This window comes from Hibiscus syriacus, unplaced genomic scaffold, assembly GCF_006381635.1.
Source record: "Hibiscus syriacus cultivar Baekdansim isolate YM2019G1 unplaced genomic scaffold, ASM638163v2 tig00000764_pilon, whole genome shotgun sequence".
In the NCBI taxonomy this organism is placed as follows: domain Eukaryota; kingdom Viridiplantae; phylum Streptophyta; class Magnoliopsida; order Malvales; family Malvaceae; genus Hibiscus; species Hibiscus syriacus.
The window spans coordinates 1,389,207-1,526,963 of NW_024061820.1; the positions used below are offsets into that span (position 1 = coordinate 1,389,207).

The 137,757-nt window shown below is 35.4% G+C and overlaps 7 protein-coding genes and 6 pseudogenes across 10 annotated transcripts; 7 read left to right on the forward strand and 6 right to left on the reverse strand.

Moving 5' to 3' along the window:
* The first annotated feature begins 242 nt into the window (after window positions 1-242).
* On the forward strand, window positions 243-5,741 carry LOC120216114 (glyceraldehyde-3-phosphate dehydrogenase 2, cytosolic-like). The gene is made up of 10 exons (XM_039213631.1): window positions 243-326; window positions 660-775; window positions 884-983; window positions 1,119-1,265; window positions 1,356-1,416; window positions 1,496-1,593; window positions 4,988-5,130; window positions 5,269-5,352; window positions 5,462-5,551; window positions 5,636-5,741. Exons 1-10 carry the CDS (start codon window positions 258-260, stop codon window positions 5,679-5,681), a joined length of 954 nt encoding a protein of 317 aa, XP_039069562.1. The 5' UTR covers window positions 243-257; the 3' UTR covers window positions 5,682-5,741.
* An 864-nt stretch (window positions 5,742-6,605) lies between these two features.
* On the reverse strand, window positions 6,606-8,983 carry LOC120216096 (annotated as a pseudogene).
* Window positions 8,984-11,913: 2,930 nt separating this feature from the next.
* Window positions 11,914-12,903, reverse strand: LOC120216105 (protein transport protein Sec61 subunit gamma-like). The gene is made up of 3 exons (XM_039213621.1): window positions 12,714-12,903; window positions 12,513-12,627; window positions 11,914-12,130 (listed from the first exon to the last, which is right to left on the reverse strand). Exons 1-3 carry the CDS (start codon window positions 12,805-12,807, stop codon window positions 12,112-12,114), a joined length of 228 nt encoding a protein of 75 aa, XP_039069552.1. The 5' UTR covers window positions 12,808-12,903; the 3' UTR covers window positions 11,914-12,111.
* A 9,379-nt stretch (window positions 12,904-22,282) lies between these two features.
* Window positions 22,283-26,042, forward strand: LOC120216085 (annotated as a pseudogene).
* Window positions 26,043-27,010: 968 nt separating this feature from the next.
* Window positions 27,011-28,768, forward strand: LOC120214958 (annotated as a pseudogene).
* Window positions 28,769-46,897: 18,129 nt separating this feature from the next.
* Window positions 46,898-50,055, forward strand: LOC120216024 (annotated as a pseudogene).
* A 662-nt stretch (window positions 50,056-50,717) lies between these two features.
* On the reverse strand, window positions 50,718-56,913 carry LOC120216125. 3 transcript variants are annotated; one of them, XM_039213655.1, is made up of 11 exons: window positions 56,776-56,913; window positions 55,497-55,859; window positions 55,267-55,403; window positions 54,878-54,991; window positions 54,690-54,773; window positions 54,192-54,368; window positions 53,326-53,482; window positions 52,698-52,858; window positions 52,488-52,614; window positions 51,150-52,356; window positions 50,718-51,068 (listed from the first exon to the last, which is right to left on the reverse strand). In XM_039213655.1, exons 2-11 carry the CDS (start codon window positions 55,818-55,820, stop codon window positions 50,989-50,991), a joined length of 2,568 nt encoding a protein of 855 aa, XP_039069586.1. In that variant the 5' UTR covers window positions 55,821-55,859; window positions 56,776-56,913; the 3' UTR covers window positions 50,718-50,988. The 3 variants fall into 3 exon arrangements, with proteins under 3 accessions (XP_039069586.1, XP_039069579.1, XP_039069573.1); XM_039213648.1 differs by having other exon boundaries at window positions 50,718-52,317; window positions 56,776-56,912; XM_039213642.1 differs by having other exon boundaries at window positions 50,718-52,356; window positions 56,776-56,912.
* A 1,851-nt stretch (window positions 56,914-58,764) lies between these two features.
* On the forward strand, window positions 58,765-59,988 carry LOC120216160 (protein COFACTOR ASSEMBLY OF COMPLEX C SUBUNIT B CCB1, chloroplastic-like). The gene is made up of 4 exons (XM_039213666.1): window positions 58,765-59,127; window positions 59,200-59,324; window positions 59,422-59,574; window positions 59,669-59,988. The coding sequence occupies exons 1-4, from the start codon at window positions 58,783-58,785 to the stop codon at window positions 59,853-59,855; spliced, it is 810 nt and encodes a 269-aa protein (XP_039069597.1). The 5' UTR covers window positions 58,765-58,782; the 3' UTR covers window positions 59,856-59,988.
* Window positions 59,989-60,094: 106 nt separating this feature from the next.
* LOC120216147 (cytochrome b-c1 complex subunit Rieske-4, mitochondrial-like) lies at window positions 60,095-64,568 on the reverse strand. The gene is made up of 2 exons (XM_039213660.1): window positions 64,344-64,568; window positions 60,095-60,935 (listed from the first exon to the last, which is right to left on the reverse strand). Exons 1-2 carry the CDS (start codon window positions 64,513-64,515, stop codon window positions 60,292-60,294), a joined length of 816 nt encoding a protein of 271 aa, XP_039069591.1. The 5' UTR covers window positions 64,516-64,568; the 3' UTR covers window positions 60,095-60,291.
* Window positions 64,569-74,785: 10,217 nt separating this feature from the next.
* LOC120214967 lies at window positions 74,786-77,985 on the forward strand (annotated as a pseudogene).
* A 22,181-nt stretch (window positions 77,986-100,166) lies between these two features.
* On the forward strand, window positions 100,167-115,072 carry LOC120216177 (light-regulated protein 1, chloroplastic-like). 2 transcript variants are annotated; one of them, XM_039213675.1, is made up of 4 exons: window positions 100,167-100,346; window positions 100,515-100,673; window positions 100,797-100,931; window positions 115,056-115,072. In XM_039213675.1, the coding sequence occupies exons 1-3, from the start codon at window positions 100,177-100,179 to the stop codon at window positions 100,870-100,872; spliced, it is 405 nt and encodes a 134-aa protein (XP_039069606.1). In that variant the 5' UTR covers window positions 100,167-100,176; the 3' UTR covers window positions 100,873-100,931; window positions 115,056-115,072. The 2 variants fall into 2 exon arrangements, with proteins under 2 accessions (XP_039069606.1, XP_039069610.1); XM_039213679.1 differs by lacking the exon at window positions 115,056-115,072 and having other exon boundaries at window positions 100,754-100,864.
* LOC120216168 (transcription factor ICE1-like) lies at window positions 101,619-105,245 on the reverse strand. Its single transcript, XM_039213670.1, has 4 exons — window positions 104,021-105,245; window positions 103,544-103,768; window positions 102,735-102,905; window positions 101,619-101,934 (listed from the first exon to the last, which is right to left on the reverse strand). Exons 1-4 carry the CDS (start codon window positions 105,125-105,127, stop codon window positions 101,851-101,853), a joined length of 1,587 nt encoding a protein of 528 aa, XP_039069601.1. The 5' UTR covers window positions 105,128-105,245; the 3' UTR covers window positions 101,619-101,850.
* A 4,260-nt stretch (window positions 115,073-119,332) lies between the features above and the next one.
* LOC120214512 lies at window positions 119,333-122,174 on the reverse strand (annotated as a pseudogene).
* Between the last annotated feature and the right edge of the window lie 15,583 nt (window positions 122,175-137,757).

The window sequence follows — 137,757 nt, forward strand, 5'->3', positions numbered from 1 at the left end:
TATATATATATAAACCCTTCTCTATTCATTTCATACGGTTTTCACCATTCACTCACTTGAGCTTCACTCTCCGCTCTCTCAACTTCTTTTATCGCTAACGTTTGCTTTTGTTTCTCCGTCATGGCTAAGATCAAGATCGGAATCAACGGTATTCTTTTTATTATAATTCTTTTAGTTTTTTTTAAAGAAATTATGATCTGATTTCTTTTTGTGTGCTCCGTGAATGATTTGGGAGGATCGGCCGTTTGGTTGCAAGAATGGCTCTCCAAAGCGACGATATTGAGCTTGTTGCTGTTAATGATCCTTTCATCACCATCGATTACATGGTCCGTTCACGTACATTGTACTTTCCTTCGTATTTTATTGCTTGCATGTTAGTAGATCGGTCCGTTGATTTAATTTTTGTGGAAAAGAACTGATCTGGTTTTTAGTAGAGAAAACTGATAATTTGAGGTTAATTTTTCCTGATCTGATTCTTACATTTTTCTTTCACATATTTTATCTGGAAATTATTTAAATTTCCATTGCTATAGATTACTCAAAGATAGATGTATTAGAGATTTACGATTAACTAGCTTAAAAGCACAGAATCTAATTTGGCCGTTGTTTTTAACTGTATGATTAGATTATTGATACTATTTAATGATCATATTGCACAGACCTATATGTTTAAGTACGACAGTGTTCATGGTCAATGGAAGCACCATGAACTTAAGGTGAAGGATTCAAAGACCCTGCTATTCGGTGAAAAGCCTGTCACTGTTTTCGGCGTCAGGTGGTTATATATCTTTCTTTTTAAAGGGATTTTGGAACTGAATCAAAGAGCACTGATGCATTTTTGGCATATAAACTATGTTATTGACTTGTTTTCAATTGATGTTAGAAATCCGGAGGAAATCCCATGGGGTGAGACCGGAGCTGAATACGTTGTTGAGTCTACTGGTGTCTTCACCGACAAGGACAAAGCTGCTGCTCACTTGAAGGTTTGTAATAGTGACTTGATGATAGGTTTATTTGATAGCCATATGAGAAAATTTATTGGAATTAACATGCACTTATTTTATCTGACCCAGAGAAAGTTCTCATGTTTGGTATTCTCATCTAAAATGCTTTTTCAGGGTGGTGCAAAGAAGGTGGTCATCTCTGCTCCCAGTAAGGATGCCCCCATGTTTGTTGTGGGTGTCAATGAAAAAGAATACAAGGCTGACATTAACATTGTCTCCAATGCTAGCTGCACTACCAATTGCCTTGCTCCGTTGGCTAAGGCAAGTAATAATGAGTTCTCTTTTTCATTTGAAGCATTGGAATATTTCATTTATCTTAATGTAGTACTTGATTTGTAAACATGGTGACAGGTCATCCATGACAAGTTTGGCATTGTTGAGGGTCTTATGACCACTGTCCATTCTATTACTGGTAAGTACGTATAGTGTTCTATCGCTTCTTGTAGCAAATTTATGCATATCGTTGAACTAACAAAGTCTTTTCAATTCAGCGACCCAAAAGACTGTTGATGGTCCATCAATGAAGGATTGGAGAGGTGGTAGAGCTGCTTCCTTCAATATAATCCCCAGCAGCACTGGAGCTGCCAAGGTATACTGTAACACCCCTAACCCGTACCCGATCCGGATACGAGTCTGAGGTGTCACATTGACTTTTCAAACTTTGACTCTTGACAAAATTCAAAGAAAATTTAAAGCTTTCATTAAAGTAAAAACATTTTAGTTACATAATTTGACCACAATAACCAAAATCGATCAGAGCATATTTAACTTAATCAATTAGTACATGCCAACTATATTCAAAATAACAAAAATCATTTAACTCATCTATTTTCTGATCTGAAATTTTGTAAGGGAGATGCTGACCTGTATTGCTCCTCACAGCTTCTATATTCACTTTCTGTAACCTGCGTGTGAAACACTCACATGCTAAGTCGATGACTTAGTGAGGCATAAAGAAAAACACATCTAATGGAATTCATACCCACTAATCATGCATGACTGTTTTATGCTATCAAATTATACAACTCATTTACATATACATCAACATATATTCATGTATATTATGTAACAGATACCATAGCCCCTATCACACATATATCATATCACACATCATATACATATATCACATACATTGTTCTCATATCACCAACATGTTTATCCTTACTAATTCCCTTGTCATTACTTCAATTCCGTCATATGAGCATATAATGAATATAAACATATTATATATATTTTTAATATGTCACAATACATTACGAATTTCTATAATCATATAAATACATAAACGCATAGCATCTCATATCACCATGACATATATGCACTTCTACCATGTCATGAGAAATACACATCATTATATCAAATTATGTTCTCTTTTCAAAGCCCATGTACACATGTGAGAACTATAGATATGTGAGACTATAGAGGTTGTGCACTATACTGTCACCACAGCTCGTATAATTGCACCGAAGTGCCACATAGAATTACACCGGAGTGCCACGTAGAATTGCACTGGAGTGCCGCGTAGAATTGCACCGTAGTGCCATATAATAATGTCCATAAGGAACACATATCATTCATTAAGAATCATATACATATACTAGGGATCAAGTATGTGTCTCACCAGACTTCACACATGTTCCAAAGAATACATATATGTCCCGAAGGACCACATATCATTCCTTAAGAATCATATACATATGCCAAGGATCAAGTATGTGTCTCACCATACTTCACACATGTTCCAAAGAATACATATATGTCCCGAAGGACCACGTAGACCCTCTACTCTTGGCATGCCAACTATACCCCTAGCTCTCATGACACATAACATGGGCATTAATATTTATGTTAACATACATTCACATATACGCATAGTCATGTAGTTCTTTCACATAGCTCATCGTCATATACATATGAACCCATGGTTCACTTACGCGTAGAACATTTCCATATAATCGCATAGTCATATAATATTTCATATAACATATATTTTCTCTTTCATATATCTCATATCATGTATCATATCTTGTGATCATATAATCATGTTACTTATAATCACATAACTTCTACTCATAGAGTTCAACATCATTAAACTTAGTTCCCTTTTTCATATCATCATACATTTATATATTCTTATATGTCCTATCAATAACCTATAAACTTACTCATATTCTCATATATCATATTTTAATATAATTTGTATAGTAATACTCTATAATTGTATCATATAATGATTTTACCCAAGTACTCCTTTATAAAGTTTATATTACATGTTCAATTAGTCTCATTCTATCTTATAAATAATTTCCACTTATTTAATATCATTTTCTTTTTCCACTCACATAAACCATCTATTTATTTAGTTCAATTTCTCATGACTTCCACAATACTCTTTAATAAAACTTTGTAGCTCTTCACTATAATACATAAACCATAGTTTCCTTTAATTTATCAATCTTCCCTATATAACTTATGTATCGTTATTTATGCCCTCGAATTTATACTATTCTCTTAGACTCTTCTAACATTTCTCATATAATCACTTATACCATATCATATGACTTATACTTGATTATCTTATTCTCTCGTGTTCATTTCATTTCTTATGACTTTATCATATAACTTATTCCATGTTTTTCCATTATTACATAATAAAGTTTTACATAAATCATATAACATATACAAAGCATATCATTATCTTTAGTCATGCATACATACAATCAATGTAATACAAATAATCACATATAATTATAACAACACATAATCATGTCCATGACTTCATGCATATTACTCTAGGAAATAGACTCATCGCAAGTCTTATTTCCATTAAACACTACATATCACTAGTATGCACTCACCTTGGCCTCACTAGTCAATTCTAATCTCTTATCTTTCCCTTGATCGATATTACTTGCCAAATGTTCCAGAATTTTTTACGCGCAGAATCTACATAAATGTACATTTTGAGGCAATCATTAGATACCTATACCTTGTAATTGGATACTAGCAACTTAAACGAACTTATTAAACCAATATTCACATTTTTCCTTTAGGGGGAATCGATTCCCTCCTGTGGGGGAATCGGTTCCCTTATGAGATTCTGGAATTTCTGGTTCACTTGAGGGGTATCGATTCCCCATTGAATGGGTACCGATTCCCTTGAATGGGTACCGATTCCCTTGAATGGGTACCGATTCCCCTTGCCCAGAAATCATATTTTCAACACGAAATTTACTTCATTTCATCTTAAACACTTCATATTTCAACCTCTCCTATATACTAAACTCAAACACACATACTTAAGCCTATTTGTACTCATTTAATCCATCTTAATTCTCAAATTCCTCTCCTCTTAAAGAAATTCAAGAATTATACTCAATTTTCAACATGTTCTAAATTCCTTTCTATCACTCCAAATCTCTTAATTCAACTATTGACAAGTCAAATTCAACTTAAAATTCAACTTATCAACTTTATTTCAAGATTTCATTCAAAAACTCAAAATCTTTAGTCTCTCCTATACCTTTCATCTTGTTGTTTTATAACCAATTAAGCTTTCCTTAAGCTTAATTACTATCCAATGAACAACACCCAACCTTTAGTTGAACAAATAATCAACTAATGAAGAACTTACCTTTGCCCTTGAGCTCTTACGGGAGGAGAAAGAAGAAAGGAAGAAGAGATGAAATGTTTTCATCTTCCACGTTTCAATCTCCTATTAAAGGGGATAAAAAATATCTTTATTGTCAAATGACCATTTTGCCCTTTACTACTTTGGATAATTACTAAAAACTTCCAGGGATTATCTCCACATAAATATTGAACTTTCCAACTTTTCCACTTTAATCACCAAATTCTGAAATTTTACAATTTAGTCACTAACCTATAATTTGGGATGTTACATATACTTCCGTTAGACTTTGACATTCTAGTCCCTGTATTTTTCCATTGTTGGAATTGAAGTATGTTGGTTAATTGCATAGGCTGTTGGCAAAGTGTTGCCATCATTGAATGGCAAGCTCACCGGAATGGCTTTCCGTGTTCCCACTGTTGATGTCTCAGTGGTTGACTTAACGGTGAGACTCGAGAAGGCAGCTCCTTATGAAGATATCAAGTCTGCCATCAAGTAAGGATTATGATTTTTTTCTAACTTACAAGGATACCGATATTTCGAGCTTCAGGATTCATGCTTAAGTTGTCCCTAATGTATCCGTCATATAGATAATCTCTATAATGACATCTTTTATGTCTTTTGTTTATGTAGGACTGAATCCGAAAGCAACATGAAGGGGATTCTTGGTTACGTAGACGAAGATTTGGTCTCGACAGACTTTGTCGGAGACTCCAGGTGCGAAGCTTCATTCCTAAATGCTCTTTTTACTACGTTGATGTTTTTCTCTCTCTCTCTCATACACGGCAATCGGGACTAAGATAAGATTCGGTTGTGTGTTCAACAGGTCTAGCATCTTCGATGCCAAGGCCGGAATTGCTTTGAGTGACAACTTTGTTAAGCTTGTTGCTTGGTACGACAACGAGTGGGGTTACAGGTATAAATTTACACGGTTTCCTTATTATAGCTTTTATAATGCCTTGAGTGCTTCATATCTGATTGTCATTTTCTTTTATTGTAGCTCCAGAGTGATCGACTTGATCCGGCACATGGCTTCTGTTAACTGAGTGAGTCATTTTGGCGTACCGGTAATTGCACCCTGGAATTTTTAGCCTCTTTCTTTAAGGCTTTAGGAAATTTATAAGAGATCGAGAGAGAAATAATAGATCGCATGGGCCTTTTTTTAGGAAATTTTTATTTTGTTCGAATGAGTTTTTATTATTATTATTATTGTTGTTGTTTACCAGGAAAATATAAAATGACTACTATATTCTTATTATTAAATTTTGTTTTCTAAAGAATTGTTTTCATATATAATCTAATTATTAACAATGCATTTATATTTTATACTGCTAAATTTAAAACTAATTCCTTCATTAGTAAATATATTTTTCTATTTTTTTAAATTTATGATAGATATTTTTTAATCTTTAAATAATTTTTTAAAGTGAAAAAAATACTAATCACATCAAACTATAAGAAATGAAAATATTTTGTGTATAAATAGTAAAATGATAAAATTAATTTTAAAACAACTCACGTGATTTATATAAAAATAATATTATTTTAAAACATACTTTTTATAAGTTTAAATGAAGTATATGCACGAAACAAGCAACTTTGGTGATAAAAAATATTTTTATTATGTGTTCAGACACCATGTGTACAAACGTTCAATGTCAAATGATTGAAAATCATCTTTGAATAAATACTACCTTGTAATACCCATGCTAATAAAAAAAATACAGTTAACTCTTCTCTTCTCTTTCCTTCCCCTTTCCCATTTTAGATATTAAAACAAACAAGTGTGTTTCTTCTCACTTGTTTTCAAGGCCTTAAAAAAAACAAAATATTCACTTGCGTTTAATCCGATAACGCATTATTTTCACTCGTTTTAATTGACTGCATCTTCCCCCTCACCGTACCAAAAACAAGACACGGGAAAAGTTATAAAGCACAAATCAGACAAAATTCAAAGCCCTTCAATTCTCGAGGACTTTAAACACCAATACGTGGTTCATTCCCTTGCACATCTTACAACTGTATCTATAGGATCTTTAATACATAAGAATATGATGCAAAAGTTTAAGAAGCTTCTTCACAATACACAAAATGCAATTCTTATTCATCTGGCTAACGCCATTTCTCACTTTTTCCCAAGATGATTCGCTCTTACGGCGAATCTCTGAAAAACAGGCAGCCTTAATATAACCATAAATCCTACTACATTTGCACTCGGCTAACATTTTGCCTATAGAGAGCCTGCTTGTTCACAAAGGTCTAATAGATCCAACGTCTGCAAAAGAACGATATGAAAGTCTTTGAGTTTTGGATATTTTGATTACCAGAAAGTTTACATGAAATAGGATTTCACTCATGGAAGAAGATGTTGAGGAGAATTTATTATTGCTTGTCATACCTCGGGAACTGAGAGCTCGAGACGGAACTTGGGGCCATCATAGTGGTGCAAGACTGGCCTAAAAGCATCCTCTTCCAGTGCATTGCAGAGTTTCCTAATACGGATTCTCACCTATTTATTTGGGAAATAGAAAGTAAAAGAATTTAGAGTTCGTGCAGTCTTCAACGGGAATAAATTCAAGTTCCTACAAACTACAAGCACAATCTTTAACCTGAGCAGGAAACCTTGACTCGCCTTTACACTTTTTGTCTTCCCAAGCAGTTGGATCAATGTTAGAACCCCCAAAAGTTGTTGCCTGTACATATAGAAGAAAACACGAACATGAGACCGGAAAACAAAAGATGTTGAAATGATCATTACATTCAGAAAAAGTGAGCATCATGCAAACATTCAGAAAAGGAATGAACTCCTAATCACAAAAAAAAGAACAGAAAGGAAAGCTAAACGAGTATGATGTAGATAACAAACCTCAAAAATACCATGCAACTGATGAGTAGTGTAGTTATAGAGAAATAGAGGCAAGCCAGGTGTAATTGCCCGGACAGAGTCCCGATATCTTGGTGGTAAACCTATCAAAATGAGATAACAGTGATAATTATATCTATGAGAACGGAAGTTTTCAAATAGACAGAGCTTATCCCCAGGAGCATGTAAAAATGGACAGGGTAAAAAAGTTGGCAAGAAAAGATGGCAATTACCAAATAGCTGGCGCTTTAGATCTTCCTGCATTGTATCATTATTACATACAAAGATGTATCCTCCAAGAACCTCATTTCTTGGGAGTGTCTCAGCTGTAGGCAACGTCTTGAATCGTTTGTCAACAGCATTGTTCGAATTGCTGTTATCGTTGCTGTTGTTATTGTTGGTCTTGCTCTTATTGTCGACATCTTTGTTGCTATGATTGTTGCCAATATTTGCTGCTAGTCAGGTTCCCATTTCCAAGGCAATTGCTATTGTTTTTCTGGTAAACAACATTCATGTTGTAATTACCATTTTGGAACGAGCTTTTGCTAACATTATCCCCCATCTTGGGGTCCAAGTTTAGCATACTGAAGTTAAGGTTTTCGAATTTGTTGTTGTGTTCCTGGAAACCGAATTTATCCCTTGTCCTTATTTCAGATGGACCCTTGGAAAGATCAAGATTGCTCATGCGTTCACCCTTTATCCTCGTCTGTTCAGCCAGTTTAGAGGCAACCATCAGCCATTGGTGATCCTCTGTGACTTTTGATTGTCCTCGAAGATCATCTCCCAACTGCCAAAAGCTATTCATGCTCTCCATGTTGCAAATCCTGGAAAGTAACAAGACGGGTCAACGCCAACATAATTTGTAGAGAATTGTTTAATCACACAATATACCATAGAAATATCTCAAACACTAAGCAAAAGCAAGAGAAACTGAGGGAAAATATAATAATTCATCTCATTTGATATATTAGAGAAATATTAAGCAAATCTTAAACAGTCAACTCCAATAACAGTATCAACAAAAAAGCTTCAATCTCTACCCAATTACCCCAATAACCATAGATAATTTCAAGAATTAAGCAATCATTTGATTCTAGAACCCACTGATAGCAAACTCTCCCATCCTTTCTAACAAAACACAAAATAAACCCAGATATCCTAAAACTTAAAAGCCAACTGCACTTTGACCAGGTAAACAACCGGCATTTCTTCTAAATCCGAACCCAACAAAACAAAATTAATCACAAAAACTAAAACCCAAAATTACAATTGTCTTTAATGCAACACCACAATATCAAAATTATGATAGATATATTAAATGTAAAAGCATTTAACTTAGTGCAATATCAAAATTACTTAGCTTACTAAGTAAAATTTCAATGTATAACCCGTATTGAGGATTGATTCAAAAGATTGAAAGAACCCTAGATTTGGGGATTCAAAAGAGGAATTGGAAAGTGCCCCTTTAGCTTTGCCAGCAGGTTCAACACACGACGTAGATTGAAAAGGAGAGGGGAGAGGGGAGAGGGGAGAGGGGAGAGAATAGAACAAGGTTTTTTTATATTGTAATTTAACATTTTGATGACGAAAATATCCCTCGAGAGAGTGAGTAATTTCGGGCCTTCCGGCCATTTAAAAGCGTAAATTATGCATTTAAATTGTTTTTTTTATCCATTTTAATATTTTAAAATAATATATAATATTTAATTTTTATTTTATTTATTTTCAACATTAATAAGAAATAATAATAATTTGATATATTTTAGTACTTAAATTTTCAATTTTTCTAAAATTATATCTAACATTTAGTTTTTATTTCATTTTAGTTCCCCGTCGTTTAAAACTTAACACATTTAGTACTTAAACTATAAGTTTTTATTCCATTTTAGTACTTAAACTTTAAAAAAAATTTCAAAATTTAACGTTAAACTTTGAAAAAAATTACTTCAATGAAACAAAAACTAAATTTTAAATAATAAATGGGTAATTTGGTCTAAATCATTTAAGAAAAAAGGTTAAAATAATAAGTGATTATCTAATTATATGAGAGTCAGACATTTCTTTTGAAGATTCAAGGGGCACTGTTCCTATATCATTATACCATGTTACGTGTGTTTTAAGTGACACTAATATTGTTTGTTTACTCCAAAATGATTAACCGTTGAATGATTTAAATATTGAATGATTCAGAGGCTCTGTATGAATTAACTCTTAATGGCTCTGAATGATTCATAATGTACTTTGATATTGAATCATTCAGTAATGAATTATTCAGAGGTGAGAAACAAACACGCTGAATGCTGAACTATTCAGCATTCAGTGCTGAATGGTTCCATTCAGAACCAAACAAAAAACCCCTAAAACTTGGTTTTGCACCATTGAAAATATACAACAAAAACTAAATAGTTTATGCCGTAAGGAAATTATTATTATTTCTTGAGGGTACGATTTCGAGCATCATGAAAATCAGGGGCATGAGCGTTCGATATAAAAAAATTAATAATTATATTTAAACAAATGATATATTGTACTTACCCCAAATTAATAAATAAAATACACATACAACAAGAATGCACTTAGGGTGCGTTTGGTTCACGAAATGTAAGATTACCAGTGGGAATAAAAGATTACCAGGGAATAGGATTACTGGGAATGTTGTATTTTGTGTTTGGTTGGTTTAGCAGGAATGTAAGATTACCGTGTTTTGTTAAAGGAATAAAAGATTATTGGAATATATATTTGACTAAATTGTCCTTATTATATATTTGTATAATATTACAAATTGTAAAATATTTATATATTTTCTTTAAAAAATTAAATTCATAATATTTATATAATTTTTTTACAAAATTAAAAATATAAAAAAGGTTTAATGAAAGGGAAAAACAATTTTAACCCCTGAACTTCATATAAAATTTTAATTATAGATTTTTTTTTGTAAATCTAAAATAATTTAAGGATAAATTTGTAATTTAACATTCGTAGAATTTTTATTATTCAATGACAGAAGAATACTATTTTTGAAAAAAATAAAAATTTAAGGGCATTTTAGTCCAAAACGCCGGTAATGTTACAATACCTAAGGGAAGGGAGGTAATGACATTCCCGGTAATATACTCCAAAATATTTACTATTAGTAATAAAATATTACCGGAAAGAGATTCCCGACACATTTAGTGGGTGTACATTTACCGGTAATAAAATATACTCCAAATGAATAGCATGATTACTGTACATTTAGTGGGTGCATGCCAACAAAGAGAACGGATGCATTGTGTTTGTTGGTAAGATTAGACACCATGTGACATCTTTAATTAAATTAGGGCTTCAAATTGGTCACGCATTAATATAAAACACAACCAAAACAACATTTTGAGCTGTCCAGAAACAAACAAAACCCCATAGGAGTTGCTCCATTTGTTATTCTTTACAACATAATGTTATAATTTGATTTTATTTTAATCATATGTTGTTAAGAAAAATATAACTAATGACATAATAATCTTTATTTTTTCCGACGATGACGTGACATTATCTTATGAAACATGTCAGTATCAATATTAATCTTTTAACGATGATTAATAAAAACAGAACTAAAACGTAATTATACATATTATTTTAAAAGAATAACTAAATGTCTAAATACGTAATTTACCAATGTTTTGTTCTAAAATTGGATGGCAAATCAATTTCTTTTATGCCACCAGGTCCATGTCCCTTGTTCCACTTTCATGAAAGGAAAATGTCAAACCATTGAATTTAACATGATCAAATTGTACTTTTAACCTAAAAATATTCAAATAACCCATGTTACAATATTCCTTATAAGAAAAAAAAAACAAATAAATAAATCATGTTACACAATAACTATACTTATAAAATCAATTATAAACTTCATCAAAGTAAAGTAAAATAAAATAAAATAAAATTTAAGACGATCAAAGTAAAATAAATAAGAGTAAATTATAAACTTCATAAATTAACTTTCTTCGTACTCTTGTTTTGATTATTAAAACTTAAAACATTATAATTTATTTATTAATTCTTTTATAAAACACAACCATAAACCAAAAACTCGTAAAACTCAAAATCACTCTTATCTATAATATCCATCACCCGATCAACGTGGAATCAAAGTATATGTCTCACTTCCTCCTTCACTTTGTCACTATTGAGATTTGAAAAGAAAATACTTCATCACCAAAAAAAAAATCAAAAGAAATTTGAAACTCTACGATTTTCAGAAAAGAAGAAGAAGAAGAAAGTTTTAGAATCATTTTATAATGTTTAAAAGAAAAATATCGAATCATAACATCATTGGATGTTGAACGAAAAATTGAGCGAATAAATTAAAAATTGTTAGACATTAATAACTAAATAAGAAAAAAATTGAGTGAAATTTGTAATTTATCCGATAAATAAAACCTAGTTAACTCGAATTGGACCAACTTAATAAAATTTTGTAATAATACAAACTTAATATTCCTTCCGTCCCACTAAAATCCAACGAACATGAACATAAAGAAAAACCAAACCCTAAACTGAAATTAGTTCATGAACTCAGACGATTTATCTCTTCAATCTAAAAGCATGGAGTTCCTTCCCCTGCTGAGTCAGTAACACGAAACAAGCCTGCAACAAATGAATCTGAGTTAGCACGATGCCTCCAAACCAGCAAACTCGGAGTTCTCTACCTTTGTCATTGCTTTACCAAACATGCAAGCTTTTGATCGCTATATTTCTCATTAGATACAGCAAAATCAGAGCTTATTCGTTTACATAAACAATTGCACGAATGAAAAATAATTCCGATTAATTATAAAACAATTCAATTCCCTGGTTTTCCATACCAATCAAAATCTGGATTTTCCACAAAATCCAGAAATTTTCGTTTTTATTTCAACGCATTAACTTGTACAGTGATTCACATAAACACAGATAAACATCGAATCTGAAGTAATTAAGCAGGAAAACCCGAAAAAATAAAGTAGAAGCAGATGGAGTCGGGCCTTACCTAACCGGATCCGACGATAATGTGTTAATGGGGATAAAGATGAGCTTGACGAAAAAACCTACAAATCCCATTACCACGAATCCGATCGCTGTACGGAACGCCACCTTTGTAAATTCTGAAACCAAAACAAAAGTCTTTCAATCAGGATTCCGATAGATCAACAATGTCTAATAATAATCAAAACAGAGAGAGACGAGTAACCTTTGCGATCCGGCTTGTGGCATTTCTTGACGAGACGAACACTGTCCTTGGAGAACTCTCTTAGCGGATCGAAAACAGAGTCAATTGCGTCCATTCTTCCTGTTTATTCGCTGGTTTTGCCTCGCAGTTTGAAGCAAAAGTTTAGATCTGATGAGGCAGACAATAATCGAATGATGAATAGAAAATAGGATAAACTACACCAGTGATCATTTATATTTTTAGTCCGCCCATTTTGGTCACCAATTTTTTTAAGAAAGAGAATTTTATCTTAACAAGTTCATGTGTTTGCTCTTAGCCCTTATCTTGAAGTCATTGGCCGTTGATAAAAATATACATGATCAATCAATTAGAGACTTGGACGTTGGATTAAAATCTATAATTATAATTATTATAAGTATATATGTATAGCGTATGATATTATTATTTAGTGTGACATAAAATTAAGCGATCAACGATGTTACATGCGTTAAAACCCTAGTTGTTCTCTTCTTTTTCTCTCTCTTTTTTTTACAATTTATGTTAGTTTATGTATATTAAATTTTTTTCCTTTGATTTAGTTTAGCTGGCGGTGACATCAATTTTGATATTGATTACTAACCACCAGTTGTCTTTTCTCTTTGTTTTTCTAGTTTTTTAATAAGAAAATTTTTGTCTTTGTGACACATTTACTTTTGTCTTTATGACACGTTTATCTCTGTCTTTTGGTCGTTGTTTTTGTTTATCTTTTTTCTCAGGGTTGGATATGACGTCACCACTAATGATCAAGATGACACTTATTTGTTATCGTGTTGAACTTCTCTGCTTTGGACCATCGTATTGATTTGGATACACGTTTTGTGTTCGTGGATAATTTTTTCACATTGTTTAACTTTGATTTACGATTTATCAGAAGTCTTTCAATAATTTTTTTTTGGATAATTCAAATATTATTACCTAATGAAGCAGAGTTCTGCTACAAACCAATCACCAACAAAAGCCTATATACAACTAAACAAAAAGAAATGATCGGTTAGACAATACCCCAAGAATTACAAATAGTGAAATTAACACTATCAAGTCTATTAATATTTTTTTCCTTTTAATTGTCTTTCAATAATTTCATCCTTTTTTTTGGTTCGTTTGTCGATGCAGTCAGATTTGTTCATATCTTTATTTTGTTTGAGCATTAGTTAGGTTTTTTATCCTTTTCCTTTTTTGGTCCTTGTGTGATCTAGTTGGCTAGTTTTTGTGTCAATAGTTATAGGAAAATGTCATAATTTTAATTTAGTTTAAGTTTACGGTTATGCTTGTAAATCTTCATTGGAATTATGAATATTTTAATTTAGTTTAAGTATTAAAGTGTCATGAAATTAAAATATAGATATAATAAATTGTATTTATAATTTGATGAGATATAGATTTATAAATAACTAATAAATTGACTTAAAATTCCAACTATATAAAGAGATAAAAATATGTTAATTTATATTACTCTTATCTCTCTAATTTAGTTACATTTTCGTATTTAGTATTTTTATTTTTATTTTATTTTATTTTTATTTTTCGATGATTTAACATCATAAATTTTGGATTCTTGATTAATCTCAATTAGATTTTGATTGGATTCTTGCGTTACAATAAAGAAAACGCCAAGAGAATTTTATCATTTCTTCGAGAGATTTCTTCGAGAGCACTTCCCCAAGGAGGTCAGTATAGTTCAATTCATATACGTTCCCTCTTGTTCTGTTCTGTATCGCTTCTTTCTTTAAAATCTGGTTTTCAATGTTTTAGCCATTTTTGTTTCGAGGAACTAACTATGGGGTGTTTTTGTTTCGAAATGCCAAATCGTATGGGGTGTTTTTGGGGGCAGACCCTCCTTACTCAGCAATGTGACCTATTTTTCAAGAGAGGATTATTATGACTACATCGTCGTGGGAGGAGGAGTCGTAGGTTGTTCATTAACCATCATCTTATCGTAAACATTTTGGGTTCTTGTTCTTGAAAGACGAGACATTCTTTATGATAATTGAAATTTAACGATCGATAAAATGACGGCTAGTGGATAACATGCGATCCTTACTACCGACGACGATGGGGACGAAGAAGAAGACACGTAGTTTTTTTTTTAATTTTTTATTGTTGTTTTAATTGTTAACTGATGCTTGAACAATGCGGCGTGTTTTTTAACAGAGGACTACTATGACTCATCGTTGTGGGAGAAAGAATCACAAGTTGTTCATTATTTGTCACCTTGTCGTAGTTGTTTCAGGTTCTTGTTCTTGAAAGAAGAGGTGCTCCCTATGGTAACCAAAATTTCATGAAAAGACAAGGTGACGACTAATGAAGAACTTGCGGTTCCTCCTCACGATCGACGATGAAGAAGAAGAAGAAGAAGACAACAAATGGACAACTTATGATTCTTCCTCCAGACGACGACAACGAAGAAGAAGAGGAAAAAAGATATATTTTTCTTATTTTTTTAACTTTTTAATTGTTAACTCATGCTTGAACAATGCGGCGTGTTTTTTAACAGAGGACTACTATGACTCATCGTTGTGGGAGAAAGAATCACAAGTTGTTCATTATTTGTCACCTTGTCGTAGTAGTTTCAGGTTCTTGTTCTTGAAAGAAGAGGTGCTCCCTGTGGTAACCAAAATTTCATGAAAAGACAAGGTGACGACTAATGAAGAACTTGCGGTTCCTCCTCACGATCGACGATGAAGAAGAAGAAGAATAAGACAACAGATGGACAACTTATGATTCTTCCTCCAGACGACGACAACGAAGAAGAAGAGGAAAAAAAGATATATTTTTTCTTATTTTTTTAACTTTTTAATTGTTAACTCATGCTTGAACAATGCGGCGTGTTTTTAACAGAGGACTACTATGACTCATCGTTGTGGGAGAAAGAATCACAAGTTGTTCATTATTTGTCACCTTGTCGTAGTAGTTTCAGGTTCTTGTTCTTGAAATAAGAGGTGCTCCCTATGGTAACCAAAATTTCATGAAAAGACAAGGTGACGACTAATGAAGAACTTGCGGTTCCTCCTCACGATCGACGATGAAGAAGAAGAAGAATAAGACAACAGATGGACAACTTATGATTCTTCCTCCAGACGACGACAACGAAGAAGAAGAGGAAAAAAGATATATTTTTTCTTATTTTTTTAACTTTTTAATTGTTAACTCATGCTTGAACAATGCGGTGTGTTTTTTAACAGAGGACTACTATGACTCATCGTTGTGGGAGAAAGAATCACAAGTTGTTCATTATTTGTCACCTTGTCGTAGTAGTTTCAGGTTCTTGTTCTTGAAAGAAGAGGTGCTCCCTATGGTAACCAAAATTTCATGAAAAGACAAGGTGACGACTAATGAAGAACTTGCGGTTCCTCCTCACGATCGACGATGAAGAAGAAGAAGAATAAGACAACAAATGGACAACTTATGATTCTTCCTCCAGACGACGACAACGAAGAAGAAGAGGAAAAAAAGATATATTTTTCTTATTTTTTAACTTTTTAATTGTTAACTCATGCTTGAACAATGCGGCGTGTTTTTTAACAGAGGACTACTATGACTCATCGTTGTGGGAGAAAGAATCACAAGTTGTTCATTATTTGTCACCTTGTCGTAGTAGTTTCAGGTTCTTGTTCTTGAAAGAAGAGGTGCTCCCTATGGTAACCAAAATTTCATGAAAAGACAAGGTGACGACTAATGAAGAAATTGATGTTCCTCCTCACGATCGACGATGAAGAAGAAGAAGAATAAGACAACAGATGGACAACTTATGATTCTTCCTCCAGACGACGACAACGAAGAAGAAGAGGAAAAAAGATATATATTTTCTTATTTTTTTAACTTTTTAATTGTTAACTCATGCTTGAACAATGCGGCGTGTTTTTTAACAGAGGACTACTATGACTCATCGTTGTGGGAGAAAGAATCACAAGTTGTTCATTATTTGTCACCTTGTCGTAGTAGTTTCAGGTTCTTGTTCTTGAAAGAAGAGGTGCTCCCTATGGTAACCAAAATTTCATGAAAAGACAAGGTGACGACTAATGAAGAACTTGCGGTTCCTCCTCACGATCGACGATGAAGAAGAAGAAGAAGAAGACAACAAATGGACAACTTATGATTCTTCCTCCAGACGACGACAACGAAGAAGAAGAGGAAAAAAAGATATATTTTTTCTTATTTTTTTAACTTTTTAATTGTTAACTCATGCTTGAACAATGCGGCGTGTTTTTTAACAGAGGACTACTATGACTCATCGTTGTGGGAGAAAGAATCACAAGTTGTTCATTATTTGTCACCTTGTCGTAGTAGTTTCAGGTTCTTATTCTTGAAAGAAGAGGTGCTCCCTATGGTAACCAAAATTTCATGAAAAGACAAGGTGACGACTAATGAAGAACTTGCGGTTCCTCCTCACGATCGACGATGAAGTAGAAGAAGAAGAAGACATCAAATGGACAACTTATGATTCTTCCTCCAGACGACGACAACGAAGAAGAAGAGGAAAAAAAGATATATTTTTTCTTATTTTTTTAACTTTTTAATTGTTAACTCATGCTTGAACAATTCGATGTATTTCCTAATTAAGGACTATTATGACTATATTGTTGTGGGATGAGGAACCATTTGGTGTCCATTAGTCTTCACCTTATCACTGACGTTTCTGATTATTGTTCTTGAAAGAGGAGATGTTCTCTATGGTAACTAAAATTTGATGAATCGACAAGGTGACGACTAATGGACAACCTGCGATTCTTCCTCCCAACGACGATGAAGAAGAAGACATCTAATGGACAATGTGTGATTCCTCCTCCAGGCGACGACAACAACGAAGAAGAAGAAGAAAAAGAAGCATATTTTTTTTAATTTTTTAATTGTTGACTCATACTTGGACTATGTGATGTATTTTCTAATAGATGACTACTATGACTACATCATTGTGGGAGGAGGAACCGTATGGTGTCCATTATTTGTCACCTTATCGCATACATTTCGAATTCTTGTTCTTAAAAGAGGAGGTCTTCTTTATGATAACCAAAGTTTGATGAATCGACAAAGTAACAGTTAATGGACAACCTCCTCCCAACATCGAGGAAGAAGAACACAATTTATGAACAATTTATGAACAACTTATGGTTCCTCCTCCAGACGCCGACAACAACAAAGAAGAAGAAGAAGTAAAAGACATTTTTCTCAATCTTTTAATTTTTTTAATATTGACTCATACTTAAATAATACGATGTATTTTCCAACAGAGGACTACTATGATTACATCGATATGAGTGGATGAACCGTATGGTATCCATTAATTGTCACCTTATCTCATTAGTTTAAGATTCTTGTTTTTGAAAGAGGATGTGTTCCTTATGGTAACCAAAATTTGATGAATATACAAGGTGACAGTTAATGGACAACCTGCGATTTCTCCTCCATACGACGATGAAGAATAAGAATACGGTTAATGGACAACTTGCAATTCCTCCTTCAAACGAAGAAGAAGAAGAAGGCACATAGATTTTTTTTTTAATTTTTTTAATTGTTAACTCATACTTGAACAATGCGACGTATTTTCCAACAGATGACAACTATGACTATATCGTCGTGGGAGGAGGAATCATGGTTTATCCATTAGTCGTTTACCTTGTCGCAAATGTCTCAGGTTCTTGTTCTTGAAGGAGGAAGTGTTCTCATTGTAACCAAAATTTTATGATTCTATAAGGTGAGGACTAATGGACAACTTGCGATTCCTCCTCCCGATGAAGAAGAAGAAGAAAACGACTAATAGACAACCTGCGGTTCTTCCTCTCGACGATGATGAAGAAGATACAAATTAAAAAAAAAAATTTAATTGTTAACTCATACCTTTATTAACGGATTAATGACAGTTAACATAGGTGATCTACATGACTTCCTATTGATACCGTAACATTCATTCTATCTTAAAAAATAATTTCCTTTACATTTTATATGAATCAATTTTTTCCAAATCATTACTCCAATAAAATTATCTCAAAGTTTCCACTACATATATAAAGATTTCACGATACTCCTAATATCTTATGATTTATATAAAATAACTGATAACTTAATTTTATGTCATATTTTATGATAACGATAAGATTAAAATATATGCTTATAATTATAGATTTTAATCCAATATATATCATCGTCCGAAACAAAAGGGGGTCAATACTGGTAATAAACAATTTGTCTCTCTCTAACTTTGATTGATGTATTTATAATAATTTTTATTGCGTCTCATTATTATAAATTCAATTTTTAATGTATTTTTATTGCGTGTCATTATTATAAATCTGTTTTAATGTATTATTTTTGAACCGACTGAATTGAACATGCTGAATGACACACCAACTTCATAACTGTGTACGTAAATTATTTTTTTTTTAAATTCAATAATAATTCAGAAATATTAAATTGAAAAAGAAAAAAAAAAAAATCAGTTCAACGCCACCCCATCTAACGACACCTTCAATCATTCAGGCAGATGTAGTGCGAGCAGAATCCCAACTCATCTTCCATTCCATGTGAGATTTTATAATAAATAAACCGAACAAAAAGAAATATAGCTTCGCTGTTCATGTAGCTGCGTCGTTTCATCTGCTGTTGTAAGCTCATATATATATATATATATATATATATATAAAATATTTATTATTGTTTAAGGTTTTAAGTTAAAGTTTACGATATAAAAAATACAATTAAATGATTTTGAAAATCAAATTGATGTGAAAATATTATAGAGACGACAATGATAAATTGAATATACTACAATGACAAAAAATGATCATTAAACCTATGTATAATGACAATAAAATTGAATCATAAGTAGTCGGACTTTTACGACAACTGCATTTTGATCACCGAATTTTTAAAATTTATAACATAATTATCAGATTTATTTATTTATTTTTAGTTTGATTATTGATAATAATTTTTAACTCGCCTTTAGTACGATCATAAAACCTAGATTCCAACTTAACCTAAATCAAATATCTTAAACTTTAAATCTCAATTACAACTAACATAAACAAACAAATCCACATACAGTAAAACCACCAAACAAAATACTCAAATGATTCACTGGAACTATCTTTTCTTCACTATGGCTCTCATTTCCTTTATAAACCAACGACAACGTCTATTGAGTGACTTCTATGGTTAAAAGAAGTGTTATTTTTTATTAGGGATGGTAATGGGTCGGATTCGGGTCGGGTATTGATTCTCCGTCTCCGTTCCCACTTAAAAAACCGCGGGGATTTAAACGGGGATCCCCATCGGGTAATCGAGAAAAATCGCGGGGAAACGAGTATCCCCGTTTAGCATAAACGATTATTTAAACAGGTATCGGGTCGGGTATATATATTTAAATTAAATATATAAATATTATATATATATTTTAAATTTAATTTAAATTTATTAATATTATATATATATATATATAAAATAATTATTTTTAATATTTATCGGGACATGTATCGATAGGGGTGTAAACGAGCCGAGTCGAGCTCAAGTATTGCTGAGCTCGACTCGACTCGAAAACTTTGAAATGAAGCTTGACTAGACTCAAAAACTCGCGAGCTTAAAATTTTCAAGCTCGAATCGAACTCGAAATCCTAAACTGAAGTTCGTTAGCAGCTCGAAAAGGCTCGAAATGAATTTTTTTTATTAAACTTAACTCGATTGAAGCCTCAAACTCGAACTCGAACATGAACCTTAAATACAAGAAATCTTACTGTATTTTTTATAAAAAAAATCAATACATAAATATTAATATTATTAATAATTTATTTCTAAAAAATAAAATCTTAATATATTATATTTTCGAGCTGCTCACGAGCTTTTCGAGTCGAATAACGAGTAGCTCGTTTCGGCTTGTTAAGAACTCGAGTCGAATCCGTTCGATCCGAGTATTTATCGAGCCTTGATCGAATCAATCTCGAGTAGCTTGCAATATGTCTCGTCTCATTTACAGCCCTACGTATCAGGGCGGGGATTACCAAACCCGTTACCGTCCCCATTTAGCATAAACGATTTTTCTCCATCCCCGTTTAATTCGGTTTTCGATTTTCCCCGTCGAGTTCGGTTTTTTTTACCATCCCTATTTTCTATTGAAATTTAAAATTCGGGTAATTATATTTATAAGACGTATATATATTATCAATGATTAAAAAAGAAATATTAACAACATATAATACCTCTTTTAATAAAATCAAACTATTAAAAGAATATAACTAGATTTGACCTTTATATTTGGAATTATTTTAACTTTAAATAATGTGAGAATTGGTTAAAAAGATAATATATTATTTATTAAGAAAAAAAAGGAAGTTAATGTGCCATTTCAGCTTCTTCTAACGACAAGTGACTATAATAATCGTAATGAAAAGGAATTAAAGGTTGAATGATTGTATCGTAAGTTTAAAAAAATTGATAAGTAGAAGGCGAAAACTTCAAAAGTCTGGCCTCTCGAATATTCATTCGTAAATAAAATAACATGCAAAACAACACTATACATATAATACCAACTTAAATATAAAAAATTGATGTTTTTGAACTAGTGATTTTAATATGAGTTTTATGGATAAAAAATTATGTAAAATACTTTGTTTTCTTTTAAATTTGATTCGATTTATTTTTTGAAACGAAATAAATTTAAAGATGATAAAGCTTTGATTCCTTAAATTTCCATCTTATTTAAAAGGTGATAAATCTCTCAAATATAATTCGATAGTCATTTTAGTAAAATACTCAATTTTAATTACTCAATAAAAAAATTATAAATCCTAATTTTCAACATAATATACAAAAGGTTTCATATATATATATATATAAGTTAGTATCTAATTATGTGATGTAAAACTCTTTAATTTTATATAAATTTATGACCGTTTGATAGGTAAAAATAGATGATTGAGTTTAATTTCTTATTTTTTTTATAATAAATATTTTCACATTCTTACTATTAATTTTTATCTATTTTTACTCATTTAATTAATATTAAATTTATTAAGAACTAAAAGGGTATTATGTAACAAAATTCTATTATTTATATATAGATGACGACGACGAATGAGTAGAAGCAATATCAACATAGCTGGCTGGTGGGGGAACTAAACCCCACTGCTTTCTCTCTCATTTGTCCTTCCATTTTCTTTTTGTTTCATCATTATATACAAGTTAGCATCTTTTAATCTTTATACTACTTCTGTACAAATCACCAATTCGTATGCTCTTTTTTCTTGTGAAACTTTGTGTTGTTATTATTCCAGCGAAGATGCTATGTACAGTACACACCGAATAAACCCTTCCTCTCTCTCAACTTGCAGTAGCAGACAACCATTTCGTCTTGCTTTACAGCCCACAGATACAAAAACCCCAAAAAGGAAATCCACAATTTCAATTCAAAAAACCAAAATCTAAGCAAAAACAATCACTCCCAGAAGAAAAAGAACCCTTTTTTCTTTTCTTGTTTATCAATCATCTACTCTGCTTCTTCTTCTTTATCTCTCGCTTCAATCAAACCGATAAAAAGAGTTTATTTTTCTTACTTTGTTTGTTGCACATATACGTATACATATACATACGAACTTATATATTGGGAGAGAAAGTGTTGTCGGCGCAGGGTCACTTTCTGTCGGCATTGTCTGTATCCAACGATGGGTATTATTAGTTGTTCAATTTTGTTTTTTTATGTTTAATTAAGCTGAGGGAAGTTTATGGTTTTTATTTTTTCACTGGAACTTGAATCCCCAAAGCTGTTTTTGGTGGTGTTTTTTTCATTTGGTTTTGTTTTAATGATTTGGACATTCCATCTTGTTTATTAAAAAAAGGAGGAAAATTACAACTATTCCACCAACTTTCAACTATTTTGCTTCCTTGATTCCTCACCATTTTTGCCTGCTCACACCTCCCTTTTGTTTTCCTTGATTTCACCTATTCAACCTTTTATCTTTTTCTGGGAATTTCCCTTGATTTCTTCCCCCGAATCTCATACAAGTTTGTTGTTGTTCCTTTTCGATGTGGGAATGTGGGTGATTCTCTGATCCTAAAGAGATCAACTTGATTTCTCATTGCCAAATGATTGGGAATACAGGTTTGAAGTTTCACACTTTTTTTCACTTCTTTTTCCATTTTCCACCAATGTCTCATATTTTTGTCTCTGATTTGACTTAACATAGTGTTTTTTATGTCCACTTGAATTTTTCCTTTTTTCCCTTTTCCTTTTTGACTTGGATAAGGGATAATGATTTGGATGCTCAAATTAAATGTTCTTTTGATTTCTGTGATTTGCTTCATTGTTCTGTACAATGGGTACTGAGTAGTAGTAGTACCGAGTGTGAAACGTTCTGAACTGAGTTGGTTCCGAGTTTATAGCTTTTAACCTATGCATAGCATCTTTCATTTATAAGATTGCCAATTTGCTTTATCCATATAGCTAGATTCTATTTAAATGGATGGCATGCTCGCCGTTTCATTTTATGCACTTTTTTTGTTTGAATTTTGAATGCATATGTTGATTCTGGATAAAGATTTATCCTGTCGTCATATCGTCAATATTTCAGGTTCAATGTACAATAATTTCAACCATAGCTGAAGTAGTTCCAATACCAGATGTCAAGGAATCTTGCAGCAATACTAGGAGGTGCTGCAGGAGCCGTGGCATTGGTGGTGATTGTTGGCTTGCTTTTACGGTTCTGCCTATTTCACAAGCGGGGTGTTTCGAGAACATCTGAGACAGGTTCTTCGGATCCATCTGTTCAAGGTAACATTTATGTCATGCTTGTTTCTGAAGTCCATTAAAGGCCATAAGTACCGTGTAACAGATGGCTTATTCTTCTTCTTTTTTGATGACTTATTCTAGGACTAGGAAGACATATTGGGGTTCAGTTGTCACTACGGGAAGCTAGACGTTTTGAGTTGCAGGAGTTGTCTTCGGCGACCAAAAATTTTAGCGATAAAAACCTGATTGGGGAAGGAAAATTTGGTGAGGTATATAAAGGTTTGCTTCAAGATGGGGTGCTGGTTGCAATCAAAAAGCGAGCTGGAGCACCTAGTGAGGAATTTATTGACGAGGTAAAAGATACTTATCTGGCGTTTATTCCGCTGATCATGGTGATTGTGAATTGTAACTAACATGCCTGGCCTGGCCTGGCCTGCTCCTGCAATTCATTGAGTCTATTTCTTGCTTTTAGGTTGAGATTTTTCATCAGATTCCAAAAGTTCTAAAGGTTAACTTGCTAATTTGAGTCCCTACTTCACATGATATTAATTTGGGGCCTCCGGTATCTGTCAAAATATAGCAAAAAATATCATACAACCTATACTTGGGTCTCAAGCTGGCGGATTTTTGTCCCTGTAATTAGTGTTCAACATGTTAAATTCAACTTGAGGCAGGCATCTCGAGTTGTAGTCAAGCTTTCTGTGTTCTTTCTTCAGCCTTTCGAATGGTTTGTTTAAAATGTAAAATCTGTATTTGCCTCCATGCTGCTTTATAGTACAAACGCTTGCACAGTTTGTCCTTTGATCTAATGGTACTCAACTTTACTCCTAGGCCTGCTATCTTTCATCTATTCAGCATCGGAATCTTGTCACTCTCTTGGGCTACTGCCAGGAAAATAATCAACAATTTCTTGTTTATGAATATATACCCAATGGAAGCGTTTCCATTCACTTGTACGGTAACTCTCTATCCAGTCACAAAAAAATTGCATATATTTGTGTATGCCATGTTGGGAGAGATAGGTTAGGCAAATGGTCCGGGATTTAATCGAGAAAGTGAAATAGCGTTTAGTTCTTTATTGAATTTTTTTCCGGTTTGTTTCTGCAGGAGTCGGTCAAGTGTCAGCTCAGAAGATAGAATTCAAGCATAGACTTTCAATAGCTCTAGGTGCAGCTAAAGGTGATCCTCTGCAAAATCAGTGAGCATTTGTGGCTTTCCTGGTATCAGTTTTTCTTTCTTTAGATAAACTATCCAACTAGCAATAGGGGTCCCTCAAAAATCTTTTGTGAGCCTCGGTAATGCTTCGGAATTCAGAAGTTCATCTTATGTGATTGTAATTTTTGAAAATTTTCTGCCCGACTTATGTTGTCTCAACCGGTTATTTGTCCCTTCTGCAGGATTGGCACATCTCCACTCTCTAAGTCCTCGATTGGTACATAAAGATTTCAAAACAGCTAATGTTCTCGTAGTTGAGAATTTTATAGCCAAGGTTGCAGATGCTGGATTACGGAATTTTCTGGGAAGAATGGATGTTGCTGGACCTTCTTCTCAAGTGACGGCAGATGAGATATTTCTTGCTCCCGAGTACTCTTCTCTTCGCTTTTGTGACTGTTCCCGTTGTATCATTCATAAGTCTTACCTGCATGCATCGACTAATGCAGGGTAAGGGAGTTCAGACGATTTCTGAAAAAAGTGATGCATATAGTTTCGGGGTATTCCTTTTGGAGCTAGTGAGCGGACGAGAAGCATCAGAATTGCCATCTTCAAACTCCAAGGAGAACCTTGTTGAGTTGGTATGACATTGGCTCCATTTGTGCACGTTATTTATTCGTTTCCGAAATATTTGCTTCGTAGTGCATTTTTTATTAGTAAGATCGCAATTGACGAGATGACAGCAATCGTTATCTTGCTATATAAGAAAAGAAAACCCGTAAGCCTGCATTTCTTTGTGGGAGATGATTCTGCATGTGTTCCACTTCCACGGCTTCATTTGCGCCACAAACGTAACCATGCTCTCCAAATATCGCGTTTACTAACGACATGATTTAGTAGATAGATGGTTGCTATAAATAAAGATCGTGGTTATTGTAATATCGCTACTGAAAGATTCGAGTTTGCTATTTCTCCATGAGAAAGTATTCGAGCCTTCTGTTGTGGAAGTTTTTCTCTGGGAGACAAAAACCGGTTGATACATGCTTTTTTTCCCTTCTTTTCTGGTAGGTGCAAAATAGCCAGGATTACAGCAACATTTCCAGCGTCATTGATCCGAGGTTGGGGAGTCGCTTCACGGCTGAAGGTATGGAAGAATTCATAAAACTAACTGTCCGATGTTTGGAACCATCGAGCGAGAGGAGACCTGCCATGAGCCATGTTGTAACGGAGCTCGACCGGATACTCGATAAAGAGATGAGCTTGACGACTGTGATGGGGGAAGGAAGCCAGACCGTGACCCTTGGAAGCCAGCTTTTTAGAGCGACGAAATGAAAGGAAAATATGTGGTGTGTGATATTGATGAAGTACAAAATTTACTTTGAGATTCAGCTGTTTGCTAAGTGTATAAAAAACAGCTGTAATAATTATTTTTTTCTTTGTTTTCATTATTGGTAATGTTGTTAATAGCAAATTGGTTGATGTGATTTATACTTTCATCATACTATACACTATTTTGATTATTACAAATATTTTATTTCGTTTTCAAAATTATCAGATTGTAATACGTGTCATTTAATAAAGGAAATTAGCATCGATGATAGTTAGTGTACTTAAAGTTGTAACATTGTTTGTAGCATTAAACACCGGAATTATTCAAAAAAAAAATAGTTTAGGTAAAAGTTTTTGAAAATTTTTGTCTTAAATAAATTATTTTATTATAGTTTTTAGAAAGGGAATGACACGTTTGTAACTAAATTAATAGTTGAGTGATCTACTGTGTATTTTACCCTTATTTCTATTCAGGCTAAACCCACCGTCAATGTTCTGAAAGCAAAACCCTGGTGGCTTTCATCTGAAATCTAGACTAACCGGAAAGTGGAAACTGTGGCGGTTGGGCTTTGACTGATTGCATTGGGTTAACCAATTCTCAATTACTTTTAGCAAAAGAGAAGAGGAAATATGGGATTCAAGAAGCAGAAGCGTCACCGGAAAACAGTGAGATTCTTCAGCGTGTGCTTCGGGTTCAGGCGGCCATTCAAGGTTCTTTGCGATGGAACTTTCGTGCATCATCTTCTCCACACTGACTTAACACCCGCCGACAAGGCTCTCTCCAATTGTCTCTCCGCCCCAGTCTAGCTTTTCACCACCAGGTTCAACGCTCCTCCTTTTTGTTGTGTAAGTTTCTAGAAGTAAATTGATTTTGTATGAAAATCTAACCTTTTTTTTTCTTGTGGGGGTTTTCAGCTGTGTTCTGGCCGAGCTGAAAAATCTCGGTGCTGCTCAGTCTGCATCATATCAAGCAAAACTCGCAGTTGCACGGTAACCCCTTCTCGTTTGAGCAGTTTCTGTTATTTCGAAAATATTTATGTAGAGTTGATTGTATGCGAATTTTCTTAGTTTAGCCTTCTTTCCTATGGATGTAATTTGTTTGAGCTGTAATTGAAAATCATATTCAGATGTGATCATGAGAAGAAGGTCAGTGCTGATGCTTGCATTGAGGATGTCATTGGAAAAAAATAATCTTGAGCATTTTTGTGTTGCTACCCAGGATGCTGATTTTCGAAAGCAACTTCAGAAGTTAACTTTTTTTTTTTCACTTCTAAATTTTTAGTGTTACTAATTTTCTATTCTAATTCTATGTTAGTCGGACTTGGTGTGAGTGTTAGATACGAATATGATGCACTGTATGTTTAATTTTCTTAGTTTTTTACATGCATTTGAAGGGAGCTTGGGGTGTCATATCACCACATTCATATTCGGATATATGCTGGACATGATATTTCATGAAAAATAAAGAATTGGAGCAATAGTTGCTATTGCCTTTTACTTTCTTTCTTTCTTTCTTTTTTGTACAAAGTTCCTTCAAAGACATAACATTTTTTGCTTTCAACTTGAACATTTATGCTGTTATTCAATCTCCATTACGGAGTTTGTATTATAATTTTCCTATGATTATGTAATTCTCAGTTTGTGTCTCTCTCTCCCCTTAGGTGCCTAATCTTTCTTTAATATTTGGTCTATGGAATGCCCTTTTCCTTGAGCAACCATTAACGTTTCAGCGTGATTTTGTCAAATCTTCTGAAGAAAAACGCCTTCATTTGACTGGGAAGGAATTTAAGGCACTAGAGAAGAGGACTACTAGTGCTTCAGCAAATGCGGATGAAGAGGATTCTGTTGATGAAGAAGGCTTGGGTTGTCACAATCCAGGGTTGGAGCCACATAATACCAGGAATTATTCTGGAAAGGAAAGAGAAGTAAAGGATAAAGTTCGATTTAAAAGAAAGAGAGCGAAGGTACTTTCCAATATCCATCTTCCAACTTGTACCATTTTGGTCACAATTCTACTTTGCAGATCTCTAACCTAATCATTGCAGGAGATCATATGGTTTGTGCATTTTTTGGAAATTTTGCCATTGATTCATGATTATAACATGTTAGTTGGAAACATGCAAATATAAATAAACCGGCATTATGTAAAGTTGACATCTACTTCCATAACCAATGTTAACCAAGTTACATTTTCCCCTTGTTATTTCACATCCACACAAATGCCATCAGTTTGAAAAGCTAAAATCATGTGATAATTAGAATCATTCGAGGGATGTTGATTGCTTGGAGGTTGTTTTATCACATCGTGAAGCTGAATCTGAGTTCAGCCCTTCTAACTGAATTCTTGTATTTAACATTAACTGGGATATAGTCTAAGATGTATAATTGATGTGATATCATTCCCTTTTAACCGCTATAATGTGCCATCATAATGCTCATGGGATTGACATTTTTTCCTCTTGACATTAGGGCCCAAATCCTCTCAGTTAAGAAGAGAAGAAGTCGTGAAAACCCAAATCGTGCATCTGGGAAGGTATTTACTGTTTGTGCAGAGAGTATTTCCTGTTTTTCAAATGTATTTACCAAGTCTTGGGAATTAAAGGTAAATTTCATACAATATTTGATATACAAGTTCCTTTGCAGGAAGCTAAAGGTGATGATGGAAATGCTGATAACTAGAGGAAAAGGAAGAGATCGCGCAAAGGTAAAACACTTGCTGGGACAGATGGAGCAATGTAGTAAAAAAACTTGGTTGTAATTATGATGGTAACCCGACTGCAATGCAACTTATTTTATTCAATAGAATAAGTGCTCTATGGTTTTTATGATTTTTTCATTCCAGGAAGAAAATTGTTATGGTTAAGGTACGTTGGGGAGGGTTTAGACTGTTTATTTGAGGGGATCTATTCATGTGTAATGTCTTATCTTTGTTTATCTCTAATATTTTCTTACTTTTTCTACTTGGTATCGCATTGTGTTATGATTTTAGAGAGGAGTCATAAATCCGGTATCGTCTATGCATTAGAATTGGTCTTAGGGTATAAGTACTCGCATAAACTTCAACACGTAGGTGTTTTTCGTGGATAAAAACCAAAACGTTCAATGGGCTAAAACAAACCATTCCTTGTATGTTGTTATGGATTGCGGCAATGGTATTAGAATCGATTTTGGGGTACTGGCAATGTTCTAGATGACCCTTTTGGAGTGACGAGGATGTTACTCTCCTATAGAACCATGAATCCTCCCGGTACAAGTATATTCATATCATAATGCGTTTTTCTGATAAATTATGAAACCAGGTGAACCAGAATCATAAGAATCAATGGGTTTGAATCCTGACGTTTGCGAATAGAGCAAACTGGGTTAGGAATGTCACCCCTGCCTCTATAGTACCCGATCTGAATTAATCGATCAATTGATCGGAAACAAGTGATTAATTAAAAAAACAATGTTCAACCTTTTGATATTACATGTTCAAACCTCTAACATTCTAATGTTTAAACTTTGAATTTCAAGGAATAACAACAATTTCAATACTAAAGTCATTTGGTTTGTAGCTACTTATCTTTATATATAAAAATTCAACTTGAACTTAAATTCGGATATATAAATATGCTACACAAAATTTTTATTTACTAAAAAAAAATGTTACATGAAAAATACGATAATATATTAGATATACAGTAATTAAAAAAACTAAAATATTATAATATTCAACTACCTTCCTGACAGGGTAAAGTCAAGGACTGGTAAAGAAGTCCCTTCAGTTAAATGATCCAATTTCATGTTCAGTCCTCTCATAATGTTCGATAGTTCAATTTAATCCCTTTTAACTTTTTATTAAGTGAAAAAGTAGTAGTTTTAACCCCTAAAATTTAATAAATCAATTCGACAAATATTTTTCTGCGTTGGCTTTCCAGTTTTTCATTAAAAAGTTCGGTCCCAACACAAGGTTTTTGGTTCACCATTATCTCCGAATTTATATATTAATACACACGTCTATTAGTAAGTGTAACTTGTAATACGATATAGGGTTTTAAAATCCAGGGATTTCATACTTTAAAAAATCTGTTAATCTAGAAAATTTATTTTTCTTACTGTATGCACGTATAAAAAAAATCAATGAAAAAAACTTAATTGTATATGCTTGATTTTTTTTCCATAAGAAACAATCATAATATGATAAATTTTGATTTTTTTTCATTTAATCTTATTATAAAAATATTTTAAGGGTATGATTTTAAAAATAGCACAAGAACTCCACATATTTAAAAACGGGCCTGAGTATATATAATTATAATATTCATCGACCTTTATTGAATTTGATGAAAAATAATTTAATATCTTCTAAATAAGATTTTAAATTTAAATCTTATAAATAAAAAAACAAAATTAAGAGAAATTAACTTCTTAATAAAATTTGATCTAAGAATGAACGTAAGTACATTAACGGAGCCGATAATTGTTTTAAAATATTTTAAAAAAAATTATTTTCATCTTCTAAACTATTCATTCCCTTAAAATTATATAAATTTATCTCATAACCTAAAATTTTAGGTCTGTCTTTAAACTTAACTATAAATTTAGTAAAAACTTTTATTGAACACTAAAATGATATTTTGAATCACTATAAAAGAATAAATTATATTCCAAAACAAATTATTATAATATCGAAATTTGGATATTAAATAAAAATAATATATTTAAATTTATAAAAATAAATTAAATATTTATAAAACCTCTGAATCCAATTATTATATCTATAAAAATTATAAAAAAAATGACTTTAAATGATATAATAAATAAACAACTACAGTATAGAACAAAAACAAAAAAATAAAAATCAGGGAACAATAAATCCATACGCTATAAACTCATGAAGTGAGTTGTAGTGATGATGCATCTGCATGGCATATTGGCATGTGATTGAGGTGTGAGGTAACGTCACTAACAACACATTAAAAAAACATAAGATAATGTAATGTAAGAATGGCCGAAGCTCACGCCGGCTATGTTTGTCTTCTTCTTCTTCCCCCATCTTTAATCTCACCTTCCCTTTTAACCTTTTCTTCTTTATATCTTCATTGTTTTCTTAAAGTTAAACCAACAAACATACCAACAAAAAGGTAAAACAAAGAAGAAGAAAACTGGTTTTTTTTCAAAGATGAAATTTGTTCCATTTTGGCTCCTGAAGATAATATTTTTTATCCATTTTATTATTATTATTATTATTATTATTATTAGTATTATTATTATTATTAGCATTATTATTATTATTATTATTATTATTATTATTAGTATTTATTATTATTATTAATATTATATATTATTATTATTATTATTATTTAATAAATAATTACAACTGGACCGGCCCAGTTACAAATCCAACTAGAACCGGTCCAGCCAACCAGAAACCCTAAACAAAGTAAGGTTTCAGCTAGGGTTTCTAAACCCTAGCCACACGCCAGCCGCCTCTGATGCTTCCAGATCCCAGCCGCCGCCTCACTGCCAAGTGGTCCAATGGTCCACTGCCGACGCCTCCGCCGCTGCCACGTTCCGAATGAAGGCTCCAGAAGATCAACGACGGCCGTCCACGCCAAGGCTACGGGGTGAGTCACCACTGGTAGTCCGGTGACTCACCAAAGCCCTCTCTTCGGACCGGTCCGATGACCGCACCGGTGGTGGCTATAAAAGCCACCACCCACCTGCAAAACAGAGGAGGGGACAGCAAGAAGAGAAAGAAACAGAAAAAAATACAGAGAAAAAAAAATAACAACAACAACAACTACCAACGATCCCAGTCCACAGCAGCAGAGCAAAAATAGAAAGAAAAGAGAGAAGAGAAGCTTACCAAGGAAGCTTTGACCGCCACCGGAATCACTGAACATCGTCGGAAAACCAAAAATACCGAAGGTATATTTACAGATCTGCTCCGATTGGGAGCCATTTAAGGAAAAAGAACATCGGAACCGTCCTTAGGACGGTCCGATCTATCTACTAGTATAAGAATAATTTTTTCCGGCCACCGGATGCGGTGGCCGGCGGTGACATTCACGGCGGCACACGGTGGCCGACCGATGACCGGCTTCCCTCCGGTGAGGGAAGCTAGAGAGAAGGCAGAGAGTTTGAAACTCTCTCGGTTTAGAGAGAGAGAAGGAAATGAAGAATGAAATGGTTGGCCCTTCGGGCCAGCCGATATTGGACATTTATAGTCCTTCCCGAACGACGTCGTTTCGGGAAGGACTATGCGCGTAATTACAAAATAGTTAAATCCCTTCCGCAGTCCTTAGTACTTGTAAACTTTACATTTTAGTCACTAAATTGAATTTTTAATATTTTTTAGTTCAGTCTTCGAATTTTAAATTTATTCATTTTAGTCCTTTTTTATTAAAATAATATATTTAGGATAAATAACAGATTTAATCCCTTAATTTTAATAAATAAAGTTTTCATCCCTAGTTCATATTTTTAATTAATTTTATTTTAAAATTTGATTTTTAAATAAATTCATTTTAGTCACTAAGTTATTAAAATTAGAAAATAAAATATTTAATCCCTATAATTTCAATTAATTAGGAATTAGATTTAATTTTATTCATAATTTAATTATTTTATATGTTTTCATTTTATTGTTTAAAATATATTATTTTAGTGATATTTTTATTTTATTATACTGTTAAATATTTTTATATATACATATAATAAATATTTTTGATATCGAAGAAAAGGACAGTCTTAATACAACTGGATGTCCTATTCTGATATTTTATAATTAAAAATTAAATAATATTATTTAAAAACTAATATTTATCAATATCAAAGAAAAGAGCTGTCTTAAGGCACCTAGAAGTTCTTTTCTGATATTTTTAAATAAATAAATATTTTTTATATAATTTTGAAATAATAGGATCATAAATTAAATATATTTTTAAATTTTTAATACTAGAGACAATTTATAATTAAAAAGTACCAATTTTGGGCGTTGTAGGGGTGCTAATCCTTCCCTAAACGTAACCGACCATGAACCCCTTTTTATTATTAAAAAGAACAAATTTTTGGTTATAAAACGCAGATCAGTTCATCTTTTAAATATGGTTTTCTTAAAAACTATTTTTAAAAGAAAATTTTTAGGTATTCGACCTACCTGATCCAAAAGGTCGATGGCGACTCACAAATTATTTTCAAAATTATTTATTAACATTAATTTCCCCACCAAAATTTAATATTTCGTGCCCGGACGAAAACCGGTTACGACAGCTTGGCGACTCTGCTGGGGATTGGTCAAACTTTAAAACCAATTATTAATTGCCTCTATCAATTAAAAATTAAAAATTCATATATTTAATTTTTAATTCTTTCTTTTCAAAATTTTTATATATATACTTATTATTTTCATAATATTTATATGTTATTTAATGCTTTATTTTCAAATATTAAATTTTATTATTTATTTGTTAGAGGTTTGAATATTTCTCCTCACACACAACACTTGCATTGCATAACATAAAGCTCTATAATTGAGTTTGTCCCTTTTAAGTAGGAGTGAAAGCGACGTCTTCGTGAGAATTTATTCTCCGTGTCAGACCTAGCAAGTAACTTTCGGGGTTCATATGCTCTATGTCTTCGTGAGAATTTATTCTCCGTGTTAGTCATAGAGAAATGTATCCCCTCGAATTGAACTCGGTCCGTTTAAGTCTGTAATGGACTAGGATTGAGGGTTTGATAGCCCAAGGGGGCATCAACAAAGACAGTTCGAGTACCTTTACTCCTAGAACTGAAAACCTGCATATAATAAACCCTAGAAACTCTCCCGATCTGAAACCATGCCGAAATTTTGTCAATAGGTATACACAAAGGAGAAATAAGCTATAGCTTTTAATTTATTTTATTTCCTTTTCCTGAATAAATGCATGCGAACTAGAAATCGTGCGGTTAAGTTAAATTTTCCAAACAAATCATGGAACTAGAAAACATGAGGTTAAGATTTATACATTGATAAATAGATTTTTTTAGTTGGTACTAACTATTCTATTTTTTTTTCATGCATATTACATTGCTCTAATATGTTCATATTGATTTCTTTTGTTTGCATTACATGATCATGGCATAACCAAAAGGTGTTGGCTTGAAAGACTGTTCATCATATTGGAAAGAAATCGTAAATGGACAAAAAGTTTTATGATCAAACAAAATATGATACGACCAAGGAAAGACATCCTGAAGAAACTACGAGGATCGAGGGAAGTTCTGCACACAGAGAACCGGTTATATTAATACCAAAAGTAATCCATAAAGATTCTGTCAGATTGATACCAAAAGCAGTCTATGGTAAGAGTATCAGTCGGGACATTCAGAGTAGTGGAGATTTTTATGAAGCTCAAGCATGTTATTTGAAGGACTTGAACGACCAAAACAAAAAATTGAGCACAGAAATGAAAACCATGCATAAAGATTTTCAGAAGATCAGTCAAACCTTTCAAAATGCTGGCCTAGGAAGTACCCCAGAAGAATGGATAGCAGGGGTCACCAAGCTGAAAAAGAACTGCAACATATATGAAGATCTTGTTCAAGAACTTCTTGGACAGAAAAGATCTCTTACAAGGGAAAATGAGCAACTCCGAGAAGTGACACAGAAAATGAAAGAGAATGTCATGGAAGAGGTTGTAGTCCAGACAAGCAATATGTCCCTTAAGTTGATAGACTAATTTGGCTTTGGAGAAGTTAGGAATGAAATATATCCCTATATGTAAAGTTTTGTTTGATGTACCGAAACTTTTGCGTTCAATGAAATCTGTTCTAAGATGATCACTCTTGAGTAACACCTTTTCATACATGCATTTGTATTTTGCATTTGTACATTTTTACGTTTGTATTTACATTTACATTTTTAAATTTACATCATGCATTAAAACATATTTAATTAAATAATAATGTTTATTTATTTTCAATATCAAAGAAAAGGGCAGTCTTAATATAACTGGATGTCCTATTATGGTATTTTAAATAATTTACATTTACATTTTTACATTTGCATATTTACATTTGGCATCTTTGCATTTATATTGCACAATTTGTATTCTTATTATTACATTCACATATTTACATTTGCATTTGGCATCTTTGCATTTTTTATGTCATAATACATTAAAACATTCATTCATTAAAATAAGGATTTCAAACGAAGTGATCTTGGTTTTTTCCTTGAAGCAAGAACGCTCAGCACGACACAAGAAAAATGTCTAAAGAAACTGAAGATAGGCTAGCCAAATTTGAGATAAAGCAGAAAGAAATACAAGAGGAATTGAGGAGCAAGTTGGCACAAATCGAAGCTAATTCTCAGGAAATTCAATCACCGATTTACTTTGTTGTTAAGAACGCACCATATCAAGCTGGAGCATTATTCCCCACTGATTGTCCTACTACTTCTGAGTTGAAGCCTGATGAATTTTGTAATAAGGTCCTTGACCTAAACAAATTATTTGAGAAGGAAAAATTCACTCAACGACTGGAAAATATAGAAGAGGTGATAAAATCTATAGAGACAGTTGAGACATTTTATGGGTTTGACGCCAAAGAACTAAGTTTGGTCCCTGGCCTGGTTATTCCACCAAAGTTCAAGGTTCCAGATTTTGAGAAGTATAATGGGACCACATGCCCTTCATATCATATCACTATGTATTGTCGTCGTATGACTGGCTATGTAGAGAATGAAAAATTGTTGATCCACTGTTTCCAAGACAGTTTATCTGGGTCTGCATCCAGATGGTATAATCAGCTAAAACGTACTCAAATACGTTCTTGGAGGGATTTAGCTCAAGCTTTTTTGGGTCAATACAAACACATGACTGATATGGCCCCTGATCGAACAATGTTGCAAAGTATAAATATGAAGTGCAATGAACACTTTCGACAATATTCACAACGATGGAAAGACGTTGCTTCTCAAGTACATCCACCATTGACTGAAAAAGAGTTCACTACTTTGTTCATCAGCACATTAAAATTTCTTTATGTTAATCACATGATAGGGGTTGTCCCTAATAATTTCTCTGACATCATCATAAGTGGAGAAATCATCGAAATGGCTATCAAGAATGGCAAGATAAGAGGCTCTGACAATGCTAAAGTCAAGAAAGAAGCTGGGGTTAATACAATGAGGTCTTATTCAGTTAAACATGGTGCCAAACCTTATAGAGTGATCAAGAAGAAAAAGAATGTGCAGGGATTTCAATTTCCTCCCTTCCACTGTTCGAGTGAAAGATTGCATCCAAAAATGCTCTCAGCCATATCAATTACTCCACAACTTGATCAATCACAATGGCCTCCAAATGAGAATTGGACCTATAAGGAAGTTCCTTGGATAAATCAGACTAGAATTCCAAATTGTTCAGCTAAGGTTCCTGGTAACCTTAAGGGAAATTTCCAAGACCCTTTAGAGCAAGCAATTCAAAAATGCAAGATAAAAGAAGGGGTTAAGGTTCAATGTTCAGAAACCATTGTTGCAACAGAAACTAATGTAACCAAATCCTACGAAGAATACCAGGCACAAGAAAATGGGAAAAGAAATCAAAAGGCTCCCAAGGATGTAATTCGAGATTGGCCCATAGGCCTAAAAAAGAATGAGGCAGATATAACCCAGAAGACACCTCAGATACATGTATCAGATTTTTCGAAAACCAGTAAGGCAAAGGACAACTTAAGAAATCTGGTTAATATTACCCCAGTTATAGCTGAAATGAGCATTCAGAACCCCCTCGATAACATGAGAGCATTCATTCGTTCAGAACGATCAAAGAAAGTGATAGCCTCGCGAGCAAGAAAAACTCTAAAGGTGTTTCAAGAATCTATCTCAGACCTGTACCCTCATTTGGTTAAAGGTCAATATATTTCACCGAGATTGGTGAAGGTGTCACCAAAGCCTTATGCCCATTGCTATGATCAAAATAGCTTCTGTAATTTTCACTTGGGAGTATCTGGACATTCAACAGGGAATTGTTGGTCACTGTTAAAAGAAATAGGGACGCTCGTCGATAAGGGAATCTTGACACAAGAAATGATCAAGAAATGGGGAGCAAATAAGGATAAAAATCCTGGGCCAAGTACACACCCAACAATAGAAGAGTAATGATGCATAAACAAATGGAAGTGTTATCTACCACTGTAGTACTTTCTATTTTCAGCATCTTGTTTGAATATGTTTTTTGTTCATTTCTCCATTTTTTGTGCAATAAATAAATATGTGTTTCTTTTATGGTTATGAGCAAAGAATCAAGTTTTAATATTGAGATTATTGAGTATCAAGTAGATTAAATATTCTTTTAAATTTGCAAGAGTTATAGATCTATTGGCAAGTGATAAAATTATATATTCCATATCCCATCCAACACCAATTACTCGACCTTTACCAAAACCAATCCTGACACTACATTTATTTGAGACTCTGAAGAAATGTCTCTACCTGTTTTTGAGACACAAACTCTAGATGTTTACCTTCTCGGGTAGAGTCGATTGATTGATGATACTACCTTCCACCATATACATGACTTTATAAGTTACACATTTGTCCTTCCAAATACAAAACCATCATAAACCAAAAGACATCAAAAGAACCAAACTTTCAACTATTCGTGAATTTTACTGCAAGAAGAAACGAGATGAGGCATCATGGACCAACTCATTGATGATAATTTCGAGTGATTGGGGCATACTCAAAGAAGAAGGGGAAAGTGATTGATTGAAATAAATATATCATGTATTAATTACATTTTTTCATGTAAATAAAGTTAATCTTGAATATTCATCCCCCTGTGGATACCTCTTTTTACAAGGTTTCTGTGTATGAGATGATGAATGGCATTGTTTCATTTATCCTTTAATATATATATATATATACATATCCTTTGTTGTCCCCATTTGAGCCTGAATAATGTTTCTTCTAATTCAACCCTAACCAAGGATCACCCTCTACATTAGGGGGCAAGGTAAAGGATATTGGCTCACAAGAATAAAGATTGTCAATACAGTTTTATTACGAAGACAAGTTTCCATGAAGTCATGAAAGTTTTGAACTACAAAGTATGTCAAATACAGAGTGCTTGAAGATCAATCCAATCAAGAATAATGGAAAACCTCCAAAATGCAAAAGGAAAAAGAGGTGCTCAAAGCAATTGAAGTATTATACTCATCCAGCAAAGAAAGAAGAAGAAGAAAAAGAAAAAAAAAAAGAAAAAGGAAAATCGAATAAAGATGGGTGATTTATTGAGCCTCAAGTTACAAGGTTGATCAAGTACAAACAAGAAGAGCAAGAAATGCTTGAGATATGAGAAAATGGAAATGAATCCAAAATTTGGCACTCTAGAGGGATCCAGTTGATGGAAAATTCCTCAGCAAGGCAGATCCAAGTCAAACAAAACAAGATTGACGGCATCAGAATGAATTAATCCTTGGTTTGATGACCCTTAAACACTTATTTGGGCCTTTTTATCCCTTTCTTTCGTAACCATAAGCCATGGCCTACGTTACGTACCTGAAAAGTCCATTCTAATCATACATGGGTTTCTAAGTAAAAGATGATATCTTTAGAATTCATTCCGCCTTCCAAGATTGATTTTTATTTGCAAAAATTAGTTTTTTAAAATCTTTAATGCATGATATGAAAAATGATAAAGGTGGGTTCAAGATACAAATTTTTAAATAACATCTTGAAACCAAAGGAGGATTTGAGTTGAAAACCTGAAAAGGCGGCTCGAATATTGAATGGTGCAACAACGACATAAGAGACGATCTTAAGCTCTTAATAAAGCACCACACATCTCAAAAAACGTTCCTGAGATTCTGGAAACGAGAAGCATCTCTACAAGATGAGCATAACAACCATTTCTTCAAGTTAGTGGAAGCCCGAAGCGACATACTGAACCAACTTGAAAGAACCTACTTTACCAAAATCAACCTACACCTCAAATCAGTCAATAATTTTGACACTTGCCATAGAACTATGATTTTTGAATGATTTAAAAGTGTAGTTGATTTATTTGATATTCATTAAACTCCTTGTTTATGATTCGATTATATTGTGAACCTGAAAGGGGTAATACTTTGCAAAATTCTTTCATTCTTCAATAAAGAAAGGAGAAAAAACATTTTCAAACAGGACAGTCTCAAATGAGAAAGGTCCTTAAAGCAATTGTTGCTTATTCTACCTCTGTTGTAGAAAAAGAATGAACGAAGCCAGAATAATGAAGCACTTCACATTTTTGAAGGCAAGTGGTCCAAGAAGCCAGAAAGTCTGGAGAATTGAACTTGTGACACTCTCCTATGACATTATTAGCTGCTCATCAAGAAAGATTATCGTTTATTTCATGTTGAGGTCGATAAGCATCACCAGACAAATTACTTTCCCCAGTCATTAATCCATGTTTCTGGCAGATTACATCACAGAGATATAGGTCCCAGTAAGATGTATTATGGGAATGAACAAGTCAATACTTGCACTCTGGTTATACCGTGATGTTGGCTCAAGTCTTGATACATCATTAATACTTCTTCTATGCCGATCACTTTCTTTGTCAAGATGATACCCATTATGTCCTTCAGAAGATTGCTGAATTTGAATTTGAGTGACTTATGGTACAGAATAAGACATTGGAACAAATTCTACATTTGTATGCCGTACAGGATTCCAAAAGTTGAGATAACCAGTTTTACCATCAACTAAACCGTTCCATAATTCGAAAAGAGTGGGATATATTGAAGCAGCAGAAGAGACATTTTGTTGTAGCAATCATTGCAAGTAAATGCACCAACAAAAATCTTCAAGCCCATCACAATGATGTTTATTTCTTCCAGTAAGGTTGTTACGCTGGATGCCACTTACAACAAGGTCGAATCCGCCAAATCTATTCATCAATTGCTCCAACCGATCACCATTCAGTTCTTGCACCTCTGTTTTCAAAGATATACTAAGACAGTAGAAAGCGATCTTTGCAGCACTGATTCCAGCAAAAAGAAACAAGACATTGATATCACTGGGAAACATATCTCTAAACAGATCCTTATGTATGGTTTTTAAGGAAACCTAGAAGTATTTCCACCTCATTAGGTTCAAGTGGAGCAACTTTATTCCTTCCAACCCATACTAGATTCCATTTTCAGCACTCATTAAGAACATACTTCTGGACACTCTAAGGTGGCTCATTATCATAAGCTTCAAGAACCTTACAGATCCTTTCTGTCAATTTGGCACTTCCTGTACATGTTTATAAACAGTTCAACTTTGTTTTTGGATTCCAAGAAGGCCATCATTTCTTTGTCAATGGAAAAGCATCAGCACATGGAGGAAGCAGAATAAGAGAAACTCTGTTCTTAATTGGCAGATTATGAATATAGCCTATTTTCAGTGTGACAGCATGAAAATGCTTCGAATCTACAAATTCTGGCTTTACATCGAATAAGTACTGTGATATCCCAGTCCAAACATTAAATGGAACAAATGAATGTGCTCATAGCATCTTCTGGAAGTGTTCTTTGAGTTATCTGATCTGGTTTGGCAAAACCAATCATTGAATTTGGAAGATGAATGTGCTCATAGCATCTTCTGGAAGTGTTCTTTGAGTTATCTGATCTGGTTTGGCAAAACCAATCATTGAATTTAGAAGATGAATTTGTTCATAGCATCTTCTGGAAGTGTTCTTTGAGTTATCTAATCTGGTTGGACAGAACCAATCATTGAATTTGGAAGATGAATTTGCTCATAGTAGAAATAAGGAGACTCAATAGCATCTTCTGGAAGTGTTCTTTGAGTTATCTGATCTGATTCAGTAGGAACCCCAGAACCGATCATTGGAATTGAAAGATGAACTGCATGATCATCTTCATTAAGAAGCTTCTTTTCAAGCTTCCTCTGCTTCTTCCTTTTCCACAAATCATAGCCCAAGTTTTGCCTTTGCTTGTAATTGGGATCATTGCATAATGGCTTCCTATCTTCTACCATAAGAAGTACGTCAGTAACCTTAGCCATTTGATCAGCACATATAAAATCTGTCAATTCTGCAATTGATGAATCTGAACCACATCTCTCCATGGTTATTGAAGTTTCAGCCTCTGAGAATCCCATTTTTGTCAAGTATAACAGTTTACTCTCCTCATCAGAATCAGAATTCATGATTTCCTCGATATTAGAAGAACTATCAATATATGTGAAACCATCCTGAAAGATCGCTTCATAATCAGATGAGTTGTTATCAGAATCAACATGTTGCATGGGTGCGGATTTTTGATGAGCTTGTACCATTGAATATGTAGTCTTGCTACTGCATCAGATTACTGTTTGCATAAATTGGTTTCTCTCCCACAGAAAAGTATATTTAAGATATGGCCTTCACTGAAAGATGATAAGCCACTGTGTCAGCCTGGAACGGATTACCAAGCTATTTTTACTACTATGTCTGATTAAATCCCTCTATATACAGAAAATGGTCAGTTCATTCAAAAGAGGCACATATCTCAGACGTTTCTGTCAAAATGATTGATTGTTTCTTAAGTCTGTGACAACGTGAAGAGGATTCCTCCAGTTACTTGACAACACTGCTGTTTAGTGACACCATAATGAGAGCCTTCAAGATAAACAAATTTGGGGCACGAATAAAGCCACAAGTACCTACAACAGTGCATTGTCAAAATTGAACCTTGTGGGGATCATAACATTTCAGTCAAATAGACATTGAGAGTGAATCAAACAGATCTAGAGAGATATCTTGAAGGCCCATTTTCAACCAGAAATAGAATATTGGGGCATCTTGGAGGCTCATCTCAGCAAGAAGTAATGTTGAATGCAGTTTTTAACATATGTATCAGCAAATTTTGGGGCATTTTAAAGGTTTCTTCAGACAGATCCATGTGGGGCATTTTGAAGGCTCAGATTAACAGGAAGCCAATGCTGGGGCATGCTGAAAGCCCTTTTCAATTAGAATCAGAAATGTTGATGTATTTTGAACGTTTATATCAGCAAAATAATGGGGCATGCTGAAGGCCCACACCATCATGTGTTAAAGATCATTGACTTGAGCAAATAATTTCCAATGAGACAGAAATGTATAAAGAATGAAAATGGTAAAACAGTGGCAGTCGAGCTAACTACACATAATTGCTTCGTTCATCAGGCAGTTACATTAGGGTCCTATTGTTGAACAAATATCTACTCAGCAAGTATGATTTCAAATACCCAATCTTCTTAAACCATGTATCACATGACAGTGTGTTCTTTGTTAAGATACATCATGGTTGCATGAATAAAGATGGTCCCCAGGCAGACTATTTGATCCATGGTTCAGTTCCTCAAGATCTCAGCTTTGAATTTTGCATTATGTGTGTTGGTGATGATTGAAAATAGCTTTTTGAGATTCCTGACAGTTAGTTTCAATCATACTGTTGAGGTTATGAAGCTGTTTTTCACATCAATTTTTGCTTACTTGATGACATTGAAAAGGGAGACTCGACTCATTTATATTAATGTTATTCCCGTTATTACTGGGGTTATCATATTCAGCCAGGGTGAACTGAGTTTTCATCTATTTTGGTTTTATCATGTGCATTTCATCCTCAACAGCAAGAATTCCATGAACTCCCTTCCGTACATGGATCCTATAGCTGAAGTGTTTCTACTTTCTACAATGCTCATTACAGAAGAAAACATGATCAATATCACACTTGCCCTTGCCCGAGATGATATCAAGATCAGTTGGTATCTCTTATTCAATTCGATACTAGCATATCTTGTGGATTTGAGCAACTTTTTGGCCATACCAATATCTCATTTGTATTCCCACTGAGTTTTGTTCTCAAGTGGTCTTGTGACGTCATTCAAAAGCTTTGAACACTAGGCAAAGAGCTTCAATGATTGAGAACATCTGAGCAGAAACCACAGGAAAGGATGAATGTGTTGTCAAATGTTTTACGAACATCTGAGCAGAAACTACAGGAAAGGATGAATGCGCCGTCAAATGTTTTACGAACCTGCTATTCTGATGTTGAGCCAATGTTACGATCATATGGTTTCCATTTATTGATCAAGTCTGTCTTCTTCCACCCCAAGATTAGAAGTGAGATATAATGAAGATTTCTTTCCACAGAAGGGAAGCAGAAATTTTAACAACAAGAAACTAGTGGCACCAACTAAGGTTGAACGACAGGTTGTTGTTAAACATCTCGACATGATATGATCCAAGTTGTCTTATTCGAGATCTGATTATATATGGAGACATGAAAGGAATTGAAATAAATCTTCCTTGTGATATGTTTCAAGAGTTAAATTAGAACATACTCTACTCTCCTAATTAATCCCTGTTGAGTCAGACATATCTACATCTACACTCTTCAAAGATGATAGATTCTCTTTTCAAAGATGATAGATTCCCTTTTTAAAGATGACATATTCTCTTTTCAAAGATGAAAGCTTTATCGGATTTCTGCACAACTCCAAGCAAAGAAAGTTGGTTTTATCCAAGACAAAATGGGGCATCAAGGTCATAGTTCTGACTACGACAAGAGTTCCACAAATGAAACAATTCTTCTAAGACTTTCATGAAGCAAAGGAGACATAAAGATACAAGTTGATCAGATGGTTCTTCAGAAATGCAAGCTTGATAGCATAAGTTGCTACACTGATATCCAGAGGTGACCCTGGCAATAAATGATGAAGTGGAGGAAAACCGAGTTCACCATTTTGAAGTTAAACGAAGATTGCATCAACATTCATGCATCATATTTAGACATTTGCAAAATAGGAACATTTTCATTCATTTTACCCATGTTGAATATTTGACAGGAATTTCAAAGATTTTAGCAAAGTTTAAATCCATCATTCAATGGCTCAACATTCCAGGTCGAGTTCATAATGAGAAGAACTCATCTGAAGAAGGAAGAAGAAATTCATAATGAGAAGAATTTGTTCAACCTTTTGCTCAAATCCATCATTCGATGGATCAGCATTACCAGTTCGAGTTCATAATGAGAAGAACTCATCTGAAGAAGGAAGAAGAAGTTCATAATGAGAAGAACTTGTTCAACCTTTTGCTTGAATTCATCACTTGATGGATCAACATTTCCAGAGAAAGTTCATAATGAGAAGAACTCATCTGAAGAAGGAAGAAGAAGTTCATAATGAGAAGAACTTGTTCAACCTTTTGCTTGAATCCATCATTTGGTGGATCATCTTTTCCAGAGAAAGTTCATAATGAGAAGAACTCATCTGAAGAAGGAAGAAGAAGTTCATAATGAGAAGAATTTGTTCAACCTTTTACCTGAATCCATCATTTGGTGGATCATCTTTTCCAGAGAAAGTTCATAATGAGAAGAACTCATCTGAAGAAGGAAGAAGAAGTTCATAATGAGAAGAACTTGTTCAACTTTTTGTTTAAATTCATCATTTGATGGATCAACATGGCCAAAGAAAGTTCATGAATGAGAAGAACTCATCTGAAGAAGGAAGAAGAAGTTCATAATGAGAAGAGCTTGTTCAACCTTTGTTTGATATCATCTGAAGAAAGAAGAGAAAGTTCATAATGAGAAGAACTCATCAAGAGTTTATTCAACCTTTTGAATGACTCTATCACAGAAAGGAGGTCATCATCATCCCCAGCAGAGAGTTCATAATAAGAAGAACTTATTTGGAGAGAGAGAAGAATTTACTCAATATCTCCATTATAATCAAAGTAAAGTCAAATGGATAAAAAATTTTATTATCTTTTCATCTTTGCCCTATTCTTGTTAACACAAGAATGAGCAAAGAGGGGCAGCTGAAGATAATATTTTTTATCCATTTTATTATTATTATTATTATTATTATTAGTATTATTATTATTATTAGCATTATTATTATTATTATTATTATTATTATTATTAGTATTATTATTATTATATTATATATTATTATTATTATTATTTAATAAATAATTACAACTGGACCGGCCCAGTTACAAATCCAACTAGAACCGGTCCAGCCAACCAGAAACCCTAAAAAAAGTAAGGTTTCAGCTAGGGTTTCTAAACCCTAGCCACACGCCAGCCGCCTCTGATGCTTCCAGATCCAGCCGCCGCCTCACTGCCAAGTGGTCCATGGTCCACTGCCGACGCCTCCGCCGCTGCCACGTTCCGAATGAAGGCTCCAGAAGATCAACGACGGCCGTCCACGCCAAGGCTACGGGGTGAGTCACCACTGGTAGTCCGGTGACTCACCAAAGCCCTCTCTTCGGACCGGTCCGATGACCGCACCGGTGGTGGCTATAAAAGCCACCACCCACCTGCAAAACAGAGGAGGGGACAGCAAGAAGAGAAAGAAACAGAAAAAAATACAGAGAAAAAAAATAACAACAACAACAACTACCAACGATCCCAGTCCACAGCAGCAGAGCAAAAATAGAAAGAAAAGAGAGAAGAAGCTTACCAAGGAAGCTTTGACCGCCACCGGAATCACTGAACATCGTCGGAAAACCAAAAATACCGAAGGTATATTTACAGATCTGCTCCGATTGGGAGCCATTTAAGGAAAAAGAACATCGGAACCGTCCTTAGGACGGTCCGATCTATCTACTAGTATAAGAATAATTTTTTCCGGCCACCGGATGCGGTGGCCGGCGGTGACATTCACGGCGGCACACGGTGGCCGACCGATGACCGGCTTCCCTCCGGTGAGGGAAGCTAGAGAGAAGGCAGAGAGTTTGAAACTCTCTCGGTTTAGAGAGAGAGAAGGAAATGAAGAATGAAATGGTTGGCCCTTCGGGCCAGCCGATATTGGACATTTATAGTCCTTCCCGAACGACGTCGTTTCGGGAAGGACTATGCGCGTAATTACAAAATAGTTAAATCCCTTCCGCAGTCCTTAGTACTTGTAAACTTTACATTTTAGTCACTAAATTGAATTTTAATATTTTTTAGTTCAGTCTTCGAATTTTAAATTTATTCATTTTAGTCCTTTTTTATTAAAATAATATATTTAGGATAAATAACAGATTTAATCCCTTAATTTTAATAAATAAGTTTTCATCCCTAGTTCATATTTTTAATTAATTTTATTTTAAAATTTGATTTTAAATAAATTCATTTTAGTCACTAAGTTATTAAAATTAGAAAATATTTAATCCCTATAATTTCAATTAATTAGGAATTAGATTTAATTTTATTCATAATTTAATTATTTTATATGTTTTCATTTTATTGTTTAAAATATATTATTTTAGTGATATTTTTATTTTATTATACTGTTAAATATTTTTATATATACATATAATAAATATTTTTGATATCGAAGAAAAGGACAGTCTTAATACAACTGGATGTCCTATTCTGATATTTTATAATTAAAAATTAAATAATATTATTTAAAAACTAATATTTATCAATATCAAAGAAAAGAGCTGTCTTAAGGCACCTAGAAGTTCTTTTCTGATATTTTTAAATAAATAAATATTTTTTATATAATTTTGAAATAATAGGATCATAAATTAAATATATTTTTAAATTTTTAATACTAGAGACAATTTATAATTAAAAAGTACCAATTTTGGGCGTTGTAGGGGTGCTAATCCTTCCCTAAACGTAACCGACCATGAACCCCTTTTTATTATTAAAAAGAACAAATTTTTGGTTATAAAACGCAGATCAGTTCATCTTTTAAATATGGTTTTCTTAAAAACTATTTTTAAAAGAAAATTTTTAGGTATTCGACCTACCTGATCCAAAAGGTCGATGGCGACTCACAAATTATTTTCAAAATTATTTATTAACATTAATTTCCCCACCAAAATTTAATATTTCGTGCCCGGACGAAAACCGGTTACGACAGCTCCCATGAAGCTTTCACTTCACTGTCACTTCCGCTTCTCAAAGTTTCAATTTTTGTTTGTTTCTTTACATTTCACCCCATTAGTTTCCATCAAATTCTTGCAGGCAGTCTCTTCTTTGTTTGTTTGTTTCGTTTCTAATCTCTGAGAAAACGCAGTCCCCGAAACAATAATGGCGTTTCTCTGGTTTTTTCTCTTTTCTTTCGTCTTCACAGTCTTGAACTCCACCCGAGATTCTACAGTTCTTCTCAGCTTCAAAAACTCCATCTTTCATGACCCTTTAAACATTTTGTCCACTTGGAACTCATCTTCATCTCACTGCACTTGGTACGGTGTTAAATGTGCTAACTTTTCTGATAAAGACACGTATTTGATGTTTCCTCACAGTGGGTTTTCCGGTGAGATCCCCGCCGTTATTGGAGACCTTAAGTTTTTGGAGGTTCTCCAGCTCCAAGCTAACAATTTTTTCGGCCAGATTCCGGTTCAGATAAACTCTCTTCCTTCTCTTACAGTGCTCAACTTGCCCTTCAACTCGTTTTCCGGTTATATACCATATAAGCTCATTGGTACTAGCGGCTTCAAAGTGACTGACTTGTCTAACAACCTACTTTCTGGTAGGATTAGTGTTGATAATTCTAGTAGATGTGAGTTTTTGACTCACTTGAGGCTGTCTAATAACTTTCTTAGTGGTATCCCCCCTGAGATCGGTAATTGCAAGAATTTGAGGACTTTGTTGCTTGATTACAACCTTTTACAAGGAAAGATTCCGGCCGAATTAGGCCGGATTTCCGAGCTTCGAGTTTTAGATGTTTCTATGAACAGTGTTACTGATGTGATCCCAAATGAGATAGCAAATTGTAAAAGACTATCAGCACTTGTGTTAACCAATTTGATGGATTTTGGTTCTGATGAGAAAACAAGCTCCATGGATAGTTTTCGAGGAGAATTCAATGCGTTCGATCTCGGTGTTCCGGTTGAACTGTTTTTCCATTCTTGTTTGCAGGTTTTGTGGGCGCCGAGAGCCAATCTTCGTGGCCGGTTGCCTGCTCGTTGGAGTGAGGTTTGCTCACTCAGGGTCCTAAATTTGGGGCAGAATTATTTCGATGGTGTGATACCAGAAAAAATTGTGATGTGCAAGAACCTTACTTTCTTGGATTTGAGTTCGAATAATTTGTCCGGATACCTTCCATGGCAGCTACACGTTCCTTGTACTTCATACTTCAACATTAGTAGAAACAATATTTCTGGTAACATTCAAACTTACAACAGGAAAGCCAGCTGTGACGAGACTGTGATATCTTATGAACTAGAGTCTAGTTCCGATGATATGGACGATACATGGGTTGAATTCACATATGCTAATCTTCCTTTCCGGGGTTCTAAGACGGGGTTGATGATAGATGAGAGTTTCAAAATAGTCCACGATCTTAGCTTTAATAGTTTCACCAGTACAGTACCAGTGTTCTTCATTGCAGAACAGTTACTGGAAAGCAACAGTACATTTTCATACAGGTTGCTACCGAATAATAACATGTTTAATGGTTCGTCTCGTCGGGAGCTAATATCTGATTGTGGGAAGCTGCAGAGTGTGTCGGTTAACTTGAGTGAAAACAAGATAGTAGGTGAGATGGAGAAGGTCTTTTTTCTTGATTGTTTACGGCTAATAGAGTTTGAAGCGTCATATAATCGGATTGAGGGATCCATAGCTCCTGGTATAGGCAACTTGATTACACTTGAACGGCTCGACTTTAGAGGAAATAGACTCTCTGGATCTCTGCCGAATCAGTTGGGAGAGTTGAAGAACCTGACATGGATATCTCTTGGAGAGAACAATTTAAGTGGAGAAATTCCACCTGAACTTGGTCAATTGGCGTCGCTTAAGGTTCTTGATCTTTCTCACAATGCTCTTACAGGATCTATCCCTACTAAACTAGCAAACGCTTCGAATTTTGAAACACTTTTACTAGGCCACAACCGGCTTTACGGGGAAATACCCTCATCTCTCTCTTTGCTTTCTCGTATGACTGTTTTGGACCTTTCGTTTAATGATCTTTCCGGTCCAATACCAAGTCTCCAACATCAGACTAATTGCAGTGCCTATAGAGGAAATGAACGTTTGTACGACAAGTGTCCGTTTTCTGCGCTGTCCTCGGAGTGGCCAAGCAATCCACCGACATATCAGAAAGGGAAGATCTTGAACCCGTCATTATTGCAGCCGTAACTTCGGCTTTTGTTCTGCTTTTTATGGTTGCGGTGGCTGTAATCTTCTGTCAACTTAGAAGAAGAAGACTTGGTACACTGAAAGGAAAAGTGGTTGTGACTTTTGCAGATGCTCCTAAAGAACTGAATTATGATAATGTAGTTAGAGCTACCTGTAATTTTAGCCTCCGAAACCTTATCGGCACGGGTGGATTCGGTTCAACCTACAAAGCGGAGTTGGTCCCTGGCTATCGTGTAGCTGTAAAGAGGCTTTATATCGGTCGGTTTCAAGGTATCCAGCAATTCGACGCAGAGATAAGAACTCTGGGAAGAATTTGACATAAGAACCTTGTAACTCTAATGGGATATTATGCTGGGGAAAATGAAATGTTTCTAATTTATAATTATCTTTCGGGTGGAAACCTCGAGACTTTCATTCATGACAAGACCGGTGAAAATGAACGGTGGCCAGTTATCTACAAGATAATCGTGGGCATAGCTCAGGCTCTTGCTTATCTCCATTATTCATGTGTACCCCGGATAGTTCATCGAGACATCAAGCCTAGCAACATTCTGCTTGATGAGAATCTTAATGCCTTCCTTTCGGACTTTGGGTTAGCTAGGCTTTTAGAAGTTTCTGAGACCCATGCCACCACATATGTTGCAGGCACATTCGGTTATGTAGCACCAGAATATGCAACCACATGCAGGGCGTCCGACAAAGCAGATGTGTACAGTTTTGGTGTCGTAATATTAGAATTGCTGTCGGGGAAGAAAGTCCCTCGATCCATCATTTTCTGATTATGATAATGGATTCAACATTGTTGAATGGTCTAGGATGCTGATCACGGAGGGCCGTCCTTCAGCTGTTTTCTCTGCTGCATTATGGGAAACTGGACCTAGGGAGAATCTCTTGGGGATGCTACGGCTTGCATATGCCTCGACAGCCGAGACACTTTCTGTTAGGCCATCGATGAAGCAAGTTCTTGAAAAATTGAAGCAGTTGAAAACCTGAAAAAAGAGAAGCTGTCGTACAATGCCGACAGGAAATGCAAAGAAGCTTTTGTCCACAAATTCTTCAACTTCCGCCAGTTGGAATGAGGTAATGCAAGATCCCAAGTATTGTTAATGCAAATTATATATCTATTTACAGTATTATGGCATGCCAACTGCCAAGGATTGAAGTTTTAAATGATGCACATTTTTAGGAAGGGAAATGAGAAAATTATCTATTTCATTTTACATGACATGTCCATTATACTATTTCTTTTTTACTTGTGTTAAGAAAAGTAAAAGATCTTCCATTTTGGTAGTAAAAAGCTTTCATGGATTGATATGTTTAACTGCTTTTTGCAGAAATGGTTTGCAGACTGCTCTCGAGAGGTAGCAATCACCGTAGCACACGCACACAAAAACATGGAATTGACATCGCAGGAGCACAAATAGAAAAAAAAAATGTCGACTTCGACCGTCACTAGAAATTGGATACAAAGTACATAGATGATTGGTTGATTGATCAAACTCTTTATTGTACATATTTTAATGCAAATTGCTTGTGGCATTACTATATTTGTATTTGCTGGTGCTGCATCAGGTCCATGGGGAAGTTCGAAAGCTATAAATATTCAACGTTTAACTGTTATAAGTCTAAATCCACATCATCATAAAAACACATTATTCAACTCACATAGAGAGAAGCATTTGCAATTAGAGCCTCCAACATTATTGGATAGTCAAAAAGATCAAAAGAGTAATATGGAAAAAAGAAAAAAATGTCCCAAACAGTGATATAAAATTTCCCAAATGAGTTCAGTTGGCCCTTTGTATGGTATAGGTGTATGTACAGAAGTCTATCTCATAGTCTTGTAACCTACAAGTCTCTTCTATCATTCCTCTATATATAATTATAAAAACGAACCTCCCATCGAATGAGGTATTCATTCAGCATACCCCCGACTTATCCTAGCAGAGCATAACCGATAAACTTTAGGCTCTCCGCTCATTGGAAACAAATTAAAAAAGGACCTCTTCAGTGATTCCATGACCTTAAATATGGTTTTCCCATTGGATCACGCAAAGCAGAATTCGGATGTGGCAAGTTCATCCATCCTGGATCATCAGCAGCCATCAGTGGGGTAGTTGTACCACGAGTACCTAAATAATCAAATGGATGAGCAGCTTGCTGCATACCATTTCCAATTATTCCAGGAGTTACCCCCCTCATCATTCCATTGTTCCTCTGCGGGATGAACTGCTCGGTAGAGCCCATTGATTCATAAGGGTTGCTCGAATGAAATTGGTTACAGTGGGATAGGACACTAAATAGGCTCTGATCTGAGTTGCTTGCACTCAACATACTCGGACTTTGGCCACTAAAAGCATCTGAACCAGGCCATTCACCGCGAACTTGAACTTGATGCTCTCCAGTAAACCAGCCTTGGCTCAACAAATCTCTACTATTCAACTGATGTTGGAAAGGCGTCGGCATGCGGGCAGGAGGAACAGCCCAATCTTGCATATTTCCTGAAGGCAGGTGTTCTTGCCTTGGAGTCATGTATCTGCCCCCATCAGGGTAAATATTTTGTGGCATGTTTTGTTGCATATAAACATCATTCTGCCTCTTTTGTTTCTCTTCTAACAGCAGAGATGACTGCAACTGCTCCTGAAATTGCCCATTAAAATGGCCATCTTCCATCAACAGAATCTTTGGGGGCTGGAAATCGGGCCCTGCCTGTTTCTGCTCACTATGATATGACGACACTCCCTGATCCTTGAAGAAAGATTGAAGCAGCTCATTTCGATCCTGATTTGTATGAGAATTAAAGGGACCATCCTCAGAATGTCTATACAACAAAGCCTTACTGGTACTCTCTTTATGCAAGTCTGATTCCAGAGCAATCATTTGGTTCTGTTGGTCATCGGTGTCTTGATGAATGAACGGCAATCCACTGGTAGATGTGTATTTATGGTCAGCAGTGGAGTCATGGTAAGAGTGCGGAATGCTATCTGCTGGCCAGACAATTTCTGCAGAAGAGACGGGAACTTCCTGACCAATGGTAGCACCAACAGTGTTCAAATTGTCCAAATGTTCAGATACATCTGAAGATGCAACATCTGATTTTGCGATATTCTCATTATTTTCAGACTCTTCCATGTGATTGCACAGCTGGCCACTATCAATAGAAGAAATCCTCTGTGGGGATTGATTTGGTGGTAAGGCCAGAACAGACTCCCCATCTTCCATGCTGGACTCACTTTCTGTAGCTTTGGTATCCTTCTCATCTTCAAGCGACTTCTCAGGATCCTCTTCCTCTACATCAAGAGCAACCAAGTTTGTATCAACATTTTCTTCCTGATCCTGAAGCTTTAATGTATCTTCGTCTTCATCCTCCTCATCCTAGCACACCAAAAAATATCAAAATTATAGTAACATAGAAAATGTTCAAAGCTGCTAACAACCCCACCCAGAAACAAACAAAAAAAATGAGAAATATATAGATGGGAGAGAGTTCAAGAAGAGAAATAAACCTCCAGCAGCGAATTTAGCTTTTCTTTCATCTCCTGCTCCAACGACTTGGTTATTCTCCATTTCTGCGACTGTATTTCTCTTCGGGTTGCATATGACACAGGGAGATATTCCTTTACCAGTTTCAACCTATTTAAACAACATTAGTTTGAGCATGGGTATAATGAAAATTCTAATAGTTTCTAGAAAGAATTGTTTGTTTCAACTCTCACCAATGTTCATGCAACCTCCTCTGTTCTTCTTCTAAGAATACTTCATATGGTTGCACATGTAAGGTATTGATGTCACCTAAAACACGGGTGAGAGACTTGGATTGAATGCTTCTACCAGACTGATCCATATTCTTAAAAAGATCATGCTGCTTCTTGCTTATCTGAAACATATCAAAGACAAACAATCCCTTAATTATCTTAGAAAGCACAAGAGAGAAGGCTGAACGGTAATAGACATTGAAGAAATACTTGGTTAAAGAATATAACAGGGGGGCATGATACAAGATCAAATGTATGCTAGTCATTATTCTGCCTCATGGTATAATGGCGATAACCGGGAGTTTACTTTAATATAAAGGTTGTAAATTGACAATATAATCAAGCAGTGGCAAAATCATATCTCAGTAGGAAAAAATGTTAAGAATCTGGTTACTGGTTCAGCTCCTGAAAACGGATAAAAGGAAGCTTGCTTGCATACTTCAGTCGGCCAATCCAAAGTTTGAATAATAATTAATCATATATCAGAAAGGATAGTTCTAATTCAAGGAGACATTTAATCAAGATAAAGGCACCTACTCAATATAGTCCAGGAATTTATAATTTTAAACCAATTAAAGCAGCGGCTGACCTTAAAACATGACATATATTTAGCACCATCAGACTGCTGAATATTGCGTTTGCGTATCTTGTCACTTTTTTTGGGTCTTGCTTCCGCAGTCGGTGCATAATCAGGAGCAGTCGAAAGCATTTGACCTTTATTCTTGATCATCCCTTTCTCATGCATACTAATATACATGACAACTAATAAGATTCATTCGCCATGAAATAAAAATAAACAGAGTAAACCTAAAAGAAACTAGTGCGGCCACCACAACAAATTCCCACCATGAGACCTAAATTCTGCAAAGTTCCTTAAACATATTCATGATTCATAATTTCTAGTTCAGCAAATATGACAAGATTGAAAAACACCTAGAAACCACAACTAACGGAAAGAATAAAGAACATAACCATCCTAAGAGCTGAAATAGCATTACAAGCGGAGAAACTTCAACGTGGGCATCTGCAATGTAATTTACCACAAACATAACCGGTATGGTGTGTAAAAGCTCTTGCATAAAATATATATAGATCAAGTCTCGTAAGCTGCAAGGCATAGGGTTTTTCCTTTGGTAGACGCACATTTACAGATAAGAAATAATAAGCAAAAGCTATGCACTACAAAAGAGGCCATCGATGAAAACAACTTTATAAGCTACAAATTCTTAACTCGGAATCCAAAAATATCACATACGTCTAAATAAATCAATCTCAAGTCCTTTTGCAGTTAAAAGAGAACTTGAGAACGAACAAAAGAATATGAATTATTAAACTCAGGAAAAGCATACTTTAAGAATGCCATATTCAAACTCTCGTTCTTGTTAATTTCAACAAGTCAAGCAAAATGATAGACTACTAGCAACATGGTAGCTTACGACGGAAAAAAGGCATTACCTTCTTCGTATCTTTCCATCCTTCATAACAGAAGAATTCTGGTTATCACTACTGCATTCTTTCTCATCTGCAATCCAAGAACAAGATTCAGAAGTCGCTGTAACATCCTGCTCAACATTATCAAGTCCGGGCTCATTTGAATGAGAGAAAACCCTTCTCTTGCCAACTCTTTTTGACCTACCAAAGAAATTGATTGTAACCCAAAAATAAGACGCCATCTTAGCACATAAAAGAAACTAAATATTCAGTAAAAACTGAAGAAAAAAGGTTCAGTTCTTCATTTTTGTTTTGAACAACCAATGACATGGGTGAAGCTCAAATGGGGAATCAATGCTATTGTATTCCGAGTTATGATGTTACGAAGTGAAGCTAGTAAACAAATTACGGGACATCCTTGCCAATTATATGTTTGCTGTTAACACCAATTTCACAGGGAAGAACCTTCCTCTGCTAAAACTGGTCACTTTCTAGAAAACTGAACGTGTAACAAATACAAACCTCCATAACTTCTGCACAATATCCTTTTCTGGGTCTTTGCAGCTTTCACATTTCTCCTTCAGTTTCTGCAAATACTCTATCATACTGCAACAATGAAAAAAACGTCGTGATTATATTATTAGGCACCAAATGCACATTTTTAAAGATCAGATCATATAAATGGGTAAATTTTGTTACTTTTTACATACTCATTGTGGTATTCCTGTAACTCTGAGTAGTATGATTTCTTCTCAGCCTTTAAACGTTGTTCCTCCTGAATAACTGTATCAGGGTGAAGATGTCCTGAACAAAGTGATGTACCCCTGTAAAGCATAAATTCCAGTCAAATCTAGCAGATTCAAAGCCTACAATAGAGTCCTCAAATATTATATCTCTTTCAAACAGAACCAGAGAAACAAAATAGAAAATAACCCAAGAACTATTAACTTCTTTATAAATAAAAAACAAGAAGTTGCAAAATTAAAGTGTGGTTTAATGGGAAAACATATTTGCCAATGGGTGGTTAACAGGAACTACAAGAAGAATGGATGCATTATCCGCAAGGTGAGAAAAGTGTCAAAAGTAAAAATATACTTGCCATTTAAGAAAATGATTTCCAAAGTGAAAGTTATCTCCAGATAATAATGCTTGCAGAACCTGCTCTTCGCCTATCCCATTGGGAAGAAACTGCATCAGAAAATTTCTCTCATTTTCAGACAGATGAGTCTTCCAAACCTGTAACAATTCAATGTAAATTCCTAAAAGGTATTAGATTAACATACATAGGAGATTAGAAGTAATTGTGATTACAAATAACAAGAATATTACCTCATAAGAAAGCACCTTTGTCAAGTCCTCTAATTCAAAAATTTCAGGACAAAGAGTCAAAGCATCTGTCAAGACTCTATGACAATGTGTTGATGACTCAGAAAATGGCCTGAAATGCCTCCGACTTAAGGCAATTTGTTCCCTTTTGGCAACAACTTTTTTTTGGTTCCCATCCCACTCAAGGGAAATATAACATTTTGTGCTCAAATCATTTCTCGAAGGCTCTAGCTTTAGCTTTTTCTTTTTGGTTTTGCATCGGTCCAAAGAATTGCAGCCAGCAATGCTAGCACCATGAAGCCGTTTTCTCCGTTGATCAGCTGCCATTGCTATCTGATGTCTAAATAACTGGCAGCCAACATTTTCCTGCATGTGATAGCAGAAAATCAGTATTAAATTGTATCCCACCAAGGAAAACCAATGAACCATTAAAAATAAAAAGAAGCAACCTTTGAATAAGAACAAATCATAAGACTCTTTAACTAGGCAAAGAACAACATATCCACTGCGTTTAAATGAATATATACACATGGGCGGAGCCTCTACAGTGAGCTGACACCCCATTCTTTAAAAAATAAGCCTTAATTAAATTTTATATTAAAAAAGGTAATCTAAATTTTATCAGAAACAAATCAAATTTGGCTTCGGCTTCGGGAAATAGGGACCCCGGTTGCTTTCAACCAATATATAATATGCCAGGACAGGAGCTTCACAATCATAGCAGAAGGCACATCAAATCAAATAATCTGAAGAATATAACCTGTTTCTTGCGAATTAACTAAAATAAACAAATTAATTCTACTTTTTGCTTCTAGTCATGCTAGTCGAAACATAAGTCAAAGCCATATGAAGTACAGCAACAAACATAACAAAGTTGAAAATTTTCCATTTACACCAAGTATATTTACTCAACTCAAAATTTGAAACTGGATTTAACACAGCACTAAGTAAGCAGCTCATAGAAACTCTATCCACAACAAAAATAACAAACAGCTGCAATAATCCAACACAGGCAAAAAAACACCTTTTTATAATTGAAACAAATACACTTCAAAATTAAACTAAACTAACAATCATCCAACACAAAATTAACCCCGAATCAGAAACAAAGGGAAACACACAAACAACAGAGAAGCATTGAAAATCCATAAGAAAAAAAAAACAAAAACAGCAGACTTCAAGATATATCGAAATAAAGGAACCCCTTTCAACCAATAAAAAAATCCCAGAAAAAACAAAGAACCCAGAAAATATTTCTTCTCAAAGAAGCAAAAGAAAGTACCTTGAAGCAAGGAGGAGCAGTGGATTGAAAAAAAAAAGGTAAAGGGTTGTGAGTTAATTGGTATTGGAAGGGACGGCGAGAGAGAAGAAAAATAAAAGGGTTTGAGGTTATCCAATAAAACTAAGAGAAACACACACCAAGAGTAGAGATTCAGAAAGAGAGAGAGAGAGAAGGGTGGAATGGAATTACAATGGGGAAAGAGAGAGAGAGGTGGGGACGGGGACGGGGACGGGGACGGGGACGGGGAACCGTTATGTGAAGCCATTGAATCGTTCATTCTCGTTTATGGGGCTCGGCTTTTGCCTTCTGTCCATAGTCCTTTCGATTTGATATTTTTCAAGTGATACAAAATTATGAGATAAAAATCTGATTTTGATTTAATTTGATATAAATAAATTTTTATTTAATAATGATATTAATTAAATTAAATTTTAATTTACTTAAAAAATAGGATGATGAGAAAGAAAAATGTTAATACGAAGATATATTAATTGGTCGAGAGGGTTGTCATCGTCTCTGTAGTACCAGATATATATTATACAATTAATAAATTAAATATGTATGATTATATCAAAAAATATATAATATCAATTTATATAAATAAAAAGGCTTACTATAAAATAAGTACCCAAATTATATATTTTTTTCTCAAAATATGTGTTTAAATTTTTTTCGATCCATCTAAATGTCTAACATTACAAATATTACTATTTTAGGTGTCCGACCGTAATATTCGTTAAATTCTTTTGTTAAAAGACACATGTCACATTCAAATAATTTTAAAAATTTTATTTAAAATAAAAAACTTAAAATTACACATTTAAAAAAACCAAAACTTTTAGAAATCTTCTAAAAATCCAAACTTTCAAAACACTAAATCTAATCATTATACCCACTAAATCTACTTCCGACCGCACCTCCACTACACGACCACCAACGCGACAAACAACCACTGATGAACCTGAACCGCGATATAAAGGGGAAAACATTGAGATTGAAAGAGGTCTGATTTAGGCCTCATTGTGTGTGGTACTGGTTGGTTTTGGTGTTTGGCAAACGATTATTGATAGAAAGATGACGACAATAGCTGAATAATTGATCAACGACGATAACAAAGATAGTGACCAATGGCAGTAAAGAGAAATAAGGATTAAAATCATGAATTTGATAATGATTCAAGGGATTTGAGTTTTTTTTATAATTTTTAAAAAATTAAAATTTTTCTAAATATAATAATATTTTAAGTTTTTTTTAATTATGTTAATATGATTAATGATCGTTATAATTTAGACACCCAAAATAGTAACGTTGTATCGTTAAATATATGAATGAATTAAAAAAAATTGAACACCTATTTAAAAAGATGATATAATTTAAACATTTATTTTCTAATTAAATGGAATAATATATATATATATTGATCAATAATTATGGCTCGGCTATTTACTATTTAGCCTAGCAAGAAGGGAGAGGGTTGATGGTAAATATTAAAAGAGTCGTTGGATCCCGTGGACTTCTGCGTCTCAAAGTAAACGTTTATTAATATATTTAGATAAATTACTTATTTAATCATTCAATCAGTAATGAAGTTTTATTTTAATTATTAAAATATTTTTAAAATAAATTAAATTTAAAGTTAATATTTTTTTCCTTTTCGCTTGTCATTTAAAAAATATTGATGATGTTAATATATTATTATAAGATAATATCATATTATTTTTATTAAAAAAAATATTACGTTAATAATTTTATTTTTAACAAGTGATTAAAATAAAATAAAAATATAATTTCATATATGATTTTAAAAATAATAATTAAGTGATCAAAATAAAATTGTAGAAATAATTAGATGACTAAATTACCTTACTTTTATATGGTTTGATGTAGGAACAAAAGGTTAAATCTGGGCCATTCAAGTGTGTGACCATTACATCACACAAGGCTGGGCAAAAAATAAACTGGTTAAACCCAAGTGGCTGATATTTCCACTGTGTTTCTGGGAAGATAATGGCAACAAAGACACTATCCCCCCATCCACAGCCTCTCTACTCTTTCCCTTTCCCTTCCAAATTCAGAACCAACCACCTTCACCACCCATGGCCGCCACGAGTTTCAACCCCTTTAACGCTCCACAGACACCGTGTGGCTGCCCGACTCTCCTTGCACCAAACCATCGTCTCATCTTCTGCTCTTACGGACAATCTTCAACATTACCTGCAAAACCCAGATTCCATGTTTTTTCTTGCAGACACAGCGGGTTACTCCTTGTCTAGCTACTACACTTCTCTTGGTCTCTTTGTCATCTCTGTTCCTGGACTTTGGTCCCTGATCAAGCGCTCTGTGAAATCAAAGGTAGCTTGAATTGCCACAAGTTTCTGTTTTCTTTATTGGTTGAGTTCTGTGTTGAGCATATACTGGTTTCAGATAGTGCAGAAGACATTCATAGGGGAAGGAGCTGAGGAGAAGGCACCAAATCAAGTTGCTGCTGAGATTTTATCTTTCTTCACTCGCAACAATTTTGTGGTCACCGATAGGGGTGAGACTATCACGTAAGTTTTACCAGTAAACACCACTGATTCATCCTCTTGGATAAAAGAAATAATCTTCTTTTAAGAAGCAATCAACAGAGCTTTTGATTTTTTCAAGGTTCGAGGGAATGATGGTTCCAAGCAGAGGACAGGCAGCATTGTTGACATTCTGCACCTGCATCAGCCTTGCAAGTGTTGCCCTTGTGCTCACCATCACATTTCCAGATGTGGGGAACAACTGGTTCTTGATCACTGTTCTAAGTCCATTGGCGTAAGCACAAATGCTCACCCTCCACTTTTCTTTTTGTTGGAATTGTAGTTTGAAGTTAATACTTTCCATCTTATCATGAATGGAATGAATGTAGAGGAGCTTATTACTGGAAGAGGGCATCAAGGAAGGAGCAGATTAAAGTTAAGATGCTGGTTGCCGACGATGGGACCGTGTCCGAGGTTGTTGTTCAAGGAGATGATCAGCAAGTAGATCAAATGAGAAAAGAACTCAAGCTTAGTGAAAAAGGCATGGTATATGTGAAGGGCTTGTTCGAGAGATGACAATAGATATACACTTCCTCCTATATGCATGTTTTAGGCTTATGGGAATAGACTTTGTCATCTGTGTTTTCTGCCCTGCAAATTTTGTTTTCTGTTGTCTACTGCAAATGTTAATGCTAGAAACGTTCAATAACACAGTGGAACGCCATTATTTTACACTCAGAAATCAAAATAATTATAGAACAGCATCCTTTTATAGTGAATAATCAAAGTCTAAAGAGTATCGATATTCAATTCTCCGGAAAATCCGGGAAAATTATTCAAAGTTAAGAGAAATATCAACTGGCGGCAGTTGCAATTATCCCAGTTACAAAAACAATACTAATGCCCTGAAAGTCCAGGGCAGCAGAAGCAAAAATCTGCAACAAACCTTCGGCATTATCTAATAAAATTAAAAAACTTGCTGATATCTCAGAGCGAACATATAATGTTATTATCAACCGATCAGCAACTTGTTCTCCTCCAAGAAACTGTAAGTGGGCACTTCCAGGTTGTAGGGTGCTGGACCCTTGCGAATCCTGCCAGAGACATCATAATGAGAACCATGGCAAGGGCAGAACCATCCGCCATAATCACCAGCATTTGGCAAGGGAATGCAACCCAGATGCGTGCAGACCCCGACAACAATTAACCACTCCGGATTCTTAACCCTTGCTGCATCCTCTTGTGGATCACGAAGAGACCCTACATCAACACTGTTTGCCACCTTGATATCCTCCTCAGTTCGGCGTCTGATGAAGACCGGCTTTCCACGCCACTTAACAGTTACAGTGCTGCCAGGTTCGATGCTGGAGAGATCAACCTCAAGAGAAGCCATCGCAAGAACATCCTTACTAGCTGACATGCTCAGCACAAACTTGAGGATAAGCAGGCGGATAAGAGATGCATACACAAACCTACCACCTGTCAGGACAAAGTAGGCAAATGCCCGCTTGCTAGGGTCACCTGGAGGAAAACGTTCGTGGTTGTATTCATCATAAACTATTTTAGAACTGGGGTTCTTAATAGCTGCCACTGTTGGTGGAACATCAGGAATTACACTGCTTTCGCTTCTTGGGGTGAGGGACTCGGAAGCAAAACCTAAAGAAAACATTACAAGTCATATCTTTAGGGAATAAGCCCAAAATGAGAAGACAAAAAAAACCTTTTCAGCATTCCAGTATTTGATTTTCAGGATAGGAAGAATATTGTATAGCAAATATCATGTCATGGCTGTTGAATTGGAAATGTAAAGGATTGTTCCATACAAGTACAACCACTATTTGGGTAAAAAAACCTAGCATCGAGCCTCCATTTCAAGGCTGTGTAAATATTGGTTTTCAAAAGGGAAAAAAGTGGTTTCACTTCTCAATACCCATTCATAAGACATGATTAGAACCAATTTCAGAAAGTATTTTTATGACTTAAAACAAAATAAGAAAAAGCTAGCCATTGAGATCATGCATTATTCTAGTACATTGGAACAATGCTCTAAGAGAGGTCTCTCTCGCATAACTGCTAAAGATCACTACAGCAGATGAATCCTCCATTGCTCAAAGGCATGTAAAGCCGATTGAGTATACTCACTCTTAATGAATATCATATGTAGTATAAGAAAGTGAACAAACCATAGCTACCAAATTAGATCACCAAAGACACCTTCCAATATCTTTTTGTTTTTGTCACAGGTGCCTTTCCCCAGGCCCAAACATCAATTTTTTTCCTTCAAAAGAGGGGGTGTCTAATTAACTAAATCTATAACCTTTAAAATCATATTCTGATCCAAGTGTACTACATTTTAGCTAATTTGGGAGTTTTGCTAAATTCTATAAGAGATGCAAGTAACTTTGATTATTCACACAACCAAATCAATATGATAAACACAAGTAAGAAACACTAGTCAAAACAGTGCAAAATAAAGTCTCAAAGTTCATCAGTTAGAATTTGAATATGGATTAGGTATTATAATGAAAACCTCGAATAGTATTTGTTATGACCACCATAGAAGGATCAAAAACTGAAACAAAGTGGAGAAACTGATAGGCAAAAGGAAACCCTAAGCTCTGATGGAGAATTAGATAGGCAGAAGGAAACCCTAAATAAGTACAGGAAGACAGCTTTCAATCTCCTTTTTTTGTGTAACATAAGCACGTTTCACCAAAAATCAAATTCCCTTTTCACCTTAAAAAAGGGTGTCTTAAGTAGCAAAATCTATAACATTTAAGACCATATTTTGATCCAAATGTACTATATACTAAATTCATTAAGAGATGCAAGTAACTTTGATTATTCACATATCCAAATCAATAACATAGACAAAAGTAAGAAACAAAAATTCAAAGCGATGGGGTTTTTACTGTTAGATCAGCTGTTAATCTATGTTCATCGGAGACTTTGGGATTGGATGAGGTACTTTTCTGGAAGAAGTTTATTTGGAGAGGCCTACTGCCTCCAAGAGTAGAGTGTTTTCTTTGGCAGATCGCTCATGGGAAGCTGGCTGTTAGGACTGAACTTGTCAAAAGAGGTGTTCAGGGAATTGAAGATGTATTATGTCCCCTATGCAAGATGTCGGATGAGTCTCCCTCTCATTTGTTTTTCTCTTGTTCGGTGGTGTGGTCCCTTTGGAATAAGTTTTTAAGTTATTGGAGGATTTGTTCTGTTTTACCAGCGGATGCTAAAAGTTTCTTTCTAGCTTGGGATGGATTAAAGTCAAACTCTTTGATGTGGCCTTTTATTCCAGGGGTCGTTCTTTGGACCACTTGGAAAATGAGGAATTTCGTGGTGTTTGAAGGGGGAAAGCTTGATATGGCAGAATTCTTCTTTTTAGCTAGATTTAGGCTTGCTTCTTGGTTCTTAGCAAAGTATAAAGAAGTTCCTATCCCTAAGGACTCACTCATTTCCGATCCTTCTCTTGGGGACTTAGTTTCTATACACTCGAGTAAGATTACTTCCTCTTTGCCTTGGTCTCCTCCTCCGTTAGGTTTTGTTAAATTAAATGTCGATGCTGCCACTACATGGGATTGGAAGAAAAGCGGACTAGGAGGTGTTTTAAAAGATTCATCAGGTTCTACTATAGCCTATTTCAAGGAAACTGCTGGTCCGGGACCTCCTACGTTGATGGAGTTAAAGGCTATTCTTATGGGGTTGTCTTTCTTTGCATCCCATCGAGAGAGGATCAAGGACCGTCTGATTATAGAGAGTGATAGTAAGGTCGCTGTGGATTGGATAAAGGGGGTTGAATTATGTCTTGTTGTATATGCCTTCTTGATTAAAGATATTGTTCATAGGCTTAAGGCCTTTGAAGGTGTTGTTAGATGGGTTAATAGGACAGCCAATTTAGAGGCTGATGCCTTAGCTAAAGAAGGAATAGGCTGAGTTAGTTAAGTTGTTGATGGTTGTTTAGAGTTGTTTCTTCTTTTTCTGTGTTTTGTTAGGGGGTTAATATTGTTGTTTTCGCTGTTTCTGTGTTTTTAGTTTGGATGTTCTATGGGTGTTTTCAGCTTATTTGGTTCTGTTGGGGTGTTTTCTTGGTTGTATTTTGTGTGTATCTTATGTAATTTTCTGTTTCAATAAAATCCTAAGGCACTCTTTTCCTCCTTCCGCTGATTAAGGAGCTTCCCTACCAGCTCCATTAATCAAGAAGGGGGTTTTTAATGAGGCTTGAAATTCTTATCAAAAAAAAAAATTCAAAGCGATGCAAATAAAGCAGGAACTAGTCTAAAAAGTTCATCAGTTAGAATGTGAATATATCTTAATTAGCAAAATCTATAACATTTAATACCATATTTTGATCCAAATGTACTATATACTAAATTCATTAAGAGATGCAAGTAACTTTGATTATTCACTTACCCAAATCAATAACATAAACAAAAGTAAGAAACAAAAATTCAAAGCGATGCAAATAAAGCAGGTACTAGTCTAAAAAGTTCATCAGTTAGAATGTGAATATGAACATGGTATCAAAACAAAAACCTAACCGATTATAGTATTTGTTATGACTACCGTAGAAGGATGGAAAACTGGAACGACAAAGAGAAAATTGATAGGAAAAAGGAAATCCTAAGCTCTGGAGAGAAGAAGAAAATGAGGAGTGAAAGACACCTTTCTATCTTTTTTCTGTTGGTCACCATAGGAGCCTTACCCCAAACATCAAATTCATTTTTCACCCAAGAAAACGGGTGCCTAACTAAATCTGTAACCTTTCAGACCACATCTTAATCCAATCGTACTATGTTCAACTAATTTGAGCGTTTCCCCAAATTCCATAAGAGATGTAAGCAACTTTGATTATTCACATAAACAAAAGTAAAAAACAGAAAATCAAAATGATGCAAGATAAAACGTGTACTAGTCTTAAAGTTCATCAGTAAGAATTCGAATATTAATAGCGTATGTCAGTATCATAACAACCTAACCAATAATTGTATTGTTATGAACCGCCATAGAAGGGCAAAAAAATAAACCAAACAGAACAATTATTGATGATAGGCAAAAGGAATCCCTAACCTCTTGTGGGAAGAAGTAAGTGAGAAGCGAGAGAGAAAGAGGAGGTTGATCTGAGACCATCCGAAGAATCGGCGCCGTCAGCGAAAGGACGATCGGCGATTGCGGAGGTGGCCTGTTGAGGCCTCCATGCAGAAGGACGAGAGGCGAGCCTCCTCGTTGCTGCCCTCAGCATCTTCAATTCGATTGGATTCACAGCGAGCGAGCGAGAGAGAGAGAGAGAGAGCTTTCTTTCTTATTTTATTTTTCTTGCCTTGAAGATTCTTCCTATTAGCTAGGGACAGGGAGACGCAGAGCTTCATATATGACTACAGTTAATTGCTCATAAGATCCCCAAACTAAGTCATTAATTCTATCATACTCACTAAAATTTAAAACATTCTATATAAATCCTCAAATTATAACTATCATCTAATTATAACCTTCTCATTAATCTAGCATTAACATTATTGATATGTGTTAACATCTAATGGATAATTAAAATATTTAATTGATTTATAATTAGTACACCTTTACCCGTTGTATTAAACCCTTTTTAAATTAAATATATTTAATGAAATCAGATATTTTGTGTACGTGTCACATATCGTTAAATGTTTTTGACGATTTTATCTAAAATCTTAAACTTTAGGGTATAATATACAAATAGTCTACGATTATAAGATATTATTTTATTGAATCTTTTAAATATTAAGAATTATAAAATGATTTATCGACTATTAATTTGTTACAAATTATAAAACAAAATTATAAATAAACATACTCAAATCAAAGGCAAAAATTGAATAAATTCATTATATCAAAAAATAGATTACAAGAAGTTTGAGAAATCATTAAAACCTTGGAGAACACCATATAGGTATAGTTAGTGTGAGAACACTATATATATATATAATATGTTTGTGTTTCATTTTGCACTCTCACTTTTTATTTTTTTATGTATCACTGACCTTTTTAAGTTGAGAAAAAAAGTGTAGAAAGATATTCATTCCGGTTTAACTAGATGATTATAACTAGGGACGTGTATAAGGGCGTTTTTTTTTCGAAAAATCACATTTTTCAAGTAATATTCTCGATCATACATCGTTCAGACTATATTTCCTGATCTAACACCTTTTGCAGAAAGGCGTACCCCTGCAGAGCGGTTTATGCTTATTTGGTGTCATGTAGGGTAAGGTGTGCCCCCTGCAGCGTGCCTTATGCTGCCACGCACCTTAGGTATAATTATCCACCTACCCCGACTCTTTACACCCCAATCCCTCCATATAAATACTCACATCCTCAATCACTTTAATCACACCAAATTCTCTCAATTCCTCTCAACTTCTCTCAAATACTCTTAGGTGGTGTTTGGTTCGCTGAAATGTTTATGAGGGAATTGTAATATGTGAAGGAATTGGATTTTGTAGGAATTGAAATCCAATTCCATATTCTGTTTGGTTCGCAGACATGTCAGATGAATTTGATTTCAGTAATGTAAAATGACAAAATTGCCCTTCTTATTTTTTTGCTTTATTTTAGTTTATTTTACAACTTACATGTAGTAATATATTATAAAAATTTAAAAATATTAAATTTTCATTTTATTGATTGATTATTCATTTCAATAAATTATAAAAATCATGCTAATAAACATTATAAGTTAAAATCAACGCAATCAAAATATGTTAATACGTTACCAAAAGATAGAGCAATATTTCGATACATTCCAATCGGAGTATGTTAATTAGTTACCAAAAAATATACCAAAACTTTTTTTATTCAATATATGAATTAGAAACTCGACCCGACACGACTCAAAATAATAATAAAAAAAAATTATTCAATAAAAACATTGACTTAATTGAAAAATATATATATAGAGGGGTATTATTATAATTATTCCTAAATACTTAAGGTAAAATTATATATTTTTTTCGGGTCGGTCCGGTGTTTTTCACCATAAACCCGACCTGACCCGAATATCACACTTAAAAAAGCCCAACCCGAATATCACACTTAAAAAACCCGACCCGACTCGAACAAAATAAAGTTTCATCCGACCCAACCCGAATATGTGAATTAGAAATCCGACCCGACCCGACCCGAAATAATAAAAAATTATTTTTATTTAATAAAAACAGTGACTTAATCCGACCCGACCCGAATTATATATATTTTCAGGTCGGTCGAGTTTTTTTCACCCTAAACTCGAACCCTACCCTACCCGACCCGACCCGAATATCACACTTAAAAAAATCTGACCGACTTGACCCGAATATCACACTTAAAAAACCCGAACCGACCCGAACAAAATAAAGTTTCATCCGACCCGACCCGAATATATGAATTAGAAATCCAACCCGACCCGAAATAATAAAAAAATATTTTTATTTAATAAAAACAGTGACTTAATCCGACCCGACCTGAATTATATATATTTTCGGGTCGGTCCGGTTTTTTTCACTCTAAATCCAAACCCGACCCGACCTGAATATCACACTTAAGGTAGCGTTTGGTTGGATGGAATCCCTTGGAATTGGTGGGAATTGGAATCCAATTCCACCACTTTCCCATGTTTGGTTCAAGTTTTTCAAGGGAATTGAAATCCCTAATGGAATTCAATTCCATCAAATGAGGGAAAATGAATTCCATCAAAAAATGGATGGAATTCAATTCCCTTGTTGGAGGGAATTGAAATTTGATTATACTATCCTCATCAATCATTTGGTAACTTATTTATATATTGAATAAAAATATTTTTTTATTATTTCGGGTCGGGTTAGGTTTCTAATTCATATATTCAGGTCGGGTCGGGTGAAACTTTATTTTGGTCGGATCGGGTTTTTTTAAGTGTGATATTCGGGTCATGTCGGGTCGAGTTTAGGTTTAGAGTGAAAAAAATCGGACCGACCCGAAAATATATATAATTCAGGTCGGGTCGGATTAAGTAACTGTTTTTATTAAATAAAAATATTTTTTTATTATTTCGGGTCAGGTCGGGTTGGATTTCTAATTCATATATTCGGGTCGGGTAGGGTGAAACTTTATTTTGTTCGGGTCAGGTCGGGTTTTTTAAGCGTGATATTCGGGTCGAGTCGGATCGGGTTTTTTAAGTGTGATATTCGGGTCGGGTTTGAGTTTAGGATGAAAAAAACCGGACCGACCGGTCAGATTTTTTTAAGTGTGATATTCGGGTCGGGTCGGGTTCGAGTTTAGGATGAAAAAAACCGGACCGACCCAAAAATATATATAATTTGGGTCGGGTCGGATTAAGTCACTGTTTTTATTAAATAAAAATATATTTTTTATTATTTTGGGTCGGGTCGGGTCGGATTTCTAATTCATATATTCGGGTCGGGTCGGGTGAAACTTTATTTTGTTCGGGTCGGGTTTTTTAAGTATGATATTCAGGTCGAGTTTTTTTAAGTGTGATATTCGGGTCGGGTTCGGGTTTAGGGTGAAATTTTGTATTTAATTTATTTAATATTTACTTAATTAATTTTTTTGCAGATATAAAATAGAAGACGGTCTACTTCGCTTGGATGTAAATCATATATCTCGACACTTTGCTGATACGGTAACATTTTAACGTTTTAATTTAATTTAAATTATTAGTAATAATTTTTTGATTTATTTAATGCATGATTATTAGATTAAGAATTAATTTTTGTAATTATTTAATTTTAGGAGAAGGACCGCGTATTAGATCCTTTTATTAGGAACCTTAAGTTAGTGATACCTAGCCGTGTCTTGCCGTATTTAGTAGAGGCTGGATTTGGTTACATAGGTATATATCAGAGTCATTGTAAGATAGAACAAGACCTTATTTCTGCCTTAGTAGAGCGGTGGAGGTCGGAGATCCACACATTCCATCTTCCGTGCGGAGAGTGCACGATTACACTTGAGGATGTTACTATGCACCTGAGGCTTCCGGTGGATGGAGATGTGATATCAGGGATCGCTCAAGGTTCTTGGACTACTTTGTGCCGGGAAAATCTAGGACGTGTCCCGGAAAATTTTAACGGTGGTCGGATACCGTTAAATTGGTTAGATGCCAATCTTCGGGAGTTTAGCGAGGACGCCTCTGATGATGAAGTTAAAATGTATGCACGTGCATGCATACTACAGCTGATAAGAGGGTTGTTGATGCTGGACAAATCGCACAACCAAGTTCACTACATGTGGTTGCGACATATTGGAGACATTTATCTGGCCGAATCACTCAGTTGGGGCTCCACAGTTTTGGCTTTATTGTACAAGGAGATATGTCGAGCCATTGACTACAGGAGAAATGCTATCGGCGGATGTCTCCTGTTGCTGCAGTCTTGGGCATGGTATCGATTTTCCTTTTTATGTATTGTTATCAAGAACTCATTTGTATTTCCGCTACTATTGAGGTAATTATAAAACTGATTTCGTTTATTAATCATTTTATACAATGTATAATAATTTTTTTCCTTGAATAGGTGGTTTACTGATAGGAAAAATCATCAGGAGCTACATGATGATTTAGAAAAAATTAGGGTGCTAATTGATCAGAAGGCTGGCACACAGGTATGCATTTTAATGTTTAAAAATCGATTTTAGATTATAGTTGTATAATTAGATTATTATTTTGATAAAAATTATATATATTTGTTTTAGTTTGAATGAGTGTCATATTCTGATGATGTGAAGATGGTGATCCCACCTGAGTTGAGGGGCCCATTAGATGTTTGGATGGCGATGATCCCTTTGATTTGTTATGCGACCGTCGAGTGGCACTCCACTGATCACGTGCTCTGGCAATTTGGTTGTTTTCAACCAATTACAGAAGCACCTCGCAATATGGATGAGTTGCATAGCACAGATAGACGCGACAAGACCGATACAGATTGGCTGGTGAGGCATCATGAGTGGGTTGTGCTGTGGGAGGATCGACATCAGCGCCTTCCCCGTAGAGAGCCCATTTTTACTGACCTCTTGATGGTTGCTAATGGTTATTATGAGTGGTTCAACAGTAACGAGAAACCATTTTTGCTTCCCGAGGATGCACGAGGGTGGACCTTTCCACGACGTAGACAGAGACGTTCACCGACACAACACCATCGTCCCCTGACTCGTGAACGGAGAGCAGGTGTTTCTGGTTCATCCTCAGCTGCACTAGCAGGACCTTCACAGTAGCCACCGTCTACAACGACTTACATATCGCAACCATATGTTATGCCGCCACCGCATTCCCTTACCTGATGTCGCCGCCGCCACCATCACCTGGTTTTATGACCCCGCCTCCTCCTCCTTCATAGAGTTATATGACCCCTCTTGGAGGCTATTATGGGTCTATATTTGTAGATCCGACTTGGGGTTCATATGCTGGATATTTAGCGGGTTCAGCCTCATCACCCATGGCCGCAACACAGACACCTCCTATACAGTTTTCACACTCAGTGATGTCTGGGTTTTATGAGTTTTCTCAGTTTTCACAGGTCGGTGGGATAGTCAGTCATACACATGGTTTTCAGAACCGGACCGGTTAGCGAACCGGTCATGCTACCGGTTCACTGGTTCAACCGGTCGAACCGGTCCGACCGGTCGGAAGAATCGGACGACATCATAATTATTTAAAAAATTAAATAAAAATACCAAAAATATTTAATAAAAAATAATTTTTTATATCACAAGTCATATTCAAAGCAAGTCATAACATATATAAGTTAAAAATCATAAAATCAAGTGAAACAAAATGATTCAAATTAACTACAACATAATATTTAAGGTAAAATATATTAAATATTAAATATAATTATATAACTATAATTAAAAAATAAATTTGGGGTTAAAAATCATAACAAAATGATATTGTTTGGTTTAATTTTTTTTTAAAAACAATCCCACATGTCTAAGAAACATAGAAGAACATCCCAAAAGTCTAAAGAGTAAAAATATGATAACAAAACAATCTCACATTGCTAAGAAACATAGAAGCGCATCACAATTAACTTCTATAAATAATAGAGGTAATTTGGCATTCAAAATCATGGAGCCTTTTGGTGAGCACTGAGTGAACTATTCTTTCACTTCAATCAAGCTCGAATTTTAGGCTTCAATCGAACTTCTAATTTTTTTTTGAGTTCAAGCCTTTTTGAGTTCAAGTTTCAATATTATATTTTGAGTTTGAGTTGAACTTGATAATTTTTAGCTTGTGAGTTTGAGTTGAGTTGAGCTTACTTTTAAAGTTTTCAAGTTCGAGTCGAGCTCATCAATACTCGAGTTCGACTTGGCTCGTTTAACAAACGACGTTGTTTGGTTTAATTTAAAAAAAAAACAAAAATCCCAGTTTTTCCCGGTTTTCAGTCGGTCTGGTTCGAACGGTTCAGCGGTTCTGGCCGGTTCACTAAAAGCAGTTCAACCGGTTTAGATTGAACCGGACTAAGCAACGGTTCCCGATTGAACCGATTGAACCGGCCGGTCCGGTTCGGTTTTCAAAACAGAGGTCATACACATCTAGGGTTCTTATTCTATGGAGGTGTTTCATCGTCATCAACTCCTCATCAACAAATTTTAGCTGCTCAGGACGAGGAGGAGGAGGACGATGATGATGATGGTGATGATGATGACGGCGATGAATCACAACCAGTGATACGAAGAAATCCTCCTCGAGACCGACAGTCACCGCCCTGCGGAACACATTCGTGTCGCAGGCATCGATAGATTTTGTTTTTTTTATTATATTTGTATTTAGTACTTTTTATTGTAGTTGTTTATTGGACTTTTTTATTGTAATTTTTTTATTTATCATTTAATACTTACTTTAATTCGTTAATATGGTTGCATTTATTTTAATTTATTTTGTTAAATTTGTTGGACTTTTTGTTAATTTATTTTGCTTAATTTTGTTTATTACCATTTAATATTAGTTACTGTAATTTGGTTATCATTTTCCTTTTAATACTTATTGTATCATTAATATCAGTTATCTCGAATAATTGTATCGTTTTTTTAATCTTCATCAGCGGTTATCGAATAACATTAACTTGAAGCAAATGCAAATTAAAGTACAATAATTATTATTTGATAAACAACTACATCATTTCCTCATCGATTGTTACTTGATCACAATAGAAGTGGACATGTTTTTCTAGTGTGTCCTGGGTTTCTACAATGCCACCTCTTCTGTCTTGTCTAGATCTTTCTCGAATATTCATATCGCAATGAATTCGATTGGATTTTGGACGATCACGCTCCCTCAATAAACTCGGATTTGGTACAATCGGAAGCCAATCTTGAATCTCATCAGGGTCTTTGTCATTACCTATGGGGGTAACTCAAATTCGTATACCTTAAAAACTTCATATAGTAGGTATACGAGATCCACAAAATAGTTATAGTCTTGATGTGTATGAGAGCATGGATACTTCAGAGCTTGAAAAAACCATCAGTCGCACGTTCTATCCCTTAGATTTACTCTTAACAACACAACTTCAATCCCTTGAAGAGGTCGCGACAACTCTGTGACATGAAACATTTCATGCCTTCTAGAGAAGCTTGTTACAGACATTCTATTTGATGCAGCAATTTTTTTTCTGTAGATCTGCAACTAATCTAGGGTGATAGACATGACCGCCTTATATCCAGGTTTGAACTTATCCCCCGAGCTTCGCAAAAAGCGCCCCCAAACGAAAATATGTAGTCTTTACCAAAGCCGCTACAGGTAAGTGACGTGCACCCTTTAAGGTTGAATTGATTGCCTCTGCCAAGTTGGTCGTCATGTGTCCCTATCGATATCCACCATCATATGCATTCGTCCACATTTCTTTTTCGATGAGGGTGATGTAATCGTATCCTTCCTCTTTTATCGCCCGCAAATCTTGAAGCATTGATTCAAACGTTTGAGGAATTAGTTCGTAACCTGATCAAAAAATTTATAACTTACTAACCTGATCAAAAGGATCGAAAGAAAACAAACTACATCAGTTTCACTTACTCGTGTGCACAAGTAATTGACGCTCATCATTCTTCTTGTATCTTCCATGATAGTTCGCATCAATGTGTCAGAGACAATACCTATGTTGGACAAAGGGTGGTTGCCACATTGGACACAAATACTCCATTGCTGCTTTGAACCCACCTCCGCGATCTAAAATGACACAGATTTTTCCCCTCGTGATATCATGTTCACGTAAATTTCGGAGGAAAGAATGCCCAAGAATCTGTATTTTCTCCTTCGACAAGAGCAAAAGCATCTGGAAGAATGTTGCGATTGCCATCTTGGACAATTGCCAATAATAAAACTTGATTGTATTTTCCATACAAGAAAGTCATGTTGATCTGGACCACAAGCTTGCAGTATTTGACAACATTTACGCACTGTGGGTAAGTCCAAAAAACCTGGTAGAATTGACATCAATCGCGGAGAACTCGATCATTATGGTATGCATAGGAGGTTTCGAAGTCCACAATTATCCCAGGATTCAATGTCTGCACCAGCCTAAACCAACCTAGAAGTTCGTTGTAAGATGCATACTATTCGCCATAAAATTTGACAATGACATTTTGTTTTGCCAACCAAGCTTTTTTATAGGAGACAGTGTACCCATATTGCGATTGTATAGCTGAAATCAACACTAGAACAACTATATGATAGCTTGCTTTTACCATGGGCATGATGGCTTGGCATATCACTTCAGAGTCCAAGTTGGGATGATCTTGATTGACCCCTCCAGCACAACATGTGTGAGGACCGTTTTATATTGTTAGTTCTCATCTGTTGTTTTTCCTCTTCCTCTTCGATACAACCATCCAATTGCATCCGTTTTCGCGTCGGGCACAGTAGCATACATATTTTTTGGTCGTGGAGCGGTCGACTCTGGACTGAACAGAATTACGGATATTATAATTTTTTATATCCATCACCGCTTCTTCTTTGCTTGAAAACTCCATGCCTAAAGATAACTCACCATTATTTATTGATGAGTAATATCTATAGTCACCGAGATGAGGCATATCCGTAAATTCTAGCCCATACATTTCACCATAATCATCTTCATACATGTGCGCTGGAGGGTCAGTTTGTGCCATATTTCCTGGAACTTCATCTACATCATCATCATCATCGGAGTTGAATTGCGGTGATTCTGGGTGAATGAATAGTCCAATCTCAGCACCATCCGCACCAGGCTCACGAAGTGGTTCTTCTGGTGGAGATGATGGTTCCTCCTTGCTCTCCACATTTAGGTCAAAGAACCTACTACTTGCACGTCTTCCCCTTGAACTGGAAGGCATATCGACATTGAGATCGAAAAAGCTCGCAGTCGAATGCCTCCCCCTGGAGCTTGAAGTCATCGTGTCAAATGGAAACTACACAGATTGTTGCGTCGATGGCATCTCCATATTAAGGTCAAAGGGATTTGCAGATGAATGCCTTCCACTTGAATTGGACGCGATGTTGCCATATGGATTGTTCGTCGACCCACCTCGGTACATATCGTAAGAAGTTGCGGATAAATGTCTCCCCATTATGGCATTAAAATCATTACACATTACTATCGTCGGGCTGTCAACTTGATCAACTTGTTCAGCCAGCCCATAGTGGGAGCTTAATGATTGACCCCGAACAACACGCACTTGAACAAAATTTGCATGCATCTCAATATCGACGTCTGAATAATTACTTTGAGCTTCAACCATCATTTCCACATCATCATTGTTCAAAAGTTCGAACGCTGTATAAGTTAATGACAACAATGATGTTAGAAATCTGTACTGCAACAACGACATTCTTCTACTACTTTCAACATGAATCTTCCTCGAAATCTTCGTTATCAGCTCTTCAAGAGTTATGCTTATCATGAATGATATTTTAATACGCTCATTTGATACGAAAAAACGTTGGTTTCTAATTTCACCATCATAATAAACAATAGCTGAAAGTCTCGTCATTCTTTGAGTTTAAAAGTGCGGCAATATTATATATGCAAAAAAAATAACTGAAACAAACATGATTAAATAAATAATATATATGAACAAAAATATAACACAATAATTTTTTTTACACATAAATGTAAATAATTTAAATAATATAATTTTATATTATTACTTATACTGCAAAAAATATTTCGACGTATTCTCCCGCTTTCTAATTTTACAAACACAAAAATTAATTGACAACAATTAGCATAATATTTTTTTAAATAATCATAATAAACAATAAGTATAATAAAAATTATCACAAAATTACCTTATAACGAAAAATCGCACGAACTTCTGAATCAAATATGAGAAGATTGTCAGATTGTTGTATTAATTTTTTTCTGTTGAGAGGAGATGTGAAGAGTTACCGGGGGGAAATGATATTTATAGCCGGAAAAAGCTACAAGACGCGGTACCTGCACCGCACCTTACATAATTATATTAGATAAAGCTAAGACGCGACCCCTGGTCCGCGCCTAATATAATTTTGTCAGAATTAAAGGTAATACGCGGCCATGCCCCGTGCTATACTCCTACGTGGCCTAAGGCGCCCCCCAAGGGCCGCACTTTACACGCGTGTATCCCATGTCAGCATAAGGCGCGCCTCAGGAGGGCGCCTTACCCCCACGTGGCGCCAAATCAGCGTACAACGCGTTTCAGGTGGTGCACCTTTCTGGAAAGGGTGTTAGATCGGAAAATATAGTCTGAATGGTGCCTGATCGAGAATATTAAATGTAAAAGGTGATTTTTCAGGAAAAATGCCATGTATAAGATTTAAATTAGATGAATTTTGATCCATTTTGATTTTATAAGGTCTTTCTTTAATTTAGGGTTGAATTATGTTTGATTTTATGACGAAAATCTTAGGCCTAATTAAATAAAATAATATAATCATCTCTTGTATATTCAAAGATAAATGCAATAATATTAATCTTTCTTTTTTCAATTAGATCCCTGTTTTACTTAATATATATATATTGGATATAATCTAATTACATTATGTAAAACTCTTTTAATTTTATACCTTTTTATGGCTATTGGATGATAGAAATTAAAGGTTGAGATTAATGGTAAAAATGAGAAATATTCATTAGGGAAAAAACACAAAGTGTTAATTTCAGCCTTTGATTTCTCTTAATCCAATAATCTTAAAAGAGTATAAAACTAAAAGAGTTTTACGTAGAGTAAGTGGATCTTAACCTCGTATGTATATATTGAGTTAAGGATCTATATACACCCAGTGCAAAACTCTTTGTTTGTTTTTTAAGTGAATATCTTCTAATTTTCTACTATTAATCTAAGTCTTTGATTTTCCCCATTTAACGATATAAAACTCTTAGTTATATACACTCGTATGTGTGTGTTGGATGGTGTCGCTGGTGGAGATTTTCACCTCAAAAATCAAAATCGAATTTTGAGCCAGATAAAACCTCATCAACTCCTATCAAAAAAAAAAACCTCATTGAACCTATATTGAGTGACAAATGAAGAAGTAGAATATTTAGATCAATCAAAAACCCGGGACCATGCCTATCCCTAATTATGATGCAAGGATAAAACTTAAGAAATCATTTATATATATATATATATATATATATATCAAAATTTCAAAGAAAATCCTGAATTGGCATCTCAAACCAATACACTGGTGTGAGCATGCGATGAAAGTAAGATTTTTGCAAAGGATGGTATTTAAGTCCATTTCTCAAAATTTATGAACATAATTATAAAATACTGCATAAACGATACGATCTTATAAAACAGTGAACATAATCAGCGGAGGAAAACACAAGAAAACGAGCTTAAAATCCAAGTTCATCAAATTATAAATTGATTCCTTATTCTTAAACGTTATGAACATAATCTGTCCAGCTGCAAAATATTAGGAACAATAAATACTGCAAAAAGAAACACAATCATATAAGATAGTGAACAAATATGATCTGAAATGGTTACAAATCACAGTCATTTATGGCCTGGATTAAGTTGACTGCATATTCAAAGGAAACTATTCAAGACTCCAGCTAATAGGATAATAGTTTCAGTATTTTTGAATCCACTATAAATTACCAGTTATGGTTTATGTTTGATTCATACTCAAACAAAGAGAAAAAAGAATGGAAAAGTCGAGTTTCTTGTTGTTTCTTCACATTTCTGTTTCTCATGCTTTGCATGAGCCTTTATTCTGGTGCTGTAGAGGAAGATAGAAAGGCAAGTATTTCCTTTTCTTTTCTATTGATAATCTTTTTCGACTCGTCTCTTAGAATTTTATAAGCCCGTCATTTTCCCGAAGCTGGTTCATGAATTATAATAACGTGTGGTGATGCAGGTTTACATTGCATACATGGGATCACTTCCTGAAGGAGACTACAGTCCATCATCCCATCATTTCAATATGATTCAATCACTTTTTAAAAAGGGGTATGATTTAAGGGTTTTGATCTGATAAACCAAATTTTATTTTGCTGTTGTTGTTGTTGATTGTTTTGCCTGTCTCTCCGGCTCTGTGGAAAATTACATAACCAGAAGTTACAGAAGGAGCTTCAATGGCTTTGCTGCTAAGCTCACTGAAGAAGAGGCAAAGAAACTTGCAAGTAGGTGGTGTAAAAGCTCCTTTTTCATTGAATTGCATTGACTTGATGATACATTTTCACCACTTCCAAATATGCAGGCTTTAAAGGAGTGGTTTCGGTTTTTACGAATAAAGTTTATCAACTTCAAACAACAAGATTCAATTGCAATCCTAAAGCTGAGAGCAATGTCATTATTGGTGTCCTCAATACCGGAATCTGGCCCGAGTCGGATAGCTTCACTAATGAAGGCTTCGGTTCTCCTCCGAAAAAGTGGGAAGGGGTCTTGTAACGGTGGCCTCAACTTCACTTGTAACAAGTAAACAGATTTCCTTATTTGTATTCTCAGATTCTCTCTGTCATACTTGTAGATTACCAAGAAAATCAGTACTTATCTTACAGTAAGGTTATCGGAGCTCGAGCTTACGATACGGATTCTGCAAGGGATACAGAGGGTCATGGATCGCATACAGCGTCCACGGCAGCCGAAAACATTTTAGACAATGCTAATTTCTTTGGATTTGCTGAAGGCACTGCAAGAGGAGTTCCATCAGCAAACATCTTGGCAGGCTTTGATGATGCTGTTGCTGATGGAGTTGATATTTTAACAGTTTCATTAGGATCGGATCCACCCGATTTTTATTCGGATCCCGTTGCCATTGGTGCTTATCATGCAGCTGAGAAAGGCATTTTTGTCATGCAATCTGCAGGCAATAGTGGTGCATCCAGGCTACAATCGGTGGCGAGTCTAGCGCCATGGATACTTTCTGTTGCTGCAAGCACAACGGATGGCCTTTTCATCGACAAAGTTGTGCTTGGAAATGGGAAGACACTAACCGTAAGACCCATTCTATTTCATATTTATTAGTATCATACTTTCTACTTCTTGGAAACAGAATTGAATCAGAAACTAATGGCTTGCTCTTTCCAAGTAGGGATTTTCGGTAAACTCTTTCAGTCTTAATGGAACAAAGATTCCGCTGGGTCGCAAGCATCAACCGAGTGCGTCGAGGGCAGTGCTCGGTTGGTTCCATTGACAAGCTGCATTTTCATTTACAAAGATTTAGAATAATCAAAATGTATGATATTTGGTGGTGTTTTTTCCAGGGATTGCGCTGATGGTTGCTTGGACAGTACTCTGGTGAAGAATAAGATTGCTGTATGCAACAACTTATCGAAGGCGACAACATAAGGTTCTTGTGTAGTATTGGATACAATTAAGATAAGATCAGAATGATGTCAGGAACCAACTTCTCTTGCCCTAAAAACTCCAACCTGCCAAGAGACTTCAATTATCCTACACTTTCAGCTCTAGTTAAACCAGGTGAATCATTTACAGTCGATTTCCGAAGAACAGTCACAAATGTTGGAGTAGCAACATCTACCTACAATGCAACAATCTTTTCCGACTCGAAACTCGAAATCGAAGTGGTTCCGAAAACTCTATCTTTCGAGTCTTTAACAGAGAAGAAGTCATACAATGTGACTGTTAAGGGAAAAGCTTTGAGTGAGGCATCAATGGCGTCTGCATCTGAAGATATTAATTTTTTATCCATATTATTATTATTAATATTATTATTATTATTATTATTATTATTACTATTATTATTATTACTATTATTATTATTATTATTATTATTATTATTATCATTATTATTATTATTATTATTAAATATATATTAAACATATATATATATAAATAATAATTACAGACCAATTACAACTGGACCGGCTCAGTTACAAACAAACCAGAACCGGTCCAAATCAAACCAGAAACCCTAAACATTTGGGTTTCCAGTTAGGGTTTCCTAACCCTAATCTAAACCAGCCGCCTTGGCTTGCTGCCGTTGGATCTGGCAAGATCCAACGGTCCAGATGGCTCCAGAGGGAAACCCTAGGGTTTGATACCCTAGGGCCACGCGGCGCCGCCCCCGTTTCCACGCGGCTGCCGACACTTTCTCGCCGCCTCCGCCGTTGCCACGTCCCAACCGAAGACTCCAGAAGCTAGAACACCAGCCGTCCACGCCATAGCTACGGGGTGAGTCACCACTGGTAGTCCGGTGACTCACCGAGAGCCCTTCTTCGGACCGGTCCGACAGCTACAACGGTGGTGGCTATAAAAGCCACCACCCGAACCTGAAAAAAAAAAGAGACAGAGACAGAGACAGAGAAGGAAGACAGAAAAAAAAACAGAGAAAAAAATATACTAAAATATACCAACGATCTCAGTCAACATCAACGCAGCAAGGAAAAAAAGAGAGAAGAGAGGAAAAAAGCTTACCCTGTCATCGGAGAACCTCAGCCGTCGCCGGATCTCACCAAAACCTTCGAAAAACCGAAGGTATTCTTTTTTAGATTTGCTCCGATTGGGAGCCGTTTAACGGAAAAGAACATCGGAACCGTCATTAGGACGGTCCGATCTACGTTTAGATAAAAAAAAAATTCCGGCCACCGAAGACGGTGGCCGGCGGCGGTGGTTGACGGCGGACGAACGCCGGCTAACGGCTGCCGGCCGGCTGGGCTTCTCTCTGTTTTAGAGAGAAGCGAGAGAAACTTCTCTCTCTCAGAGAAGAGAGAGAGAAGGAAAATGAAAAATGAAGGCTGGCCCTTCGGGCCAGCCGGTTTTGGACCATATATAGTCCTTCCCGAACGACGTCGTTTCGGGAAGGACTATGCGCGTAATTATAAAATAGTTAAACCCCGTCCGCAGTCCTCCGAAATTGTAAACTTTACATTTTAGTCACTAAATTGAATTTATAATATTTTTAATTCAGTCTTCGAATTTTAATTTTATTTATTTAAGTCCTTTTTATTAAAATAATATATTTAGGATAAATAACAGATTTAATCCCTCAATTTTAATAAATAATATTTTAATCCTTAGTTTATATTTTTAATTTATTATAATACCCGAATTTTAGATAATTTTATTTTAGTCACTAAATTATTAAATAAGAAAATAACATGTTTAATCTCTATAATTTTGGTTAATTATGAATTAGATTTTAATTTTATTTTTACTGTAATTTAGTCAGTTATTTTATATGTTTTCATTTATTTTATTTAAATATATTGTTTTAGTAGTATGTTTATTATATGAATAAATATTTTTATATATTCATATATATATAATAAATAGTAATTTTTAAATATTTTAATATCGAAGAAAAGGACAGTCTCAAAACAACTGGATGTCCTATTCTGATGTTTTAAAATTAAAAATTAAAACAATATTATTTATCAATATCAAAGAAAAGAGCTGTCTTAAGGCACCTAGAAGTTCTTTTCTGATATTTTTAAATAAATAAATATTTTTTATATAATTTTGAAATAATAAGATTATAAATTAAATATATTTTTAAATTTTTAAATTTTAATAATAAGAGACAATTTATAATTAAAAAGTACCAATTTTGGGCGTTGTAGAGGTGCTAATCCTTCCCTAAACGTAACCGACCACGAATCCCTTTTTATTAAAAAGAATGAATTTTTGGTTATAAAACGTAGATCAGTTCATTTTTTATTAGTGTTTTCTTAAAACTCTTTTAAAAAATAATTTTTAGGTATTCGACCTACCTGACCCAAAAGGCCGATGGCGACTCCCAAATTATTTATTTTCAAAATTATTTATTCACATCAATTTTCCCGCCAAATTTAAAATTTCGTGCCCGGACGAAAATCGGTTACGACAGCTTGGCGACTCCGCTGGGGACCATGGTCAAACTTTTAAAAATCAATTATAAATTGTCTCTATTAATTAAAAATTAAAATTTATATATTTAATTTTTAATTCTTTTTTTTTCAAATTTTTTATTTATTTATTATTTTTATCTGCAAGTATTTTATTTCAGTATTTATTTTTCTGTCAGAGGTATGAGTATTTCTCCTCACACACAACACTTGCATTGCATAACATAAAACTCTATAATTGAGTTGTCCCTTTTAAGTGGGAGTGAAAGCGACGTCTTCGTGAGAATTTATTCTCCGTGTCAGACCTAGCAAGTAACTTTCGGGGTTCATATGCTCTATGTCTTCGTGAGAATTTATTCTCCGTGTCAGATATAGAGAAATGTATCCCCTCGAATTGAACTCGATCCACTTTAGTCTGTGATGGACTAGGATTGAGGGTTAGCAACCCAAGGGGGCACTAACAAGGACAATTCGGGTACCTTTATTCTTAGATCTGAAACCTTGCATATAAAAAAACCTTAGAAACTCTTCCGATCAGAAGTCATGCCAAAATTTTGTCCAAAATAGGTGTACACACAGGAGAAATGAATTCTGACTTTCCTGTTAATTTATTTATTGTTTAAATTACATGTTTATTTAAATTATTTAAATTCAGAAAAGCATGTTTAAATAAAGAATATTTATGTAAATGTTATTATTAAATTTCTTTATTATGTAAACTAATTTATTTTATTTTTGTGTGTTCTTTATTTTTCTGTTTGCATAGCATCATACAGGATAAAAGATATTGATCCTTGTGTTAATTGTCTCATTGGAAAGCCTTCATCTATGGATAAAAAGTGTTCAAGTCAAATAATTCTAAACTCAGAAGTAAGACAGTGGGCTGAGAATTTACAAAGACAAGAAGGAGACAGTCTGCAGGATGATTATGTATCTGACTTGGCCAGTTATGCTTCAATTTCACTAAAAAGAAATGATATGCAAGATTTGCGAAGCATTTGGGAAAGTTGGGATTCAAACAAAAAATTGCAGTTTTATCAGACTTATGGAGACATCCCATATTTGCTCTATGTAGAAGTTGATGATGAATTACTCCGAGCCCTAATTCAATTCTGGAATCCAGGGTACAATTGCTTCACTCTCAATAAGGAAGACTTGGTCCCTACTATTGAAGAATACACAACTTTACTACATATCGAAGGGGCTTTGGATAATCGAATCTATTCAAAGTCAATTAAAACTCAACCCTTTCGAGTTAAATTAGAAAAGATTGCCGGGGTACGAGAAGAATGGGTAGCAGCCCGTACAAAACAAAAAGGTGAAAGTGAAGGCATTGCTTGGACCAACATTAGAGAACTTATTCAGAGCCATCCAGATATTAAAGTACGATTCGATTTATTTGCTCTGGGTATATATGGTATGGTCATCTTCCCAAAAGTATTGGGATATGTTGAAGCTGCAATGGTAGATTTGTTTGAACAGCTACCGAAAAAGATTAATCCTGCTTCTGCAATCCTAGCAGAGACCTTCAGATCGTTAAATGCTTGCAGAAGGCTAGGAGGTGGACGATTCTCAGGGTGTACCCAGTTGTTATATGTTTGGATCCATAGTCATTTCTGGAGAACAGAAAAGGTTTCATACCGATGCTTTAATACGGATTATTCACCATTAAAAGAATTTCTGGAGCAGGAATGGCCGAAAGAAATTAAGAAAGATATGTGGATTAATGCCTTTCGAAATCTGCAAAGCAATGACGTTGTTTGGCGAGCCCCGTGGCAAATACAAAGGGAATTCTTTTACAGGTGTGGTGATTACAACTGGATAATACTGCTCGGATTATGGGGAGGAATTGGATATGCACCACTTTTGGTTATAAGACAGTATGAAGGTCGTCAATTTGTACCTGTCACTGCTGGACTACAGTCATCTGAGTTCGCATTCCACAGCAAAAATTATAAAAGAAATATCATGGAAGCCGTTACAGCTTGAAAAACAACTTTTTGTATCCGAGCTAAAGCAGCAAAAGAAATGCTAACTCCTGATTATGAAGAATGGAGATCTGTCAGAAAAAATGAAAATATTCCTCTACCAGATCAAAATGAGGATATCTCTATGGAAGATCGCATTAAGGTGGTTCCATCAGAGATTGAAATCTTGAGAGCTGAGTTTGAAGTAGAAAGAGATGGCTGGTCGAAAGAGTTAGAGCAAATGAGACAAGATAAAGCTATGTTGGGAGTTGACATTGACTTTCATTCATCACAATGTGCAATATTGAGAAAAGATAAAGAAAAAGGTGAGGATGAGTACAGAGCCTTACAGAAAAATTACCAGGAGTTATATAAATCCCGGAAAGCATCAGGATCAAGCCAAGCAACAATACAGATGACCAGAGAATTGAACATCGAGAAAAGACGAGTTGAAGATCTGAAAGGAAAGAATAGCCGTCTACTTAAAAACCTTGAGAAAGGAAAGCAAAAAATGGAAGATTTTGAGGTCGACAGAAGAGAGCGAATTATAAAACACAAGGCTGAGCATCGCGAGATCATGAATGAAATGCAAATAGAAAGAGATCGAGCCAAAGATTTAGAAGAAATGAAGAATGACATCTTTAATAAATTTGAAGGTGAGAAAAATATCATGTTCAAGGGATTTAAGTCTGAAATGAACCAGTTGATTGCTGAACTTGAAGTCAGAGGCCAAAAGATGGAAGAATCCAATGTTGAAAAAGAAAAATGGGAGCTAGAAAGAAAAAATTTCAACACCAGACTTGAGGTAGAGCAGGAGGTGACTAGCAATTGGATGCAAAGATGCAGAAACAAAGATGTTCAAATCCAGAAGCTTAATCAAAGAACGCAAGAAGCACGAACAAAACTGGAAGAAGATCTGGATCAGTCTAGAAACAAAAACTCAGAGTTTAATGCTTACATTTTGCAACTTGAAGAATCATTGTTTCAAGAAAAGGTTCGTCTAGGACTTAATGATCTCAAGGAAAGTGATGAGGAAAATGCTTCACTGCGAAGACGTATTAGAGATCTTGAAAAAATTCTGCACAATTGTCAAGTCAGAATCACTGAGTTAGAGCAAACTCTTGAAGGAACAAATGAACAATGGCAGAAGTCAACTGAGTTCTATGTTGAAAGAAGTGAAGAAAGAAGTAATATGGTGTTCGAGGCCATGATACAAATGAGCGAAGTTGCTAGATATGTCGGGGAACTAGCTGTTGAAGCCAAAATAATTGAGCATCATGTTGATCCAGTTTCTAAGTGCGGAAAGAAGGTGTCATGGTTAATGAAAGAAATTATAGAGCTTAATAGGAAAGCTACGCCTTATCTGTAGTTCTGAACTATTATAAAGAAACTTTTGTATGCCGATGAAAGTTGTTCTATGACAGTTAACTTTTTGGGATCAATGTTTTTTTCATACATGCATTTTGCATACATTCATCATTCATTTCATAATTTTCACTATGAATTATTTTATTTATTAAGTTAAAATTCATTAATTAAAATTTGAAAAAATATTTAAAAGATTTTTCAATCGCAGTTACTCTGGCCAAAAGAGAAATACTACATCACTACGGTACTAGACAAGCTACTAAGAGAATTATGGAGGATAAAATACAGCGTATTGAGGAACAGCATCATAAAGAACAAGAAGAAATGAGAATGAAGTTGGAAAAAATTGAAGCCAGTATTGCAAATTCACAAGACAGTATGATGAAGAAAATAGAGGATATGTTTAAAAGGCAGGCTATTACTGGAAAAAGGCCTGAAAATCCTGTGTCTTTTGATCAAGAGTCTATGTATCCTCTAGGTTTTCCACCAGAACCAATTTATCATTCTGGTACTACACCTATACAAATCAATGCTCGTACATCTGCATTACAAGAAGTCAAACCACATGAAGATCAACAAGTGGATCCTGCATCTTCAAGCAAAAATCCGCTTATATCCGATGTGAAAATAGGGGATCTTAATACTGAGCATTTGATCCCAGATTTGAATGAGCTGAATGAGAAACAAAAAGTAAATGAAGAGCTGACCAGACAGATCAAGAGCTTAGAAAAACGAGTGAAATCTGTGGAAATAACTGAATCATTCTATGGGTTTGACGCTAGTGAGTTGAGTTTAGTTCCAGACCTAATCCTTCCCATCAAGTTCAAAGCTCCTGAATTTGATAAATATGATGGTACTACATGCCCTTCATCCCACATTACTATGTTTTGTCGAAGAATGGCAGGATATGTGAAGGACGAGAAATTGTTAATTCACTGCTTCCAGGATAGTTTGACAGGACCGGCTTTAAAATGGTATACTCAATTGACCAAAGCCAACATTAGATCCTGGAAAGATTTGGCTAAAGCATTTTTAGAGCAGTATCGCCATGTAACAGACATGGTTCCTGATAGATGGACTCTCCAAAATTTAGAGAAAAAGAATAATGAAACATTCAGACAGTATGCCCAGAGATGGCGTGACACTGCGGCCCAAGTTCAACCACCTTTGTCAGAAAAAGAGGCCACAGTAATGTTTGTCCATACATTAAAGGCTCCTTATTTAAACCATCTAATGGGGAATGCAACCAGAAATTTTGCAGATTTGGTTATTTCTGGAGAACTCATTGAAAATGTCTTGAAAAGTGGCAAGATTGAATCAAATGATGGGTCTAGTTCCAAAAGACCTACTTACCGGAAAAAGGAGAATGAAGTCAACAATGCCAATTCTTACAGCAAAGATTCATCGAAAAGTGTTACAATAACCCAGCCAAGGGTTAAGAAAGAGGAAACAAACACTAATCGAGCAGATTCTAGAGGATCTCGAAAGGAAAATGAAAGGTTGTCTTTTACACCTTTACCAGTACCTTATGCAGAGATCTATGATTCGCTGTTAAAAGCAGATGTTATACGGCCTTATCCCTTGGTTCCCATGCAACCACCATTCCCTCCTTGGTATGATACAAAGGCACACTGGTTTACCATGAAGGAATACGGGTCATTCCATTGAAAACTGTTTAGCATTCAAAAGGGTGGTTCAAAATTTGATCAACACTGGGAAGTTGGAATTCAATACACCATCTGCATCAAATCATCCATTGCCAAATCATGGAGATAAAAACGTAAATGCAATTCAGGAAGAGAACAGAAAGAAAGCAAAGACTAACATTTCTGAAATTAAATCTCCGTTTGTTGGGTATTCCAACAACTCTCTTTAGCCGGTATAATTCCACAACAATTTAAGCCAAAGCAGAATGAAGGCAAGAATTGTGAATATCATCAGGAGAAAGGGCATAAAATTCAACTATGTCCTGAGTTTAGGGATTTGGTGCAAAATTGATGAACAACAGAGAAATAGAATTCTTTGAAGAAGAACCAAGGAAAAAAGAAGATGATGTTTGCTCATCAGAGGATTCTAAGCCGAGTCAAAGAATAAATGATCCTGTGATCATTAATGTGAAATCATCTACGATGATTCCTGCACCAATAAAGCCGAAAGTAGTTATCACCGCTCCTCTACCATTTCCATACAAAGATACCCGCAGGGTACTTGGAATATACTACTAATGTTTCAATGGTAGGAGGATATGGTTCTCTAGAAAAAACAGAAGAGAAAATACAGAGCTTAGGTACCACATCGACGTCTGAAGCAGTGAGCGAGGTCGGTTTCTTTACGAGAAGTGGGAGATGTTACTCTCCCGAAACATCCAATGCTTCAGAACAAGCGAAAGCAAAAGGAAAAGCCATGGCAATACCTCAGAAGGTATTTGAGGATGAATCCCTTCCAGCATTTAATGAGCCTGTGACAGAAAAAACAAGCTCAAGAATTTTTGAAATTTTTGAAACACAGTGAGTATAGTGTGGTTGAACAACTACACAAACAACAAGCGAGAATTTCTATTCTTGATCTCTTGATGAATTCAGAAGCACATAGAAATGCTTTGATGAAAATCCTCAATCAAACATTTATTCCCGAAGATATATCCCTCAATAAACTTGACAGAATTGTGGGACATATAGCCGCTGACAACCATAACGTTCACAGATGATGAAATACCGGAAGGCGGAATGGGGTCAGTAAAAGCTTTGAACATCACGACACATTGTCATGGTCATGTGTTGCCAGGAGTATTGATTGACAATGGATCCGCTCTCAACTTGATGCCTCTAGTTACACTTCGAAGAATGCCTCTGGATCAATCACATATGAAGAGTTATCATAATGTGGTACGAGCATTTGATGGTACTCAAAAAGAAGTGCTTGGGAAAATGGAAATACCGTTGTTAATCGGCCCAGTCGTGTACAATATTGATTTTGTGGTGATGGACATCCACCCCACATATAATTGTCTATTAGGGAGGCCATGGATTCATTCAGCTGGAGCCGTTCCTTCTTCATTACATCAGAAATTGAAATTTGTTGTTGATGGACAACTAATATGCGTCAGTGCTGAAGAAGAAATCATTGCGTCTGTAACAAGCGATGTTCCATATATCGACACCAATGATGAGGCTCTTGAATGCTCTTTTCGAGCTCTTGAATTTGTAAATGCAACCTTTATTGCAGAAGGAAGCAAAATTCCATATCCCAGATTGTCTGATTGCACCAAGATGACGGTACAACAAACTTTAGGCATCGGAGCTAAAGCTGGGAGAGGTCTAGGAAAGAATCTTCAAGGGATTTCAGTTCCTATCAGTATAAAGATGAAAAAAGACCGTTTTGGGCTAGGGTTTAAGCCCAATCTTCAGCAAAAGAACAAAGAAATGAAAAGAAGATGTGAAGACAGAAGGGCAAAATTGAAAGGGGGAGAAATCATTTGGAAACACATGTCTTTCCCACAGTTGAAGACAACATTCAGATCAGGGGGAACTATTAATGTAGAACAGCAGCTTGTTGAAGCCTTTAAAGAAGAAAAATTGACGAAAGATCAAGACATAGTTGAAAAAGCTATAAATGGATTATTTGTCAACATGATCATGAATGACAACAAGACTGGCAAGTACTTGGATAGGATTCGCCCATGTTTTCCTGGAGAAACATTCACCAATTGGACCGCTGAAGATCTTCCTATAGTTTTTAATATTAATACAGAGTAATATTCAGAACTAATCTTTATGTTTAGCTCAAAAATATGAAAACTTTTTTGTTATCTTGTAAAAGAAATTATGTTAAATATAAGAAATTTTCTTTAAAATTTTCAGATGGCAATCATTCTTTACATTTTATTACATTTTTACATTGCATAAATTTACTATATTCTTTCGGAAATATGTTCGACTTAAATTTGCAGGTGTCACAGTGTTAATAGCATGTGTATTCCTAAATTTAATCCAGTGATAAATTTAGAGCAACCTATATGTCTGAAAGAAATCAATGGTTGTGAGGATGAACTGGAATGTGATGTTCCTACTGAACTATTAAGATTGGTAGAAAAAGAAGACAAACAAATTCTACCCCACAAGGAAGAGGTTGAAATTGTGAATTTGGGAACAGATGAAGAAATGAAAGAGGTAAAAATTGGTACTACTCTGACCATCCAGATAAAACAAGAATTGATAAATCTCCTTCAAGAGTTCAAAGATATCTTTGCCTGGTCTTATCAAGATATGCCTGGTTTAAGCACAGATATAGTGATACACAAGCTTCCAATCAATCCAGAATATAAACCGGTTCAACAAAAGCTCAGAAGAATGAGGCCAGAAATGTTGTTGCAAATCAAAGAAGAAGTGATGAAACAAAATCAATGCAGGTTTCCTACAGGCATCTAAATACCCAGAATGGGTAGCCAACATTGTCCCGTACCAAAGGAAAATGGAAAAGTTCGAATGTGTGTGGATTACAGAGATCTCAACAAAGCTAGTCCGAAAGATAGCTTTCCCTTACCCCACATAGACACATTGGTGGACAATACTGCAGGGCATGCATGGTTTTCATTTATGGATGGCTTTTCAGGATATAATCAGATAAAAATGAATCCTGAAGACATGGAAAAAAAAACAACATTTATAACCATGTGGGGCACATTCTGTTATAAAGTGATGCCATTTGGATTGAAAAATGCAGGGGCAACGTATCAAAGAGCCATGGTAACTTGTTTCATGACATGATGCACAAAGAGATTGAAGTATATGTAGATGACATGATTGCCAAATCCCGAACTGAAGAAGAACATATTCAAATTGAGAAAGCTTTCCAGAGATTGAGGAGATATCAATTAAAGCTCAACCCGCAAAATGCACTTTGGGGTAACTTCCGGGAAGCTTTTGGGATTTGTAGTCAGCAAAAAAGGAATCGAAATTGATCCAGATAAAGTCAAAGCAATTCAAGATCTTCCACCACCCAATACAAAAAAAAGAAGTTCGAGGCTTTTTGGGAAGATTAAATTATATATCTCGGTTCATTCTCAGTTAACTGACAAAATGTGATCCAGTGTTCAAATTACTTCGAAAGAACAATCCTGAAGTTGGAATGAAGAATGTCAAGAAGCTTTGGGATATTAAGAAATATTATCCAATGCCCCAATTTTAGTATCACCAATGCCTGATAGACCATTAATTCTCTACTTGACGGTCTTCGAAAATTCGATGGGATGTGTACTAGGACAGCATGAAGTGTTCAAATTACTTCGAAAGAACAATCCTGAAGTCTGGAATGAAGAATGTCAAGAAGCTTTGGATATTATTAAGAAATACTTATCCAATGCCCCAATTTAGTATCACCAATGCCTGATAGACCATTAATTCTCTACTTGACGGTCTTCGAAAATTCGATGGGATGTGTACTAGGACAGCATGATGAATCTGGAAGAAAAGAAAAGCTATTTATTATCTGAGCAAGAAATTTACTGATTGTGAATTCGATATCCACCAATACAAAAATTATGTTGCCTTGGTGTGGATACTCGAAGACTCAGACAATATATGTTATACCATACTACTTGGTTGATATCAAAACTTGATCCTTTGAAATTCTTAATGGAATCACCAGCTTTGACAGGCAGAATGGCTAGATGGCAATGTTATTATCTGAGTTTGATATTATATGTCACCAAAAGCGATAAAAGGAAGTGTATAGCTGATTTCTGGCCAGTCGTGTATCAAATGATTATCAGCCTTTGAACTTCAATTTTCCCGATGAAGATTTGTTGTGCATATCCCTTACAAGTAGACTGGAGTTCTTTTGCACCAATAACATGGCGGAATATGAAGCTTGTGTCATGGGATTGAAAGCAGCTATAGAAAGAAAAATCAAATTTCTCAAGATATATGGAGATTCATCTTTGGTAGTGTATCAATTGCGAGGAGAGTGGGAAACAAAAGATCCCAAATTGTTGGAATACAGAAATTTTACCCTTGAATTAGTGAAGGAATTTGAGAGAGTTACCTTCAATTATCTCCCTCGAGAAGAAAATCAAATGGCAGATGCTTTGGCTACATTAGCTGCTATGTTTCAAGCAACTAAGAAGGTTGATATGATGCCAATCAAAATGCAAGTATATGAAATTCCTGCACATTGTTATAGTGTGGAAGAAGAAGTAGATGGTAAACCATGGTATCATGATATTCTGCAATATATCAAAAATCAAAGTTACCCACCAAATGCATCAGAAATTGATAAAAGAACCTTGAGAAGAATGGCTGCTGGATATTTTCTTGATGGAGAGATTATGTATAGAAGAAGCAATGATCAAATGCTATTGAGATGTTTAAATACCAGCGAAGCTCGAAACGTCATGGAAGAAGTACATAGTGGAATATGTGGAACACATGCAAATGGTCTTTCCATGGCCAGAAAAATAATGAGATATGGATATTATTGGGCTACTATGTACACAGATTGCATTGATTATGCAAGGAAATGTCATAAATGCCAGATATATGCAGACAAGATTCATGTACCCCCATCTCCTTTACATGTATGACAGCACCCTGGCCATTTTCTATGTGGGGAATAGATGTCATTGGGGCAATCACACCAAAAGCATCGAATGGACATTGCTTCATCCTTGTGGCAATTGATTATTTTACCAAATGGGTTGAAGCTGCTTCATATACCAATATTAAGAGGTCCACAGTCTGTAAATTCATAAAGAAAGAGATAGTTTGCCGGTATGGCCTACCAGAAAGGATCATTACAGATAATGCTCTGAACCTGAACAACAAAATGATGACCGAACTTTGTGCACAGTTTAAGATCAAACATTCAAATTCAGTGGCATATCGTCCAAAGATGAATGGGGCAGTTGAAGCAGCAAACAAGAACATCAAGAGAATCATTACAAAGACCACTGAAACTTACAAAGATTGGCACGAGAAGTTACCTTTTGCTCTATACGCATACCGAACTACTGTTCGAACATCTACTGGGGCAACGCCTTTTTCTTTAGTCTACGGGATGGAAGCAGTCTTACCAATTGAAGTTGAGATTCCATCGCTTCGAATATTGAGAGAAACAAAATTGGATGAATCTGAATGGATCCAAGCTAGAGTTGATCAATTGAACCTTATTGAGGAGAAAAGATTGAAAGCTATTTGCCATGGACAGATGTATCAGAAACGGATGATGAAGTCTCATGACAAAAAAGTACATCCAAGAGAATTCCAAGAGGGTGATCTAGTATTAAAAAAGATCTTGCCTATACATAAAGATTTCCGTGGGAAATGGATGCCTAATTGGGAAGGGCCATATGTTGTAAAAAACCTTTTCCGGAGGAGCGTTGATCTTGGCAGAAATGGATGGAAAATTCTGAGAAATCCAATAAACTCGGATTCTGTCAAGAAATATTATGCTTGAAGAAAAAGAAAAAAAAAGAGAAAAGAAAAAGAAAAAAAAAAGAGAAAAAAAAGAAAAAAAGAAAAAAAAGAAAAAAGGGGGGTCAAGGTGAAAACCCGCAAAGGGCATCTTGTAACCAAAGGAAGGATTTGAGTTGAAAACCTGAAAAGACGGCTCAAATGCAGGTTGACATTAGGCATCTGGCAATTGAACTCTCTTAAGATTTTGACAGTTTGGAAGAAACTTCACATCTACAAGCATTTCGACAACGTTTGAGATCTTCCAGACAAAAGCTTACATCATTTCTCTAAATTGTATCAACTTGATTAATTTAGAAATACTTATGCTTATAATTTGTTGAGACATTTGAATTTTTATTATTCTTATGCTTGCCAAAATTTTGAATACAATTCTATTTATTGCAAGTTCAATTTATTTGAGAGTCAATTTATTTTTGGAAATTCAATTTAGTCTTTTCTATTGAATTAACATAATTTTGAAATAGTTTAAAGATTTCTGAATATCACTTTATGTTAATACTTTTAAATACATGGAATACAAAGTAGGCAAATCATCACTAGCTTAAAGCCATGAACATCAAGATTGTTACAAGTGGTGCTACCGACAACAAGGTCGAATCCGCCAAATCTACTCATCAATTGCTTCAACCGATCACCATTCAGTTCTTGCACATCTGTTTTCAAAAATATACTAAGACAGTAGAAGGTGATCTTTGCAGCACTGATTCCAATAAAAGGAAACAAGACATTGATATCACTGGGAAATATGTCTCTATACAGATCCTTGTGTATGGTTTTTAAAGAAAACTAGAAGTATTTCCACCTCATCAGGTTCAAGTGGAGCAACTTTATTCCTTCCAACCCATACTAGATTCCATTTTTAGCACTCATCAAAAAAATACTTCTGGACACTCAAAAGAAGGCCATCATTTCTTTGTCAATGGAAAAGCATCAACACATGGAGGAAGTAGAATAAGAGAAAATCTGTTCTTAATTGGAAGAATTAAGAATATAGCCCTTTTTAGTGTAGCAGCATGGAAATGCTTCGAATCTACAAATTCTGGCTTTACATCGAATAAGTACTGTGATATCCCAGTCCAAACATTAAATAGAACAAATGAATTTGCCAATAGCATCTTCTGGAAGTGTTCTTTGAGTTATCTGATCTGATTGGACAGAATCAAGCATTGAGTTTAGAAGATGAATTTGCCAATAGCATCTTCTGGAAGTGTTCTTTGAGTTATCTGATCTGATTGGACAGAATCAAGCATTGAGTTTAGAAGATGAATTTGCCAATAGCATCTTCTGGAAGTGTTCTTTGAGTTATCTGATCTTATTGGACAGAATCAAGCATTGAGTTTAGAAGATGAATTTGCCAATAGCATCTTCTGGAAGTGTTCTTTGAGTTATCTGATCTGATTGGACAGAATCAAGCATTGAAAGATGAATTTGCCAATAGCATCTTCTGGAAGTGTTCTTTGAGTTATCTGGTTTGGTATGAACCCAAAAAACCAATCATTGAATTTGGAAGATGAATTTGCTCATAGTAAAAATAAGGATACTCAATAGCATCTTCTGGAAGTGTTCTTTGAGTTATTTGATCTGGTAAGAACTACATAACCAATCATTGGAATTAAAAGATGAACTGCATGATTATCTTCATTCAGAAGTTTCTTTTCAAGCTTCCTCTGCTTCTTCCTTTTAAAAAATCATAGCCCAAGTTTCGCCTTTGCTTGTAATTGGGATCATTGCATAATGACTTCCTATTTTTTACCAGAAGAAGTGCATCAGCAGCCTTAGTCATTTGAGCAGCACATATAAAATTTGCCAATTCTGCAATTGATGAATCTGGACCACATTTCTTCAGGGCTATTGAAGTTTCAGCCCATGAGAATCCCATTTTTGTCAAGTATAACAGTTTATTCTCCTCAGAATTCAAGATTTCTCGGTATTAAAAGAACTATCGATATCTGTGAAATCATCTTGAAATGTCACTTCATAATCAGATGAGTTGTTATCAGAATCAACATGTTGCCTGAATGCAAGCTTTTCAAGAGTTTATACTATTGAGTTTTATTCTCAAGAGGTTTTGTGACATTATATCTACATCTACATTTGTCAAAGATGATAGATTCTTTGATTTGAAGAAGACAGATATATTGGGTTTTTACAATTGAAGAAATACTCAATTCACCAGTCTGAAATCAAACAACTTAATATTCATGCATCATATTTAGGCATTTGCAAAAATAGATGCATTTTCATTCATTTTTTATTCTTGTTGAATTTCTAAACAGGAATTTCAAAGATTTTAGCAAAGATTCAAATCTATCATTTGAAAGATCAGCTTTTCCAGAGAAGTTCATAATGAGAAGAACTCATCTGAAGAAGGAAGAAGAAGTTCATAATGAGAAGAATTTGTTCAACCTTTTACCTGAATCCATCATTTGATGGATCAGCTTTTCCAGAGAAGTTCATAATGAGAAGAACTCATCTGAAGAAGGAAGAAGAAGTTCATAATGAGAAGAATTTGTTCAACCTTTTACCTGAATCCATCATTTGATGGATCAGCTTTTCCAGAGAAGTTCATAATGAGAAGAACTCATCTGAAGAAGGAAGAAGAAGTTCATAATGAGAAGAATTTGTTCAACCTTTTACCTGAATCCATCATTTGATGGATCAGCTTTTCCAGAGAAAGTTCATAATGAGAAGAACTCATCTGAAGAAGGAAGAAGAAGTTCATAATGAGAAGAACTTGTTCAACCTTTTACCTGAATTCATCAAATTGATGGATTATCTTTTCCAGAGAAAGTTCATAATGAGAAGAACCCATCTGAAGAAGGAAGAAGAAGTTCATAATGAGAAGAATTTATTCAACCTTTTTTCTGAATTCATCAAATTGATGGATTATCTTTTCCAGAGAAGGTTCATAATGAGAAGAACCCATCTGAAGAAGGAAGAAGAAGTTCATAATGAGAAGAACTTGTTCAATCTTTTGCTTGAATTCATCAAATTGATGGATTATCTTTTCCAGAGAAGGTTCATAATGAGAAGAACCCATCTGAAGAAGGAAGAAGAAGTTCATAATGAGAAGAACTTGTTCAATCTTTTGCTTGAATTCATCATTTGATGGATCATCATCCCCAGCAGAAAGTTCATAATGAGAAGAACTCATCTGAAGAAAGAGAAGAATTTATTCAATATCTCCATTATAATCAAGTGAAGTCAAAATGGATAAAAAATTTTATTATCCTTTCATCTTTGCCCTATTCTTGTTAACACAAGAATGAGCAAAGAGGGGCAGCTGAAGATATTAATTTTTTATCCATATTATTAATATTATTATTATTATTATTATTATTACTATTATTATTATTACTATTATTATTATTATTATTATCATTATTATTATTATTATTAAATATATATTAAACATATATATATAAATAATAATTACAGACCAATTACAATTGGACCGGCCCAGTTACAAACAAACCAGAACCGGTCCAAATCAAACCAGAAACCCTAAACATTTGGGTTTCCAGTTAGGGTTTCCTAACCCTAATCTAAACCAGCCGCCTTGGCTTGCTGCCGTTGGATCTGGCAAGATCCAACGGTCCAGATGGCTCCAGAGGGAAACCCTAGGGTTTGATACCCTAGGGCCACGCGGCGCCGCCCCCGTTTCCACGCGGCTGCCGACACTTTCTCGCCGCCTCCGCCGTTGCCACGTCCCAACCGAAGACTCCAGAAGCTAGAACACCAGCCGTCCACGCCATAGCTACGGGGTGAGTCACCACTGGTAGTCCGGTGACTCACCGAGAGCCCTTCTTCGGACCGGTCCGACAGCTACAACGGTGGTGGCTATAAAAGCCACCACCCGAACCTGAAAAAAAAAAGAGACAGAGACAGAGACAGAGAAGGAAGACAGAAAAAAAACAGAGAAAAAAATATACTAAAATATACCAACGATCTCAGTCAACATCAACGCAGCAAGGAAAAAAAGAGAGAAGAGAGGAAAAAAGCTTACCCTGTCATCGGAGAACCTCAGTCGTCGCCGGATCTCACCAAAACCTTCGAAAAACCGAAGGTATTCTTTTTTAGATTTGCTCCGATTGGGAGCCGTTTAACGGAAAAGAACATCGGAACCGTCATTAGGACGGTCCGATCTACGTTTAGATAAAAAAAAAATTCCGGCCACCGAAGACGGTGGCCGGCGGCGGTGGTTGACGGCGGACGAACGCCGGCTAACGGCTGCCGGCCGGCTGGGCTTCTCTCTGTTTTAGAGAGAAGCGAGAGAAACTTCTCTCTCTCAGAGAAGAGAGAGAGAAGGAAAATGATTATAAAATAGTTAAACCCCGTCCGCAGTCCTCCGAAATTGTAAACTTTACATTTTAGTCACTAAATTGAATTTATAATATTTTTAATTCAGTCTTCGAATTTTAATTTTATTTATTTAAGTCCTTTTTATTAAAATAATATATTTAGGATAAATAACAGATTTAATCCCTCAATTTTAATAAATAATATTTTAATCCTTAGTTTATATTTTTAATTTATTATAATACCCGAATTTTAGATAATTTTATTTTAGTCACTAAATTATTAAATAAGAAAATAGCATGTTTAATCTCTATAATTTTGGTTAATTATGAATTAGATTTTTAATTTTATTTTTACTGTAATTTAGTCAGTTATTTTATATGTTTTCATTTATTTTATTTAAATATATTGTTTTAGTAGTATGTTTATTATATGAATAAATATTTTTATATATTCATATATATATAATAAATAGTAATTTTTAAATATTTTAATATCGAAGAAAAGGACAGTCTCAAAACAACTGGATGTCCTATTCTGATGTTTTAAAATTAAAAATTAAAACAATATTATTTATCAATATCAAAGAAAAGAGCTGTCTTAAGGCACTTAGAAGTTCTTTTCTGATATTTTTAAATAAATAAATATTTTTTATATAATTTTGAAATAATAAGATTATAAATTAAATATATTTTTGAATTTTTAAATTTTAATAATAAGAGACAATTTATAATTAAAAAGTACCAATTTTGGACGTTGTAGGGGTGCTAATCCTTCCCTAAACGTAACCGACCACGAATCCCTTTTTATTAAAAAGAATGAATTTTTGGTTATAAAACGTAGATCAGTTCATTTTTTATTAGTGTTTTCTTAAAACTCTTTTAAAAAATAATTTTTAGGTATTCGACCTACCTGACCCAAAAGGCCGATGGCGACTCCCAAATTATTTATTTTCAAAATTATTTATTCACATCAATTTTCCCGCCAAATTTAAAATTTCGTGCCCGGACGAAAACCGGTTACGACAGCATCGTTGACATGGTCCGATGGCATTCATATGGATAGAAGTCCAATTGTTATTCTTACGTATAAAGGTTTGCCTAATGCTGTCTAAATCTCCATGACTGAACCTGCAACTGAAATTAGTTGCTGGTTCAGTTTATGTTATATATGTTTAGTCAATTTCTTGCAATCTATTAATAATGTTATTTACATTTCTAGTCCTGAAAGTTGTATCTATTTGCAAGAAGCAGAAAAGGATGTAAATTTAACTTTTATTTGGAAATAAATTGATTTTTAATATGTTTTTGTATTATATGATTAGAAAAATTATTTCATGACCATTTCAACAATATTAAAATTGCTAGAATTAAACGCAGTCCACTTGTACTAAACACATTAAGTTTTGGTAAAATTGGGTAAATTATATGAGTGAGTTTTGTTCACTTTTCCTTATTGATTTCAAAAAACATAATACGTAGTCAATTTCGTTTTTATTTAATTAAGATATGATCATCACGAGTTAACTACCGTTAGCAATAGTTAAATATTTTGGTATAATTACACATTTGGTCCCTGTTATTTACATATTCTCTTAATTTAGTCATACTTTTAATAAATTAAAATAAATGTAATCCTCAAATCAAATTATACCACGTGTCAACGATGCCACATGTCACTAGTACCTCTGGTTGGGTACATGCTTAGTTTTTCAAGTGATACGTGTCACCCTTTAATTGGTAGAGAATATTTAATATATTAAATTAAAATAAATTAAAAACTAAATAGAGACACATGACAATAGTGACACGTGACATCATTCGATTGGATAATTAAATTATTTTAATTTATTAAAAGTATGACTAAATTAAGAATATGTAAATAACATGTGTAATATCCGATTTTTGTCCGGCCTAGTTTTCTTTCCGAAAGCCCAAACATTTTATTGAAGTTGATTTTGAAGCCCAAGACATCAACAGACTTGAAACAATTTTTCAAGCAAGATCCAAACATTTCTATGGCATAGTGTCTTCTTGAGATATGACCTACTTTCATTTAGCTTTTCAAATCATTTTGAAACGCCTCAATCGGACGTCGAGAATTCAAGATATGTTTATTTTAGCGAAAATAGTGCTTGTAGAAAATTAGATATGGGCCCAATATGGAAATTTTAATTTATTCCAAATTTCTAATTATTTTATTGATTATTTGTGAAGAAATTCAGCTTTATACTTTCCATTTATTTATGGTGATTTAGGATCTTTTCATTATGTTGATATTACTTTTTTTTAATTAGTGTATTTAACATTAATGAAAAGATTATAGGGTTTTGCTGAACTAACTTTTGATTTTGATATAACATGAATTTTTAAATGATTCAAGTTGTTAAAAATTACATTTCATAATTTTATAAAGAATTTGTCATAAACAAGTTTAAAATGTTTTTAAGTATGAAAAATAAGCATAAATGTTCTTCAGTAATTTCACAAATTGCAAGCCTTGTTTCAAAACTCCAAACACTTGTATTTTAGTTAAAACCCCTCCTAGTCTTGAGACCAAAATGTTAGTCTCGATACCAAAAGCCCAGAAGTCTTCTCAGTCTCGAGATTATGGTCTCAGTATCATGACTGGTGGTTGAGTATCGATACTCATTCAAACAGTATTGATACCAAGGGTTCAACAGCTATAAATTTAACCGTTAGAATGCTCGGTCTCAATATCAACATCCTGATATCGATATCAAATGTGCAAGTGAGCATTAAATGCTCAAAATTAAAGATTCCAACGACTCAAATCAATCCCCAACGTCTCCAAACGGCTAGATTGATGTTAGAAGACATGAAAGGGACCAAGATTCAAATAGAGTATAACAAGAAAGTAAATTGGAATAACAAACCAACATCAATAGAGTTTTAGAGCAAAAACTGTCAAATTCATTTGTAACACACTTGTGAGCTATATTGTTAAATTTGCTCAATTGTGATTTTTTGTTAGTACTTAATTTGTGCAAACATATTTACCTTTGTGAGGTCTTTCTTTTGTTTGCTTGTAATTACTCTTAGGGAGAGTGTGTATTCAATGTTATACATTGTCCTTAAAGGTAAGAAAATCTTGTGGATTTGAGAAATCCTTAGTTTAGATGCTAATGTAGTGGATGTAGACTTTGTTTAAAAAAGTTGAACCACTCTAAATTGGTGTGCAAAAAGTTTATTTTTTCGATTGCTTTCACCAAATTCTTAAAAAGGTCAATTCACCCTTCTTGGCATTATTTACTTGATCGATAAAGCTAATAATTGGTATCAGAGCTTGACTCATTAGAATGATTAACAACCTCTTGAGACGATCCTTGAAGAAACTCTATCTATTTCCGATGCAACTGAGAATATGACTTCCACATCCAACTCATTTTCATGGAGTAATCTCGACCGATCGACAAGCCTCCATACTTCAATGGAACTAACTATAGTCATTGGAAGATATTAATGAAACTATTCATTTAATCTATTGATCTTGGAGCATGAGAGATGATCATGAATGAGTATTCTTCTCCAACAAAGGAGTGGAGTGACCAAGAACAAAATAAATCTCAACAAAACGTCATGGCATGCACATTTTATTTTGTGCATTTGGTCCCAATGTATATGAAGGAGTTTCTTCATGTTCAAATGCCAAGGAATTGTGAGATAAGCTCGAAGAACTTCATGGTTACAAGAAAGAACTATCAAGTTTAATTATTCCAAATTCAAAGGAGGTGTGCTTAATGGCTCTTGAAGAGCCCAATGTATCTTCTAACTATTGTGATTTAAATTCTTATTCTTTTAAAGAGTTACAAGAAGCCTATGATGAATTGTATTTAGAACTTGAGACAGTGAATTCCAAATATAAGAAATTAATGTTAAAATTTAAAGTTGAAAATGATTTTCTTTTGAAAGCAAAAATAGAGTTTGAAAAACAAAATGAAAATTTAAAAAATGATTTTGAGGTTTCAAAATCAATGATTTAGGAAAATAAAATATTGATCTAAAAGTTAAGTTTGAATGCTTAACAAAAGAAGAAAAATAATTTTTCAAAACAATTCATCATGTTTAAAAATGGTAAAATGTTCACATTGTCATTCTCATGGTCACATGGAATATACTTGTCATTTAAAACTTATAAAACATTTTAAAACTAGACAAGTATGAGTTCCTAAGGGAACAAGAGACTTTTGCACTAACATTCAAGGATCCAAAACAATTTGGATACCCGAAGGACCGTTGCGACATCATGGACCAAATGTGTGATTATATCAAAATATCATGTCGGCTAATCTGTTAACTGTTAATGGTAGTTAACCCGTGGTGACTACATATGAATTAAATAAAAATGAAAGTGACTATATCTTACTTAAATAAAAACGAAAGTGACATGTTTTCTGAAATTAGCGAGGAAAAGTGAACAAAACGCAGACATAAGTGATCAATCAGGTAATTAACTCGGTAGAGTCCTACCCCAACACTTTGATTTCACATACAGAACTCATTATCCAAAACATTCCAAAATGCAAGCAGCTCTCAGCATTGCACCACCCCTAATTCCTACTCTACCTCCCTCCAAACCCTTGTCCCCGAGGCTCGGCTGCTCTGCTGCTTCCCGTGGCTGCCACCTTTCGATCAAAGCAGTCACCACCACCTACGACACTTCCGTTGTTGACTACAGCTCTATGCTCTCGTAAGGCCCATGTTTTATACTTTAGCATAATAAGCGAACATTATACGAATAATTCATCGAATGTTTTATTCATTTACGTTCATAAACTGGATATAGACGAGATCATAACTTGAAAGATAAGTTATGTTGTTCATTTGACACAAAAAGAGCTTTAATCGATGCCTGCAGTGTGTTTCCAGCAGAGGCGTGTGAGACGATAGGTGGAGATGCATGTCGTGCAGACATATACCCTGAAGTGAGGCTACAACCAGAAGCCAGAACCAACTCTCCTAGGACCGCAACCGAGTCGGTAGACAGAGAATATCTCGAATACAACGATACAAAAACGTATTAATTACTTTCTCAACAAGTTAACCAAATTTCTATACATTTACATATATAACAACTCCTACCATTTTTCTGACCAGTGATTTCATATCGTTTGCGCTTGTTCCGCATGCGTACATGCAGGGTTTTCTGCGCTGAGGCGTGTCATGATCTGGGTGGCAAATTCTGTAGCCTAGAGTATCAAAGGGGAGTGTATTAGAAGCTATTGACCGGGTCACCAGGATCCTCTGCAGCTTGAGCATTGGATATATATATATACACACACACACACGTGTGTGATCCTAATGTATATATACAGAACTTTTACTTACTGTATAACGACATATAAACTTCCTTAATGATAAAACATAGTTTCGATTTGGAGAAGAAGATAAGTAAAAGTTCATAGTTCATGGTATTTCCGAACAGCTTCACATGTTGATGTATACTTGGTTTGGCTGTAGACAAACAGTCAAACACCAACTGTGTTGCTAGAAATCAGTATCTTCCTAGTGAATTTTGCATTGGTACGCTTGTGTCGAATTCAGGAACATTATCGATCCAAGTCAGAAACAATACCGATCCAATTCAGTAAAACTAACGATCCCATTTATATATAAGTTTCTACTAGAACAATCGAAGAGTATCCTATTGAATGAACGAGACAACTGGAACCATCAAGGCGATATCATTGCTATTGATTACCTAGGAGATGGATCGAGATTGTTAGTTCTTTTGTTTGCAAGTTAGGCCGCCAAATCCTTCATTGAGGCTCAACTGTGAGAGCCATGACTGTTGAGAAGGTGGCGGTTTAAACCCTAAAAAAATCTGACTTTTGGAGGGAAATGGGGTTTCGTAAAGCCCATTGGAAGAGCCTTGGATAGTGTGTCTGGTGAAATTAGTTACCAATTTTGTTCATTCCCCAGGACAGGCAGCAACCAATATGAAAGAACAAAAGGGAAAACAGGTACAAAATAAGGAGATTTTTATTTCTAAAAGCTGAAATTACTTGACAAAAACTGCAAACAAGATTCTTGTACTTAACAAATAAAAGCCAAGTAATTAACATTATCAACTAATGATGCTTTGCTTGCGCCACCTACAAATGTTCGACTTTAAAATCGGTCCTTCACCGATGGGATGCTCGAGCAAATCGAGTTTATGAATTACCCCCAAGGTGTTCGATAAGCTATTCAATTCACATTATACCATGGAAACCAGCAGAATCCAGAAGCACTGCTTTGATTTGCTCAGCCATCAAGTCCTGCCCTTCTCTGCATTGCTGTTGAACAACAAACCAAATAACTAATCAATCTCTTTATCGAAATATATGAATGTCACCCCATATAGCAATATTTGGTCTAGATAACCATTTCCAATACTTAATGGTTGGTCCTAGGAGGCAATCTTTCCAGGCTTTTATTATTTTGTCAATCGGGAGAATCCCGGCAATGGCTTCAAAATTATCTCAAGGAGTAATCGTTTCACTTATCTAAGATCAACAGTTACTAACCATTAGCTATTAGCTTTTCATATGACGGGAGCTGGGACTGGGGGACGAGTTTTAAAAATTTGTTGCAACAAAAAGGAAAAAGAAGAAAAGAAAACTGTACCAAAGCATTACCAACCTAGGTCCCACTATAAACCAGGATTCTTACATCAATCCATGTGCAAACAGTACGTGTTGTCAGTATCCTATACAGAAGGACAATAAGAGAGTTGAGCCTTCAACCTTAGGGGTCTTGGCTCATGGTCTATAGCATTATTTGAACTTGCCTTTTACCTAAACCAGTTACATTTTAAACTACGGCCGAACTAGCAAACTATAAAGGTCCATTCCTTTGTTGTAGTTGTTGTACGAGTTGAGCACAAGAAAGAACTCTACTTAGGGATTCGGTTTAGCAGTGGAATTGGCATGGCTTGGAAAGAAGCCACACATTCATTAAAATTGTTAAAAAGATGTTAGTTGCAATTATATAATGAGAGCATATATAATCGGTTGGATAGACGTGCACTAAAATTGATCTTTAAACGGAAATCACCAAAAGCATATGAAGCCGAGAAGAAAAGAAAGAAGTGCACCTCAGCCCGGAATACATCCAGTGCAAATCCATTGAAACAGCTAATTACAGCTTGCTGTACATCCAGTCCAAGGTTGTCTAGAGCTCGCATAGTGGAGAGCAAGAGACCTGGCCTGCGAGCACAAAACATGTGAATGTTGACAGCCCTTCCTTCCCTTATCCTAACCTCCACCTGGAAATTACAGAAGCAAAAAAGTTATGAGTTATTTGAGTTATTGCTCAAAACATTTACGAATAAGTTACATCCACACAACCTGGTCAAAGTTTAGACAAGCATATATCTGTCAAAATGAATATAGATCACTGAAACCTTCGGGAAAGAAAAAATATCTCGCTTCTTCAGTTATTCATTATTCAAATCAAAGAAGCTCTTCGACTAAGGCTATGGATTGCAGCAGACGACATGAGCAGTATAGTATTCTAATTTCATGATGATATCAATCAACAAATGTAGAACTGAAGTGCATGTTAAAGGTTTAACAGGGCACTGTTAACTTTCCGTAATCAAACTTAAAGACAAATTATTTGAAAGTCTATCAGTTCATAGTCGAGTTAGAGAGAGTGCAACTTTATGCAACATGCCGGCTCAATGTATAACTTATTTGTCTAGGTGATATCATGCAAGTCACTACCAGAAAAGAACATAAAAGCATCCATATTTTGCTCCTTTCACCCTAAAAATTTTCAATTTTATCATACATGTCAATTTTTTTTCCTAGTAGGGCAAAAGACTTGTACACAAACAGATACTAAGAAAATAAAGCAGACAGTAGGAAAAAAATAAGTGAACTTTTAGGTTCAAAAGTTTACCTTTGCCGGTTGGTTTTTAGAGCTGGCGAACGAGTTGGGGCATAGTTCTTCCTTCACACGACATGGAAGGGTAGGTGGGGTCGGAGTCACCGGGTTGAAACTTGTAGATGATGGCATCAAAGAGCCAGATGGAGCGGATTCAAGTTCAGTATGGAGATCATTAATCTTTTGCAGAAGCTCCTTCATATAATCAATGGCATCTCCAAGTATTGAAGCCCTATCCATCTGTTAAATGATAAGCAAAATGAGTAGCCGCCATGGAAATAAGTTTCAATTAAAGGAACACCAAAATGACCCTAAACAAATTTCAACCACAACCACTCAACAGACAAGTAATATTAAAAGATAATGGGAAAAACAAAAACTCAAATTAAACATGCATGTTCTTAAACTCTCAATATAAATTACTTTGTATCACAAAAGAATATGCTAGTCTACAATAATCAAATGCCTTGAGAACTTTCAAAGATGATATACCTTGCTAATCTTGGGCACAACAGACCTAAGCATGTAAAGCCTGTCATTGAGCTTCTTCCTCCTCCGTCTCTCCGCCATCAAATTTTTCGCCGGCATCCCTTTCTTCTTACCCTTCTGATCCCCACCGCCACCGGTAACAGTACTAGTTGCATTTGAGTTGCAGCCACCGTTGTTCACAGTCTCCTCCACTTTACAATCATCATTCCTCTCATCGGAATCATAATTCAAGCCCGACATATCGATGTTGGCTTCCTCAATATCCCCCTCTTCATGCCTCTTCCTCTTTCCCTCCGACGCTTCCCCTCCGAATCTCAGCCCCGAAACATCCAAATTCCCCAATTTATCAGATCCACCGGAGCCCTGACGCATCGCAGCTCGCTTCTGAAACAGATTCGGTTGAGAACCAATTGAAGGGAAAACTTCAAGGGGCTTCAAAACCTTTCCCCTGTTCATAAACAGGGGATTCCCCGACCCGTCAAAAGCACCGCCGCTAAACCCACCGCTCAAAGAATAAGCATTCTCGGTTCCAGCGAACAATCTCGCACCTTGAAACTCGGAGCTCGAGGTGAACTCGGGAGTACCCATTTGAGCCTGGGGGAAAACCATCAAATTCGAGGCTACATTCGGCTGAAACTGAGCGAGAAAAGCCAATTCGGAACCGAAATCAAAGGCATTATTATCAAAAGGGTTGTTGCAGGAGACATTGAAGAGAGAAGAGAAGCAAGGTTTAGGAGGTAACAAAGGGTGAGACTGCGAAGGGTCAAGCGTGAAGACCTGCGAGGGAGAACAAGAAGAAGAAGAATCAATCGGGTGGTGAAGAAGGAGATTGTTGTTATCAACCTGGTTAGAACCAAAACCAAACTCCCTGATTTGAAGCTCCTGGTTCATAACAGGATTAGTGTACCAATCACCATCGAGCATGGTCTTGAAACTCGAAAGAGAAGCAGCAGACATACCCAACTCATCTTCCTTAGTCTCGAATCCATTAGCGGCAACATTATTGTTGGTATCGTTGTTGGTTCGAGTCCAGGAAGAAATTGCATCTTCTTCTTCCTCTTCACCACCAATCCAAACGATGCCGTTGGCTCCAAGGACCATCTCTTTCATTCTCAGGAAGCTTTTTTTTTTGGTTGGTTTAGGAAGAAAGACAGTTACAGTGAGAAGAAAGGGAGAGGAAAAGTGAAGAAGCTTTGTATCAGCCGCAGAGAATCATAATAATAATTTGGAGAGAGAGAAATTTGAAGATTGAACGTTACAAAATGTACTGAAAAACTATTGGCAAATGGGACTCGTCTCTCCCATCTCCTTCTGCTTTTTCTATTATGTCTACGAACACCATCTGTCTGCTGCTACAGTACTATTTGCTTTGATGGCTTTTTCTTAAGAGAAAATCATCTAAGTGATAAAAAATATCTTATAATATATGATTTTAACTAATTTTTTTTTAGATTTGTCAAAATGACCAACAAAATCGCAATACGAAATAAAAATCACAACGCGATCTCCAGAATCGCAAATCAGTTCCCAGAATCGCAACGCGAACATATAAATCGCAACGCGATTCTGACTATCGCAACGAGTATCCATAAAATCGCAACGCGTATCCGTAAATCGCAACGACAATACGTAAAATCGCAACGCGTATCCGTAAATCGCAACGAGAATACATAAATCGCAACGTGTATCTATAAATCACAACGAGAATACGTAAATCGCAATGCGTATCCGTAAATCGCAACGACAATACGTAAAATCGTAACGCGTATCCGTAAATCGCAACGCGATTTTTAAAGCGCCATTAGAATCGCTACGCGTATTTTATTTTCAAATTTCAAACATGAATATTAATTATCGGAACACTGAATCGTCCACAGTATATCCCGTAATCGCAACTCATAACCTAAAACCTAAAATCACAACTTAGTCCCATCTCTCACTCTCTACGGCGAAATCCGTCCCCATCTCCGAAGATTTCCGTCCCCATCTCCGACGAAATCCCTCACAACCATTCACGGTCAGAAATCCCTCGCAATCATTCAGAAATGGAAAATCAACCTCCGAGGGTTAATTTTTTTAATTATTTTTATTTTGAAATTTTTGCATTATTTTAGGTTTTTCATATTGAAATTGATGATAAGTTTACTGGTAATTTCAATAATAGATTAACCATTTCACTTAGATTTCTTATTAAATTCATTCGATTGCTGCCAATACTGCTAAACTGTTTAGTCTTTAACCCTGTGAAGTTAGTATTTGTCTTTGTTTTATCTTTTGGTTGAAGTAATGCAATCCATTAAAGTTTCAATTTGCAGAAGAAGAATAGTTTCTAAACTTAAAATCGCAACATGAAAATGAAAATCGCAACACGAAAATGACTATCGCAACGAGAGAAATGACTATCGCAACGAGAGAATCGCAACACGAAATGAAAATCGCAACGCGAAACCAAAATCGCATTGCGATTTTCATTTCGCGTTGCGATTCTCTCGTTGCGATAGTCATTTACGCATTGCGATAGTCATTCTCTCGTTGCGATTTTCATTTCAACCAAAAGACAAAACAGTGTTGCAAATTTTAGTTTCAAGAATAAACTACTACTCTTTATGTTTATTGTTTTTGGTATATCTTCACAGTGTAGTTTTTGGTATATATAACTTGGTATGTTTATTGTTTTTGTATAATTTTTTTCGGCTTCATTGACATTAAGGAATAAAGTTAGCCTAGCCACTACAATTGCTTCGAAGCTTTCACCTGCACAAAGAAAATTGTTTGAGAAAATCTGCTTCGGGCCATGGCTGAGAGTACAACATCCGGGTGGAGATGCTAATTTGACCCATTTGTGGCTTCAGACCATGACTAGCGATATACCCGACAGTATACAACGTGGTGAGGAAGAGATATGGTTTCATTTTCCACCGGCGTATACTTGTTTTGGGCGGAAAGAGTTCTGCTTAATCACTGGTCTACGATTCGGACACGATGATGTAGGCCGGTACACTCGTCATATCACCCGCCCATCATGGTTATCCCGGGTTTTCCTGATGAGTCAATAGAGAAGCCGAACTTACACGTCGACGACCTGAAGAAATTGTTTAATAAGAAAGATGGTTTTACTCGGATGAATGACGTCGATGTTGTCCGAGTATGCCTTCTAGTACTTTTGTATGCCGACTTTTTAGGCAGAGAGGCCAGACAACCTATTCCTCAGGAGCTAATATTATTGGTAGAGGATCTAAATGCATGGAATCTGTTTCCGTGGGGTTCGTATATATGAAAAGCTACCTGGACTAAGTTGTCGTCTGCCTTTGATGACCGCAAAAGTTTGCGTGGCGATGGGTCGAAATACACTTTGTCAGACTTTGTTTGGGCCTTTAATGTAAGAATTTCTATATAATGTTTTCAAAATTATAATTAATTATTTAACAATTATTAATGTTTGTTATTATATTGTTTGTAGATTTGGATATTCGAGGCTTTCCCCAGCATGCGGACATATGCATTAAAAACTTCAAATGATATTCCTAGGGCTATTTCCTGGAAGAGGAAACGTATGTTGGATTGGGAAGACTTAATACCATATGCGACAATAAATAATGTAAGTTAACACAAATACTATCATATATAAACAAGTTATTAATAGTAGACGTTTAACTTTGTTTGAGTTTTTATATTTTTAGGAGGCCAACACTCCATTACAGAGACTGACACCCACGGAGGCTGAGCTTGCCACTGATTGGTGGCAAGCTAGTCAGCGTTTTTTTGATGGCACGAATGATGAGCAGCCTCCACTTCCTCCACTTCGAGAGCCATCACCTCACCCAGATCCATCACCTGATCGACCCAACTATACACCTCTACAACGAGAGCCATCACCTATCCCGTCACATCATCGAGCCTCTTCTCCACCATCACTTCATGATAGGCGACCGGCAAAGATGCCATGACTTCTATCTCCCTGTTCTCCACCTCCACCTCCACGGGATGAGTCAAGGGAGTTACGTGATGAGGTCAATGCCTTGCGTGAGGAGATCGGTACTCTACGCGATAACGATGGTGCATGGCGTGTGGAGGTGTCTACTTTACGTGGTGAGGTTACCGCTCTACGTGATATGGTAGTATCGTTGCAGAATGAGGTTCATACTCTACGCAACGAGGTAAGTTTAAGATTTTCCATATTTAACTTGATGATAAATTTACTCGTAATTTCACTTAGATTAACCATTTCACTTAGATTGCTTAGTAAATTTATTCGGTTGCTACCAATATTGCTAAACTGTTTATTCTTTAACACTGTGAAGTTAGTATTTGTCTTTTGTTTTGTCTTTTGGTTGAAGTAAATTTATTTGGTTGCTGCCAATTCGGCTAAACTGTGTATTCTTTAACACTGTGAAGTTAGTATTTGTCTTTGTTTTATCTTTTGGTGGGGAGTAAATTTGTTCGGTTGCTGCCAATTCTGCTAAACTGTGTATTCTTTAACACTGTGAAGTTAGTATTTGTCTTTGTTTTGTCTTTTGGTTGAAAGTAAATTTGTTCGGTTGCTGCCAATTCTGCTAAACTGTGTATTCTTTAATACTCTGAAGTTAGTATTTGTCTTTGTTTTGTCTTTTGGTTGAAGTAATGCAATCCATTCAAGTTTCAATTTGCAGAAGAAGAAATAGTTTACTTTCGCAACACGAAACTTAAAATCGCAACGTGAAAAATGACTATCGCAACGCGAAATGAATTCCAACGAGATAATCGCAACGAGAAATGAAAATCGCAACGAGAGAATCACAACGCGAAACTAAAATCGCAACGACAAAATCGCAACGCGAAACCAAAATCGCAACGCGAAACTATAATCGCGTTGCGATTTTCATTTCGCATTGTGATTCTCTCATTGCGATAGTCAAATTTGCATTGCGATAGTCATTTTTGCATTACGATAGTCATTTTCGCGTTGCGATTTTAAGTTTCAGATTCTATTCTTCTTCTGCAAATTGAAACTTGAATGAATTGCATTACTTCAACCAAAAGACAAATATTAACTTCACAGTGTTGAAAATTTAAGTTTCAAGAATAAACTACTACTCTTTATGTTGTCATTGAACCTGCACTAAACCTATATGTTGTCCTTTTAAATGTTTATATAAGTGCTTACTTCTGGAATGTTATCTGATGCATTTTATGAACAATGATATAATAATGACTTGGGTGAATACCGTGCAAGTTTGAAATATATTTGTCTTTGTTCTCACTGTTTAATATCATGTCTGTTTATTTACTGATTTATGTATTAATTTATTTTTAGCGGCCCGCTAAGGTGGATGCTCTACGTCGGGTTTTTCTTGCAAGATGGAGTTCACGCATCAGACGGTGTGCACGTGCCATTACGTCTCCGTTCACCCCAATAGTGCTAAGAATCCGTAAGAAAAAGCCTGACTCACCTGTCATCGTTCAAGAATCCTCCCCTATCGTTCAAGAGGCCCCTATTATCCCTCAAGAGTCCCCTCCCATCGTTCAAGAGGCCACTGTCATCGTTGAAGAGGTCCCTCCCAACATTCTACAGCCCGATTCACACGGCGTAATATATCAAATTATTGAGAAGCCCCCTCACGTACCGAACATGATGGATGACTGTTGGTTTTCGTATAAGTTACCGGCCAGTACCATTCCGGCAGATGAAGTTAAGAGGAAACAACTACCGGAAACAATTCTGGATAATACCCTTTAGGCTAAGACCGTAGTTGATTTTTATCTACATGAGCGAAGCCAAGGGTGTTACGCTGACATATACAAACTCAACGATGATATGCATTTGTTGATTGAACGGTCTTGGTGGGGTGTATTATTAGGGGTTGAAGACAACGGCTATTTCGATGGGGGGTAAGTCTTATATTTCTTATATTTCAGTTTGATTAATTTTTCTAAAAATTTATGTAATTCACTAATATATGTCTTTTTTTGTAAAACAACATATTGATGCATGGGTGACACGTCTTCTAATTGTAAGGAAATTGAAGAAAAATATTTAAAAAACGCGATATACAATTATGCCGACGTCTTTTCACGTAGTTCACTTGAAGAATCAACGACAGGAATCATATGTGTTGGCTAATGGACAAGCTAAACTTTATCATGCATGGTGGGAGGTCGATAAGGTTAGTATATTTGTTTAAATATTTTAAAGGTATTCATAAATAAGTGCGCAATTTGAATTATTACATTTCGATGCAGGTGTTTATCCCTGTTTTGGACCGTACTCATTGGCTTCTCGCCGAGTTTCAGCTCCCATCCCTAAATACAATAATATATGACAGCATGATAAATTACATATCATTGTCTGATTTGAGAGATATGATTAAGGGATGGAGCTCTCATTTGGCTAAATTCTTGGATGCAATTGATTATTGGACTAAGTCTGGAAACAAGAAGCCAAAAAAGTTCAATGTTACAATTATCAGAGACGAGACCGCGCCACAACAAACGAAGGAAGCCAGAGGGGATTGTGGTCCTCTCGTATGCATGTGCTTGGAGCGTTTGACGACAGGAATTACACATTTTCTACCTCTCACCGATAGAGATAGAGGTGCAATAGGCTTGTGGTTTTGGCATTTTATGGCTAGAGCGATATATGCGAGACGCTGCCTACCTGCATCCGCGTTATGAAAGTGTCCATAAACAATTTGTAAGTCAAATGCAAGTGTTGTTAAACATATTTACTCTTTTTGGTTTGAAAATGTTTGGTTAAGTAGCTAGAATTCAATAATTTGCTGTTTGTAGGTTTTAGATGTGTAGAAAGTGTTGTTGATTCAATGTTTGGTTTCTGCAGGTTAATCCTGAAGTGAGCTGCGTGAAATGGATGTATGGGTGCAAAAGTTGATTTCATTATTATTTTTTGTTTGTTTAATTGATTTGTAAAAGATGATTTGTAAATGTTGATTTGTTTAATTGATGTGTACATAATATTTGTGCTTGTTTAATTGATTGAAATGTAATAGTTGATTTGTTGATTTCAATCTGCATTATGTTGAATGCAAAACAGACTATCGCAACGCGGAAATGACTATCGCAACGAGAGAATCGCAATGCGAAATGAAAATCGCAACGAGTGAATCGCAATGCGAAAATGAAAATCGCAACGCGAAACTAATTTCGCATTGCGATTTTCATTTTCGCATTGCGATTCACTCGTTGCGATTTTCATTTTCGCATTGCGATTCACTCGTTGCGATTTTCATTTCGCGTTGCGATTTTCATTTCACATTGCGATTCTCTCGTTTCGATAGTCATTTCCGCATTGCGATAGTTAATTCCGCATTGCGATAGTCATTTTCGTGTTGCGATAGTCATATTCGCGTTGTGATTTCCGCGTTGCGATAGTCAAATGAATGTCTAATAAGTGATAACAACTAAACTTATCATAGCAATGTTCAAACTCAAGTTACTAATACATGCCTAACTGAAAAATGTTAAAAGTTCACACATAATATACACATAATACAACGTTACAGTTATCAGAGACGAGAAGCCAAAGAAGTTCAATGTTACACATAATACAACGTTACACATAATACAACGTTACACATTAAGGGATGGAGCTCTCATTTGGCTAAATTCTTGGATGCAATTGATTATTGGACTAAGTCTGGAAACAAGAAGCCAAAGAAGTTCAATGTTACAGTTATCAGAGACGAGACCGCGCCACAACAAACGAAGGAAGCCAGAGGGGATTGTGGTCCTCTCGTATGCATGTGCTTGGAGCGTTTGGCGACAGAAAGTACACATTTTCTACCTCCCACCGATAGAGATAGAAGTGCAGTAGGCTTGTGGTTTCGACATTTTATGGCTAGAGCGATATATGCGAGACGCTGCCTACCTGCATCTGCGTTATGAAAGTGTCCATAAACAATTTGTAAGTCAAATGCAAGTGTTGTTAAACATATTTACTCTTTTTGGTTTGAAAATGTTTGGTTAAGTAGCTAGAATTCAATAATTTGTTGTTTGTAGGTTTAGATGTGTAGAAAGTGTTGTTGATTCAATGTTTGGTTTCTGCAGGTTAATCCTGAAGTGAGCTGCGTGAAATGGATGTATGGGTGCAAAAGTTGATTTCATTATTATTTTTTGAATGTTTAATTGATTTGTAAAAGATGATTTGTAAATGTTGATTTGTTTAATTGATGTGTACATAATTTTTGTGCTTGTTTAATTGATTGAAATGTAATAGTTGATTTGTTGATTTCAATCTGCATTATGTTGAATGCAAAACAGACTATCGCAACGCGGAAATGACTATCGCAACGAGAGAATCGCAATGCGAAATGAAAATCGCAACGAGTGAATTGCAATGCGAAAATGAAAATCGCAACGTGAAACTAATTTCGCGTTGCGATTTTCATTTTCGCATTGCGATTCACTCGTTGCGATTTTCATTTCACATTGCGATTTTCATTTCGCATTGCGATTTTCATTTCGCATTGCAATTCTCTCGTTGCGATAGTCATTTCCGCGTTGCGATAGTCAATTCCGCATTGCGATAGTCATTTACGTGTTGCGATAGTCATATTCGCGTTGCGATAGTCAAATGAATGTCTAATAAGTGATAACAACTAAACTTATCATAGCAATGTTCAAACTCAAGTTACTAATACATGCCTAACTGAAAATGTTAAAAGTTCACACATAATATACACATAATACAACGTTTGCATTTAAAAATCACCTAAGTTAATAGTCTCAAAAGGTGAAGCCGGTTGTGATTGGGATTTTGATGAGGATCCATATTTTGGTAGAGGAAAAGATGATTGTGATGGCACTGGTGATCCACATGTCAACCTTATATGACCACTTTCCTTGCACCGACTACATGTCGATCTCTTCTTCTCTTCACCCTTAAACGGTATACGATCGTGACTTTTTGGTCGGCCAGGTAGCCTTATGTCCATGGCTGCTGGCAAAACTGTTTGTAAGTCATCTGGTATGTCCCACTCAGAAGGATGTGGAATAGGGTAGACAATCTCGCCATAAGTCTGTCGATATACTTCTGTAGTGTAGCAATCTATAGCGTATGCGCTTGAATCATCTTAGTTTAGATGAAGAGAAACTTTTATAACATGGCCACACGGATTACCAGATGTTTGTCATTTCATACAACTACACGTCTTTGCATTTAGATCGACAAGCCCATTTAAGTTATTATCCAGTACTTCAAACAAAGTGTTTAAACATGGTTCAACTCTCCATGACGTTGACTTCACAACAAGTTTCGTTATCTTTTTTTTTGTCCATAGTGTAACACGATGTTCCAATGTTCATGTAAATTTAAATAAATAATACTTAGTAAAATATATGATAAGTTACGAATTTAAAGAAATAATACCTGCATGGTTTCTTTTCTTGTAGTACCACTGTTGAATAGAGGCTCGAAAAAACTCCATTAACATAGTAATAGGTAATTTCTGGGAATGACGACTTAGAGCGTTGATTGATTCTGCACTATTAGACGTCATGAAACCATATCTTGCTCCAAGTTGATGTACTCTTGACCATCTTTCAAACCCGACATCTTCTAGTGTTTGAGCACACTGAGGCAAAACATGTCTTAAACAATTTATATGCTTATTAAAATTCACTTCCCGATAAGCTTTTACAGCATTCCAATATGTCCATTTGTGATTTTTTATACCAGCATACATTGATTTTAGATTTCTATACAAATGAACACCACAAAGTCCATGAAAAGCATCTGGGAAACACCTTCTAACAGCGTTGTCAATTGAGTTTGCCCTATCGGATATGACTGTCAGATTGCTAATATGACCTATGCAATCCCTAAGATGCCCCATAAACCATGTCCATGAATCAGAGGTTTCAGATTTGCCAACCCATAAGCTATTGGCAGTATCCCATTGTTAGCATCCATGGCTACTGCTAATAAGTTTACTCCAAGGTATCGACCTTTTAAATGTGGTCCGTCAACTATAATAACTGGGCGCATGCAATTAATAAACGAACGAATCTACAAAATCATATACACAAGAAATATAATCATTTAAATGTGAAATGCATGTAACTAACAAAAATGAGTCAACAAAATTATATTGATTTACTAACCGCAGCACCAATGGCGATAAACAGCAACTCAAAGCGTCCATCTCTATCTGTTTTGATATGAGTTACCGACCCAGGATTTTTCAGCTTTAAATTGTGACAATAAGCCGGCAGTTGGGCAAACGATGCTTCTGGCGACCCCCTCAACAATTCCAAGGCATAACATTTGGCTCTCCAAGCTTGAGAATATGAGATACTAATCTTGAACCGAGCATTTATGTTAGTCATAATTTCATGTCCCCGATATACCCTACCATTCAAAAACATTAACTCAGCCAAAAAACCACCCAACACCTTTTTGTTTGCCTGTCTATGGTGAGGAAAAACTTGGGTTCTTGAACATGTATGTTTATCAATAAAAGTCCTAACTTGAAACATTTCACAATCTTTTATCCTCTTTGCAATCATACGCCACATACAGTTTTTGTCAATCATACACCTTGTTTCGAAACGATCTTTGCTTGATTTGTTAACTTTTAGTTGATAGCCATCTTCCACACATTTCGTATACAAAGCTATCTTCAAGTCTTCCTTTCGTATACGCGTTGCGATTTTACGGATACTCGTTGCGATAGTCAGAATCGTGTTGCGATTTATATGTTCGCGTTGCGATTTACATATTCGCGTTGCGATTCTGGAAAATCGCAATGCGAATTTGTACTATTGCATTGCGATTCTTTATAATCGCATTGCGATTCTTTATAATCGCGTTGCGATTCTGGGAACTGATTTGTCATTCTGGAGATCGCGTTGCGATTTTTATTTCGCATTGCGATTTTGTTGGTCATTTTGGCAAATCCAAAAAAAGTTGGTTAAAATTGTATATTTTAAGGCATTTTTGGTCACTGAGACGATTTTCTCTTTTCTTAATCAAAGGAGTTTTTTTATAAAAAAAAAAATCTTAAGGACTAATTTTACTCTTGTAATATATTTAATTTATTATTTTTATTTATATATATATATTATTTTTTTATCAATTTAACTCTTGAAGTTGTTTATGAGTATTATCATAATTTTTAAAGTCCGTTAATCATTTTGGTTAATAGAAGTACAAAATTGTAAGTCTTCTTTATCTATGTATTAAGGGATTAGACTAAAATATTTACTCAATCTAATGGTTGAGAAAATTCCCAAAATATTATTATTTATTTAAGTGAGATTAAAATATCAAGTAAAAATTTTAAAATTTTTCTAATTGTTGTATTTAATAAATATTTTGTTATTTGTTTAATAAGTATCACGACTTCTTTAAGCTAAGTTAGCAATATTAGTTGACATGAAAATTGATGGCGTCGACAAACACACAAGATTAGCGGTTTTGCTAGTCAAAACAGGTTTCGAGTACTAGGATGATGACCCTGAACAACTTCGAGTACTAAATTGATGTGAAAAAATCATAGGAGCGAAAATGATAAATTAAGTCTACTATATGAGTAAAAGTAGCCCTTAAACCAAAAAGGAATAATCTTACGAGGTGTGTTAAAGACATAATTATATGAATACGAATTGAACGATAATAACGAGGGTATTGATCATATATTTAATCATCCAATAAATGATATTTGAAAAATTATATTTAAACGCTTTAAAATTATTGTATATAAACGATGTGAAATTTGAGAATATAATATTTGAGTGACATCTAAAAATAACTCGAATTTATTTATATTTTACTTATTTTTAATCATTTTGACGATGTATAATAATATTAAAATGTTACATCATTAAATTAGGATGAAAAAAATGGTCAAATTCATTGACTAATGTAGGTTAAAACAAAGTTGAGTTAAGAAAATTTATCAAATTTAAGGACTAATAAAAATCAAAATAAAGTTGAGATACTAATGTGAAAATATGGACAAATACAAGGACTAAAGATTGCTTTATCATTTTAGATTTTTCATTTGCCACCCCTATTATATTTGGATACCCGTAGTGTGTACAGAGGCGTGGGCCGGGTTGGGCTAATACAACTATACAATCTGAAACTCTTTATTTTGTTATCCAAGTGTATTTTTAGCAAAATAATTAAATTTACAGTATAATATTATTGGAGAATTCATATGTTTATATATTATAAATTTATATTTTATATATAAAAATAATTATATATTTTAAAATTATTTTAATTATTTTTACTAATAAAAGAATCAAATAAGAGATCAATTATTTTTTTAATTATTTTTACTCTCATTAATTATTTTTATTCACCAACTTGTAATTTTATAACTCAAGAAAACTTTAAGGGTATATATTTATATATTGCTACGTTTATGTGATAAAACAAATATTTTATATTTTTTAAAGATAATGAATGAATAAAAATAAAGACAAAGTACGTAAATGATTCCTTAGCTATATGATATTGTTCTATTAAGTCTCTGACTATTAAAAGTTACAAAATAATCATCTGACTATAGAAGGTTATTTTATTAGGTCCATTGACTATTAAAAATTATAAAATGATCACTCGACTATTCATTATGTTCTCAAGCCCTTATCCGTTAAAAATTTGACGACAATAGTTGAGATGAATTTCCTTCATCTTTCATCAAATACAAAGGAAAGAAAAGGCAACACCTTTAAATTAAAATGGGAATTAAGTTTTGGTAAAAGAAAACCCAAGTTTCTCGTGATCTCCTTTTTCCCAATCACCGCTCCTACTCTCCAATCCCTTCAACTGTTTAATTTTCTCGTTTTCCCAACTTGATTTTTTTCTCTTGTTACCAACTTTAACTTAGATTTTGGTTAGCACACCAAAGACCTGAAAACGCACCGTTTTCTTGGCTCTCTCATTCGCCACCGGTAAGCCGCCATAGCCCAGTCGCCAAGGCCGAGGAAGAAGAAGAAGAAAAGCCAAGTTCACGGTCAATTTTAGATTTTGGTCCCTCTATTGTGATTTAGTCTCTTTATTTTATTTGACATGATTGTGATTGGATAAAGAAACCAAGAAAAAATAGAAAATGAATACTCTCGATCATTCGATAATAAACGTTCTATTATCTTGCTACAGTTGTCGGTGTTCGAATTCATATTCTCTAAAAACAACAATGATTCATGTAACCACTGAAGTAAGTTGATTCGTGCATTATCTATGTTATTTTTATTAATATAGTTAATTGTTTTGATTACAAATCTGGTTTTCTTAAAAATAACATATTTTAACATAAAATTTATTAAATTAAAATATATATATATTTTTTAAAAAAAATCATAGATATTTTAACTAAAATGATTAATGGTGTTAACAGTTTTTAGTAACTAATTATATTATAAAAATAGATGATTAAATTATATTAAATTGAAATATAGAGCATTAAATCTAAAATAGTTGAGCATAATAAAGGGATCACACCTAAAATTTGACCGAAGTGGACTGTTTCAGCTTTTCAACAAATTAAAATAAGGGTAAATTAAACGTTTAGTATCTAAACTATCAGTTTTAATATATTTTTATTATATAAACTTTTAATTTTTCAAAATCATATATAATATTATTTTTGTTTCATTTTAGTATCCCGTTAAAAACTAATGTTAAGTTATGAAAAAAATTGAAAGTTTAGGAACTAACAATGATCAAAACTGACAGTTTAAGTACTAAACACGTTAAATTTTTAACAACGAGATACTAAAATGAAACAAAAACTAAACATTTGATATGATATTAAAAAAAATCAAAGTTTAAGTACTGAAACGGATCAAAACTGATAATTTAGGTATTAAATGTACAATATACCCTTAAAATAATTGAAAATTTGAAACTCTCACTGTCTTCACGTGAGACAGTAGAATTGCATGGAGAAGATGAAAGGTATACGTGGCAAACATGCAACTTAATGAAAGAAGATATACACATTACTGACTCCTAATAATAATCAAAAGCGTAGGTCCTACGCCAAACCCTCATGTGAATTTTGACCACGTACCATGCGGTCATATTGGACTCCACCTTATCAATGTACACTTGTGTTGGTAGTAAGACCGAATTACGAAACCCTCTACAATCAGTTTATACATTTCAATTAAAAGATTTTAATAATTAAAGAATTAATTATTATTCTTTGAAATTTCAAATTCATATATCGTCACAAATCATGTTCTAGAGTCGACAAAATTCATAAATTAATCATTTGATACAACAGTTTGATGGCAGCATCATAAAAAAATGAATTACATTTATCACATATGAAATGAATAAATGATAAAAAAAATGTATACGATAATGTTAAATATTTGGTGGAAATTTTTTGTTATGCTTTAACTTTAATCTAAGTGAAACACATCAGTTTCTGGCCGTTTTAATTGTACATTTTAAAAATCATTTATGAGTTTTTCTTAAAATTTTAATTCTCTTCGGAGCGGGTGATTATAATGAACAATATTTGATTTATGTGATGTTTAGTATATTTGATTGAATTATACATTACCTTATTTTATGTGTTTCATTGATGTGATGAGTGTAAAAAGGTGTTTCTGGATTCATCCCTACATGATGCTTAGGAGGTGAGGACAGAGGAGCCATATGGTGGAGGGCACCTTGACAGATGAGATTGGGACCATGACCATGACCAAAACTCAACCGTAGAAGCTTATGCTATTAATAGAGAAATAGTTGGGTTAGGTCCAAAAGGCTTGCATTATACATTCTTCAATTATCCCCAACCCCAGCTTTCAATTAAATGATGCCCAGCCAGGCCCCCCCTCTTCCTTCTTGCTTCACACCTGCTACTGACCCCAATTCACTTAAGAAAGCAGCCAAGCAATGGCCTAACCATATATTTCAATCTTCTCGTGTCTCTTCAATTTCATATATAAATAGATTGAGGGAGAAGTGAAATTGTGATGATGGTTCTCGGTTTTAATCTTTCTAATTTAGATGAAATGTCATAAATGATGGAAGAGGGAGAATATAATGTAATAATCTTTGAGTAAGAGAATTCTAAAAAGAAACAAATCTCTTCTGTTTCGTATATGCTTTATATACGGGACGTTAATATTAATGTCAAATTTAAGGTGATAATGATTACTTGTAGGTAGATAAGGTGAGTAGATTTGATTGTCATATAAATCTAACGATCTTGAGATCGACAACGGTCAATTCAAAGGATCGTACAACTCCATAATGCAAACGAAAGAATAATAACATAGGGTGCGGTTTATAGAAAAAAATTCAGAGGAGGTATAATAATACTCAAGCACACAATCCGTATTGCAAATTGCTAAAAACAAAAACCACGGATTAAAGCCTCAAATTCAGAATACAAAAGTTTTCAGACGGCTTCCCCCCACAAAAAGTTCATCCACCACTGTGTTCAACAAACCTTAAAAATTGATCTCCCTAAGTTGGAGGTTGTCCATAAATAAAGAACTGATCTACAAAACCTAACATGCAGTATCTCCAACACTTTACCTTATTATCGTCTGTCGTCTCGACGAAGATGCTCGGAATCGAGACTTTGGCAATGTGCATTCGTCAAGCGATGTTGATTGTGAAGGAGACGTAGGGATGGGCATCGGCATCACCTCCTAAACCTGCTATTGCTCCGCCTTCAACTTCAGTTTTCCAGTATATGCTGGCATTTTAAGGAGGATCAGCATCAGTGTTCACAATAACTCATTTCAACACAATTAACAGTTCAAAATAAAGGAAGGCCGTTTACCTGTTTGAGCTATTACATAATCCTTCAAGGACCGATCGAACTTTCTTCTCACTCTTCGTGGACGGGGACAAAACGCATGCCTGATATCAGTTCAAAACCAGCGCTTAGTCGTCAAGCGGATTTTGGTTCACAAATAATTGTAGAAACGGCGGAGTTAAAGTTACCAGGAAAGATGGTGGCAAACCGTATCTCAGAATGCTCTCTTCGAAGAGACGCACGGCACAAATGTGCATCCAGGAGCTGAAAACCTAAAGGCGAGCAACTCATTCAAAAAAACTGTTCAAAATATGGTAAGACTTGAGGGATTTCACAGGAAAAAAGAAGGAAATAATATAATACCTCCCCATAACTAGTGTAACACCATTGCAAAAGTGAGCTTCGCAAGCTATCTTGGTCTTGTGCCAATTTCTCTAGTTCCTGCTTTCGACTTTCTTGTGCTTCTGGACTATATTCGAAATCAAGAATCTGAAAGACATCAAAACAAATGCGGCAACAATGGGAATAAGACATCCTCCAAGAGGATCGATCATTTTTTGACGCCCCATGAATAAGATTACCCAAAGGAACTATCACTCATAAAAGAAAATGCAAATACAACCATAGAATGCACTCATATAAAAGAAAATGCAAATGCAACCGTAGAATGCACTCACTTGGAAGCCTCTTTCGCGTGCACTAGTTCTGAAATTGTCAGAAACTCGACCAAATAATGTGACAGTGTAAAGAGCATATTCATTATCTTCATACAACTTCTTGGAGGACCGAGGGACCTAAAATCGCATAGCTGTGTTACTCAGAATTACCTCAACCAACAATAAGAAATTCAACAACTATAAATTAACATGACTACTGATATAAAGATTGAATACTATAACCAGTAACAGAAATTTAAAATAAAAGTTATAAATAAGATGCAAAAACTAACGATGTTCACTCATATCAATAAACTAGGAATTTTATCCTAAAAAATGAATCCAATTGCTCACATCACCGTGAATAAAGTCATAAACTTAAACAACTAGTCAGAAACCAAAGACTCGGCCATTCCTGAGGTTTAGACGTATCACAATAATTACTGCTCCGTGAGGCGGCATTGTATATGACAAGCAACAATGATTTTGACAGCTAAAGTTAGAACTTTAAACAACGGGTGATATTGCTTACCACATAGCTAGTCAATGTTTCATAGCTTGACAACCAATCCTTCTGTGAATACATGGGAACAACTGCGAGGAGAGTCACTAGGTTTTCAGAAGTAATAATATCCTCCGGGTTTACTAGATTCGACAGATCACGAACAGCCAAACTAAAACAAGCAGAATTCGATCAGTTACTAAGAGTGAACTATTCTTGCATATGCACCAATCAGACGCTGAAACAAAAGTCATACTTTCCGCTTTGCTTTCTGTTTATGGCATTAAGTTGCCCACGCACATTGTTATACTCGGCAACACGAACCTAACATGATAAACAAACACTTCAAGACTCAACTACCCGTTCAATCTATATGTGTAAGAAACTAACATGTAATAGGCGTGTAAATCAGAAATTCAGCGAGGAAATTACCTTGAGATCATCGTCAATCTTTGCCACTAGTGGTGAATACTGTCAACAATCTCCCTCAAAGAGGACACAGTCGGGTACTTTGCTTCATCCCAAACAAACCTGCCACCAATGAATTGTCCATTAATAACCTATGACATTCATGACTAATGCCACATCTCATTCACAGGATTGAGCAAGATTTTACCTCGTAAGATAAGAATCAACGGGGACTCCATCAACAGATAGAGCGTTGCTCTCCAACCCCGAAACTCTCTCTAATTCCTCGATCTGCCTCCTGATTTTGTGAGAAACACCTTCAATAAAGGTATTTGACTGCTCATACATCAAAATTAATTCTAAAAGTTGTACTGATTATATATATAGCGTTTTAAACGAATCAAAACACATTAATCACGAAAAGGTGTATATATCAACAGAGCTGATAAATTCATATTTCAGGGCTTCAGTTGAATCATCATAAAGAAAGCAAATCTAAAAAAGAGAGTAGAATTTGATGAATAAAAAGCAGAATGAAGTGGGGAATTACTTTGAAGAGATCATCGCTGAGGAGCAAGGAGGGAATCGAGAGTTCCAACGCGTAGATTGGGAATATTGAACTGCAAAATCAAATAGAAAGAATCAGATGTATAATTGAGGGAAAAGAATAAAGAATAAGAAGAAGAGAGATTATGAGATAAGATGATACTCTGTAAAGAGGAGCGTCGAAGGAATGCTTGGAGATTCGGTCTTGTAAGCTATTCCACAATGTGGAAGCTGAATTTTGAACCGGAAGTGACACCGCCCAGTATCTGCTCGCCATTGTCAACAACAAAACAACGGAACAGTGAGAGAGAAAACAGAATCCTAGATCGGATGTCGTTGCTATGGCCTATGGCAGTTGGCAAAGGTAATGAAGGATCATAAAATAAAATAATACTAACAAAATATTCTTAATTTTTTTAAATATATCTCATATGCATAATTTATTATTGTACAAATTATATAATAAATATAATGCAATATATTTTAAATGTTATTAAACCAATTATCATATTTTGTGTTAAACTCTAATTGATAATTAAATTGAATATTATTATAATTCTATTAGTTTAAAGTTATTCAGTAATTAATTTTTTTAATAATTAAATATTTATTTTAGATAAAATCTTAGAATTATATTTTTTTAATGATGAAATTGTCAATCGAGGACCCCGAAAAACTTGACCATGTAACCAATCAGCCATTAGATGAAGGTATTAGGGCGATTGTTCAGTCATGCAAGCGACTCGAGGTTATCAATCTCTGGCGCTGTGACCAATCAGGTTTTTCTTTACATTGGAATATATGCTGAACAACTCGAAATGTTGTCCATCGCTTTTGCTGCCGACAACGACAAAGGAATGCTCTACATGTTGAATGGCTAGAAGAAACCCTGCAAGCTAGAGAAATATATATATTTTTACTGATCAAATTGTGGATTGAGGACCCCTGAAAAACCTGACCCTGTAACCAATCAGCCATTAGATGAAGGTTTTAGGGCAATTGCTCAGTCATTCAAGTGACTCAAGAGGTTATCACTCTCCAGCCTTTGGACCGATCAGGTTTTTCTTTACATAGGAATATATGCCGAGCTGCTCGAAATGTCGTCCATCGCTTTTGCCGACGACGACAAAGGAATGCACTACATGTTGAATGGCTGCAAGAAACTCCACAAGCTAGAGATCAGTGACTGCCCTTTGATAACACAACACTTCTAGAGGACTTGGGAAAGTATGAAACAGTGCAATCCCTTTGGATGTCCTCCTGCAAAATTACTCTCGGAGTAATACCCAATTTAGGGGTTAAATTTTAGAATTATAAAGTGATAAATTTAATTGGTATTTTTGGAAGAAATTGAAGATTAAATTGTAAAATCGTAAAGTTAGCATACCATTTTAAGAAGTTCTGGAAGTTCAGTGACTAAACTAATGGTTTACCCATTTTTCTTTTTGAGATATTATAAACCTTATTTCCCCGTGTATTTCTGCAGAAATATTTTCAGTTTCTTCTTCTCGGTCAACAATTTTAAGCTCCGATCTACTCGCCGTCCGATCTCCGATCGACGAACCAAAATCACCATTGTGTTCATCATCGACCGATGAACAAAACCCTCAAACCTCTCGTTGTGAATCGACGCCGTTCGTCGTTAATTTCAGTCGAAAGTATCGTCGATTTTAACTCGATTTCCGTTGGTTTTTCGTCGATTCACGACGATCTGACCATCCGTTTTCGACACCTCCCGCACCATCGTGTTCCTTGTGCCGTTCCGAGTCTTCTAGTATCCTCTTTGTCTCCATCGGTGACGACGCGTGAGGAGGTGAAGCGGTTAAAGTTTTGGATTTGTTGAAATCGAACTCTCCACCGTTCAAAATTGTGAACCGAGCTTTGTAAATGCCTCAAAATTGCTTAAAATAATTTTTAGGAATTTTTCCGGGAATTTTCCAACACCGTACCACTGTCAACGCTCCACCCCTCGAGAGGGCATTGTATGGCCGCATGGTGTTAATTTTGTAATTAATTTTTGTTTGGTTGTTATTTGTGTAAAAATTTGGTGTGTTAGTTTTGTAAATATTTTTAGAAGGTGGCTAATTTGTAATTAATTCCTGTTAGGGTGCTATTTGTGTAAAATGGTCGAATGTTGACCGACGTTGACTACAATTGACCAAAAATTTGACCGGCATTGACCGGGCGTTAAACGACATTTTACTTTGACCGGGTATACCTATTCTGACGTTTTTCGATGTCATGAATATGTTTTTAGGGTTCATTTTTCCAAATTCGAAACTGGTAAGTTGGTTTTTATTGATTGATCACCTGATTCGATCCATTTTTCAGAATTAAGCTCATTTTTTATTAAATGTTTATTGTTATATATTTGAGGAATTATTGGAAGTTAAATTAAAGATCGAGGACGTTCGAATGGAATTTTTTATGGTCGATCAGTATGACATGGAAATCGAGGTAATACTTTAATACCTCTTTATACTTTATGGAACATGTTGATATTAGTAAATGCATGAATAAGATAATGTTGGTATCATTTGTGTAGTTAATTAATTTCTGAACTAGATCTGAATACGGTAAAAATTCGGTAACTGATTATGGTTCATGTGACTTTTATAAGAAATTGAGGAATTGTTGGAATTAAATTGCAAGCTCTGTGTTTAGTGATAAATGAATCAGCCTGGATCTGTAACTTAAAATTTATATCATCAAAGGTTAAATGATTAAAGGTACAAACGGGAGAAATTATGAGGATACTCTGGTTTGGTAAAATTACAAAAATACCCTTATGTTGTAAAAAGACAATAATTGACCTTGGAAGTTGGATAAGAATTTACGAAATTACCCTTTAGAGAGAAAAGTAACCGAATTGACCTCGAATGGAAAAACACTCAATAAGTCATGCCTAAACCGATGAATTACTAGTTTCATCGTTAAGTTATGCGTTTATACAGAAATTTCTGATAATTAGTAAATCTCCGAGTTATGAGTAAATATCTGGAGAATAATTTATTGAGGGTGCTCTTTTGTCAGAATTGTTCGAAATGTATGGAAAAGATTATACGTTTGAGTTAGATAATAAGATCATATGGAAAGAAATGATTTAAATACCTTGAATTTGGAAAATGACTAAAATACCCCAAGAATGAATGGATATACTCAAGCTTTGAAATGATTGGAAAAACGTTGAGCACCAAAATGACCAAAATGCTCTTATGGACTAGACTAAGTAAATGTTTTGGATTAAATAATAAATCCAAATAAACATAGGTGTTGAACTACCCCTAAAAGTTATGAAACACAATTTAAGTGAGTAGATTAACCCTAATACTATGTCAATACCTGAATGACATAGATATCACTTGAATGTGTGTTCGTCTTCTAAAGTTTGGATCGATGATAATTTTGTAAGTACTTAGCTCAGCTCAACTCTACAGCGCATTCGGTACTAAGAAATGGATATTCAAGAGACAAATCAACTACGAATACCAGAATGACTTTATTATATGACCAAATTGAATTTAACGGAAATACCATATGTATTTGAAATTCAGAAACGTCTGAATTAATCTAGAAAACTCTGAAGTAACTGAGATAGAATTGATTGCTGAATGAACTGAATTACCTCAATGACTGAGGATTAAATAAGTGATTTGGATGATCCTGGAAACATTGTTGAACTTATATGATGAATTGTCCTTATGGGTCATGAACCGTGAATCAAGTACATCCATATTTCTTGATATCATTGAAACATGGAAATGAAATAAAGATCGTTGGAAGATTGATAACTCCGTAAAAAGGTCATATTTGGGACCTTTTGACTTAAGTTATTGATTGTCTAAAAGCCCATTTAGGATCATATAGATGCATTTAGGAGCATATAGTTTCATGTGGTGAAATTTTGTTTATCGCGGCATTTTATTTTGTAATCAGTGTTGCATTATGGGGAAGGTGTTTTGTTTAATGATGTGCAGGATTTGGGAGCAAGGAAAAGCAAAAGGAAAATGCCATGACATAAGGAGACTACTGAGCAAAATGCGATTGCCGCGACATCTCGAACGACATTTCTGGGCAGAAAAAGTCAAAAAATATATTTTTATTAACATGACATAAAAAGTGCTTTCTAAAATCAACATTAAAGGAGGGGCCAGTTACCATCTTTGCACCAACTCTCGCATAAAAGGAATGAATTTTAGGGTGCAAGGGTAATTTTAACACAAAACCCTAGGTTCATTCTCCCTTATAAATAGAAGAAGAAGCCTGACTTTTTGAGGGGATTTAGAGATTTTTAGACAGCGGCCAAGAGCCTAAAAATTCGAAGAAAAAATTCTCTTTTTCCCGTCAATCATTTTACCGTGGCATTCCTCCGTTGACAGGCTATAGGGAGTCGCGAACTAGGTGTTCGAGAGGAACTAGATCACTGGGACTGTTCGTGGTGGCCGAGGGAAGCTCCGGCAGTGCACGTCGAAGGCTTTTCCTACTTCCCTTTGCTCTTTGCTTTCGTTATTTATTATTTGGGTTGTAAGTAACGGATTAACTTGCTTTGTGCTTGCTTATTTCGAACCCCACCATGAACTAATCCTATTTGGTGGGAGTTTATTTTGGATATTTAAGAATTGCTTTAATGAATGATTGTTTTTCTGTGTTATAATATGTTTTGCTTATGAATTTTAATGCCTTAAGGTTGTAGGAGCTATGAGAGTATCCATTCCTTAGGTGATTACTTAGTGTTCGAGAGAATGCCTATGTAGCATATCCTTAGTATTCGAGAGAAACTAGGGAGGAACCACATAAGCAAGGGGTTCTAGATAGTAACTAGGCCTAATCCACCTTAGAGATAAGGTTAGGATTTCATTCGACTAAAAGGAGTTGTGCATGAGCGATAGGCTAGATGTTAATGCTGCCGCAAAAACGTATTACCGAGAAATATCATGTTATCTGTACCAATAGGATCCCTGTAGTAGCTAACGCCAATCGGTTTTGCCAAGGCATCTTCAATCTGTCAAGTCCCTTAACTAGAGATAGCATAGGACACCCTTAGTAAACTCTGTCGGGCAGTTAAGGCATAGAAGTAAAACCATTCTGAGAAGTGGACTTAGATTTTCCTAGATAACTCCCATAACTCATTCCCATGGTAGCTTGTTGTGTGAGGAGTCTAAAGTTCTTATAAGCAAATCCAGTATTTACAGTTTATTTTGCCTTTACATTTTTATTTGATCGCACTACACACAATCCATTTTGCCACAACATATTCATCTGCTACCACATTGTCATCGTTCCATTTCCATATCATCAATTCATTTGCCACAGCATCATCATTTGTATATATATCATCTCTAACTTTACTTAGGTGACAGAGTAAAGTGTCGTGACAAACTTATTTGATTTCCCCCAATCCCTGTAGAGAACGATACTCACTCATCACTTTATTACTTGTTCGATTCTGTATACTTGAACACATATCCGCACCATTTATAGTACTCACAAATAGCGGACAAGTTTTTGGCGCCGTTGCCGGGGATTGGCAACCGGAAGTTAAATTATTTTGTCATAGCATTATTATTTTACTTGTTTATTTATTTATTCAATTTTTTTAAAATAGTTTTACTTTTTATTTTCCTTATCTTTTTCAGGTTTTTTGCGGTGTATGACCAGAAGACATTCGGATGAGCCATTAGAACTGATTAAACCTGAGATCGAGAGGCTCTTTAGGAGAAGAAGACGTGATCAACGTGCAAATATGTATCAAATCAGAAATCAAGGCATTGGTCATGAGGATGATCAGAATGTCAAGGCAATTCTAAATGCTGGGAATGCAGCCAGACCTCGTGCCATTCGTGATCACTTAAACCCGACCTTAGATGATTTAAATCCTGGAATTGTGGCACCAGAAATTCAGGCAGCCCACTTCGAGCTTAAACCTGTCATGTTCAATATGCTGAACTCCATAGGGCAATTTGCGGGCATGCCAAATGAAGATGCCAAGCAGCACATTCGTAACTTCTTGGAGGTTTGTGATTCCTTTCGCCAACAAGGAGTGCACGAAGATGTCTCGAAATTAAAGCTATTTCCGTATTCTCTGCGTGACCGAGCAAGGTCTTGGTTGAGTGGCGTTCCAGCGGGTTCAATGGAGTCTTGGACTGATCTATGCAAAAAAATTTTGTTGCGGTATAATCCTCCGAATATGAACACCCAACTGAGGAACGACATTGCTTCTTTTCATCAGGCTAATGACGAATCAATGTATGAGTGCTGGGACCGATATAAAAGCTTGCTTTGTAACTGTTCGAATCATGGTTTTCAATATTGGATGCAAGTGGTGATGTTCTACAATGGAGTTAATGCACCCACGAGGATGATGCTAGATGCCTCGACAAATGGGATGCTACTTGACAAATCACCAGCAGAGGCATTTGACATTCTGGATCGGATTGCCACCAACGAGTATCAATTTTCATCCACAAGGCTTGGACTTGGATGAAAAACACATGGAGCATTCGAGCTAGATTCCAAAGATACGGTGTCCGCCCAACTTGCTGCTATCACGAACATGTTGAAGAATTTACAAAGGCCAAGTGAGGTGAGAGAAGTGAAGGCGGCCCATTCAGTATGTTTATTATGCCACGACAATCACAATGAGAGTGACTTCCCGACCAATCAAGAATTCATCAACTTTGTAGGCAACTTCATCCGAGGCAACAACAACCCCTATTTCAACACATATAATCCTGGATGGCGTCAACATCCAAACTTTTCGTGGGAAAATCAAGGAACCAACACTGTTCATCAACCAGCACTGCTCATCAACCAGCTCGGCAGCAGAATTTCAATGACTCCCAGGGATTTCAATCGAATATGCCATGGCATAATTCTCACAAATGAGGGTCATCTTCATCAAACACCAGTTCTTTGGTGGCCACAATGCAATAGTTTATTGCAACAACGAAGACAATACTGCAAGATCATACGACCTCCATAAAAAATCAAGGAGCCCTGCTTCAGAGCCATAGTTCGTCATTAAGGGCGCTGGAGAGTCAGGTTGGTCAAATTGCCGTGGCATTACAAGAACGCAGACCAGGACATCTACCGAGTGACACTGAAGTCACAAAACCTCATGGAAAAGAATAGTGCAGTGTCCTAACTCTCCGAAGTGGTACACAAATTAATGTCGAAGATAAGTTTGGGGGAAGACCGAAGAATGATTCACCCCCTGTAATCGTGCAAGTTGAGCAAGAAGTGTTGGAAGAAGCACCAGAGGAAGAGTACAAGGCTGAGGATTTGTCAAGTAAAGAAATTGAGGGGGCAAATAAAAAGGCCAAGGCAACTTCTGTTCGCACCCTGTCAGTACAGAAAGCCCAACCCCCACCTCTTTTTCCGCAAAGAATGAAGAAGCATAACGAAGATATCCAATTTAAAAAGTTCGTTGACATTCTGAGTTAACTTCAAATCAATGTTCCTTTGTTGGAAGCCATGGAACAAATGCCCACTTATGCTAAATTTCTTAAAGAGATTGTTACTAAGAAAAGAAAGGCTGAGCAGTACGAGACAATTGTCACGACAAAAGAATTTTGCTCTTCCTTAAGCAAGCTGCCACCGAAGAGACATGATCCGGGCAGTTTTATCATCCCATGTTCGATAGGAGACAAATTTATTGGGAAGGCACTATGTGACCTTGGCTCGATTGTAAACTTGATGCCTAAATCAATTTTTGTAAAGCTTGGGATAGGAAATGCGAGACCCACATCTGTTATTTTACAATTAGCCAATCGTTCACATGTGCGTCCTGAAGGGAGAATTGAAGATGTCATCGTGCGGGTTGACAAATTCGTTTTTCCTGTCGTTTTTCTAATTCTGGACTGTGAGGTTGACGCCACAGCACCCATCATCTTGGGGAGACCCTTCCTAGCTATCGGTCGTATTCTCATCGACTGTGAGAGGGGCGAGTTGACCATGCCGAGTGGCCAATCAACATGTCACTGTGAATGTCTTCCGATCTCTCAAGTACATGGATGATTCTGAAGAATGCTAGAGCATTTTAGAAGTGGATACAGTAATCACGAAAGAAGCAGATCAATTTTTCCAGGACAATTTCATTCAGCTGGAACCTGATGAGGGGCTAATCGAAGACTTAAAGGTTTGAGAACCTAATGATTTTTTATCCGAGGAACATAAGGCTAGCTTCCTTAAAGCTAACCCAGGTACGCTCTTTGAACCTCTTAATTTTGAAGAGTTTGTTCCTCCCAATCCCTCATTACAACATGCTCCTACCCTAGAACTTAATAATTTGCCACGACATCTTAAATATGCTTATCTGGGTAGTAATGGAACTTTACATGTGATTATTTCCTCTGCCCTTACTCCTAACCAAGAATCTAGTTTGCTAAGTGTTTTGTCACATCATAAGCGAGCGTTATGATGAACGATGGCAGATCTGAAGGGAATAAGTCCAACAATCTGTATGCACAAAATCTTGCTGGAAGAATGTCACGGCAAATCCATAGATCCACAGCGCAGACTAAATCCAATCATGAAGCAAGTTGTGATGAAGGAGATTCTCAAATGGCTTAACACTGGCGCAATATACCCTATTTCTGATAGTTCTTAGGTGAGTCCCGTTCAATGTGTGCCAAAGAAGGGAGGCATGACCGTGGTGACAAGTGAAGACAACGAGTTGATACCTACTCGCACGGTCACCGGGTGGCGGATTTGCATGGATTACTGCAAGCTCAACAAGGCCACCAAGAAGGATTACTTCCCTTTGTCGTTCATCGATCAAATGATGGATCGACTTGCTGGCAAGGCATTTTATTGTTTCTTGGATGGATACTCGGGGTATAATCAGATTGCCATCGCATCGGAGGACCAAGAGAAGACAACATTCACGTGTCCTTATGGAACGTATGCTTTTCGAAGAATACCTTTTGGACTCTGTAATGCCCCAGTAACTTTTCAGTGCTGCATGCAAGCCATATTTTCAAACATGGTTGAGGACTTTCTGGAAATTTTTATGGATGATTTTTCAGTTTCTGGAGATGATTTTCAAAAATGCCTCAGCAATTTGACGAAGGTACTGAAGCGATGCGAAGAGGCCGATCTCATGCTGAACTGGGAAAAATACCACTTCATGATGACCGAGGGCATTGTTCTTGGCCATAAAATTTCTGCAAAGGGCATTGAGGTGGAGAAAGCAAAGATTGAGGTGATCGAGAAGTTACCCCCGCCAAATTCTGTCAAAGGCATTCGAAGTTTTCTTGGACATGCTGGATTTTGGAGATTCATCAAGGACTTCTCCACAATATCCAAGCCCTTGTGCACCCTGCTGCAACAGAACCAGCCGTTCGTGTTCGATCAGAAATGCCATGGCGCATTCAAAGAGCTGAAGTAAAGACTTATCTCTATACCGATCGTGGTTTCCCCAGATTGGACAACATCATTCAAATTGATGTATGATGCAAGTGATTTTGCCGTGGGAGCTGTACTTGGGCAACGTAGAGGTAAAATTTTTCATGTTATATATTATGCTAGCCGTACCTTGAATGAGGCACAATTGAACTATACTACCACTGAGAAAGAATTACTTGTCGTGGTATTTGCATTTGGCAAGTTTAGGTCATACTTGATAGGGAGCAAAGTCATTGTTCACACTGATCACTCAGCTATAAAATATTTAGTGAACAAGAAAGATGCCAAGCCTAGACTTATTAGGTGGATATTACTATTGCAGGAATTTGACTTAGAGGTAATAGATAGGAAAGGTACTGAGAACCAGGTTGCAGATCATTTATCTAGGCTAGAGAACATTTCAGAATGCCATGACATTTTCGATATTAAAGAAGAATTCACTGATAAGAAAATTTATATGCCACAGCAATTCCGTGGTACGCTGACCTTGTCAATTTTCTTGTTAGTGGTATTTTTCCTTATGAACTAAACAGCCAGGGCAAGAAGAAGTTTTTGCATGATGCCAAGTTCTATTTTTGGGAAGAGCCATACTTGTTCAAGCAATGTGCCGATCAAATGATTCGACGGTGTGTCCCCGAAGAAGAGCAACGCGATATCTTATATCATTGCCACACCGTAACCTGTGGAGGGCATTTTGGAGGTGCAAGGACTGCTGCAAAGGTCCTCCAATCAGGCTTCTATTGGCCATAACTATTTAGGGTTTCCACGTATTTTGTAAAGCGTGCGACAGATACCAGCGTACTGGAAACATTTCCAGACGAAACGAAATGCCGCTGCAAAATATTTTAGAGATAGAACTCTTTGATGTTTGGGGCATTGATTTCATGGGACTGTTCCCATCTTCTTTTGGAGACTTATACATTTTGCTTGTTGTGGATTACGTCTCAAAGTGGGTTGAAGCGATTGCCACACCGAGGAATGACTCTAAGGTGGTACTCAAGTTCTTTCACAAGAACATATTTACTCGATTTGGAGTACCTAGAGCCATCATCAGTGACGAGGGAACCCACTTTGATAACAAGCTAATTGCCAAGGCATTACAGAAATACGGAGTGCGACATAAAATTGCCACAACATATCACCCACAAATAAATAGGCAAGCTGAAGTGTTCAACCGTGAAGTCAAGCAGATTCTTGAGAAGGTGGTGAACCCTCGAAGGAAAGATTGGTCCCCAAAACTCAATGAAGCGCTCTGGGCATATCGGACAGTATTTAAAACACCTTTGGGAATATCGCCCTTCAAGATGGTATATGGAAAAGCCTGTCACCTGCCAGTTGAGCTAGAACACAAGGCATACTGGGCAATCAAGAAGCTAAACTTCGACGCGCAACTTGCTGGGGAAAAACGACTGCTTGATCTGAATGAAATGGAGGAGTTTCGAGCACAAGCATATGAAAATGCCAAGCTCTACAAGGAAAAAACCAAGAAGTGGCATGACAATTCTTTTGCCTCGACATTTTCATGTGGGCCAGAAAGTGCTGCTGTTTAACTCTAGGCTCAAACTCTTCCAGGGCAAATTAAAGTCACGTTGGTCGGGACCATTCGAAGTCCACCATGTTTACCCGTACGGCGCTGTTGGTATCAAGAACATGGACGATGAGTCTATCTTTAAAGTCAATGGACAGCGCCTAAAGGCTTACCAAGGAGTCCCACCATTGCGTGACAAGATTGCACTTCTCTTGCATGAAGTTGATACTGGCCCAACATCTTAAGGATGCCGTGACATTTTAGTTTTACTCCTGTGCATAAATAAATAGTTATTTTGTTACTGTTTTTATTCAGTTTCCTTTTAATTTACTATTTTATTTTTCTTTGCAAGGTTAGGGTCAATCCAAATTTCAACCGTACCAGCATCAAATCATAAACAGTCCAGCTCCATATAATTTCAAAAGCGTACACGTCGTACGACCGCCGCACCACCACAAGCATAAAGTCAAGGTACTTTGCATTGCATCGCATGTCATAACATGTAGTTTAATTTTTAATAGTTTTTTAAGCATTGAGGATAATACTTCTCTCAAGTTTGGGGGAGGTAGGGTTCTTAAATAATTGCATAATAGTATTAGTAGAATGAATATGCCATGACATTAGTAAGTGGTTGAATGGGTTTTTTGGAATTAATTAATGATGCCCGATGATGATGAACTCTTGATGGATAGGATTTAATATACATGACTGTTGAGGATGATAGAACCAACTCTAGGACTTGCTTCTTTGAAACCTTTGAATACACGATTGTATATTTTTCATGCTTAAGAAACTTGATTTTTTTTTATAAGAGAACTCTTACATGTCTTGGCATAAACGATGAAAACCCCACTTTGTAAAAAAAAGAAAAGAAAAAAAAGAAAAAGAAAAAATGAAGCTGTGAATAAATGCTTCGGCATATCTATAGAGGGATACTCCGCTATGCCATGATATTTCCTGGAAACTACAAATAAATAAATGGAAGCTATGGTATATGAGTGAATGAAAGTAGTCACGGGATGACTCTACCTGACTAGCTCGGGGAGTGGAAGGTATGCTCCCTTTCACCTAGAGTGTGGGATGGTAGGTGTGATGGACTGACTCCCCTCGTAGCATTGTTAAAAAAAAGCAAAAAGGAAAAGAAAACAATGTGGGAGTAAAAATTGTAAATGTCATGGCAAAACAGGAAAAACTTGCGTAGAAAATTTTTAGGTTTGTTAAGCATGGACTGGATACAAACACGCACACACCCACATAAAGAATCTTGCCCTAGGAAACAATACTTGATTTCTCAAACTAGTCTAACATGTTGAAGCCAAATGTTCTGAGGGCTGAAATTATATACCATATAACTATTCTGCTTCTGAACTTGCCAATGTATTTTTATTTTGCTTAATACTATCCATTGCTTGAGGACAAGCAATAGCTTAAGTTTGGGGGTGTGATAACTCCATAAAAAGGTTATATTTGGGACCTTTTCACTTAAGTTATTGATTGTCTAAAAGCCCATTTAGGATCATATAGATGCATTTAGGAGCATATAGTTGCATGTGGTGAAATTATGTTTGTCGCGGTATTTTATTTTGTAATCAGTGTTGCATTATGGGGAAGGTGTTTTGTTTAATGATGTGCAGGATTTGGGAGCAAGGAAAAGCAAAAGGGAAATTCCATGACATAAGGAGACTACTGAGCAAAATGCGATTACCGCGACATCTCAGACGGCATTTCTGGGCAGAAAAAGTCAAAGAATATATTTTTAGTAAGAGCCATCTGTCATGGCATAAAAAGTGTTTTCTGCAATCAACATTAAAGGAGGGGCCAATTACCATCTTTGCACCAACTCTCGCATAAAAGGAATGAACTTTAGGGTGCAAGGGTAATTTTAACACAAAACCCTAGGTTCATTCTCCCCTATAAATAGAAGAAGAAGCTTGACTTGTTGAGGGGATTTGAAGATTTTAGACAGCCGCCAATAGCCTAAAAAATCGGAGAAAAAGTTCTCACTTTTTCCCGTCAATCGTTTTTGCAATGGCATTCCTTCATTGACAGGCTATAAGGAGTGGCGAACTAGGCGTCCGAGAAGAGCTAGATCGTTGGGACTGTTCGTGGTGGCCGAGGGAAGCTCAGGCAGTGCACGTCGAAGGCTTTTCCTCCTTCCCTTTGCTCTTTTCTTTCGTTATTTATTATTTGGGTTGTAAGGAACAGATTAACTTGCTTTGTGCTTGCTTATTTCGAACCCCACCATGAACTAATCCTATTTGGTGGGAGTTTATTTTGGATATTTAAGATTTACTTTAATGAATGATTGTTTTTCTATGTTATAATCTGTTTTGCTTATGAATTTTAATGCCTTAAGGTTATAGGAGCTATGAGAGTAGACATTCCTTAGGTGATTACTTAGTGTTCGAGAGAATGCCTAGGTAGCATATCCTTAGTATTCGAGAGAAACTAGATAGGAACCACATAAGCAAGGGGTTCTAGATAGTAACTAGGCCTAATCCACCTTAGAGATAAGGCTAGGATTTCGTTCGACTAAAAGGAGTTGTGCATGAGCGATATGTTAGATGTTAATGCTACCGCAAAAAGGTATTGCCGAGACATATCCTGTTATCTGGACCAATAGGATCCCTGTAGTAGCTAACGCCAATCAATTTTGCCAATGCATCTTCAATCTGTCGAGTCCCTTAACTAGAGATAGCATAGGGCACCCTTAGTAAACTCTGTCGGGAAGTTAAGGCATAGAAGTAAAACCATTCTGAGAAGTGGACTTAGATTTTCCTAGATAACTCCCATCACTCATTCCCATAGTAGCTTGTCGTGTGAGGAGTCTAAAGTTCTTATAAGCAAATCAAGTATTTACAGTTTATTTTGCCTTTACATTTTTATTTGATCGCACTACACACAATTCATTTTGCCACAACATATTCATCTGCTACCACATTGCCATCGTTCCATTTCCATATCATCCATTCATTTTGCCACAACATAATCATTTGTATATATACCATCTCTAACTTTACTTAGGTGACAGAGTAAAGTGTCATAACAAACTTATTTGATTTCCCCCAATCCCTATGGAGAACGATACTCACTCATCACTTTATTACTTGTTCGATTGTGTATACTTACACACATATCCGCACCATTTATAGTACTCACAAATAGCGGACAAAGATTTATTCAACGATGATTATGAACAAGAATTTTTAGTACTTAAGAGTGAATACTCTGGAAATGTGGTAAATTGATGGGTCGACATGCATTAGTTTTGAGAGTGGTTCAGTTTGAATGGTTCGATAAACTGATCGATCAACATGGATTGTAAATGTATTGAATATTCGTTTCTCCTTGATTAGCTCCAATCACTCCGGACATTCCTGAACGCCTTCTAGATGCACATGAAATCATAGTGGGATTCTAAAGTATCAACCTTAAATATCCAATTAGGTCGGTTAGTAATTGATTCTCTTCAATAGGACATTATTCATGGAATCTGATCAAATTACACAAGTTTCATGTTATCCATACCGATAACTACAAAAATACCTCTGGAAAAGAATACTTGGATTCTCTAGTGTGTTACATATGTACTACATGATGGTTTTATATGTTTTGAAATGAGTTTTAATACAAGTATTGATTTACTGGTTTATGAACCATGGCAACATGGTAAGTGATTTATGATTATGGTTTTATCGAAAATATAAATTGTTTATGATTTATGGAATCATGGAAACTATTGGTTTATGAATTATGGTTTTATGTTTCGCTGTTATACTCGAACTGTTTTACTGGGATATTATATGGGTAGACTGGAGGTACAGCTCTAATCAAGCTGGAAATTTCTTACGGACCTAAGGGGATCTTTGGGTAGGCGACCCAAGGTACTTCATTGGGTTAATCATTTGACTACTTATGGTGTACAGGTGGAAATTTGATATATGATTTTTTTCATGATCACGAATATGACATATTACTGGATCACGATCCATGTATTACGATTTACGAATAAAACTGATTTAACTGGATTTTTATATGGATAGGAATATGGAGTATGGAGGCACAACCCTGATTCGGCTGTAAGTCCTTAAGGATCTAAGGATATCATGGGTAGGCCCAAGGCATATCCTTAGGTTGGTTTCCTTTGTTGTGTGCATAAGGTAACCCTACAGATCTAAGGATGTCCTTGGGTAGGCCAAGGCATATCCTTAGGTTGGTTTCCTTTGCTGTGTGCTTAAGGTAACCCTACGAACAAAAGATATCCTTGGGTAGACTCAACGTATATCTTTAGGTTGGTTGCTTTTTGCTGTGTGCTTAAGGTAACCTTACGGATCTAAGGATATCCTTGAGTAGGCCCATAGACCCCAGGGTATATCCTTAGGTTGGCTCCCCTTTTGCTGTGTGCTGAGGGCAAGCCCTATGGATGCAGTTCAGGGGAATTGTATAATGGAGTTTGGTTAGGGGTTCAACTATGGTTTTAAAAGATTTATATCTTTTCACTGGTTTTGATTGGAACACACTAGACATCCTATTCGATCTCCTGAAAATGTCATACTTTGAATGCTTCCTATAAACTGTGATATTCATGGCTTCAACTTGATGAACTACTGATAGAACCCCAGATTATTCTGCAACAGGTATACGTCTGATTCAATAAGGAAATTATATGGCTTACCATTTATCTGCACATGTTGCATCATCTGGTAGTTCTGTATTACTGAGCTTACCGAAACTCACTCTATTACTCACCATTACAGGATAAAAGAATTGTACCAGTGCAACTATCGATATCAATAAGGGAGTTCTTCCGGCATTGCTTTCAGAGGATGGTACATGTGATTAGGGGGCATGTAGATTGTATTTCGTTTTATATCTGAGTATGAAAAATATTTTTTATTTCTGAATAATAATAAACCATTTTATGAGTTACATGTTTTGACAAAAGTTTTAAATTTTCTGCTATTTTT

Coding starts and splice junctions, on each gene's coding strand:
- LOC120216114 (XM_039213631.1), top strand. CDS start 258: ATGGCTCTCCAAAGCGACGATATTGAGCTTGTTGCTGTTAATGATCCT. Junction 327..659: donor TCATCACCATCGATTACATG/GTCCGTTCACGT, acceptor CATATTGCACAG/ACCTATATGTTTAAGTACGA. Junction 5,131..5,268: donor GATATCAAGTCTGCCATCAA/GTAAGGATTATG, acceptor TTGTTTATGTAG/GACTGAATCCGAAAGCAACA.
- LOC120216105 (XM_039213621.1), bottom strand. CDS start 12,807: ATGGACGCAATTGACTCTGTTTTCGATCCGCTAAGAGAGTTCTCCAAG. Junction 12,628..12,713: donor CCACAAGCCGGATCGCAAAG/GTTACTCGTCTC, acceptor TTTTGGTTTCAG/AATTTACAAAGGTGGCGTTC.
- LOC120216125 (XM_039213642.1), bottom strand. CDS start 55,820: ATGGCAGCTGATCAACGGAGAAAACGGCTTCATGGTGCTAGCATTGCT. Junction 55,404..55,496: donor CAAAGGTGCTTTCTTATGAG/GTAATATTCTTG, acceptor GAATTGTTACAG/GTTTGGAAGACTCATCTGTC. Junction 52,357..52,487: donor AGCTAAATTCGCTGCTGGAG/GTTTATTTCTCT, acceptor TTGGTGTGCTAG/GATGAGGAGGATGAAGACGA.
- LOC120216160 (XM_039213666.1), top strand. CDS start 58,783: ATGGCAACAAAGACACTATCCCCCCATCCACAGCCTCTCTACTCTTTC. Junction 59,128..59,199: donor AGCGCTCTGTGAAATCAAAG/GTAGCTTGAATT, acceptor TACTGGTTTCAG/ATAGTGCAGAAGACATTCAT. Junction 59,325..59,421: donor GATAGGGGTGAGACTATCAC/GTAAGTTTTACC, acceptor GATTTTTTCAAG/GTTCGAGGGAATGATGGTTC.
- LOC120216147 (XM_039213660.1), bottom strand. CDS start 64,515: ATGCTGAGGGCAGCAACGAGGAGGCTCGCCTCTCGTCCTTCTGCATGG. Junction 60,936..64,343: donor CTTACTTCTTCCCACAAGAG/GTTAGGGATTCC, acceptor TGTTTTCTTTAG/GTTTTGCTTCCGAGTCCCTC.
- LOC120216177 (XM_039213675.1), top strand. CDS start 100,177: ATGCAAGCAGCTCTCAGCATTGCACCACCCCTAATTCCTACTCTACCT. Junction 100,347..100,514: donor GACTACAGCTCTATGCTCTC/GTAAGGCCCATG, acceptor CGATGCCTGCAG/TGTGTTTCCAGCAGAGGCGT. Junction 100,674..100,796: donor GAATACAACGATACAAAAAC/GTATTAATTACT, acceptor GCGTACATGCAG/GGTTTTCTGCGCTGAGGCGT.
- LOC120216168 (XM_039213670.1), bottom strand. CDS start 105,127: ATGAAAGAGATGGTCCTTGGAGCCAACGGCATCGTTTGGATTGGTGGT. Junction 102,906..103,543: donor CTAAAAACCAACCGGCAAAG/GTAAACTTTTGA, acceptor TGTAATTTCCAG/GTGGAGGTTAGGATAAGGGA. Junction 101,935..102,734: donor TGGATGTATTCCGGGCTGAG/GTGCACTTCTTT, acceptor GTTGTTCAACAG/CAATGCAGAGAAGGGCAGGA.